The sequence below is a fragment of the Denticeps clupeoides genome, chromosome 4, assembly GCF_900700375.1.
Source record: "Denticeps clupeoides chromosome 4, fDenClu1.1, whole genome shotgun sequence".
Taxonomy (NCBI): Eukaryota; Metazoa; Chordata; class Actinopteri; order Clupeiformes; family Denticipitidae; genus Denticeps; species Denticeps clupeoides.
In genome coordinates, this window is record NC_041710.1 from 20,482,373 (window position 1) to 20,626,551 (window position 144,179).

The 144,179-nt window shown below is 42.3% G+C and overlaps 7 protein-coding genes across 31 annotated transcripts in view; 4 read left to right on the forward strand and 3 right to left on the reverse strand.

The window, feature by feature from the left end:
- Positions 1-1,151: 1,151 nt before the first annotated feature.
- Positions 1,152-60,648, reverse strand: stox2a (storkhead box 2a). 2 transcript variants are annotated; one of them, XM_028976805.1, is made up of 4 exons: positions 59,902-60,648; positions 18,351-18,503; positions 7,259-9,800; positions 1,152-3,911 (listed from the first exon to the last, which is right to left on the reverse strand). In XM_028976805.1, exons 1-4 carry the CDS (start codon positions 60,221-60,223, stop codon positions 3,710-3,712), a joined length of 3,219 nt encoding a protein of 1,072 aa, XP_028832638.1. In that variant the 5' UTR covers positions 60,224-60,648; the 3' UTR covers positions 1,152-3,709. The 2 variants fall into 2 exon arrangements, with proteins under 2 accessions (XP_028832638.1, XP_028832639.1); XM_028976806.1 differs by lacking the exon at positions 59,902-60,648 and adding an exon at positions 42,926-44,570.
- A 3,604-nt stretch (positions 60,649-64,252) lies between these two features.
- On the reverse strand, positions 64,253-66,605 carry ing2 (inhibitor of growth family, member 2). Its single transcript, XM_028976421.1, has 2 exons — positions 66,310-66,605; positions 64,253-65,558 (listed from the first exon to the last, which is right to left on the reverse strand). The coding sequence occupies exons 1-2, from the start codon at positions 66,446-66,448 to the stop codon at positions 64,846-64,848; spliced, it is 852 nt and encodes a 283-aa protein (XP_028832254.1). The 5' UTR covers positions 66,449-66,605; the 3' UTR covers positions 64,253-64,845.
- Positions 66,606-67,442: 837 nt separating this feature from the next.
- Positions 67,443-74,350, reverse strand: ccdc149b (coiled-coil domain containing 149b). 3 transcript variants are annotated; one of them, XM_028976420.1, is made up of 14 exons: positions 74,149-74,350; positions 73,452-73,613; positions 73,341-73,379; positions 73,109-73,216; positions 72,769-72,885; positions 71,795-71,967; positions 71,640-71,712; positions 71,474-71,558; positions 71,110-71,257; positions 70,739-70,815; positions 70,497-70,529; positions 69,811-69,903; positions 69,119-69,618; positions 67,443-67,614 (listed from the first exon to the last, which is right to left on the reverse strand). In XM_028976420.1, exons 1-14 carry the CDS (start codon positions 74,197-74,199, stop codon positions 67,606-67,608), a joined length of 1,668 nt encoding a protein of 555 aa, XP_028832253.1. In that variant the 5' UTR covers positions 74,200-74,350; the 3' UTR covers positions 67,443-67,605. The 3 variants fall into 3 exon arrangements, with proteins under 3 accessions (XP_028832253.1, XP_028832251.1, XP_028832252.1); XM_028976418.1 differs by lacking the exon at positions 67,443-67,614 and having other exon boundaries at positions 67,636-69,618; XM_028976419.1 differs by lacking the exons at positions 67,443-67,614; positions 70,497-70,529 and having other exon boundaries at positions 67,636-69,618.
- A 75-nt stretch (positions 74,351-74,425) lies between these two features.
- LOC114788159 (dihydropteridine reductase-like) lies at positions 74,426-78,180 on the forward strand. The gene is made up of 7 exons (XM_028976422.1): positions 74,426-74,801; positions 75,009-75,101; positions 75,193-75,289; positions 75,375-75,515; positions 75,765-75,873; positions 75,960-76,043; positions 77,708-78,180. Exons 1-7 carry the CDS (start codon positions 74,712-74,714, stop codon positions 77,805-77,807), a joined length of 714 nt encoding a protein of 237 aa, XP_028832255.1. The 5' UTR covers positions 74,426-74,711; the 3' UTR covers positions 77,808-78,180.
- A 15,789-nt stretch (positions 78,181-93,969) lies between these two features.
- On the forward strand, positions 93,970-122,146 carry LOC114789033 (LIM domain-binding protein 2-like). 9 transcript variants are annotated; one of them, XM_028978078.1, is made up of 10 exons: positions 93,970-94,332; positions 100,687-100,789; positions 112,008-112,180; positions 115,456-115,578; positions 116,384-116,467; positions 117,109-117,232; positions 118,452-118,502; positions 118,615-118,748; positions 120,095-120,193; positions 120,932-122,146. In XM_028978078.1, exons 1-10 carry the CDS (start codon positions 94,201-94,203, stop codon positions 121,157-121,159), a joined length of 1,251 nt encoding a protein of 416 aa, XP_028833911.1. In that variant the 5' UTR covers positions 93,970-94,200; the 3' UTR covers positions 121,160-122,146. The 9 variants fall into 9 exon arrangements, with proteins under 9 accessions (XP_028833911.1, XP_028833913.1, XP_028833912.1 ...); XM_028978080.1 differs by having other exon boundaries at positions 118,615-118,742; XM_028978079.1 differs by having other exon boundaries at positions 118,618-118,748.
- Positions 122,147-124,035: 1,889 nt separating this feature from the next.
- Positions 124,036-137,635, forward strand: LOC114789293 (transmembrane anterior posterior transformation protein 1 homolog). Of its 2 annotated transcripts, none has more exons than XM_028978559.1 (14): positions 124,036-124,257; positions 127,301-127,434; positions 128,118-128,236; positions 129,684-129,846; positions 130,055-130,190; positions 130,693-130,790; positions 131,008-131,077; positions 131,337-131,417; positions 131,592-131,701; positions 133,361-133,420; positions 133,554-133,622; positions 134,044-134,120; positions 134,287-134,453; positions 135,157-137,635. In XM_028978559.1, the coding sequence occupies exons 1-14, from the start codon at positions 124,068-124,070 to the stop codon at positions 135,387-135,389; spliced, it is 1,707 nt and encodes a 568-aa protein (XP_028834392.1). In that variant the 5' UTR covers positions 124,036-124,067; the 3' UTR covers positions 135,390-137,635. The 2 variants fall into 2 exon arrangements, with proteins under 2 accessions (XP_028834392.1, XP_028834393.1); XM_028978560.1 differs by having other exon boundaries at positions 127,304-127,434.
- A 3,764-nt stretch (positions 137,636-141,399) lies between these two features.
- LOC114788122 (prominin-1-A-like) overlaps positions 141,400-144,179 on the forward strand; it is a 25,578-nt gene continuing 22,798 nt past the window's right edge. For 5 of the 13 annotated variants that reach the window (XR_003749495.1, XR_003749496.1, XR_003749498.1 and 2 more), the window contains exon 1: positions 141,400-141,941. Coding sequence is in view for 3 of the 13 variants with exons in the window: in XM_028976348.1 (XP_028832181.1) it covers positions 141,695-141,941 (247 nt within the window). In the remaining 10 variants the exon portion in view is untranslated. The remainder of the gene's footprint in view (positions 141,942-144,179) is intronic. The other 8 variants (XR_003749503.1, XR_003749504.1, XM_028976348.1 and 5 more) reach the window with 3 other exon arrangements.

The window sequence follows — 144,179 nt, forward strand, 5'->3', positions numbered from 1 at the left end:
CTCCCGACCGGGTATATCACATACACTACAACAACAGTTAAACACCAGTACTACACAAATAGGGACTTTTTTTTCTCAAATATTATAGACATTACAAAAAGATCCCTCATATCCTTCTCTTTTCTTTTTGAAGTTATTGTACTAAGCATGACAGACCAACCTCATTTACAGCATGGTACTGTACACTGTCACCATTTAGAAACAATGTTGTCTGATGCTGTTCTAAAATCCATCATGTTAAGGGAAGACGTTTCATGGACTTGTCATTTTATTTCATATGAAATATTTTACAATATAAACAAAGCATCCTTCTTGGATGGACTTTACAGCAACCAGACCAGGCATTTCAGTGCAAACATGTTTATACAAGGCAGTCTTGGCTGCAATACTCCCTTTTGACTTCCAAAAGCTTTAAAATCAAATGAAATAAAAACAACTGATTACATTACCATTCTAACAAAATTTTTAACAAATAAACAGAAAAAAAAAACGGGAATGCAACAGGAATTTTTAATGCATCCTGGGACGGAGCTTTTCCTAACATGTAGTGTATGTTCCAGGTGAGATCCTCTCTTCACCAGGAGAGGAGTGTCAACAGAGCAGACTGGCCTCTCAGCATTTCTAAATCAAATGATCTTATTACTTTCTAAAGCTGCTAAAAATGTGGGACTCTGGAGCGAGTAGATACATCTGATATTCTCTCAATTGTTCTCTCAAAAGTCTCAGAGGCAAGAATATAAAATGAAGCTGAAGGAAACAAAAAGTGTAATAAAAAAGAAATTGAATTTGAAGGCATCATAATTGGAAAGAAACATTCTGGAATGCATTCTTTGTCCTAAACTTGTATGCGTGACAATGGGGCAGCAAATATTGACTGAAGCAAGAAGCCACAGCAATATTGAAATATACAGGACACATCACATAACCTGGGTGTTATTTGTTCGCCATTTTATTTTATACGGGCCTGTCCTTCTGGGATCAAAGGACAGGGTAAAAAAATACGTGAATGGCTAGAACAGTCACTAAGAGGGTTCAGCTGTATACACTGGCAAACTGAAATTTATTTGCATATTGTATTTTTCATTATCGGTAAATATCTTAAAAAGATGACACCAAAACACCAAAAACAGCAAGAGAAGCATGAACGGGCATAATTCATAAAATTTTCGATTTATTATCACATATTGTGACGTTCAGGAGCTTGTGTCCTCCGTCTAGATGCATTATGATGAAGTATAAGGTTTACAGTGAACATACCCACGAAATACCCATTCAAATTAATTCAAATTAACACTCATGCATGGGAGAAGACAGAAAAGCAAAAACATTAAGAGCCAATTGTAGCAACCAGAAAACAAAAACAAACAAAAAGATGCAAAAAAGGAAATGATGCGCAACTCGCAAAGAAGTGAAAAGACACTCCGGCTTGAAGAGAGACAATGAGTGTACTACAGCACTTCATACCAGTTCTTCAGCATAGAAATCCTCTTAGTTACAATGTCCACCGCTCCATGTCAACATTCACAGAGTAGAGGCTGATATCGCCGTGTTTCACAGGCAAATAACCCAAATCTGTACATGCCTTGATCTCGCCATTACACAGGTGGTGGAGGTAGCTAGTTATGTGCATATGTGTGTTTGTGTAAGTGTGTGTGTGTGTGTGTGTGTGTGTTCATGTGAGAGAGTATGCCAGTGTCAGAGTATGCAGCTGTATGTGTTGTTTGCACTGTAAATGTGAGAGACAGATTCAGAGACAGCGAGCAGAGAGTGGTTAACCGTTTAAAAAAAAACGAAAAATAGGCCTGCACACGCTTAGTGTCTTCTGCATTCTTGTAGTCCGAGGCCACATGAAAGCAATACGAAAGCCGACACAGGAGGAAGTGCTCTCTCCCTGACCTCTCCTCTCGGTTCGTGAATCTGTCCGTCGCCTTACCACAGTCGCTATGGAACTATTCAAACAAAAAATTGTCTGAGTCCTAACAGACATGGTGCTGCCATCTTGTTCACCACTCTGCCTGCTGGTAGTTTATAGCCCCAGAGGAACAGCAGCGAGTCACACTGAATTTCGATTCACCAGTGCAGTGTGAGGACCTATGGACAGACGCTGAAATGCAGCAGTCAATCTGTACGCATGTAAGTGAAAAGCAGTCAGGTCAAGGAGGTGACATTGTGTACATTCCTCTTAAAAGACAAGAGAACCCCAATGTCTTTCAACAGACCTCAAATGAATTGAGAGGGGGTCGGGGGGTAATCACCAGGTTTCTTTTAATAGGTTTTAACTCAATTAATAATAAGAATTATAATAATAATACTAATCATACAAGTAAAACTAAATAATTGACAGCACAGCAGCAACAGGGTTGGACCTCCAGAGGAGGATCACACAAGTCCCTAAGGAGATTGTTACAACTTTTCAAAACGGCGCATGCAGACGCCCCCCAAAGAAAATCAACCAAGAAATAAAAAATAAAAATGTCCATCTGCCATTAGACACGCACGTTTTCTCTTCCTCGCCGGTGATCCAACAACTAAGCAAACCCAGGCGAAAGGGCCAACACAATTAGATAAGCATGTTTCCAAACCGACAGTGATGTCCACAAAAGACCTTGGGTTCATGGGACTGAATCACTACAAACAGCCAACTAGATGCCAGGTTGGTTTGTTTTTTTTGTTTGTTTTTTTTTTTATAATCTAAGAGAGTAACTATTTATGACCTGAGATTAAATGTTGGATAAAAATCTAATGAAACAGGTAAATTCTGTCAGTACATGTCGCATACAAAGCACTTATGTGCACTATAGGTGTTTGAATAGTGTTATTGAACAACCAAAATCAAAACAAGAACAGAAATACACAGATTTCCCCCCCTAGATGAATCATTGTCTCAACATGATTGTTACTAGTTTCTTCTAAGCATTTTTTTATTATAAGAAGGCAAAAATTAACCCAATTTTTATTTCTTTATCAGTAGAGCACTATTATTGTCATGAGGCGATGGGTTATTTTGTCAAGAAATTCAACAGGTTAGTGAACTAAGATTTGCTCAAATGATAAAGAATCTATATGGTTGTATATTTTTTAACTTCTTTTTATATTTTGTAAAGTCACAATCACTTTGCCCAACTGCCTTAACACTTTCATTGGTGTGTCTCAACATTCACTCTTCGAACCAGCACAAACAGAATCTACCAGCAAAATGATTTTTTTCCATGAAAGGAAGAAAATCATTGTGACACTTGGAAAAATAGTAACGCGTAATATTATTGACGTGACTAACTGACTGCCATCCTTCTCCTATACAAGGGTTATCAACTTATTTCAAGACACAATCTTGTAATAAGGGGACAAAACTCCACTTAGTATAATTCAGACCAGAGAATTTCCTGATTGATAGTTTGTTAACCTAAGGTAAAATAATTTTTTCCCCGTCTTTTGTATGTAGTTTTTGTTGTCCTGTTGTGTTCCTCTTTTTATTTTTTGTTGTTTTCCTTTCTTTTTCTTTTTTTTTCTTTTTTTTTTTTTGCAGTGTACCGTGTGAACAGTCTCTGGAAGCCATGCCTGTGGGTTTAACAGTCCCAAGTGTAGTTGGAGCGTTTCCGCGGGAGGGGGGCAATGGGTCACGCCCTTAGTTCTCGCCGGTGTCCTTTTCCACCGCCACAACCCCTCCACCACCTTCATCTCCTGTACACCACCCCTATAGAGGCCGCTGTCAGACACTGGTTATGGAGGCCAGACAGTTGGGGGACTTCTGCAGTTTCTCTGGCTGCGTGGTGGGTGGCTCTGGAATGGTGCGGAAGCTAAAGGGAGGCCCGATGCTGGTGGTGCCCATGTGACCGGGGCTCAGAGCGGGGTTCTGCCGGCGGTTGCTCTCCACAATGCTTGAGGTGTTAGAGGCCAGGCTCTCACGCGTGCTGCAGGAGAGGACAAGGAAGACCAGACACATAGAAGGGATGGAGAAAGAATGGATCGAGAGAGGATGAAGAAAGTGAATGAATGGAATGAGGCAGAAGAAGACAGGTGACAATCAACAGCAACATGAGATTCAGGGAAAATGGATGAGAGAAAGGAACAGAGTGAAAAAAGTTAGTTTTAAGAAAGGCAGAAAGAAGGCATCTTAATATAATATCACTTTTCAACCTTAACAAAAGGCTTGTGTTGATCATGGTTGTAAGATCTTGAGACTTAATTCCAGAACAAAAAGAAACTTTTCTTCCAGAAATTAGAATTATGAGACTCTGAGTGAGATGCTACATAAAACGTAGCTCATGGGGAATGCTTTCCTCTGTCAATTTCAGTCTGTCAGTCAGAAGGCTTGAATTGAAGTGTGGATAATCTATTTGCATGCTATGTTTGATCATGTACATGATCCTTAGGTGATGTTGTATTAGGTGTACTTCATGCATAGAAAACTGAAGTAAAGAAGGGAAGTGACAGGAAGTTGCATTACACCCATGCACGTGCTCCTGTCAAAATAAGTCTAAATCTTCCAGATTGAGGAAGTAGGGTGCCTGAGAACTGTCAATCATTGCTATGGGCTCCTGCCATTTAAAATTTTGGTTTTAGAACCATCTGCTTGGTGACAGAAATTAATACACACACCAACCATGGAGCAGTGGTGGCCTAGTGGGTAAGGAAACGGACCCACAATTGCTGGATCAAATCCCGAGCTGCCAAGGTGTCACTGAGGTGCCACTGGCCAAAGCACCGTCCCCACACACTGCTGTGCCTGTCATGGCTGCCCACTGCTCACCAAGGGTGATGGGTTAAAAGCAGATGACACATTTTGTTGTGTGCACTATGTGCTGTTCATCACAATAACAATCACTTCACTTTACCTCAACACAAATGGCTGGGTTGGTAGTAAGTTCTTTCAATCCAATATATAGATAAATAGCAAGAAGTCCTTTCTTATTTTTTTTATCTGTTAATTCTGTAAAAATACTTAATGTACTGAGTATGTGTGTGAAGACACTGGACTACAAAATAACACAAATAATACAATGACTTTAACATTTGAGTCTCTCCAATGCAGGGAGCTATAAGTTAGACAACGGGGATGATTTTCTAACAGTCCTGAAGGTTTAATACATTTTTTAAACAATTACTCATGTTAATGAGCATCTCATTAACCAGCTTTTTATTATGACAATAGTGAACAAAGCATTCGTGGAGGTAAAAAAAAAAAAAAAAAGAGGCAAATCCTGCTACAGAAATAGTAAATATGTTTCTTGCATTGGATTCTGCTAAATGGTCTAAATCTTACTCTCCATAACACCATAGAGTAGGTTCATCCAAACTATTGACTTGTAGTGTATGACATTTCAAAACACTCTCCATGAGCTTCATCTATTATAACGCTGGGCCTAATAGCCTGTATCTTAATAGTCAAAAATCTCCCCTACGTACCCCATTCTTATAAATTCTTATTGAAATATGAAAAGAATGATCACATAGAGGCACACCCAGACAGGCAGCAGCACAAAAGCGAAATTCAATTAGTAATTAATGGCAGAGTCCTAGCTCCCTGCCATTCATGATTAAGCAAATAATTGTGGTTTGGTGCAGGCTTTTGGCCACACAGCATTCTGAGTAAAAGTAGTCTCTAAAATAAATCACGGCACAAATGATAGCAAAGCCCTGCACTGGTGCTTTTCCAGAGACTGCGGAATGACATCATCACTAATGTGATGAGTCATCCAGGAACTAGTAAATGATTGTACATATTTGTTTGGAGGAGACAGGGTGCTAAAATTAGAAGAACGTAAGCTATTTCAGTCTGTTAATGAAAATGCATAGACAAGATGCAAACACTGACCTAATGAAATTGAGCTGCACAAAAAAAAAAATGCAAATACCTAATATGGGCTATATGATTAAGATGTTTTCATTTAATACATCTGCCTGTATTAAATGTCAGCAATATTACTGAGTAAATTCAGTATTTAATCACTAATTCATACCATAAGGATTATGATTGTGACACGACTGGCAATTTATAAAAAATGTGCTAATGTTCATGATAACCATAATGTTTAAAAACTACATTATTTAACATGGAAAGAAAAAAAAAATCTTTTTACTTTGCCCTTCTTATAAGCTGACTATATCTGACCATTACTACTTAATTTAATTCCTAAAATAAAATGGAGTAGCTATATTGACTTTGGCAAACACCACCTACTAAATGCTAACGAGACCAATTACACCACTTTATAGAAAGGGATGATTTGACACCGCAAAAATGGCTCAGGAATGGTGAAGATAAGCAACACAAGTTCAAGGTATTGTCTCCAAATTCTCCAGATCTCAATCCAAATCTGTGGGATGTCTTGGAAGACCAAGTCACATCTATGGAGGCACCAGCTGACAGGATTTAAAGGATATGCCACTGATACCAGAGCATACCTTTAGAGGATTGTTTTAGTGGCAAGATGGGGACCTACATGATAATAGGTGTGTAGAGACAATGTCATGGTTGACTGGTGTAAAACATAAATTATAAAGCTTTATAATATCAAATCATCCTTTATCAAACATGAACATTAATACAGCATAATGAAAGATGGAAAAAAAACCAAACATGTAATGAAGAAAACCCATAAAAATGTACATTACCACTGCACACTAATAAACAATAATTCAGAAACAATATACTCATAGTGGCGAAATGTCGAACACTGTGTGAAATTAAATGTATGTAAAGACAGACAACATGAAACTCATTGGCACTCTGGTTGACAGACACACACACACACACACACACACACACACACAGTGTGTGTGTGTATCTTTGTGCAGTTGATATCAGGGGAGTTGCAGTCACTATGGGCTCATTCTCTTGTCTTTACCTGGTGAGTGAGTCACACAGAGTCAGGATACTATTTATAGGCTCTCTGTCAGTCTTCACCCTCTTACTCACTGGGAGCTACAACACACAGACACACACAGAGCCTGGGGATGCCCACTCATTCCCTGTCTCTCCCAGTTCATAGTGCTGTCATGGTGAGAAGGGAGATTCCATCTGGCTCTACACAGCAACCCAGCTGGGTTGAGGTTGGGGATCTTGGGACTAAAAAAAGTGATCTAGCCAATGCTTGCTCCTTGTCTGAGACCTCAGAACAATAATAAAATATATTCCTGCTTCCATGTCTAAGCCCTGAGAATTACATTTTTTTTAGATATCAAAACTGCAAAAATGCCCAGCATATCAGCAGACATATAAAAACCGTGCAGACACTGATAGTCCACCTCTGCTTACCGTGGAGAGTTAAACCCACTGTCCACTGTTACACTGCTGCTGTCCATGCTGTCGAGCCGTGCCGAGTGAGCCGACTTCTGGCTGCTGTTGTTGTCCGTCTCCTTCGGGCTAAGCAGTGTAAGGTTATTTTCAAACTTCCGCTGCAAGTCGCGCTCTTTCTCCCTTTCCAGAAGCCACTTCATGGTGCCACCCCCACCTGGGCCACAGACCCCACCTCCACCCCCTGATGGCCCTCCCTCTCCCCGTCCCTTCCCATCTGCCGAACCCGCCTCCTTCCGTGAGGTATCCTCTGTTTCATCCTCGTCATCATCTGAAACATTATAGTAGTCGAAACCCGCCTCGGAAGCAGAGGGTACGGTTTGTTCCGAGGTTGGCAGGACTGGCAAGGAGGCGGGTGAAGAAGTAGTGTTAGATGGCAGTGACTGGGGCTCCAAGCTGTCAAGGACCTCAGCCGATTTCATATGCGGTGTTTTTCGTAGTGTGCCCGATTTGGAATAGCCAGAGCTGTCCACGTAACTCATAGTCAACACACTGTGAGGAGGCTTGAACAAAGTGTCTTTGCTGAAAATCTCTTTTCGTTTGTCAACAACGGCACTGCTGACACCACCTGAGCCGCCCCCTCCTCCTCCACCTCCACCCCCAGGGTCAGCATTATGTTGGTGGGGTATTAAACGCCCATTGGGCATGGGCTCAGGGGTCTGGCTAGGTGTGGGTTTGCCAGACCCACTGTGTCCTTTAGTGGACGAGTCCTCTTTGTAATCTATGGGGTGGGGCAAGGTAGGGTGTGGTGTCTGGCGGTCAGCTGGGGAGCCTTTCCTGATCCCATCTGAAGAAGTTAAAGTGTCATGATCGGCCTTACCCAGAGGGGAAGGCGCAGTCAGGATTGTTTCGTTCGACGTATTGCACTGGAAGTAATCATCAGCCAGGGGCTTCGGCGAAAGGGCCTTCAGGTCACTGTATGCCGGCAGGCTGTCCCGGCTCTTATTCCTCTCCAATGGACTACAGATCCTTGACTCATCAAGACCCCCCTTCCCCAAATCAGGCACACATACCTCGGAGCTGAACTTGGCTGCTGAGAACATGATCCGCGAATAGTGCGGGGCTTGTTGAGACGATGCCCTAAGCGTACCATCATCAGTATAGTAATGATTCCTGTCATCAGGACTACGATCATAGTCCTCAGGTGTGCCCAGAGAGGATGCAGCACCTCCCAGTGGGCCCTTGGAGTTGTCCATGGAGCGGGATCTCTCCTTGGCCTTATCATTACGTTCATTGCGAGACTTCCGGTCCTGTGTGTGGCTGTGACTGCGGTGCACACGGGAATGTGAAGTCCCACGTGAAGGCTCAGGAAATGGCATCTCTGTCCTCCGCTTGGCAAGCTCTCCTGACACATCCCACTCAGGCGTAACTGGGAAGTGTGATTCAGCAATGTTTGGATTGCTGTGCACTAGGTACGTACCGCCACTGCGACTGCGCTCAACTGTGTACATTCCCTCACGTGGCGAGCGCACCAGTGAGTGGCTAAAGAACCGATAGTCTCGTTCCAAATTCACAGCAGCCATCAGGTCCAGGTTTGAGCCTTCGGAAGGATCCCCACGTGATGCACGAGTTTTGCTGTGCGAACGTGACTTCCCATGCGGGACTCTGCGATGCCCACGACTGCGTCGGCTGCGGGCGCTGTGCTGCGCAGATGAGCTCGCTTTGCTGCGCTGAGCTCGTTCCTCCTCGAGACGCTTCATCACGGCTGTATGCCTAGCCACATTCTCTACTGTCAAGTCAGGGTTGATACGCCGGATAATCTCCATCTCCACCTCCCGTGGGATGGCAGTGGCTGCCGGGGCATCCTCATCCCGCAGGGGCCACTCCTCAGGGGGGAACTGGGCAGAGAATGTGGCCAACTGCTTGGTCTTGTCCTTTTTGAAGCTCAGACGGAAGAGCTTCAGCCCAAACTTCTTGGACTGTTTCTCACTACTACCTCCTACACTGCTGCCTTCTTTCTTCTTGGTGAGTGTGTCAGTCTTGTAGGAGAAGGCAGCTGCACTTTTGCTTTTGTCAGGGGCCTCAGGTGGCATTGGGTGCTGGGCAGAGGAAGGAGGTGGTGGTGGTTGGGGATATGAAGGCGGTTCTCCCTTTGGCTCCTTAGGCGACTTCCTCTGCAGCGTGGAGGTGTGGAGGCTAGGCACGTCCTCCCGATAAGAGTTGTAGGAGTCGCAGTGGTTCTTGTGGTGTGAAGTTCGCTCCCGGACACACCCCGATGTTGAGGGGGTGACTGTCCCGGACTGCGGGGACGTGCACTGCTGTGGCGCCGGCGGTTGTTGTTGTTGTTGCTGCTGCTGCTGTTGTTGTTGCTTTTGTTGCTGTCGGTCAGGATGCCGCTCTTCCAGGTGATACCACTTGCTGTTAGTGCGTATGAGTGAGGGTGTGATGAAGTAGGTCTGTGGCGTGACAATAAAGTAGCCCTCCGGCGTGGGGTAGATCTTCCTTTCCCGCACAAGCATATTCAGTGTGTGACGCAGGATCTCTGGACTTGGTGTTGGGACACCTGAGGATTAAATGTAAAAGTGTAAATGTAAAAACCATGTCAGGATTTGTATGCAATTTGTATACAATTAACACTGTAAAATTACACAGTCAAGTATTGTCTAATGATTTTACAGTATGTAAGCTGTAAAATGCAGCGCATCATGGAACATTTGATGGTTACAACAGGTCAAAACTAAATATTACAGTTAATTACCTGTAGAAAACTGGTCACAGATTTTCTATTTGGATTAAGTGTTAACCGAGGATGTGTACAATCATCTGTACATGCACATTAGCTGTTGCATTTACAATCTAAAACCCAGCAGGAAGGAGTGATTGAAATACTGCTAATGTAAGAAGTTATCTGTTGGTTGTTACAACTAACAGATAACAGTTTTTTTTTAGGGGAAATTGTTAGGGGTTTGTGAGCAGCTGAATCAGTATGAACAACAGGCGTCCTGACGGCTTGTACATATATCAGTAATGCTGATTTGCAAGTTGTGTAACAACAAGAGTGTAATAGCATAATAGCATTCACTCAGCATACAAAACTACACAAAAATTCACCAAATCAATCTTTCATTTGAGGTGTTTCAGAATGTTCACATGCATGAAGGTTGTCAGTTTGATTGTTTGAAAGATTTCATTTCTCATTTAAAGGACCATTTAGAAGAGGGCAGAGAAATTGTTTGTCCTTTCAAGGGATGTAAAACATATAGAGGTAAAAGCACATTTACATTTCATTTGTCTAAAAGTCACATCTCTTTGATTCAGTGCAGGTTAACCATTTAGAATCTTGATACATCTTTGAATGATGAGTGTGACAGTGGTGTACAACATGTTCTTGATGTTGATGAAACACAGTTTTGAACAATTTGACATTGTTTTAAATTGAGCTTCACGCTAAACTGCTTTTGCCTGAGTCAGTAATTCAAACTATTTCTAAAGAATTCAATGACATTCATAGCCTTGTTCAGTTTCATGTATTCTCAAAATTGAAAGACAAATTGGCATTCCTCCACATTCCTGATTCTACTATAAATGATGTAATTGATAAACTTAAAAAACAAGATCCTCTGCAACAGTCTTTTAAAAAACTATCAGTGCCAAAAGATAATCTTTAATAGCTTCAACTATGTTGAATGCCTGCCTTTATACTTACGTTCAGATAGTGCTTTGCCCAATACATTCCCATAAAAGAAACACTTGTTGCTCCATTTACATCTAGATCATTCAAAAGATCTCATGAGGAAGTACATTATTGACTTAAACAATTATTCATCACAAAACAAATCGAAATGTCACAAAACACATTGTTTGAAATTGAAGCATCTTCTTTGGCCTTGATACGTTATAAAGACGTGAAAAGAAAGCATACGGTACTTGCTGTATATTTAACTCTAGGCAACATTCCACCATATCTCAGATCAAATATTGATCATATGCAGCTTGTGAATTTGTGTAGGGAGAATTCCTATAACATTCTCAGTCCCATGAGCAGAACATACAGGGCAGAGAAACTACTGGCAATAACAGTGAAGGGGGAATCAAATTTGACTCTGTCTTTAACCAGCTGAAAAACGGTCCAAGAGACCATTTAAATGAAGTTGTAAAGCAAGTCATCTCAAGGTTTGAAGCCACTGGATATTCCCTCTTAAGAAAGTGGATGCCCTCATTTTAACAGTTAATGCAAATGCTTAGATTTAAATTCCAGTGTTAACATGACACAAGACAATCTATGAATGACCACACTGTCATTAATTTTAACGTATACAACCTATATTTCAGGCATCAGCCACATCATGCCAGATTCCCCAAGGATCTCTCTCTCTCTCTCTCTCTCTCTCTCTCTCTCTCTCTCTCTCTCTCTCTCTCTCTCAAGGTATATACAGTACAGGCGAAAGTTTGGACACACCTTCTCATTCAATGTGTTTTCTTTATTTTCATGACCATAATCATTGGTAGATTCTCACTGAAGGCATCAAAACTATGAATGAACACATGTGAACACATGTGGGAAAACACAGTGAATGAGGTGTGTCCAAACTTTTGGCCTGTACTGTACATCTATATATTTCTTGTGCAAAATATCCTTTTATTTTCTCTATTTTTGTGTGAGCGTGTGTGTTAATTGGTTGTAGGTGAGATATTGTCATCATTGAATTTGATGTTTAGCATAGAGGATCAGATTGTCATACCTCCACATCATAACCTTGTGGCAGGTCTAGCAGCTGTCTTCGCTACTTATTACATTTTTAACCTTGAATACCAAGGGGAAGCTGTCTGCACCTTGGACTTCATCCAGAGGTAACTCATTATGCAAACATACCGAATTGTAACTACAAATATCTACAATAAAATACATTTTAGATTACATGAAAAGAGCAATGTATTATTTAACACAATTAAGTTGTGTAGCTGATAAACTAAACAGTTGAACTGAGTAGTTGAGTTAGGTAATTCCCAGATTCCCAGGACTGTGAAGGTATCATGTTATTTATCTGTTTTCCAAACTTTGCAGATGTTTTGTGGGGATTAATCCTACCACTGGTTCTAAGGTTGGTCCCAGAAAAGCACGAGGAAAGGTGGTGCAGAGAAAGAAGCAGTCCATGAATGCAAGTGTCTGCAGCCTTCTTAGAAAGTTAATGGACTTTGACTGGTGTTTGTAGTAGGGTTGTCAAAAAAAATCGATTCACAGATATTAATCAATGCTAAAATATAGTATCAATTTTGATATCATTAGCACTGGTATCAATACTTACATTTCAGTTTTGCATCTGCCAGTTCATGGAAATTGCTGACTGATTACAACAATTTCCACTGCAACAGATAGCCCCTCCCCCAGTTATCTGGAGGACCCAATGTTTACATGAGAGACAGACCAAGCTTGATAGAAAATATAAAAAGCAAGAGCACCGTGTGGAAGTATTTTGGTTCGCGTCGGGTTCGGGCGGAATTTTTATGATTTTAATCAGGTTCAGGTCGGGTTGAGCTTATGCGGTAAATAATCAGTCTACAAACACAGTCTACGTATTGTACCTATTCTTTCCATATGATTTGCTACTTGTAAATGGTTTTGGCTGGGTCGGATCTTGCTTTTCAAGTCTGATTACCTGTTAGTGTTGAAAAAGAATGGGAAGCTGGTAGATTGATTTAAAGGTGGCATATAATTTTTAACGCTTCTTTAAACTTACATTTCTACCGCTGGCACTAAATTTGTGTGTTCCTGTTGATTATGCTGTATTCCAATTAATGTCTTAAAAAGATTACTGCGCATTGTGAAGTATTGTTATGTCTGACATAATATATTTTGTAATAGATCAATAAAAATGTGTATATTTAAAATAAATTGTATATTGTGATATTTGCTGGATTATACAAAATATACTGCAAAATTATGCTAGTTTAAATAGTTAAATTCAAAATAATTACTAGAAAATAGGTTACAGTGCATTATTTGCAACAGTAGTTGCCAGATACTGTATTGCATGAACTTACAGGAAGTTTGTGTAAAAAACAAATACAGTATTAACCAGTGATTAATACATGGTATCAAGGGGTATTACCTTAAATGAGAATTATAATACACTACGATTTGAACTTAAAACAGTGCTTCACAGAAAAGGTTCTTCACAGCACATTACCGGTTTTATATCACAATAGTTTTTATATCACATTCGTTTTTGGCAACTGTTTTGCCCATTCGTTAATGTACATTTTACATTCCTGAAAATCCCCACACTATTTGCGGAATTACAAAATGTGTCATATCACAACAGAGTCATATCACAGCATTTGTATTTGAGAATACCCTAAAACACAAATCCCATTGGAAAAGTGCACTGATGACCACACAACAAAGTGTCAAAACTTTCAGCTCTCCAGCTTTACACTTGATTCTAAGATACTGAATGCTTATAAATGAGGCTATGTGTGTGTTCATTTTGGATTCTCTGCAACATTAGGACGATTCGTCTACACAGACTACTCAGATACTTGTCCAATCTTTGGTCATCTCCGAACTGGACTTCTGCTTAGTGCTTCACCTCTCCAGTTGATCCTGAACACTGCAGAACATTGTTTTCAACCTTCCCAAATTCTCCCACACAACTCCACTGCTGCATTCCCTTCACTGGCAGATTCAAAATACTGATGCTTTCCAACAAAGCCAAGGAAGGGTCAGCACCATCCTACCACAGATCTCACATCTCTCTGTCCCCCAATCTCTCTTCTAGGTGGTGGAATGAACTTCCTCTAGAGTCATTAAAGATGCTAAAAACCTTCCTGTTTAGAACATATTTGGACTAAAAGAGCGCTAAAGAACACTTTCTATATATTATTTTTAAATGGTTAGGTTCTGAACAGTATCTACAGATCGGGTCCGTGTAAACAAAACAAGGAATTTCAGTGATGGATATGTCACTCTGGACAAAAGTGTCTGCCAAATGCTGTAAATGTAAATGTGTTTAAGTAATCTATTGTACAATTGATTAAATGAATGCATTATAGACCATGCATTAATTATCACTTCATCTGTCACACAACAACCTCCTGGATCCTAACCAGTCCGGCTTCAGAACAGCTCATTCTACTGAGACTGCCCTTCTGGCTGTTTCTGAGAAGCTACATGCAGCCATATCGGCAAAACTGTCATCAGTACTTATTCTCCTCGACCTCTCTGCAGCATTCGACACAGTTACACAAGACTCTCTTGTCTATCCTGAAGAGGCTTGGAATTTGGGGCCCAGCATGGCAGTGGTTTGTTTCCTACCTTGATGAGCAGTCTTACCAATTGACTTGGAAAGGATCCACCTCTGTCTCACGTAGACTCTCCACTGGTGTCCCTCAAGGCTCAGTACTATGTCTCCCTCTACACGAGATCACTTGGTGATGTAATTTCCTCACATGTATTATCCTACCACTGCTATGCCGACGACACACAACTCAGCTTCTCTTTTCCTCTGTTTTCTATTTGCCTCTCTTTTCCTCCATCAGATCTACATACTGCTTCCAAAATCTCTGCATGTCTAACTCACATCTCATCTTGAATGGCAGCCCATCACCTCAAACTCAATCCCACCAAAACTGAAATAATATTCATTCCAGCAGCAGCACGACTGATCTTCAACCTTCCCAAATTCTCCCACACCAACCCACTGCTACGTTCCCTCCACTGGCTCCCATTGATTCAAAATACTGATGCTGGCTTACAAAGCCAAACATGGAGTAGCACCATCTTACATCACATCCCTTATTATACCTCGCACTGCACCTTGTATTCTCCGAGCCTCCAGTACTGCTCACCTGGTCCCTTCATCTCTGAAGGTACGAGGAAGACACTCATCTAGACTCTTCTCTGTCTTGGCCCCTCAGTGGAGGAATGAACTTCCCCTTGAGGTCAGAGCAGCTCAGTCACTGAGCACTTTCAAATGGCAGCTCATGGTCTTCCTATGTAGGATATTTAGATTAACTTGTAACCTTCTTATTGTCTGACTTATGTATAGACACTACAACATAGTACAGTTTTTGGTACCTTTCAATCAGCCAGCCAGCCAGCTACTTTTTTGTTGGCTGAACTAAAGATAGTCTCAAAAACCCTTTTCCACACCTTTCACAGGCCTCGTGAATCAGGTTTCTAGCTAGTCACCATACTTCCAAAGGTTTACCAACATCAGCAGATAATTTAGAAATGCGTAAGTGTGTCTCAATGTTATCACACAGTGACACAAGAGACACTGAGTAGCATGGAAAAGACATTGAACTGAGATTAGCGGTTTCATACTAGGGTTAGCTTTATAGGCCACAAATCATTTGTAAAGCCAAACAAGAGGATAAAACCTGAGTACGTGTGATCTCTAGAGGAGCAAGGTGCCAATCTAAAGGACAGTCACACAACACCAGCACACCAATCACAATGCACCAGGAATTACCGCACCTTTCATCATCACACTCAAATTGGTGCCATTCGGCTGACTAAACAGTCTATGTCCATTAACTGTAATTAATAGCCATGGACGAGACATCCTGTAAAAAAGCAGCTTTAAAGATTATGGCATTACCCTGAGGAATTTTGGGTTGTGCAAGGTAGCATAAACCCCAAAAGTGTAAGTGAGAGTGTAATTCAGCTTGAGCAATGCTGTTGCAAGGGCTAACAGTCACAGGTCATAAAGACTGTCGCTTCAACAGATTTCAGTGAAGTCTGCATCGGTCTGTCAGATGTATTTTAGCAACAACCATGCATTACAACACATACTGTCATCATGTGTAAAGTCTAGTTTAAAATCCTCAAATACCCAAGTGTTCCACAAAACATATATGTATAGCAGACAACCATATACAGACAGTGTTCAGATGTAAAACAGCAGACGGAACGTATTACTTCAGGGTACACAGTGTCCTTAATGCTCCTCCGTAGTCCTCACTTTACCCCAATAAGCTTAAATACACAAACAAAAACAGACACACTCACATAACCACACACACACTGCTCAAGCTGGATAAATCAGCCGATAAGCTGTAACTAGTGAGGGTTAAGTGTTGCTTGCCATTACATCATACTGAGTTAGTTGCCATACCAACATGACGCAATCCAGAGATTCCACTCTGTATACCTCCTCCAAATACCCCTCCACCCCCGCCCATCTCCGTCCCCCTGGGTCTGTTTGTGAAGAATAGTACTGCTCTATTCAGTGAAGTTGGTCCCCATTCTGATTGGCTGTGGTGTCTAAAACAGAGCTGCGTAAAATGGATGGGCATCCTCTGATTGGGTGGCTACTGCAATCTAGTCATTCTGTGGCCAGCCAGGGTGGTGGGTTGCTTGAAGGCTATTTTTTTTAGCAAATTGGCAGAGTGCTTTTACAATTGTCATCTACTGATCATAACAGACTATCCTGATTGAAGTCATTGGTTTCATGTCAAAATGACATTTAGACAATGTGAAGATTGAAGAGCTTGCTAGTGGTACATTTTCTCTGTCACTCTAATTGGGGATTACATAATAAGTAAAACGGGAATGTTTTTCATTCTCAACATTGACTGGTTAGTACAGGTTACAGGTGACAATTATTAGAATGTTTTCTAAGAACTTACAGGAGTAAAAAGAAATTGACTTCCTTATTATTTTTCTGAATATTTTCTAGCAATGTTTAATGGTAGTTCAAGAATGAGAGCTGATTTGGTACCACCAAGCTCTTGTGAAATCATAAAAAGAGCACAGTGGTACGGTGTGTAATATTATTTTGAGAGAATCTAGACTACAAGAAACGATCCAGCTGTTCCTAAGCAACATGCAACAGGTAGCAGCATGTGTCAATATTGAGAAATATTGTCACTCACAACAGTGCAGTCAAAATCCCAGGTCAGAAATATGGTAAACAGAAGCATTACATTTGTGAGCAGTTCTTCTCTTATACTTATACTGTAATAGGCAAAATGTTGCCTATGTTGCCGTCCCTCACCATAAATGAGTTTGACATTACAGCTTAGTCCAAGTTTGCAGTCAGCAGCAACCCTCAGTGTAATGAGTTATCGACACTGACATCACAAAGACCCCCCACCCTAATACATACACTCATGCTCTCTCTCAAGCTGCTGTACACACAGTTCAAAGGGCTTATAGGCGTCACATTTCAGGCTGCTTTATTCAGGGGAGAGAGGGAGACTGGCTATCCCTTTTGATCAATATTTCATCGCAGAAATGTCCTCCATGCCCTTCAGCCTACTCAAAGTCTCTTTCACACATACACACTTACCCATCGATGGACAGCACACTTATTTCTGAACTAGTACCCATACTTTCATATATACCATTTCTATGTTATGTCTCAGACTTCAAATGGCAATAAGACCAGAGGGATCTTATTAAATGAGCGAGTGATTAAAAAATAAACCTTAAACTGAGCACAGTTAGGCCAGCAACTGGAGATGAATAATTTGATTGAAGGCTATAACTAACACCAGACTGCAGAGACTCATCGGCTAAGTGGGCTGGGCAAGAAGACAGACCCTCCTAACTGGATCAGTGGGCCAGGCTTCCATACCACTAGAATGGCCTTGAAAAACTGTGTAAAACTTGAAAAGTAATGATATACCTAGATTATAGGTCAAAGCCACTTACGTCAACAAAAAACGTGGTCACCTTGCTAATAGGATGCCAAATGCAATGGAATCTTCCTAAGACCATAAAATTGGAAACCCAAACCTTTACATTTGTCCCACAATGGATTTACTCATTTCCACTTTGCAAGTTTCATTCTGTTGAGTCAATTGAGTCGAATTGAGTCAAAAATTTGCAGGAAAAGAAAAAAGCATGGGGAAATGTTGGCAGCTTGATGTGTCTGTAAGACTACTTAATGATTCTGCAGTTGCTCTCAGGCCCTTGGACGGACAGCCCAGGGATGACATCATTGAAGCAGTGTCAGCAGGAGTGCAGACTGCTTCTGTGCTAACAGCAGCAATCCAACTCTTCCATTTGAATAAGTGGACCACAAGTTCAAATCACTAATGATTTTGTGGGTGTGATGTACACAACAAAAGGTACTGTATTGCTGTCTGTTGGGTGAGTGTTTACCTGGGAAGCATGTTGCAAGGTGTTCCATGAGTGCATCCTGTGTGACAGACTTGCGGGCCGAGTTCATAGCTGATATGGCCAGACACAGGATCTCCCCCAGTGGAATGAACTGGGACTGGCTGATGGGTGACATGCTGATGGGAGACACATCACCTAAATATGAGAGAGAACAAGAGGTTGTTGATAAATCTGCAACAAAAAACAGTTTAGTTTTCATTCAACCTATTTAGAAGTTTTGTTTCTTGAGGAAGTCAGGTGGCATATGTTTTTTTTTTATGGAGAACTGCAAATTGGGGTGTAGAGAGGAAAACCTAAGCAAAAAAGTCAGAGGAAAACTGCCAAATGTCAGTGTTCCAGACCCAGTTCCATTCGATATTCAGTCCAGCAACACCTAATAAACCCTAAACTGCCATAGGATGTTATGAGGTGAAGAATATTGTCACATAAACACAGCGAGGGGCAAATGTTTGGCAGATTTTGGGGCTGTTGTTAGCTCAGACCATGCTACTCTTGGTATCAATGAGGGTTAAGATTGGTTAATTTATATTACCACAAGCTAAAGACTCCAGCAAGCAGTCAATTATCTAAATACTCAACTAAAGAAAATGTATTTTTAACTGGAAATGTCCTGCAAGGCTTTATAAAAAGTTATCACATCTTTAAAAAAGCATACGTTTTTTTTGCTGATTGGGATCTACACTTGTTCTACAAATCATTGCAAACTCAGACACAATATAGTAAACTATATTTAACTTTACAAAACCATTCTCATACCTTAGTCCTAATCAATTACTCAAGCCTTACATCTGTTAATTATCCAGATTAATTAAGGATAAAGCTTATATGTAATCCTGTTCGATATGTGGTCAAATACACACGCCAATATAGTGGGTACAAAATACCTAAAGAGGAGTCACAAATTAATAGCATTATCAGACAATCTCTCTTCAACGACAAGGAACTGAGAAAGTGACAAAGTCTTCAATGGTGTGGTTTTTTTTGGGACAACAGACGATATTTTTCAATATTTTCATTTTAAGATTCATTGTTACTGCACTGTTACTGCACTGGGTGGCCTAGTGGGTAAGGAAGCGAACTCATAACCAAAGGGTTGTGGGTTCCCATTGAGCAAAGCACCGTCCCCACACACTGCCCCCCGGGTGCCTTTCATGGCTGTCCACTGCTCACTAAGGGTGATGGGTTAAATGGAAAGGACACGTTTTGTTGTGTGCACTGTGTGCTGTGCTGCAGTATATCACAATGACAAAAAAACTTGATTACACAATAAAAAGGTTAAAATTTTCCAGTTCAGAACGTTTTGGCACACAACATTTGAATTCAAAAATGAAAGTCTGTAGTAATGCCATTCCTATTATCTTGTATCAAATCCTAATGATGCCAACTCATATGCTGAACAGAACAGTGGTATGCACTACAAAGCAAAAATATGATCTAATAAACGCTTGTGAGGACAGGTTAATTTCTTAATGTTTCTGTAGGTCTCTCAAACAAAGAAAAATCTGTACTGAATACTGAATAACCTAAAAACATCCTTGCATATTGACAAATTGATACCTCGCTGCACAACAAACTTCCAAACAAAACGTCTCCTCAGCAGAGAGCTTAGACTCAGCAGAGCCCAACCACAGGCCAAGCACGCCACTATCAGCACTGCGGGATGCTGGGAGGATGACATCATCCACATGGAGTGAGCGCCGTTCTGGCTGGCAGGCTGTCAGAGAGCCGATGCTCTGCACTGTCCCTTCAAGCCACGGTGTTCATTATTACTGGCCTTTATAGCATATATAAAGGCCTATACAAAACAATTGTGACCATTTTTTTTTAAATTTAGAACATGATTTCAGTTTGGTTAAAGAAGTTATAGACAAACTATTTATTTCAGATAACAGCTCTACAGAATACAGAATATTTTTACAGAATAATCTTAAAAATACATAATGAGCCATAATAATTTAGTTGTTATATCTCAGTCAGAAATAATGTTCCTCAATTTGATATATTCCTATGACCAAACTCACTACTTTTGTAGTAATTAATGGCTAATACTGACAATTTTGATGGCTTTACTGACTAAACAGAACCACTGGAATTACCTCCAGTGATGTTTTCTAAAATCGCTTCAGTAATGGTCCTCAGTAATTTTATTGATACTGCAATGTTATCATAAAGGCTTGTGGGAGCCTGTAGTCTCTTTAGCAATGTCTACTAACAATTTGGGCTATTTATGAACTGACCAGACTACTGGGTTGGTAAATGTTGCTCATGGGCTGTGTCTGTCAACAGGCTTGGTCAGTTTGTTTAGCAAAATCTCCTCCTGATGCTGCAATGACATGAAACCATACTGAGCATGAATGTTTGAGCTGTATACTACAATTGAGTAATTGAGTGGGTGACATGGACAGAATTGGTCAAAATTAGAATAAACATTTAAATGACTGCAAACATACATTCCCATTCCAGGCTCAACAAAGTACATAGAAGAATTGGCTGTTGATTTGTACCCCAGAGGAAATGAAAAACTGATCACATACATGATGTCTAGACAGAAAGAAGGACGGATACTGCAAGCCATCCTCTTCAGCAGGTGTATGAGCTGCTCTGGAGCTGGTAAATCCCCAAGCAAACACACACACCCACAAACACGCCCACACTGGACATAACCAGAACTGGAAATAATTCCACAACAAACTGTCAGTATGAAATAAACAAAGGGTTTTTTTTTTGCATCTAAGCTAATTCTAAACCTTCAGTGAGAAGGTAAAGCAAATTGATTGTAGTGATTTAAAACAAGTAAAACAATGGCTCATGAATTATTACAGGACACTCCGGAGGTTAATTAGCCTGCGAAACCAGCCATGTCTTTCCATGCACCTTGAATGCAAACATGCCATCTCAACAAAATAACACGTCCAGCAGGATGTCAGGTGACGCAGTCTGATAGAGGAGAGCAGAGAGGGAGAGAGAGAATGGAATATTCAGTACCTCTGTCCCTCTCTCAGTCTCTTCAGCCAAATCCCAATAGACTGAGGAACAGCTCCTCAGCTGCAGCCTTCAGAAAAAGGAGGAGGAGAAAAAAAAAAAACGAGCATTTCCTCTGGGCTCCTTCCCAGCATGCTCTAGTCCTCACAAAGACAAGAGAGGTGTGACCAATCACGTCTAGGCTCGCCATGCACAGTTTTTTCTAAGCACCCACCCATTATTGCCCACTGACACACACACAGTCTATCCTTCACTCGTTCTCCCTCCTTCTCTCTCTCTCTCTCTCTCTCTCTCAAACACACACAAGCAAGCTAGTGGGCGGCCTGCTAAACTCGTTGTTATGGCAACGCATCCCAGTTGCTCCCTCTTGTACCTCGCCTGCTTGTTACACCAGGTTTTCCCCCTCTCCCCTCTTTTTTTTTTTTTTTTTTAAATTCCACCTTCTCCCTCCTTACTCAATCGTGTTAATGAAATATTGAGGATGGTGTGTTGGCTTCTAGACTCAGCAAAACCATCCCCTCTTTCCTCCGCTGAAGGAAATGCAGGGACAGTGTGTGTGTCTCTTATGGGGGTGGGGCAGTGGGGTCTCCTTTGTTATCTAATTAAAGAAGGATGGAGCCCCTCTACACCCCCAGCGGGGCCAAAGGTGGAAAAGCGAGCGCGGGTTTAATTACGGGTGTTAGGCACAGGAGGGGAGAGCGAGATGGAGGAGTGAGGGAGGACAAATGCGCAACGGAATGAATTATAGCCAGGGAGGAAGAGGTGGCGGATCGTCATACTGTCACAGAGGGAAACACGACTTGGCGTTTGAGGGATCGCCTGCCCGTGTCCCATTTGCCATTCCCTGCTGGCAGCGCTCTTTGTGCTAGCCGTTAGCCGTTAGCATTGATAGCGGCGCAGGGGTGACGTCATCTGGCAGAATGGGAGTGTGCATGACAGGAGGGGAGGGGAGGGGAGGAGGAGAGCGCAGAGGAAAAAACACAAGCAAAAAGACAGAGGTGAGCGGCAAGTCAAGAAGAGTGAAAAAGAGACGCTGGGTCTTGGGCGGGTTTTGTGGATGTGGGACGCACATGGACACAGACACAACAGTAACGCCCCGTTCCACCATCAGACCTGCACGTCCCATCATCAGAAAGGACACATTAACACACTTATTGATACAATTACAGGCTGAGAGGGACCGAGCCAAGATGGACTCCAGATGACCTCCAGCATCCTGCCGACTTTGCAGTTCAGTGGAGGCAGTAGGCCTCGGTACTTCTGGCCCGGACCAGCCAATTTAATGAATCCGGTGTCTGAGCCATTTGCAGGGGCTGTGGGAATCATCCGGTGAAGAGAAGGGGGGAGGATGAAACTCCGGGGAAAGGCGAATTAACATCCAGTGATTGAGCTGAGTGTGTCGCTTTATTCCGCTCCCTCTGGTGGGGAGACGAGGTAAGGAGGATTCGAGGGCAATTTTCGGGCAAGGCAGGCGAATTAGCATGAAACGCTATCCCAAACGGTGGGAAGGGGCGAACAGAGCATCGCTCGGCATTGGCGTTCAAAAGTGTTCCGTCGCCGGCGGAGGCACTGCTTCTGATTCCCGCTCACAATGGCAGCCTTATCTGCGTCTCACTCCGCCCCGTCGCGTACCCTCTCCACGAACCCAGCTGCATGCCTCTCTTCAAACGATTCTCTCTTGCTTTTTGGTTCCCTCTCTCATTTTTTTTTCCTCCCCTCACTCTCCCCCTCTCTGCTTGGTTGGGTTCATGTACGGTTCAGTGTGGCGCACAGCCTCTGATGTGCGGCAGCGTCTGGCATGTGTCTGTTCAACCCGCCTCTCACCCCAACCAAACTTAGCTTGTCCCACATTCACCCGCACGGAACTCAGCCCACAGCCTCTCTGGAGCGGCATTTAATCAAAGGGGGAACTTAACTAGGATAGGTTTATTAAGTAGTTCTGCTGTCTGGAACTGGGCTCATCAAGAGTAAAAAAAAAAATTTTTGAGGTCTGACCGAAAAAAAAAAAAAGTTTGAAGGAGACAGATGCTGGGGACGGATGAGCAGTACAACAGGGAGGAGATCTGCAACTTCGTCTTGTATGTGACAGACAGATTTGATAAAACAGAATTGGTTCATCACCCTGGGTGCTATGAACTCAGTTTAAACTCAACTCAGAAAGTTGGGGTTATATGTCATGGATGAATCTTTTAGTCCTTTAGTTAGGACGGTGCTAATTATTATTTAAGAATTAGCACTGCCCACACCTCTCTTCATATACCTACATTTTGAGCATACAAGTGGACTGTCATGGGTTGTTTTTTTTACAACAACTCCAACACACATGATTGCTTAAAATCAGCCATGAAACACTAAAAACACTGCAAATGGCAAAAAAGAGAGTCACATCATACAATGAGACAAAACAGTAGCATGACAGTTTTGGCTGAAAATCCTCAACAGATAGAAATACCTGCCCCAACAAGCACACACAATCTGGAGCTACACAACAGAGGTTTTTGCGTTTTAAAAGTTGGTGTGTCCTTTCTCAAAGGCAAGCAGATGGGGACGTACAGAAATAGACACTACAAATATCCTGGGACCCCTTTTCTTTGAGAGAGTGGGTGAGTATGTGTATGCGTGTGTGTGTGTGTGTGTGTGTGTGTTAGAGAGAGAGAGCGAGAGAGAGAGAGAGATACAAAATTAGGAAACAGGGAAATGTGCATCAGCCTTAAATTTCAAACCCTTCACTGAGATAACCTCATGTGGACCCACAGGCAAATAATCCATTCAGCACTTGCAAACATTCTACAGGTGAGCAACTTACTGCTGCATTTGATGGGTCCATTAAATATGTGACAATGAATCAAAGACATGACTCTATAATTATCTATAATTAGCATGATTATAAGGGAATAAGAACACGCAGATGAGTAAGAAGAAGAGGAAGCCATTTGGACCATCAAGTTTGCTTGCATTAATCAATTAAAGTACCAATGAAATTTCCAAGAAACCAGTATGGTGGTTGATTGTTTCAGCATTATATCAGATGTAGGAAAAAGACACGTAGTTGGTTCGAATCCCAAACCACCAAGGTGCCACTGAGCAAAGCACCGTCCCCACACACTGCTCCCCGGGCGCCTGTCATGGCTGCCCACTGCTCACCAAGGGTGATGGGTTAAGTGGTTAAATATTTGCAACGTTTGCTGCAGTGTTTCACAATGACAATCACTTCACTTAAAAAAAAAAAAAGTATCATATTGTGTCACATCTCTGTTCTAATTCATGGTATGTTACAGATGTGTGTGGAGCTGACAATTTTTGCTGGGGTATATTTTATCGCATATTTTAAGAAAACGTAAGAACCTAAACATGACACTAAAAGAATTTAAGTAAAAATCTCCCTTGTATCAATAGATTAAAAAGTGATTATAAAAAGACATTTATTAAAATGATACATTATATTAAACATCCATCATATGCCGCTGAACACAATTGTGGATCTGTAACTTCATGCTGCGTGCAAATGACGTACCTTTGAGTGTACGATCACAATGAAAATGCAGAGGGAAAACCTAGACGCTGAGTTGCCCAATGTTAACTGATGAAATCGACCAGACTTTTGTCCCAATCAACCCAGCCATTCAACACACACTTGTTTTGTTCACCCAGTGGTCCTAAAACTTTACAAAAAGACCAAGGCAAAGTTGTATAGACCCTTAAAGAACCATGACCACAAAAAGCAATGCCTGGACATCTTAAGGTATGCAAAGCTCTATTAAAATTACACCACAGTTACTGGGAAATAGGAAATAATGTATCACATTTCGAGTCAAAAGTGAACCCACAATGAGCTGAGCTGTATGTTTCGCATGAAGAAATATACTAAATATACTATTTATTCGGTCATGGGTGATGGTGATTAGCGTGGCAAAGAACACTAGAAACATTCGAACATTGTATGTAGACTCGAGACCAGAGGCTCGCTTAAATACAGACAACAGGTTGATATAACTAGGATAAGGGCAGACAACGTGGACACATGGATCCGGAGTAGCCCAATGTCACCACCGTGACATATTCACATTGTATGATGCTTTTTAACCATGCAATCTGGAATCTATTTTCCGAGATGGAACGTAGAAACTCTCCATTGTGACAAATGTGTATCTGGCAAGCTTAAAACTAACATATATGAACTGATATTCTTCAAAATGCCCTTTAGCCTGCAACAATGACAGACAATACACTGCGCCTAACACGGTCCTTAGCATTACATGTGTCCAGTGATTGAGGGATGGGGCTCCACCCCATCACTTGACCCCATGTCACATCCTTCGTCATGCCCATCTATCTAGCAAAAGACGCAGAGCGAGAGGACAGATTGTTCCACAGCGTGTGTGCCACAGAAGACAGACAATGTTGCTGTACGGAAACGGCAAGAAAGAGAAACAATGAAAGAAACGCTGATCAAAGAGTGAAGGAGTCAAAAAAAAGGGAAACACTGAGGAGTAAAAAACAAACAGATGCACACACACACACAAAAAAAAAAAAACATTTTATAACGCAGCGCATATATTTAGCCGGTACTTGTGACTGTGTGAATGACGTCACCCTAATTAAATTCAGGATGAAGGTGTTGTTTCATATGAGGTAACACTAGATGGTGGTAGGAGGCAGACAGACTCAATGCGGACCACACAAAAGGCAGGAGAACCGCAAAACAAAACAAGAAAAAAATTATGAAAAATAGCCACTGTTTTTGTTTATCTCGCTCGCACTTTCTTGCCACGGCTCTTTCAAATCCTTCATTATTTCTTGGGCTTTTTTCTGCCATCCTATCGAAGCCATTTTTGAGAGACGCTGGTAAGTATTAATCAAGTAAAATTCAAATCAGCACCTTAAATGATCCTTTTTATTTTTTTATTTATTTTTTTTTTTTACAGTTTTTATGGATGTCATGTATACTTTCCTAAGCGACAGGTCGCAGACCAACCAAACCTGCTTAATGAATGCTTGAACCAAACCAGGTGGGGGAGTATGGTGGAGGGTCTGGTCACCTTGGTGATGTCTGAGGTAAACACTGCAATGAATGTGAGGTGTGTCAGGCGGAAGCGCCATTGGTGTGCAGATAAGGCATCTATTCACACGCCGGCCGGAGGCGCGATTTGTTAGGCAGCTCTGCTTTGTCCTGAGCAAAGGGGACACGGTGGCCGCATGTGAGCTGTGGAGGTGAAGATTAATACAGACCCGCTCCCCGAGAAAAGCCCCAGCTCCACCTCAGCTCCCTTACTCCTATACACTGAGGAGAGATGACCTCCTTTTTCTCCCCCACCCCACTACCCATCTTATTTTTTTTTAGATGGGACACAAAGGATTGGTCTCCATGACAACATCCCAGGAAAAGTGTTTGCTTGTACACACCAATTCTACTCCTGGAGCCCTTTTTTTTATGGCACAACATGACCAAATGACCAACTCATGTGTGCCTTTTTCACATTCAGACCATATTACCCAATGCTGAACTGAGCGTATTTCAGTACAAATATCGCGCAGGGCCAATAGGACCAAATAGATCCCAACAAATTAAATGTACAAACAAACTGAAAGCAAACAGCATCAAAATCTCTCTCTCTGTCTCACTCACTTGCTCACACACACACACACACACACACACACACACACAGACACACACACACTCATATAGGCATTACATCACATGTCCCAGATGGTAACCCTGCAGCTTTGTGCTTACGTCCAGTTCCATGAAGTCTACATCTCTCCCTCTCTGTCGTTTTCTCTAACCATGGAGAGAACTGGATTATTGTTGACCTCTATATTATTACACACTACCGGCAACTTCCACCACACACTAACTCTGGGCAAAGGACAGCATTGTCTGTAACCTTGTTGTCAGGACTTACTGATTTAATAAACTTTGACAAGTTTCCCCAGCTAATGCTGACTGATGAGCAAAATGGAAAAGCCAATACAATTCAGCTGGAGTGTTAATTGGATGACCTTTGACCCAGAACTAGGCCATCAAAACAGAACTGAAACAGTGAAACCGAATAGTGAACATTCTGCATTTGAAATTACATGTTGCCATTTGGTTAAGTCTATTCAATACACACATGCTGTGATAAAAACATATTGTTAAAATGAACACAGTTACTGTATGCAACCATGTTAACGTGGGACTGGCACTAACAGACTACAACAGATACTAAATTTTACACATGCACACACAAACACCCTTTGCATCAGGTTTGTTTTACAACACTAAAAAGCTAATGGTTTAAATGGTTTGAATAACGTATTTTCATTTTCAGATTTTTAAAAATATTATAATAACACTTTCAATAGTCAGCTGCTACTTATAAGAAGTATTCGGACCCCCTTAAATTTTTCACTCTGTTATATTGCAGCCATTTGCCAAAAGTAATTTTTTTCCTCATTAATGTACACACAGCACCCACATTGACAGAATTGACAGAAAACACAGAATTGTTGACATTTTTGCAGATTTATTAACAAAGAAAAACTGAAATCACATGGACCCTTTGCTCAGTATTTAGTAAAAGCACCCTTTTGAACTAATAGTCTTTTTTGGGAAATATGCAACAAGTTTCACACCAGGATTTGGGGATTGCCATTTCTCCTTGCAGATCCTCTCCAGTTCTGACAGGTTGGATGGTAAACGTTGGTGGACAGCCATTTTTAGGTTTTTCCAGAAATGCACAATTGGGTTTAAGTCAGGGGTCTGGCTGGGCCATTGAAGAACAGTTATAGAGTTGTTTTTCTTGCATCTTGGGCTTTCATGTGTCTTGCACTGAGGAGAGGCTTCTGTCAGGCCACTCTGCCATAAAGCCCTGACTGGTGGAGGGTTGTAGTGATGGTTGACTTTCTACAACTTTCTACCATCTCCCGACAGCATGTCTGGAGTGCAGCCACAGTAATCTTTGGGTTCTTCCTTACCTCTCTCAACAAGGCTCTTCTCCCCCTGTAGCTCAGCTTGCTGGACAACCAGCTCTAGGGAGATTTCTGGTCATCCCAAATGTCTTAAATTTAAGAATTATGGAGGCCAATGTGTTCTTAGGAACCTTAAACGCAGCACATGGTTTTTTGTAACCTTGGCCAGATCTGTGATCTCAAGGATGATCAGATGATGATCAGAAATGGACAGCAGAGTCAAATATATGAGTATCTCAGCAAAGGGTCTGAATAATTAGGACTAGTGCTGCACGATTAATCTAATTGCAATCGCAATCGCGATGTCAGTCTGTGCGAACGCAATAAGCTGCGATTTAAATGTGACATGCTTGGTCACATGACTTTCGATTTGGTTCAATGGAGACCTCAGATTCTTGATTCGCATAGACATATGGGTAGACGTACGTCAACGTCGCCACCATATTGCGATAGGCTCTGCTGTGGCGTGAAGCAGAGCATGGAGTGAAGGGCATAAAAATGCCTCACTCTTGTGTTGCTTGGGGCTGTACAAACCGCTGTACGCTCCAAACCAGATCCCGGGGGATTACATTTCATAGGTAAGGCTGGACAATTGTTTTGAATATATTTGGCCATTATAAAATCCCGTTTTATAAGTCTTAACCTTAGCTAAGGTAGGCTAAGCTAGCGAAGCTATGCATTCCTGTGTTCAAGTTAGCCTCCAAACAACGTTTTGGCTAAATGTAGGCATTAACTATTTAGACTGTTCTTAGCTGTTTAGTTAACTAAAGGTTTCCTAAAAAAATTCACCTCAGTTTACAAATCTTAACCTTAGCTAAGCTAGCAAAGCTATGCATCCCTGTGTTCAAGTCATCCTCCAAACAACGTTTTGGTTAAATGTAAGAACTATAATACAGGATTTTATAATGGCCAAATATAATCAAAACAGTTGTTTAGCCTTACCAGGGTTTGTCGTTCGACAGTAATGTTTTTTAAAGCAAATACTTTTTTGTGATTATTTAATTTAGTAGAATATTGTATTTTGAAAGCACTGGGCATTTCAAGTTGTTATAAGTATGTTTCACTTTGAAATTAAATATTTCACTATTAGTAATTTGTATGTGACTTTTCATTGATATACAAGCAAGTGCCCTTTATCATATCACAATCTCAAATCGCAATATTGATCTCAATAATTTCGCAATATCGATCTTCGCATATTTTCGCATAATTTCGCATATCGCAATATTGATCTCAATGACTTTGACTGAATATGTCTTTTTCCCCAAATCATGCAGCCCTACTTAGGACCATGTGATATTTCAGTTCTTTGTAAATAAATGTGCAAACCATTTGTCAATATGGGGTACTGTGTCTAATGAGATAAAAGTGAACTTAGGCAAATGCTGCAATATAAGAAGAGGGTCTGAATACTTTCTGTACCCACTGTATGTCTCACTCTCAGCATCTCAATGTGTAAGTGCAATAATCAGTCAAGGCAAAATTCCAAATTATTTGGGTGACCTGTGTAATCCGCCTGCTGGAATAAAGGAAATGTGTTAATTAAAAAAAATGTTATGACCTTCCTTTACAACTATTCTTGAGTGCTTTCAGTGAAGCATTTTTTGTCATCTCCAACATTGCCAGATGCATAAATATTTCCCATTTCAGCACTGTTGAAATGTCTTGTTCCTTTTATGACTGCACAAAGCTTTCTAATTCTTTAGGTAAACTCTGTGGTAAAAGACATAAGAAATGCATGTGAATGAACACACAGAAAAGCATACAATTACACACAGCCCAAGGCCATGTTGTAAATTCAGGTTTTTAAAAGGGTGGAGGATGACTGTCTGTGTGTGTGTGTTTCTAAAGCAGCTTCATTTAATGAACAAAATAAATGAAATGAGGGCTGGTATTGCTAATCAATTAAATGAGCTGGGAAATGTATTCAGTTGACCACAGTGTCATAAGGAAAAGTAAATAGCAATTTGCATTAAAGTGATCATCACAATATTTTTGTGATAATTAATTTAATCAGACAAAAAACAATAGACAATGGCATACAATTCATGGACTTAATGTATGCATGTACACAAATTAAACAACATTACAGAATACATTATTTACAAGTCATTTTATTCAAACCTATGAGGTTAATTGAAGCTATCAATACCAAAAGTATCATTTAAACAATCCAGTAGTTAAAAATTGTTAATATTAATAAGTATATTTCTCCAAATTTTTCTCAGAAAGCACAGGCCTATCAGAGGCCTAGTACCACACTCACTGACCCAAACTTTCCTCAACAGCCAAGGTCACTAACAGCTGAAATCAATAGCGGTCTGTGTTGGGTATTGACTGGTCTGTACTGCCTGCCCCAGTTGCTACAGAGTGCAGAAGTCAGAAAGTTCACCGCTGCATTACACAAACACATTCGCCTCAGTGGGACAGAAGGAGGCAGCTCACTCGCACAGCTCCAGCAGTGGCCTCAATCTTTTTGGTGCAGTTTTTTTGGTGCATTATCCTGGACAGTTACACTGGACAGTCAAAACTGCTGTCCACTTAAGAGCAACAGAAGTCCAGTTATGGACACTCACAGCATCTCTCAGTTCATGGATGCAATAGCAACTAAATTCAAAGTTTGCAAATCGTGTGACCACCACGTGGCCTCTGAATGGACTGAAAACACAGCAGCCCAGAGAAATGCAGATTGTGGTGGCATGTTCGTGTGAATCTGCAAGTGCATGTGGTGTCAAGTGTGAAAAGTAACTCGCATTGGGATTAAAAAGGGCAATGCTGCTGCTATGCCTCCCTCGTTCCCACTGCTCCAGTCTACTCTCAGATGGATGGGAGCAGAGTTGCTAACTGACCTGCTGCAAGGACTCTCCTCGACGCTTGCTAGCATGGCAGAAAACAGCAGGGGTGACAAAGTAAGCGAAAGAGGCTGGGAGTTCTATCAAAGCACTGAATTGCAAGAGGTCAACGGGTTCGCCATCCCATAATGCTGTTGTCCTGCTGCTGTGACAGTGTGTCACTAATAAACATCAGGGCCAGATGAGACACACCCGGCAAAAAAAAGTTACATAATTAGTAACACAACAGCTAGTCACGCGTCTGTGATGGAGACACGCGTCTGTGATGTGTTTTCAGTAGTGTTCTAGGCTGAGATATATATATATATAGGCAAATACACCAACACAACATACATGCATGCCCATTTTCTTCCTCATGTGCGCACGCACACACACACAATCTCACAGTTTGGCACAGAGGCAGTAGATAATGAGGGCAGACAGCATGCCTGCAGATAGCACAATTAATAAAACATCTACTGTTGCCGATTCAGCTGAACCTCAAAAACACTTCTCTCTCAGAGAAAAAAAAACTCCAGAATATCTACAGCTTCCCTCCAGTCGCTCCACACACACAAAAGTGCCAAAAAAATTCTAAAAACACTGACAGACCTTCAAGGAAATGCCATAAAAGGGTGAGAGAGGGAGAGACAAGAGGAAAATCGGGCAAAAGACAAGTAGATCAAGGCTGAAGAGAAAAGAAAGAAAGGGAGACGAGCAGGGAAATGGTGAGATGACACTATTCCCAATTCGCTAACTAAGAGATGCAGCGGTAAGGGCGGCAGACCCAAATTTAGCCCGGATCAGGGCCGCCTCCGGCAGAAACAGGTCTGGGAGTGAGGCTGGAAGTGCAGGTTTCAAACATTGTTGAACACCCTGAGTCCTTATAGAGAGAGATGAGGCTTGCACAGCATAAAAAAACTCACTTCATATTTTTTAAATCTATATGTCTGTTCCTATAGCAGACATTTGCTTTATGTACTTTGATGTTCTAGAACTCAACCAAAGCTCACCTAACAAGGAAAAGATTTGGAGCCACTTTTGTGGATTTAACTGTGCTGCTTCGACTGATGAAACCTTGCTAATTAGCAGATTTATTGTTTGCTTTAAAAATAATCTTGTTACATTTGGCATTATTGTAACAGTACTGTAAAAAATTATATTTCTGTTCAAACGGGATTCAATACGCATTTCACACAGACATACAAATGAATTGAGACATGAGTCACAGAGAAAATGTTGTTGTGGTGTCAGAAGACACAGACCACTCAGTTAAAGTCATTTAAATGTCCCGTTTTGAAAATTTCACTTTGTGAGATTTTTTAACATTAATACTAGTTCCGCTAGACAAGGTGTGGGCAAACATCCGGCCATTTGGCCTTTTTAATCCGTCCCACCGTAGATTGGTACCGAATTGTCCAAATAATTGCACATAATTATACCTGCATTAGTTTTCCTGTAATGCCTGGTGTTACACCAGGTGGCGCATTAGGCGTCGATAGAGCTGAAGATCTTCGCTGAACCAAACAGGTTTTTACACTGGCTTGTGCAGTAAATGGGCAAGTATGGCAAGCAGTCAGGGCCAATAATCTCATATTGATGCGTATTTATATGCTGCAACAGAACATCATAAAAAAGTGCAGTTTTTTTTAGCCGCTTAATAATGAAGTGTGAAAGAGCCATTCTGAACATTTACATTTATGGCATTTATCAGACACCCTTATCCAGAGCAACTTACAATCAGTAGTTACAGGGACAGTCCCCCTGGAGCAATTTAGGGTTAAGTGTCTTGCTCAGGGACACAATGTTAGTAAGTGGGATTTGAACCTGGGTCTTCTGGTTCATAGGCGAGTGTGTTACCCACCAGGCTACTACCACCCTGAACACTCCCCCAACTGCTTTTTTTTTTACACTGTCGCAGGCTGATGGCGTAAAAACACAGTTTTCTTGTTTTCTAATGATCTCAGTCCTGTGGACTTCACAACAAATAAAGTTTGAACTGTCAGGACCTAATCAGTAATGCAGAAAGACAGACCACACCAGTCAAGGACAGATCTCCTATGCTGCCAATGACAGATGCCACAATACTCATTCTTTTAAGTGGTTGCCTGAACAAAGGGATACACTTGTTTTATTCTCCTTGACAATCCAGCAATTAGTCGATATCATGAAACACGATCAGCACTTAAAACCATTGGCTAAATTCACTAGGTGGAACATACATTTTATTCCAGTGTGATCATGAAGTATAAAAGGATGATTACTGTCCTTGACTTTCTGCGTTACTGATTGTGTAAAAATGAACAATGTAGTTTTTAATGTTTATGTCTAATATGTATGCACATGATGCTGGCCCATCCCATCTGTCAAATAATAAGTCCCCTGAGCTAAAAAGTTTGTCCACCCTTACCCTAGCCTGTCTATGGTCCTGCAATGGCTAGAAATGGTGATATGTATAAAGAGTTCAGCGAGTGGCAGCTCAGACGGTCTGATCAGGAATTTGTCCCCTTATTTTGTCATAAAGGGAAAGGTTACCTCCCCCTTCTCATGCTTTGTCCGCCCAGAGAATTTCCCACCCTTGAAAACATGCAAACCATAGCAGTTTAATTTTTTCAGTGCCAAACAGGAAGTGTTGATGACGTCATATCCGCAAATGCCCATGCACTTCCAAAGGCCGCTCTCCTCCTCGTCCCTCCTCTCTCCTCATTTGCATTTAAAGCTACACACACCAAAATGGCGAGTCTTGGGAAAATCTCATTGTGGCTGAAATTCTGCACCACAGCTAAAATTCAGAAATAAACTTCAGATATAGTATTAAAAAAAAATCATAATGGGGCCCTTATATGTAATTTCTCTTTAATTTCAGGAGGCAAATTACGTACTGCATTTTTAGCTTATTTATTTTAACATTTATTAGCATACAGTGACTGTATATCAGCACCGTGGAGAAAATAGACTACAAAAATCATGAGGCAAGCCTCAAAATCCCACAAAATGCAATCCCATCCACCCTCGAGATGAAAAACAGTAAAACACAGCGTCCTGCCTGAACCAAACAGCAGACATAACAAATCTACCTCTGTGACATTTTAGAGTAAAAGAAGAATAATATGCCCAATAAGAACGTAGAGTGATGAGACCCTTAGGAATGACATGCAACTCAGGTCTATTTATGAGCACTGGAGGAGTGTAAACCAAAAAATTCCTAGGAAATCACAGCTCCTAGAAAAAGCCGCTTTCAACACCGTCTACCCTGAGTTTGAGACACAGTTTGAATGAAACAAACCGGCAGTAAAGTTAAAGATATAGGTGAACATCAGGTGAGTTTTAGCAGGTGGAAGATGGGGTGGCTGGGCAACCACCAACAATTTTACCGCAAACTGATATACTGAGATGCCAGGTAAGCGAAAAAGAGTTCTTCAGTAGAAATACTGAAGAACTAATAATTTTGTATTCATAGTTGAGGGTCCTAATGTACTAGAACTGATCGCTTCATCGATGGTAACTTGAAAGCACGTTGTAAGTCGCTCTGGATAAGGGCGTCTGCCAAATGCCTTAAATGTAAATGTAAAAAATTTTATATGCTGGGGCAGTGGTGGCCTAGCAGAAGGTGGCCAGTTCGAATCCTGAGCCACCAAGGTGCCACTGAGGTGCCACTGAGCAAAGTACCGTCCCCATACACTGCTCCCCGAGTGCCTCTCAAAGCTGCTCACTGCTTATTTTCTGTTTATTTCCTCAATTATATTTTTCCTTAATTGATGTATTCTGTTTTAAATGGCTCAAGTTATGTCCTGTCATTATACAGCTATACAACTAGGGTGGTGCTGATTTTCATGCATAATAAGTAATGCAAAATGCTAGTGAAATAGTGCTATGTTTAAGGTGTGTTGTGCAGCAGTGAATGGAAGGGAACTGGGCACAAGGGAGTGACAGGGTGAGTCTGAATCTGGGTTCCCCTTTAGAGGAGGGCTGGACTCAGCAGTGCTTGGGATGACCTAAATACAGCAGTGAAGAGAGACAGAGCACCAAAAATGGCAAAAGAGTATGCTAAAAAAAGAAAACCACACTACAAATGTGTCTTCACTGCTTCACCAATCACCCAACAGCATTGATGCTCTATGTTCACAATCTCTCTCAATGATGGCAACAAAATGGAGAGGGTCCTGATCCAAACATTTCAGGAAAGACACAATCTTCAAAGATGGCCGTCTGTGCTGTCCCCACCAGGGACAATAAGCCGTCCTCTGGCAGAAGTCAATGGAGCTGTACAGTTTACAATCTCATTCCCCACTACCCCCTTCAATCATCTACTGCAAATCCTCCGACAAGCAGGGTTAGTGATGTCAGCATCTGGGATGTCCAGAATGGGGATGCATATTTTTAGCATAGCGCAGTGTGTGTGTGTGTGTGTGTGTATTGGAGGGCTAGGGAGGGGACTTGAGAGCGTGTGAAAAAGGCCGTATGGGCGGGTGGGCTTTAGCAAATGGGCGTGTGCATGAGGCAACAGGAAATAAGAGACAGAGTGATCCTACTCCCAGAGGGTTACAGGCTTCATCATAGCGGCTGGATGATTTCTACAACTCTAACAGCTGACTGGAGGCGGGGACTGAGGTTTTACTCACGCACTGCCTCCTTTCCTCCCTCACTCTATTTTTCTCTCTTTCTCTCCCTCCCTTTCCCCCTCCCTCTACCTTCTACACACGTTACTACAGAGGCCTAGTCACTACTGCACCAACATGGCCTCATTTCTCTCTCCCATGCCTCCATGGGCTCTGCGGCTGGACCAGCTCTGTTCTCTATCCACCAAAATCAGCAGAGCACATTAGACTAAAAATCACATCAACCCATATAACATTCCCATTTAACCATGCCATGCTGTATCAGAGCAGTGCAAATCGCGTCATGCAACATTAGACCAGGAGAAGACTACACTAATCCACCTTAGACCAGTTTAAATCCCATCAGTCCACATTAAGACCACCTTAAATCCCTCATGACCAGAGGAATACGATAACAAACAAACAATGACAAACCACAGAATTTTTCATGCAAGGAAAATTAGAAAATGTGTGAAAATTAAGTTTTGAGATTTTGCAGAAAAGACCTTTAATTTTAGGCTCAATCCTCTCTTCCACTTTCAACTGCAGAATTAATCAAACCACACTAAGGCCCCATCCACACAAGAAAGCTTTTCTCTAAAACGGCAACATTTCTATCTGAGATGGCCTTGCATCCTGACGGAGATGACAGAAACGGGTTCCAGAGTGGATTTCTCCATTTCGCGTCTTCGTGTGGACAGTAAAGCATTTTTTGTGAAAACGCTTACGTATAAGTATCACTTTAACTCATCGGAAGACCACCTGGAATGAGGGCAGCAGGTGATTCCCACGACATTAAACCAGCTCCGGCTGAAGATTCGGCGCTCAATCATTGAGTTCACAATAACATCAACTCAACTTGACCCAGCTCAGCAATATCAATTAAGTCCGCTTTCAGACCAAATGCACTGCACTTGCCATGAGGTTTATGCTTCTTCACAAAAACCCATGAGTTGCCTCATAAAGCAACTACAAGAAATCCTCTCTACGGTGCACATTTCTAATGAAAAGACAACAACATGTTCTGGCAGGTTAACACACCGCGGACGAGAACTAGAGAAACATTACACGAGACCGAGGAAACACAGCGCCACTTACAGGTGTGGAGGAGGGTCGGGCCATTCTCTGCATCTCCATGTGGATGACAACATTTCAAATAATGCCCCCGTGTGGATGCAAGCTTATCATAAACCAAAAACTCCTTTTAGAGATCAGCGTTTTTGTCTGGTAAGTCATTTTGACCTAACTGTCAAGAGTTTTGCTTCAAACTCCATAAAATAGAGGAGAGTTTTTCACCAGTAAGCAGTCCACGTTTATCATAAGAATCAAGAAAATAATAATAAATAAATATTGAAGCTTTGTAAGCAACTATAAATAGCCCCTTTGTCTCAGTGAACAAATCTCCAAACACTAATAACTGTAAGACCACATCACAAATTAATCTAGTGCAACATTGACCACCAGTGCAGAGCAGGTACTGACATTATTAATGTTCGATCCACAGGCCACAGCTTGCTTATTAGCATGCTAACTTTAGGGAAGAATTCTGAAACACAAGACGCAAAACTGTAGTTCCTTTACATTTGTTTGAAGATTTCCATAAGCTGGATGTTTCAACTAAATTGAGCTTCACTAATGATGCCACTAGGAGTCTTCTTTTCCACAATTCTCCTACACTCAGAGTCGGTCAAGTCTCCCAGGCATAATTTCGCTCCTCAAAAGCACAGTTGTCCCCCAAAAAAGTTCATTTTACATCTACAACAAAACAGGCCTGTGTCCTTGGTACCGGTCCACAGATACTAATAGAGCCGTGCTGAAAGGCTGATCACCTGCCTCATCTAGGCCTATTGTGAAGCACACAATGTCAGTAACTGCAGCACACTCAGACTCCAGCTATGTACTGACATAGAGGAGAAGTGATGACACTCAGGACAACAGACAATCGCCTCAGACATCGGCATGGCGCCACTCCACTTGTGTCTGTGCGTGCATATAGGAACAGGCCCTGTAGGTCCTGTTTAAGTATTGAGCATGTGAAGCAGAATCCCTTGTATACAAATTCACACTAAAGTTTCGAAGTCCTATTTTCAAACTGCTATATTACATGTGTCAAACTCGCAGCCCGTTAGCCAAATCCAATGACATCACTTTATATAGATCTACTATTATGGCCACTATTATGGCACGGCAATATGAAGCGCTGATAACACACAGACTACATATCCCATAATGCAGTGGGCACTTTGCTGACAAACTGAGCACGCTACACACTGAGTTCACACAGCGATTTGGTGACTTTACAGCACAAAAAAAAAATTTCAAGCTGCTTCACAACCCATTTGATGTCAATGTGGAAACTGCTCCTATACAGATTTAGCCGCAGTGTAAAGACTGCATTCAACAAGGTAACTGAAGCACTGCATTATCGTATCTGTAGTTTGTGTGTTATCAGCTCTTTATATCACCATGCAATAATAGTAGATCTATATAAAGCGATCTTGCGGGATGTGGCCTGTGGGCCACGAGTTGGGGCCACATGATAAATGTAGTGCGACTACATCTTTCAAATGTACAGAAACAAACATACAATCAAGGATGGACTATTGATATTAAAGAGAATGAACAAACTAGCCTTTTTTGTTTGAGTGTCATTCTTTTGTCACCCAATCCTTTTTATAAAATGTGAGGATCCCATGGGAGGTTGGATCCCACAGCATTGATTAACAACTCTCACCCTACTTCAGCATTCTGGACAATTTAAACGTGTGACTATGGGGTGCAAGGAGTGTTACTAGCAATGTTACAGCATCAAAATAGGGCTGTGCGATATGGCATAAAATTCATATTGCGATATAAATTTAACCATAGTTGGTATATATATATAATAGCAAAGGCACTGCAACAAAAAACGTTGTACAATAAACTTTTTACAGATACATCCACATCTAGCATAACGGTATACAAGATAAAACAATATCTGGGCAATTCTGCTGAAAGTGGACTCTCTGTCACACCCATAAGACCAGTGAACTACCTGGTATTTTATGATGCGAGTGATTATATAATTTTTTTATTTTGCATTTTAAAATATTATCAGAAAATATTAAAATAACTCTATGGTTGTTCATATTTTATCATACAGTCCCTACAGGATTTCAATATTTTACTTTGTGATTTTTAAGAGCATAATGACTTTTTTGCACAGGGCACCAATCTGGCTAGGGCCGGCCCTGGTCATTTGCTGCACACATGTGCTGCACTTAGCAAAACCCAAAAAGCGAGCAGTGCACTGTGATTATTGACAGATTGAAGGCTTGTTTTATATCATTTATTGGGTGTGCAATACTCTAGATTTAAGGATTACTAGTCATTTTTAATACGAATTTAGGCTTGTGCTGCAATTAGGTGTGGTTTTGCACAGGTGCTGTGACTTTTTTGCAAGGAGCAGTTATTTATGTGATAGGCTGGTATAATCAAGATCTCTCTCATTGACCAAATTTGTACCATTTATACCGCACAATCCTACATCAAAATACACACAAAAATAATAAAATTTTCATATACCTGCCACAATAAATTAAATTGGGTTCATCAATACCTCAACAAACTATTTTTCCTGAAATATGAAATTCAAAGCTGCCCAGTCTGACAACTCAAAGCACAAAGTTCTCTCTCCTTTTTTCCTCCTCCATTGCCACTTATATTTGTAATACTACTCCTTTATGGTAGTCAGAGGATATCACAATCACAATCAGTAATAGATAGCTTGGTACCATGTCCGCTATCAAGAATTCAGATTGAACTAGTAAATATCTCATTTGCAAATGTTGTCAATGCACTTCATATTATATAGCCCAATGATAGCCCAAATACGTCAGAACCGCTTCTAATGTGAGTAATTTAACAGCTTCATTTCATACAATCCAACAGAATAAAATTATGAATCATATCATATTAGTGTTAGATTTAATCATATGTAAACTCACAGCACACAATGTACAGTATAAGGAGGTGGAAAAAAAGAAAGTCCCCAGTAAAAGGGAACCCGCACCAAAAGTTTTTCTCACCTACTCCACTATTTATACAAGGTGTTTAACAGTGTTTTAGCAAACCAACTAATAAAGATGGACTGGTATCACTTAGAGGCATTTACCGGATTATTCAAATGTAGAGAATCCAGAGCATCTATAGCTCTGTCCATGGTCCATTTTTTGGCATAAACACATTTACATTTTGTGACAAACCGCAAGGTCAGGAATGAGCAAAATGTTTTCTTCACATTTTTTGAAGCAGATCCAAACAGATAAGGACGTAATGGCCAAAAATGGTGACTGAGGCCTCATCCACATCAGAGCATTTTTGTCTAAAACAGAGCCCTATGAAATCCATTTTTTCCATTTAAATTCTTCTGAATTCCATGTTTTTTCCGTTATAAACATATTTATTCACCTACAACTATGTAACTATGGAGTGGGTGGGGAAAAATAACATGCAATATGACAAATCACATTTAATAACTGTTCAACAAAGTGCTTGGGCATTTACTTTTGTAAACCATTTATGTGTAAATAATATGTGAATTTCATGCAAAGAACTATTTCACAATTTTACACATTCTTCCTTTTGTAACATGAAAGTGCTTTATGTTTGACCTCAACATAAAAACGTAGCAAATAAATAGATATCGGGGTTACATGGAATACAAAAAAAAGTTGATCCCTCTTGCATAATGAACCAGAACCATGATAATAGAATCACCTTTTGAATCAACTGATTTGTTTGCTGGCTGACTGGCTCACGCTAGTTTGCTCCTTTTCTCGGGTTCTGATATGAGTTATTGACTGTAAGTGGTTGTATGTTCTTACAAAAGAGTCGTTCTTCCGATTCATAAAAAATAGTTCAGGTATTTCTGCCCTAAACTTAGCACTATGAGTTGAATTCATACATGTAATTTTTGAGGACATCAGTGTTCTAGCGAGCCACGTCTGCACGGAACCGATCAAGCAAGTTGTCCAGATTGGACACTGGCAGCCTCTACGCCATTGCTGGCCGCGCATTTACATTGCGTTGGTGAGTGAAAGTCCGGCTGCATGCAGCCAGAAAAGGCAAATATACACAATTCCACGTTTTATAGCAGATTCCATTTTATTTGTGGGATTCTGCAATTCCGTCCGCATTTTCCGCATCGTGGAAATCTTAGAAAATTTCGGTTTCTAAAAAACCTATGTCCACAGGCCATTTCTATCCAATTCTATCCAATTGCATCCACATGGAAACCCTGTTTAAAGGGGACCCAGAACAGTTATCTTCTACATCAAGTTCCAGAGTGAATTTCTCTTTTCCGCATATTCATATGGATGGCAAAGTGGCTTTTTTTGTGTTTATTAGCCCCATACATTAAAATAAAACAGCTCATAAAACGACTACAAGAAATCCTCTCTACGATACACATTTCTAATGACAAGAGGAGAGCTAGATGCAAAACAAGGAGAGCACTTTGAGACAGAACAGGGCATTACAGCACCACTTACAGGTGTGGAGGGGAGGTTAAAACAGCATGTGGGCCGTTCTCTGCATCTTCGTGTGAAGTGTTATCTGAACATTTCAGATAACATTCCCTGTGGACATAGGTTTTTTAGAAACCGAAATCCTGTTTTAGAGAAAAGTGTGGACGGGGCCTTAGTTGCAGGATTTATAATCCCTTTCTATACACCTTGTACACTGGCCGCTGTGTGTGTATAATGAATTAATACATTTAATTAATCTCTTCACAAGTGTGTACTTGTTTCAAGTACAGTGACTTAGGAAGCAGATCAGTTTTCACATTTGTATTGAGTGAAATGCATTCACCACCTGATCCATCCTCAGTACAGCCCACATATATGTCGCAAAATAATAAAAAAACAACAAAAAAACTCAAATGCAAACAGAACAGTACTGGTTCTGTGACTGATTATGTCCGACAATTTCACAGGAATGAGCATTGTTAACGACCGCTGAACAGCCCCATACCAGCCCCAACCACAATCACACGAATCACTAGTTCCTGGGAACTATTATTAATTGTGCCGTTGCTACAAAAGTCTATACGTAATGAATCAGTACAAAGGGGGCCTGTGTTCAGAGTCAGAGCATTGAATTTTATTTTAAAGAATGGCTGATGTGAAGAAAGGAAGAAGCAGATGGACGGAGGAAGGCCTGCAGCCAATATGCACTCACCATTGTGCAGTGACATATAAGACAGGTGCTGCTACACAGCCAACGTACAACAAACAGCATTTAACAGCTCTCTCTCTCTCTCTCTCTCTCCCAATCTCATCCTCCATCGTCCCACCCACCTCCTTATGCTGCACACACACACATGCACACACACACATACACACACACACACACACCTGAGGCCACCATAGCTTGTGTAAGCCCTATGACCACAAAAGAAGAAGAAGCGGTTGCCCCATTTGGCCATCTCTCTTTCTGTCTTTCACTCTCTCTCTTTATCTTCTGTTCATTATGTGCTGTGCATGTAAGTGTGCGAGACATTCATCACCGCAGCCTCAACACCTCGCCATTTATTAGCCCGGACTGGGTACTAGCAGCCGGTTTGCTATGGCCTCACAGTGTTTTAGCATGTTAGAAAAGGGACTGCTCCAGCCTCCCCGCTTTCCTCTGCTCTTCATGCAAATATGGAACCTCGAAGAGGCCAGTTGCCGGTATTCCTGTCCCAAATGTTGCAATCGATGTGCTACCATATCCTTGCCAGGGACCAAAATGGAGGATGTATGCCCGCTTTCCCCCTCCTAATGTTGTGATTTCTCCGTTTTTCTTCTGCAATATTTGAACAACTTGATAAGTGCAGAAAAACCCTAACCGTACCTGGAAGACATTACACCGTCCACCTGGGGTGGTAGTAGCCTAGTGGGTAAGACACTCGCCTATGAACCAGAAGACCCAGGTTCAAATCCCACTTACTACCATTGTGTCCCTGAGCAAGACACTTAACCCTAAGTTACTCCAGGGGGGGACTGTCCCTGTAACCACTGATTGTAAGTCGCTCTGGATAAGGCCGTCTGATAAATGCTGTAAATGTAGATGTACTGTTCTACCCAAACGACAAACATCTGAACGCATGACGACCAACAGGAGCAAACCACTCTGTAAAAAGGATCTGTGTGTAGAGGTTTGGGTGGGCACCCACCTGGCGTCATGTAGCCCCGGGGTGAGGGGGAGATGTGTGGGGGGGGCGGCGGAGGGGGGAAATGCTTGTGGAGGCGGAAGTCCTTCTCACTGCGCGACCGATTCCGCTCCGATGGCCGATCCGAGAACTCGGCACTGGGCCAGGCCCGACGGAGGTTGCTACTCCGGGTCTTCTTCATGTCGGAGGCCACCGGGAGAGCCCGAAAAAGGGGGTAGGGGGTGAAGGAGGTTAGGCTGGTGGTGGTCACCGGGGGAAAACCGGAGTGGGGAGCGGGAAGGGGAGGGGAGGGGAGGGGAAGGGGAAGGGGAGGGGGGCTACCTCAGGCTCAGTCCCTCCCGCGCATTGGCAGGGGGCGCCCCGGCTGAGGGATCAGCAGACCAGAAACATGGCAGGAGCCAGTGCGGTACACACACACGCACGGACACACACACACGTGCGCAGAAACACAACAGACGCACCAACACGCGCGCCAAGGCGAGTGCCCCGATCAGAGGCCGGCTATGGCTGCCGTGGCAGAGGGTGGGGGGGGTCTCCAGTGACGAGAGCTCCGTGGCGTGCCGGCGACGTCCCAGCAGGCATCACCCTTCACTGGGACTCGGCCCCATGCGACCGTGTAAAGACGCCCCGATGACACGCCACAACTCACACATAACGGAACCACGTCGGTCAGGCACAGGGCGGGAAAAGGGGAGCGAAAAAAGATGGGGACTAAAAAAAAAAAAAATACAGAGCAAGATGGAGAGATGTGATGGAGAGACGCGAGTACCAGGGAAGAAGGCGCTGGCAAGGGAGGACCAAGCCACGTCAGGAAACGGGGTAGCCGGTTGAGGTGAATCGGGCTTTTACTGGATGGAAGGGTGGATGAAGGAGAGAGGGATGGTGGAAAGAGGACAGGGAGATGAGGAGGGAGGACGGCTGAAAATTGCCGAACGTGAGACGGAGGAAGCGCGACCGGGAGAGTGAGCGAGGGAGAGAGAGGGGCCTGCCCCTCCAACAATGGCTCAATTCAGCAACGAGAGCCGCCAGGAAACAAAAGCCTCCTCCGGAAAAAAAAAAAAACGGGCAAAGAAGGAAAGCAACGGCCTCTCCAGTGACCTCCAAGCACGGCTGCATGGAACGCGGGAGGCGAACTGGTCCAGGAGGGAGGTAGAGAAAAATCTCCCTCCTCCTCCTCCTCCTCCGATCACAGGCTAGCCTCCTTCGCTGTCGACGACACACGCCAGGGGAGTGCGGCGAAAAAAGATGGAGGGAAAAATAAATGGGATGCAAAAGGACAACAGGAATCCTCCTCTCGTCGAGAACTAATCCACAACGGCGCGGCGAGGCGGCTTGCTCATCGACGGCGCTCCATCTCCAGAGAAACGTCTCGGTGCTGCTCCACAGCTAACGCTGGTGCTGCTGCTGCTGCTGCTGCTGCTACGCTAATGCTGCTATTGCTGCCGCTGCCTCTGCAGCCAGCACCTTCAGAAAGGGTGTGTGTGTGTGTGTGTGTGTGCGCGAGATGGCAAGAGAGCGAAGTGTGTTTGTGTGCGTGTGAGCGCGTGCGTGAGCGTCTGCCTCCTTGCCGAGCGAGGTTCTGCGTGAGCGTGCGTGCGTGTGTGTCTGTGTGTGCGAAAGAGAGAGAGAGAGAGAGAGAGAGAGAGACGGTGGTAGAGCAACCAACAGAGAGATAGAGAGAAAGAGCGAGTGAGATGGGGGATAGAGAGAGAGAGAGAGAGAGAGAGAGAGAGAGAGACGGTGGTAGAGCAACCAACAGAGAGATAGAGAGAAAGAGCGAGTGAGATGGGGGATAGAGAGAGAGAGAGAGAGACAAAATAATCACAACAAGAGCTGGAGAGGGAGGGAGGAAGGGCGGGAGGGAGAGGGAAACAGCAGACGTCCTGGAAGCTATTTATTCTGGAGTGCTCCGAGGGCTCGAACTGACAGAGGCTACAACTGGGTGTTTTTTTTTTTTTTTACCCTATCCACCTCTCCATCCATACGGCCACTCTATATTACCATTCTACCGTCCTGTTGGACAAGCAGGCAGCGAGCGAGGCTTGAGCAACAGGCAACTTTACCAGAAGATCAAGCTCACTCAGTCCAACTCCAACCCAGGCATCTCCTCCAAGAAGTGAGGCTGGCCCGCCTGCCCCATACTAATGGAGGAGAAGTGTCTTGTTAGCAACAGCTGACCCTGTCAGGCAGCACATTGTAATGTAAAGCAACACCCCCCACCATCCCAATCAAGTCTCTCACCCACACCCCTCTCCTCAACACTCCCAATCCAGGCTTAGCACTGGCCCTTGGCCTCCATCCCAGCCTATGAAAACACAGCTACTAGATTTGCGCCACAAAGCCACGCAATTTTTAGCCCCAGCGCTGTACTCGCTCAATGTCAGGAAGGCAGATCAGCCCGAGTGTACTTGCCCCCCCCCCTCTTTTGCCTTGTCACTAATGCTGTGAGATGCTACATAATACTGTCTGGAAACAGACACCCCCCCAATGCTCAAAGCTCCGACCATCTAGAATAACAGAGCAGTAGTCATACACCCGCATAAAAGTTTACGTCTGATGAGGGATAGAGCATAAAAGAGTAAAAATGGATGTTATGAGTTTGGGGGGTGTCCACTTAAGGCACAGAAACGCCACCCCTTTCTCACGCGTAAATTGATGAGCTGAAAAATGGATGCTGAGTCTAGAAGCTGGTAATTCTGGCTAATTTCAGGCTACCAGAACAGGTTATTGACTAGCATAGCCTAGCCAACAAACTAGCCCATACCAGTGGATTATCTGTCAGTCCACGCAGAGGAAAGTGGCCTAGTCTGCTCTCTCTGCCAGGGCTGTGAGCTGCTCAGCAGGTGGAATACATAACAATGGAGTGGGAGAAGCAATGATGCTCACTATAGCTTTCATGGCATGTGTCATGGAGCCATGAATTAGGTCCGCCCTGCATTCATTTTCTACTATGTATAACTTATTTGGATACAAAATTTGCTTCACACAGACTTTAAATACACCACATAACACTGGTAATGGTACTAACCAATAGCAAACACAGCTAGATGTAATGTTACACATAAGCAATGGCTCATATAACCCCAATCTAATAAAATGGTATTTTCTATGTAGTAGATCTCATGAATGTCATTGTTATTGAACAATGTTAATAATCAACTATTAAACTGTTTACTTTGAAATGAATAGCAAATAAATGCATTGTATTTGCATTAAATATATACAGGAAGGAACTGACATTTAGCACACACAAAAAAAGTTTAGACATTTGGATGCATCAAAAAAAAATACGTCCTTTTCTGTTGCTCCTATGCCTTATGATCAATGATCACATATTGGGCATCAAAATCTGGTCCCTGTAAAATGCTTCCAGATGAATTTGAAGAAATTACTGTTCATGTGTTCTGTTAGAGAGATATCAGTGGCCCTCCCTGTCTTGTAAGACCTCTTAGTCGCGTTTTCAATTCATGATATGACTAAATAATATTTTTCAATCGGATGAATTTCTATGCGTCTGCACAAGAAGGTCCCATTAGAACCTCAGAACCTGCAATTAAACAAAACGACACAAAAATCATATACAGTACTGAATTACTTTACACTCTGATGTAATCAAATATACGAATTGCACTGCAGAGCAACAAACCCATTGCAGCTACTGCGTACTTTGCTGTTAGCCATTGCCAAACTAAATAATAGTTAGCATTCCAAGCTAACTGATGGCAAAGAAACAACTACTCTAATGTCCAAGTCCCTGCTCTTGTGCTTATTTGTGCTGAAGTTTGGCAGATGTTTCCCAGGCATAGTTAGCATTTTAATGCACTACTGAAAAGTTACATAAAGCCTTGCTTTACTCCTGACGTATGGTAAGGAAATGCAATGATGGATTAATGTAACTGAAAACAGCATTTTTCATAATTGTAATGAGCCCTCAGGTCAGTATTTGGTCATGCCTAATGCATCAGAATCCACCTTAATCTTTCGGCCTTCTTAACTCTTTTGACATAATCCCCAACACCAAAGTGTGACATGAAGCCTACACCACGTTTTGTAGATGGATCTTTATCCTGACTTCCTCTGTACATACTAACAACCATTTACGTCCAGTTCTTGGTAAATTTGTCATAGGTCAGCCTTTTCTCCCTCTTTTTCTTCCTTATGGATTTCTTTTTCAAATGCAAATATGTAGAAATGTGCTTTTGCACAGTACTGTACACAGAATTATTAGCACAAATATTTTTTCAATCAGGTGATCAGTAATAACCTTGGAGTGAAAACTAAATCGACAGCACCAAGACACACAATATTACAGCTAAACATTTGTCTTTGGGCTATATTAAATGTGTGCGGAACCTATGTGGTTGCTTCACATACAAATGTTTGATTCTACAGGTCTAAACGTGAAACTGAACTCCAATTCTGAAAGTGGCCTTAGCCTGCCCTCTTGTGGTAAGAGATTGGTGAGAACTCCTTCCGATGTTTTAACATAAAATAGATCGTGTGACTCCAGCTCACATGTTTGTGTGGGAAGAGATGGCTGCACCCGCAACTTTAAACATTTAAAGTTCTATGGTGCAGGGGTTCAAGGATCTCCTTTTGGAAACCTGCAGAATGGGATTGGGATAAGCAAGGTCAATCATAAGGGAGGTGACACAGCAGAAAAAAAAAAAAACATTTTATATATATGGCAAGGCTGCCATCAACACGGACACTACCAGGTATCATCCAATTTCAAAAGACCAGATGAGGGCGCCACCTTGCAGGCGGGGGCTTTCCAAAAGCAGCATTTATTTGGGATGATCCCACTTAAATGGATTTGCTCTGGGAGAGCGAGACAGCTTACAATGGAGCTGCAGGGTTTCCCACTAATGTCCTCTCTTGTATTGTTTCTTAATGTGGCCTCCATCACTTTCAGCCATAAGAGAGAGAGAGCGAGAGAGATTGGAAAAGAGAATGGGAGTATAGGATTGGTGAGGCGATTGGTAGAGTCAAAGCTGCTCCAGTTCATTCATACAAAATAAGCAAGAGGGGGAAAAAAAGCTCCAGCCATCTTATTTCGAAGCCAAACTGCCACAGCACTCGTAGCCATGGCGACGCTGCCTGATGATCTCATATGCGCAGCGGTGTGGCATCTCTTAAAGGAGACCAGGCAAAAAGAGAGAAAGATTAAGCAGTAAGATGGTAGGGGTTTCTGTTTGAAGATTGAGGCAGATGCCAGATGCACAGCCACAAATAAAAGCAACCAAAACCACAGTCAAGGATTTGACAGTGAACACTGACGAATATATACAACATGCACATTAATTTCCTACCACTACCTATAACATCAAGTATTCATTCTGTAACTGAAATATTAATCAATTAAAAGTTCTGCCGCATCTGATGACAAATTTGCACATGCTGTCCAATACAACCACATTCCACACCACTAGATGGCAGTGCAAGAATATCCTCATTCACTCATCTCTTTACAAGACTTCTTACAGTCCATAAAAACGAATTACCCATATATAATTATTTTAATTCAATGCAATAAACTGAATTTATTGTCATTGGTCTGTTTTTTTGTGTCACACATGACATCTCGGGATCTAACTTGGCACCATTGCTGTTGCTGTACTAAGTATCTCGGTTTCATATTCCTAGCAGCTCACTGTTGATAAGGTGGTACTAGCCTACTAATGTGGTAGTAGCCTAGTGGGTAAGACACTCACCTGTGAACCAGAAGACCCGGGTTCAAATCCCACTTACTACCACTGTGTCCCTGAGCAAGACACTTAACCTTAAGTTGCTCCAGGGAGACGGTCCCTGTAAATACTGATTGTAAGTCGCTCTGGATAAGGGCGTCTGATAAATACTGTAAATGTAAATGTAAATGATATTTTGAAGTGAAGTGAAGTAAAGTGAAAGTGAAGTGATTGTCATTGTGATACACAGCAGCACAGCAAACGGTGCACACAGTGAAATGTGTCCCCTGCATTTAACCCATCACCCATGGGCAGACATGACAGGCGCCCTGGGAGCAGTGTGTGGGGACGGTGCTTTGCTCAGTGGCACCTCAGTGGCACCTTGGCGGCTCAGGATTCAAACCGGCAACCTTCTGATTACGGGACCGCTTCCTTAACAGCTAGGCCACCACTGCTAGGCCACCATTTTGCCCAGATTCTTAATTAATTACAATACTTAAAATCATGGGGACTCTGCAAGCCTGTGGCAAGGAACAGACAACCCAGATAACATAAAGTTCTGGGAGCAAAGTCTTGTGTGGGCCAGAGTGACCACGTTTGGTTCAGTCTAATACACAAAGCCCGTAATCCAGGCTGGAATTCTCAGCAGGCCTGCTTTAGAGCATGTCTGAAAAGCAACATTGTGTGTCCCCCCTCTCACTCTCTAACTCAAGATGGTGGAGGCCATTTCGCCAAAACGAATCTGCACAGCTTGATCACAAGTCAATAAAAGGCATTAAAAAGACAGAAGGCTTGGCAAGATGGGGTCTCCTTGGTTTACCCAAACAAGATCACTGCGGGTATGGAGGACAGCTAAGCAACAATCCAAACTTTACGGAGAATGACTATGGTGCTGTACAGGAGGGTAGAAAATTACATTTGTTGCATCCGTCAATAGTTTTAGCCATGCTTTCGATCACTGCTTTACCTAGAATCTTCTTATCTGACTCACTCGAAAAGCACATGGCACATGGGTTTATGAACATGTGTACATATATGTACACGCGTCATGGGAAGGCAGGATGACTGACAGTTATCTCACAGGTAATCACGGCTCAATGGCTGCCACTGCTTGAGCATTGCTATCCACATACTCAAGGCAATAAAATGTGCCTGTGCTGTTAAACGCTGTGGTGTTTAACAGAACAAAACAGTTCATAGTCAAACACCTGAAAGTGTCTGGAAGTGCTTATTAACCTGTGGGTTATTGCCATGGCAACCATCTGCTTTATGGTTTCATCTAAAATGATTTCACAGCAAAAAAAAAAAAAAAGGAGTTTCAACATAGCTACCTTTAGGATTAGACATTTCACATTTGTAATTAGCATGTCATTTGATCTTTCAGGAAGTTCCTCATGTTGGTCAGGCAACAAAGGATCTCAGGATCCTGCATGATGAACAGCTAAAGAAAGCTTTTAGGTCTGTCATGATTACAGATTAAATATTTTCCTTCAAATTAAAAAAAAAAACAAGAAGCAGACTGCTATTAGCGTCACTGTAATTAAGTTTGTTCAAAGTGTCCTAAAAAGTATGTCAAACTTTCAAGAGAGAACTTGCTCAGCTGAGGAAATGCAGCTACTCATAATTTAAGAGGTTAAACAGAAAACACTTATGCTCACCTAAGAACATGAGCTCTGTACCCACAGATAGTTCAATTGGTGATGGTGTCAAACCCCACCCTGATCACCTCACCAGGAGACAAAGGCATTCTGTTTCCACTAAGATGTTGGAGATGAGGTGTGACTCCAGGCCTTGGAGACAAGCAGCCCACCTCAAGAGATCACAGATATCATGTTCACTTCCCCTCACAGGCGACAGACAAAAGATAGAAATTCATCAATTTCTCAACGTTCTCAAGTCTCAAACTTCCCAACAATTAAAATTAAATAGATAAATAAATAACGCTGTGTAACGCTATGAAAGTACTCTAAATGGTGGTTTCTATTAAATATTTCAATGATGTTTACTAAGGGTGAAATTTCTACAGAGGTCATTTATAGAGAGCACATGCGGTGCTGCATGGACACAACAGGGAGGAAGGGGACCTAAGACGAATTCCTCTGGTGCACCGGGCATGACCAAGTGAGTTAAATTACCCCTGTGGTTGATATGGACCCTCCCCATGAGAGCAACGTTGAGGAGTGTTGTGGTAATCTAACTCGCACCAGGGTACCAGCTACACCAGCCGTGTGAATCAAACAAAAGCTAAGGTCCCTTGAAGCACAACAGAGATCTGTATCACTAAGGACCAAACCCAGGCCAGCGAGTTCAGGTGTAACTAAAAACACACACAAACAGCAGGGCAACAGACACTAAACTGTAAGTGAACCACTGCGAACCCATGTGTTTAGCCCTGATAATCAAAGTTAAAGCAGGTAAAGTTGCCTGAGGCAAAGTACTGATGCTCTCGTAATGAACAGTTGAAAAAGGTGTGCAGTGCTTTTCTCTGTGTGTGTGTGTGGGGGTGTTTGTAGGTGAAGGATAGGACCCCCTGACAGGAGCAGCAGATTTACGGGCTGGTCCTGACAAAGTGTGCACACTCCAACCTGCACAGGCAACATCCGTAAGGACACGGCAGAGGCCAAGTATGCAGCAAGGTTCTAAGGAGGAGAGGAGTATCTCTGGGGCTCTGTGGGTGTGACCCTGACATGACCCACACACTCTAAAACGGTACAGGAAGCATTAGTGAAAAATACAGGCTTCAGAACACACAATTTAGTCTAAATGCCGGGCTGCAAATGTTGATTACTTGTGTTTCTTCATATTAAATGTCTCATGACATGAAATTTTCACTTTGGGAGATTATTTAACATTAATACAAGTTCCCCTAGCCTGTCTATGGTCCTGGAGTGGCTGGAAATGACGATAGGTGTGAAGAGTCCTTTGGGTATTCTGCTTCACCATTCAGAGAGCAGAGATCTGGAATTTGGCTCTTATGATGTCATATGGTGAACAGTTACCTCACCTTTGTTATTCTTTGCCTGCCCAGACTATTGTGCACCCATCAAAGCTTTCAAATGAGCGAAGCATAGAAGTTACTCTGCGACTGGATGTAAAAATGAGCACAAATAGTGATGATGACGTTATTTCTACTAATGCCCCTCATTTCAACAGTCCCCTCTCCTCCTCATTATCATTTAAAGATACGGTGCATCCTGGGGAAATCTCATCGTGGCTGTAATACTGCACAAAGGCTGAATTTCTGAAAAGAGACTTCACATACCGTATTAAGGGACCGCTAAGGCCTATATAAAAGCCAAAGAAGAGAATGGAGGGACATACAGTATAGGCCAAAAGTTTGTGTGTTTGCTTTATTTTCATGACCATTTACGTTGGTAGATTCTCACAGAAGGCATCAAAACTATGAATGAACACATGTGGAGTTATGTACTTAATAAAAAAGGTGAAATAACTGAATTGCTTATATTCTAGTTTCTTCAAAATAGCCGCCCTTTGCTCTGATTACTGCTTTGCACACTCTTGATGAGCTTCAAGAGGTCGTCACCTGAAATACTTTTCCAACAGTCTTGAAGGAGTTCCCAGAGGTGTTTTGCACTTGTTGGCCCCTTTGGTTTGGCCCCAAACCATCTTGATTGGGTTCAGGTCCGGTGACTGTGGAGGCCAGGTCTCCACTTTTTGTTAAGTACATAACTCCACATGTGTTCATTCATTTTTTTGATGCCTTCAGTGAGAATGAGAAGGTGTGACCAAACGTTTGGCCTGTACTGTATGTGCGAACTAAGTATGAATGGGCACATGGGGACTCAAAGCAAGACATGAAATTGTCACACAGCAAACATGCATACATGAAGACCTAGTCTGCATGCAGCCAGTACAAAATCTCACACAATGACACACAGTCGCATAAAGTCTAAAACATGTATAATAGTTCAAGTAAACCGATTCTCCCCAATCATGTGTGTGCATGAGGGCGCACCCATGAGGCAATCTCTGAAGAAACTAGCATTAACTGCAGGGCATTCCTTAATATACAGTCATCCTCATGACTTCACTCACCACCTGCAAATGACCTTTATCAAAGAGGGCTGACACACATTCCTGTGCATCAATTAAACCAGAATAAGGCATTATTATAAGAGTATAAGTATAAGAAAAGCAACAATTAAATGTTTAAAGATGTTTTGGCATTATTAAATGAATTAGATTTCTGTTACTGTAATTTTCTAGTTTTAAGCATGTTAAGCTGCTGAGAATTAAATATGCCATTTCATGCATTATTTGTAGTTTGTTAGAGAAGTGACAACCAGCATGAGCCTGGGCCAAACTGCAAGTCTGATAATTAAAGTCTGTGTTATGGTGACACTGTATTAAGCTAGAATAAAGCTTCATATCTGGGAGGACCAAACTTGAAAAATGTATAATGCAAACCAGAGAAAATGTAATTTAGATATAGCAAATCTTTTTGGTAATAATGGGATAAACTTTTTAAAGGGTTGAGAACATAACTCTTTATACCTGAGGGAGCAATTCCTTGATCTTAGCTATATACGATAAACTCTGCACTTTGACTGAAGTTTGGCAGTTACATTAGATGATTCATTACTCAATTATTCTACGTGAACGAGTTGTACGAGATGTTGGCTTTTAAAGTTAGGGGCAAATCTTAGTATATTAAAAGGCAGAAAACTCTCTCCAAGGAACTAATCATCTAAGTGTAGTTTTCCTGAGGAAGATGAGGTATGAGATTGTGGCTTTCTTCAAACTCTAACTGGAAATAAATCAGATGGCATCACAAGTGACCTTAGAGGCCTTTATACCCACAATGCACTGGTCTGGCTACAGACCAGGCCAAGATTTGCACATTCAATCTTACAGTGGGGCAAAAAATTATTTGGCATATACTGATTGTCTCAATTAAAAAGTTGAGAGAAGTCTATCATTTTCTTCATAGATACACTTCAACTGTGAGACTGTGAAAAAAATCCAGGAACATTCTAAGATTTTTTAAGAATATATTTGTATAATGGTGCAGAAAATAAGTATTTGGTCAACAGCAAAAGTTCACTTCAATACTTTGTAATATATTCTTGGTTGGCAATGACAGAGGTCAAGCGTTTTCTGTAGGTGAAGACATTGTAGCTGGCATTTTGGGCAATACTTCCATGCAGATCTCAAGAGCTGTGATGTTTTGGGGTTGTCGCTGGGCAACATGGACTTTAAACTCCATCTACAGATTATCTATTGGATTGAGGTCTGGAGACTGGCTATGCCACTCTAGAACCTTGTAATGTTTTTTACGTAGCCACTTCTTCATTGCCCGGGAATTGTGTTTGGGATTATTGTCATGCTAGAAGATCCAGACACTTCTTTAATGCTCTTTAATGCTCTCGCTGATGAAAGGAGGTTTTTGCCCAAAATCCCATGATACATTGCCCTATTCATCCTCTCCTTAATACGGATCAGTCATCCTGTCCCCTTTGCAGAAAAGCAACCCCAAAGCATAATGTTTCTAAGTTCTATTGTGGTCTCATCTGACCACATGACATTTTCCCAATCCCCCTCTGGATCATCCAGATGGTCTCTGTCAAACTTTAGACTGGCCAGGACATGTGCTGGTTTAAGCAGGGGACCTTTCGAGTGCTGTAGGGTTTTAATCCATGACGACATAGTGTCTTACTAATAGTAACCTTTGGTCCCAGCTCTGTTCAGGTCATTGAGTAGTATGTGCATGAATGGTCCTAGCCACACACACACACACACACACACACACAAAAAAACATAAAACATTAAGAATAGAACATTAACTGTTTGTAGGAACCATATTGAGTTTAACCAGGTAAACATATATGTTTTACCTTTTCATGTCCATCTTTCATTGGTGTTAATTTCAGTATCAGCATCTATCCTCAAAGGATCACCACAATGTAAACTAATAGTGAAAGTGAAGTGATTGTGAAACACTGCAGCACAACATACAGTGCACACAACGAAATGTGTCCTCTGCTTTTAACCATCACCCTTAGCGCTCATGCTATTATGACATAAGTCAATGCCATAATGTCTGGTGCTTTTGTGTTTGTTTGTACTTTTATTTGAAAACCTGGTTATTTGATGCCGCTCCAGCCAGCCAAAATGTCCCCACACCCCTGCACTCCTCCCCGCAAAAGGGGGACGCCTTTTCTCCCCAAAAATGGTGATAAGAATTATAGACTTCTTTCATCTTTTAAAGTTGGAAAACTTGCACAATCGGTGGCTGCCACATACTTTTTTGCCCCACTGTAACTTTGGTCATTCTAAAAAAGCAATGTCTAAGTTTTCAGATATTTCTGCATTAACGCCTGGTGTTTGTCGGCACTGGACTGCATGTAATACAAAGTAACACAATAATCCGCATTACAGTACTTGTTCTGTTCCTGATACTTTAGCCTGCAAAATGTTATTAGCAGCTTCTCGTCATTCTCTTTTGCCATCCCTTTCCTTCCACAGAGGAGAAAGCTCCAGGGCAGGGCTGCTGTTAAACAGTGTCTCTCTTCCTGAACAGGCCTTGCATTTCCTTCCTCTTCAGTAAAGTCTTCCTTTCTTGCTTTGTTTGGACACACAAAGCCGGACACCCAGTCAGTGCTCATGCTGCGGTGGCAGCCTAGCGGGACCGGGCTATGCAGAGTCCTTGCATATTTCCTTCCGGCAGCAGGACATGCCCGGTGACCCTGAAAGAGCCTGCTGTGACATTCCATAGCTCCATCACACTCCTACATGATATTGTCCAGGTTCACAACACCTAAAGTCTAGGTGAGAAAGGCCAGTGTGTATTTGAACATTTCAGGCACTCTCCATGTGTTTGGCAAACCTTCAATTTCCCAGAAGCAATCATAAAGCAAGTTGTCACACCATGCCATCTTAAAATGTCTGAAGGAAATTAGTGTAACTGAAGTACTTACTATTGTAGCTACAGCCCTTCAGGCTTTAATTTACTTAAGGAATTTAATGAGGTTGCAGAATCTGCTCCCTCTTTGAATAAGTCAAATATTGAATAAGTTCGAATGATATCCATCCATCCACTGATTTATCATGTTGTAAATGTTTTAACTCTGCAAAATTCTTGCAGATTCTTCTTGGAAGTCTTTTCCTTTAAGGACTATTCTGATCGGTTAACTGTTATCATTATGTTTTAAATGCTACATTTTCACATTTTCATCTGTAAATGCAGTATACAGCTCATTTTCAAATAAGCATCTTCCAGTGGAATGTACATATATAATCATTCAGAGATCAAACCTTCCCCTTAATTAAAAGTTTGGGACTAGACATAAGCAGCCCTTTTGTGCTGAGCGACCAACCACTTTGAGATCTTGCCAGCTACAGCTTAACCTAGCACAAAACCTCCAGTCAGACCATCAGAGCTGTCTGCCTCGCCCATAAAGAACACCTGGCATCTTTGCCGGTATAGGAGCCATGTAAGGAGGAGTTATCAAAGGCAGCTTTTTATTACCTGTTTATTAAGTTTGGCTTAATAGCATGGTCACAATGTTTGAAAAAAATTGTGTCAATTTTAAGCATATATATCAGGAATTCATTCACAAGGTCATTCAAGGTCTTACCAATAATTAAGTTCATATTCAAACAATGATTAAGGTTGATAAAGAATCATTTATAAAATGTTAACAAGATCCTTCTGAAGAGTATCTCAAGCTTTCTAGCAGGAAGTTGCTAGAAATATTTGTAGTGCTTCCAACTGATTGCTATGTTTTTATGTTTATAGTTTACATTATAACAACATAGAAAATTTGTGATAATATCCATATCCACCTTTACAACTGAGAGTAAAAATGGGCCTGAACATGATCCCTCCGATTTGCACAAGTTCACATATTGGCAATATTTTTATGCTGTCAAAAGCTTGCAATACAGGCCAGCTATCATATTTTGTGTAATAACCCACTGCTCACTGCTCCCTCAGGCTATGGGTTAAATGCAGTGATGTAAATATGATGTATCAACCCCATAGTGTGTCCCCACAGTGTTCAGAGAGGCCTGGGTCTTCTCAAGCCTCTCCTCAAGATTTACCTGTGGATGGTTCGAGGCTACATACCAGTATGCACTGTAGCAGTAGGGCCCTATCTGATCCAGTGTCAGGAAGCAGTCCAGAACACTCTCATTTTATATAATGAGGAAATCCTGCTTTATGCTGTTTTATATATTTTTGGAGAATGTCTTCAGCAGTCCAGACAGTTAGAATAGTTGAAAATTACACAAAAAAATTATATTAGAAAAAAAACTAGTGTGAGAGATGTTGAAAGGCAACCAGACAGGGAGCAAGTAGCAATATTTTTTCCAACCTGTTGTATTGCTGTCTGAAAGTTTGGTTGTGTGACATTTATTTTCCCAAAATCCCACACAGTATGTCTCAATAAGCTCAAGTATAGTGCAAGACTATGCTATTAACAACTTGCGTGAACACCTATGGACAATTAGATAAAACCTGGAGCCCAACATATTTCTGGGTGGGTTAAAAAAACTACAAACCAACAACATGTGCTGGCCAGGGATGGAGAAGAACACTCAACTTTTTAATCGCATTTCATTTTAATTTAATGGATTTTTTGTCTAACAAATTGCAATGAAGTGTTTATCTAGTGGCCTAAAAACTATTCAGTAGAGTAGATGGCACTTAAAATTCGAAAAAGAAGCAAAAAGAACAATTATGGGAGTGTCAGTACGGATAAAGCACCTATTACATAATGTGACCTACTGAAAAGAAAACCATCAAAGCATACTGAATGCAAAAACGTGTTCCGTACAGACTACAGGTGTATATAAGAGGAACCTCAACGGTTTCACAAGGAAAGCAAACAACGGTTTCCTCTGCAGACAACACAAAGGAGCAGAGGAATTTGACCGCTATAAGAGCTGAAAACATGGCCTTCCTCTGAAAACAAATGTAGGGGAGCGTAGAGCAACTACAATCCACCTGCCATCTGTAAAACGTTTAAAGATAATGTGGTAAACAATTATAGACAAGCAGGGTCTGACATTGGTAAAAAAAAAAAAAGATTTCTTGATATCTCCTAGTCTATCCACCGAGACGGTGAATGTGTGGAATGTGTGAACACTGCATATTTTTGATTGTTTATTTATGAGCCATACTTTTGGTGCATAAATTAATAAAAGAATGACCCAAGTCTTAACCAGGAATAAGGGATTATCTTTAATGACAAACTGAAGTTAAGATTTTATGTTTATGTGTGTGTGATTTTATGGCTGGGTTAGGACAGGTTTGGTGAAAAGAGGCAAATGTTAAAAACCGCGTCTTATGTCAGTCATCAAGAGTAAAATGGCGTGCCCAACTACAATCCACCTTCCATTCAGATATCAGCAGCCATGATTTCACCAAACAGGCACGGCAAAAGGCGCAAGAGGTGGAAGGCAAGCAAAAAAAGAACTGTTGAGATGACGGTTACCCGTTCACAGAATTCCTCCAAAGCATCTGAGGAATATAAAGGGAGTCACTGCAAATGTTTCTATTTTCAGCACATGCTTACATCACGATCTCCCTTTTGGGGGGGGGGGGGGGTGGGGGGGGCAGGATTAATACGAACATGAAGGCGCCTCCACAGAAATTGAAATGAAATGACTCGTCCATTTTATTCTCCATCCAAGGCAGGCGGTTAGAGAAGCCAGTGTCAGAATATTAACAGTCCTAATCTTAATCAGCGACGAGACACCCAGTGATGAGAAAGTCGGCTCGTTTTATTACTTCAATGGAGGGTTTTTAACAACCCTCTGCAATTTTACAAACTCTGACGGTGATAGATTAGGGTCCTAAACCTCATTGATGGATTAGTGATTAAACCAACTCAGTGTTAATGATTCCACAGGTCGACAATTGCACCTGAGCGGGACATGTTATAAGTAGACAGGCACGTTAACCAACCCATTCTTTACCTCAAAGGCCGGTCATCCACCTACGTTACGCACCGTCCGTTTTCTTTCACTCACTGGGCCACATTCCGGTTTCTGCCGGTGTATTGGGTGTTGAGAGAACAGTTTAGCTCTACCTTCCTTATCAACAGATTTGCACATTTCTCAACTCTCTCATACCCTTGAAAAGGGTTTTCTTTTCCTGCAGCTCATGTGAAAGTCGACTGTTTACATAACCCTGAACCTGTGCAAAGACTTCATGGCGCTGGCTCCATTTCAACGTCACTGGGCAGTGTGGAGCAGGTGAGTTATAACTGCTATAACCGTTCATTCAGCTTCCTTTTGTTCGCCCCAACAGATGGCCATTTCACTAATCCAACCACAACAACTCTGGTTGAACTCATGAATCAAATAAAAACACAAGTTAACAGCTAGTAATTGAATGGAGTGGGACAACATTGTGTTCAATGTAATACAAGAAACTGCTCATTAGTGGGGCTGTGATTGTCATTGTGAAACACTGCAGCACAGCACACGGTGACACAACGAAATGTAGAAGCCTAGTGGGTAACACACTTGCCTATGAACCAGAAGACCCAGGTTCAAATCCCACTTACTACCATTGTGTCCCTGAAAAAGACACTTAACCCTAAGTTGCTCCAGGGGGGGACTGTCCCTGTAACTACTGATTGTAAGTCGCTCTGGATAAGGGCGTCTGATAAATGCTGTAAATGTAAATATGTGTCCTCTGCTTTTAACCATCACCCTTGGTGAGCAGTGGGCAGCCATGACAGGCGCGCCGGGGAGCAGCGTGTGGGGACGGTGCTTTGCTCAGTGACACCTCGGTGGTTCAGGATTCGAACCGGCAAACTTCCGATTACGGGTCCGCACTGCCCCGTTTGGTATGCCCCGTTTGTAGCAGCCCTCCAACATGGTTGGAGTGTGTTCATAACCTGTGCTCAGGTCGGCGCTCAGGTGCTCAAGATGCGAAATGGATTAAAACCCAGTCAAGACAGGGCACAGGGTTCGTGTTCCCCACAATACAGATTTCACAATACTGATGATTAGTTGATATTGCATAGAAGGGCCTACAGTCATGATGGTGAGCAGTTGGTTCTAAGAGGTGTATCACTCATCCGATTCATTTTTATCGGCGCCTCATCGCAATAAGCACGTGCAAAATTTTGGAACTTCATACACAGACCAAACACAAGTGATTTTAGGGGCGTGTCTAGGGCCAAGGCAGTGTTTTGGGTGGTTACTTTAACATTCAGAACACTGTAGTGACAAGCTACCTCTTGCATTTTTAATGTGTGAGGGCATGCACATTTCTTCCAGGAGATTCCTCTGCGGAAAGAGCACGGACCGGCCTACCTATGCACTTGATCTCGAACCCGCGGGGCGGCTTGAGGGCCCTCCGGGTCCAGCCCTCCCGCAGCACCTCGAGGTGGTCCTCCTTCCCCTGGATCAGCAGCACATGCTCGTCTATCCAGCCCAGGAAGAAGGTCTCCGATATGGCGTCGGTAACTTTCTTATTCCAGAAGTGCTGCATGTTCTCGGCTTTGAAGTCGGCGAAGATCTCGTAGCCGGTGTGGTGATGCTGGAGCTTCTCGGTGACCGTGGGCGAGTCCTCCGCTCCCACCCGCGACAGCACGATGGCCAGCGAATGCGGGGCGATTTGCAGAAACTTATCCATTCCGCTAAAGCGCGCAAGAAAACGAATTAAAACCTAGTCCAGGGTCTCTGCCTTTTATTGCGCACCTTGTTGAATTTCCAAAACGAGCACATTTTTATCCCCCCTCCTCTCCGTCGTCGTCTTCCCCCGCTCGACCCACGCTGGCTGCTAGCGGCGGTCTGCGTGGCGCCCGGCGCTCCGTCCGCGTCTCGCACCGGCGCCGGCGCTCGGCTCTCCACGCGCGGACCGCGGCATCGGATCGGGGGGGACGGGGGGACGGTGGGGGACGGGTGGAAACGTCGAGACGCCTCACCTCCCGCGGCGAGAGGGCGGCCGCGTCAGGAGGCTGCCGCGCATCCCGTGACCCAGATGTCGAGGCTGCTCGCCGATCGCTGCACCGGCAGCGCGGCCGATGACTTCATCCGTCCTTATTCACGTCTTCATACGGTGCGCAAAGACCGGCCTCCCTCCCTCCCTCCCTCCCTTCCTCTCCTCTCCTCCCTCCTCTCCTCCCATTCACATCCGCATGCACCGGGCCGGGGCGCGCAGTGACGGTGCCTCGGGCATCTTTCTTTTTTTCCCCGCACGACACGTATCTTTGCAGTGGTGTCTGGCAAATTTATAGCCCCGACCCCACCCACACCGGAACCTTGCGCACGGGGTCCGCTCCGCGGGGTGGAAACCGGATCGCCAGATGTTCGCCACGACTCCACCTACAGGTGAGCGGGTTCAGGGTTCAAACCAAGAAGCGCCTACAGCGTGGACAAAAGTAGAGTGAATACCAAGATTCTGCTGTTTTTACTACTGTTATTAAAATACAGCCCACATGTAGAAAAAAAAAAGACATCATTTACACTCGTTCCACTGAGACAACTGACCTCCACCTGAAACACCACACTGGTCACCGCTGGTATACTGACTTCCATTCACAATACCAAAGACATTTATCACGTTTTAAAACGTACTGTGAATCACGTATACAGTACTGCTTTGTTCGTGGGTAGATCCTTTTTTTTTTGGCTCGGTGATTTAAAATCAGTGATGTGCCTTATTAAGTAGTTCAGTGTGTACTGACAGTTCCAAGGCAATAATTCAATATTTGTTTCCCAGTCCATTGTCCATTCAACCATTAGATGCAACAATGGCAGTGTTGTGTTACAGCAGGTTTCAACTCTGGACACTTGTCACGCTGGTTCGACATGGCGAGGCAGGTGATCTGGAATGATGGCTGGAAATGACGATGAAAAAGGATGCATACGTTTAATACATGATGAACAGGACCGGGAACCCCCCCCCCCAGTAACAAGTAAAAATGACCCGATGGTGAACAGACACAAACAGGGTAGCTTTATATGATCAGACACAGGTGAACACGATCAGGAAACATTACACAGGACGAACATGAAACCCCGGTCTGGATCCCGGACCCGGAGTAATCTCTTCTGGACCGGATCATGACAACAAAAAAACATCTAGAAATTTTCAGCCAAATTGGTAGACCAGCAGCTGAGAATGAAATTATTTATTGGTGAAGGGACAATTCAAATCCAATGGTACCCTGGAAATATTGTGTTTATTTGATTATCTGAGCACATAATGCTTGCTTTCATATGATTTTCATATTGCAGTCTCACTAACTCACTTTCCATAGCTACTCACATGTGCTGCTGCTGAAGTGTAGGCCGGGCCACAGGGTACAAAAACAGACACACACCATTCACTCACACTGTCACATTTATGAAGTCGTCAAGTTGTCAATGACTTTGGACAGAGGAAGGAACCAGGTTTGTGTGGAGCAAGAAACTGGTTTGAAATAAGGCTGTTAAAATGCAGTGAAGCCCCACCAATGTTCCAAGAAGACCTTGATCCTCAGCTGAGTCTCAAAAGTTCAGATTTCGCTTTGGAGTACAATGCCCCCATGGAATGTTCCTGTCCTGTTGCCCATTTCTATGAGATGTAGGAGGAAGCATTGTATTTCGCACCCACAGAGTGGAAAGAATGCATGTGCATGCGCATACGTGCACACCCACACAGGCGCAAACTGAGCTAGGCTCCTAAACACCTCCAGAATAGAAACGGTATGCAATATACAGAATGTACACACAATACATTCTACAGTATAACATTATAGAATGCTGACATTCCAGTTAACTCCACTCAGTCTTCTCCATAAGTTCTGTATTTATCTTTTCCCTGATCAAAGACGTGGAGTTTGCCTTTAATAAGATCAGGAGATACCAAAAGAAAGGATCACAGATCCAAACTAATAATAGATACAAGAAATGTATTTCAGCTTTGCCATATATTTACAAATGGTCACAATTTTAGCAAAAAAGAAAGACTGCACGCTTTTACATAATAACTAACATAATAATACATCTCAAGATATTTTTTTGAATGTATGAAAGGCTAGCCTCTTTGTTGTGTAACTATGTCTGTGAAGATTCTCAGTTATCCAGGTGAATTTGTCTGAAAGTTGAGTCGTGGCAACTGGACTTTCTTTCTTTAAGGTGGAGACGTTTCATTCTGCATCCACAGAACTTTGTCAATCTGAGGGAAGTTGGCTTGAGCCCACAAGTTTATCCTCCAGGTTGGTTTCACCTCAATCCCGCCTTGAATAGGCTCGCTAAGTGTTGTTGTGTTGTTGTTGTGTAACAAACATAAAACACAAAAAGTTTAAACAATTAAAATTATTTGTTCTGTAAAATGCAACAAGCAATGTGAATGTCAAATGCAACATGCACATTTTAAGAAAAAAGACAGAAATAAGATGTCTATCCCTCTAAAAAAAGTGAAGTGATTGTCATTGTGAAACACTGCAGCACAGCACACAGTGCCACAACAAAACGTGTCCTCTGCTTTTAACCATCACCCTGAGTGAGCAGTGGGCAGCCATAACAGGCGCCCGGGGAGCAGTGTGTGGGGACGGTGCTTTACTCAGTGGCACCTTGGCGAATCTGAATTCGATTACGGGGCCGCTTCCTTAACCACTGCCCCTGTAGTTTCATTTGTGTGCAGAAGGATTGTTAGTAGTGGTAAAGGAATTAAGAGGTATTAATGCTTATTACATTATATAAATAATTTGTATTGCACCTGACATTATAAATCTGGCACTCATTAAAGACAACGGGTGAACTTAAAAGCATTAGTAAAACACTGACCCCTGGTGACCACATAGATGTTTACACTCTCCAAACATTTTTGGGTGTCTGTACAGCAGTGTAATATTCTTATTCTTGTATGAAACTTTATGCCATTCGTTCTTACTTTGTCAAATTGGGCATGCATTTCAGTTTAGTCACATTTGCACATGTATGAGTGACAAGTTCATTGTTGGAATAGACATGCTTGGCTCTTAAACTAAATGGACTGGAGACGGAAAGAGCTTATTCACAGATGACTGCACCACTATCAGCGTAAGCGAAGTTCCCCCAGGAAAATACCTGCGTTGATGTTTCTGTGGCTCCTTTCTGAGTAGACTTAATCATGCTATGCAGTTTGAGACATGCTTTAAGGACATGTCTTTAAGAAATATTTGCCCCTCTTGAAGCCAGAAAAAGGGCAGAATGTGACGTGTAGATTCCTTTACAATGACCTTGGCTATTACAATTAGTCCAGAGAAGATGTGATTGATGAAGCATTAGCAAATAAAAAAGAGAAAATCAATGAACACACATAGACACAAAATACCTTTTTTTCCCCTGTTGTCCATGCCATATTTTCATATCGCTGCTGTGACAAGGGGGCATTCATGAAATAAAAACACATTTCCAATGCTTCATGGTTTACTGAAACCACAGCCTCAAATCTTAAGTTAAGACTCGTTTTATTTTCCCGACTTTCATATGTGTGTTGTGTTGCTAGAGAGGAGGGGGGGGGGGGGGGCAATTGCATATGAAAGAACACATACTAGGTACCATGGAATATGACAAAAAAAAAAAAAAAAAAAGTCAGATGTTGAGCAGTCAAATTTACTTTCCTCTTCTCTGTACATGTTTGGCATCAATGGCACTGCTAAATAATGGTAAGAAAAATAAAGTACACTGTCAGTACAAGCACAAGTTTATTAAATACAACAAACATAAAAAAAGAATCTCTCACAAATTTACACCACACACAAAATAAACTGTAATAGTGGAATCAATTTGTTTGGAAGACCTTAAGATGAATAATTCCACTTTGTTTCATAATCGAGGTGACTGTCTAAATCCTGTGAGAAATTCAAAATGTCATGTGCTAACTCTTAGAACTTTCCAGAAATCACTGTTAGTTCGCTAAGTGACCAGGTAAGAGTCCAAACAAAGGATCATATTGTGTTAAACAAACGTATCTTGGTGGCAGTACTTCTAGCATGTGATGGGTCATGGTCCATGTTCCACGGAGGAGGAGAAGGAGGAGGTCACTTAGTTCATTCGGGAGGCAACGCACCCCAAAATGTCCGTGACAGCACCTGTATGAAGGAACTTTGGCTAACTGCAGCAGCAGAGTCAAAATAAAGTTTCATTGTCTCTGTTAATATTTCCAGGACAGCACAGTTCGGCCAACTATGACATCGAGTGCTGTTGCTTCTTTCAGATCCTAACGCTACACACACACACACACACACACACACACACACACACACACACGTCACCCTCGATGCACTACCTCGATCGGCGGTCTTTTTTAGGCTTGTCGGTAGTTTTGTCCATGGTCTTTTCATTATCCCCCCTGCACTTGGGACAGTACCACTTGCCCTTGGGCTTGTAAGTCAGTCCAACGCAGGTGAAGTGAAACCACTCGATGGGACACTGCTCATTGTCGCAGCCGATCATCTCGCCATAGGACACTTGCTCACAGAGGCAGTATGTAGGCTCGTTGGGGTCGATGGCAAATTCCACAGGCGAGGCTTCGCGCTCCTGCTTGGCTTTGGAGCGCTTCTTCTTCTTGGCCGACTTGGACCTCTTCTCACGGGGTTGAGGCAAGTCCTCGGAGGGATCATCCATGGCCCCGTTGGCCCCATGGCAGGAGTCGCGGCTCTCGCTGTTGCGCTGGCGACGAGGGCGGCGCGCAGACGAGCGCTCATGCAGTGCGCTGGAAGACGCGGAACCTCCCCCGCCGACATCGTGGCGAATTTTGTCCACGCCAGAACGATCGGGCTCAACGGAGTCAGAAAAGCAAGGCGTGTGGGAGTCCATCTGGCGCGAGCGGTTCTCCACCACCTCCAGCATCTGCGTCACCACGTGGATCTTCTCGTCGCCCAGCTCCTGGCTGCTGATGAGGGCACGCTGCAGCTGGACCTGGAGACGTTTGCGCTGTCCTGTGTCCGTCTCATGCTTATAGCGCTCATACACTTCGTCCACTTCATTAAGAATTTCTGCGGGGGGACACAGGTAAACAGTTTAAACAAAGACCTGCGCAGAAACTAATGTCACGTCAAAAAAGAAGAAAATACGATCCAGGATGCTGCCAAGATAGCAGCTTCAAGCTCCTCCCCCATTTCCTTACCAAGCTCCTCCCCCGTTTCCTTAGTCATCGCATTGTGACGTCACGAGGAAACAGACCGTGGTTTACTCGCACTTAGGTACTTTCTGCTGCGAACGTCAAACGCTTCTCCCCCCCCCCCAGCGCAATGTGTGCGGGTCACACGGGCAGAAAGAGGGCTTCTCGCGGCCATTCTCATGGCTACTTTGCGCTTCCCGGACAACTTAACAAACGCCGTCCGCCAAATTTCGCGAGACGCTTCCTCCGCGGTTCCTGCACGCAAAGTGTCGAGCGGGGGGACGAACGAACAAAGCGAATCGTCAGGCGAAAAAGAAAAAAGAAATAACATCCGAATTTAGTCAGCGGGTCAGCTAAATGTCGACACTAAACAGGCTAAACAATCAAAATGGCTGATCAGCCGGCGTGATCGTGCTCCGCGAAGACAGCCCGCATCTGTTCAAAAGCTCCGCACACGCTACACCGCCGATTAGGTCGAACGTCGAGGACACGCACTCAAGTTTCCCAGGGAAGTACACATTGTACCATGTTCGCGGCGCGGAGCGGAGCAACGCTGGGTCTGGGAAATTAACTTGACCACCGGGGAACCGAAGCTTCGATCCTGGACCGCTTTCCGCAAACGTTACCTTGATACTTCGTGTCGATTTCGCGCAGCAGTGTTACATTCCTCTGTATGTCCAAAGGCAGCGACTCGACACATTCGAGGTAATCCTCCACATAGCTGACGAGTTGCGATTTCTCCACGTTTGGGTAATGTCCTAACATTGTGGTGCATATGCATGAAGCAGGCTTCTAGATTTTCTGTAAGGGGGGGAAAACTATTTAGCCAAAACTGCTTGAAAAAAAAAAGCACAAAATACAGAATTTTTCTAACAGCGAGGGGACTGGGATCACCAGTCCAACCCTCTGTGCGGTTGTAATTCCTTCCAACAAAACTGACGCGTGTGCGCATGCGCGGGTTTCCTTATAAGGCGCTTCGCACAACCCCGTAAAGAGGGGGCTGTGCCAGAGAAGCGCAACACCGAGCTGCAGTGCAGACGTTTGCCTCGTCCTGCCCCGCCATCTCCTCCTTTAACCTACCAATGATTTGCCTGCTACGTTCAATTGCATAAATACTGCCTAACACTAGAGTTATAAATCTCTGTATCAATGTTATAGTACAGCTGCGTACTGGTTACTAAGAGTAGCTAGAACAGAGCTAATTTTCATGCAAACACCTCACATATTTGATTAGTTTTCATAAAACAGATTAATCATTTGAAATGTTAACCAGGGTAGATTTAACATTGTAAGTGCAACTGTTACAGCAATAGCAGGCAATTCTTCACCGACTTGTAAAACACATTTTGGTTAACGTTTACGCGCGCCACGTCCCGCCTTAACCAATCGCATGAGGGCGTTTACGTCACGTGACTCACAGCGCGGCGAGAGCGGGAGACAGCTAGTTGTTGTTCTTGTATTTCAAGAGCGTCTTTAGCGGAACTGCTTCGTCACCGCGTTGCCTTCTCGATTCGTTCGCGCCAAGAAATCAAATGTGGTATGAGCGTTAAGTTCGGATGCTCGGTTTGTCCCAGAGCACTGTTGCCGTCTGGAAACTTGTGGAAACCTTAAAGAAAAACCTCCTGTGTGTGCACAACAGTGTCATTAATGTAAAACCGCTACTGTTAGCTTTGCTATTGCAGCTTTTGTACAGTGAAACAAAGGTAGAGTCCAAAAAAAGAAGAGTGCTAACACCTATTGAATATAATACAATAAAGAGTACCGCATTTGAAATTTTATTTTCTTAACACATTAGTGTTATCATTTTGCAAAATATGTTATATACAAGCATGCACATACCTTGTGGAATAGCTGACTTTATATTTCAAATAGCAGCAAACAGTATGACATCCTATGGTTAAGAGAGTAGTAAGAGTAGTGGCTCACTGCTCCTGTTATGACAGAAAAAAATAGGCAAAAGACTACGAGCAATTGTAGTTTGTGTGCAAATACACGGAGTTAAATTAAAACATGAAACAAGTGGATTTGAAAATGTATCTATAGAAATGATATATTTTAATCTGAACTCCTCCTTAAACTACTTTAATGGTTTTCCAGAAATTGAGTACACTAGCAGTCTTTACAACTTTAAGAAACTAGGTTCAGGTGGACTGCAAACCTGCAACTAAAGACAATCAGATGTGTGAAGATGTAAGAAAACAGATGCTGAAGTTAGCTGAATATAAATTCATTGTTCAGTAAGCTCAGCCTCTGTCTCTAGATGCCCCAGTTCATTCAGACATACAAAAATAAAACTAGTCTAATACAAACACCAGATTTTATAACGACAGTGAAAACTGTCTGTGCTTCACAAATAAAATGCACATAATATTGTGTGAGATCTTGGATGCAACACTTTAGAAACAAGAGCTTGTACCATGCAAAACACTGAGGTACAGTTATGGAAAAAAATATTTTAACCCCTGCTATTTGTAAGTTTGCCCACTACCCAAAAAAATATCATTCAATAATTTCAATGGTAGGTTTAATTGAACAATGAGAGACAGATCAATGTATTTTCATGATAAATAGTGATAGATGTATCTGTGATAAATAGTGACAGAAGTGATTGTCATTGTGACACACAGCAAGCAGAGTACACACAATCACCCAAAGTGAGCAGTGGGCAGCCACGAGAAACGCCTGAGGAGCAGTGTGTGGGGACGGTAGGTTGCTCAAGGGGACCTCAGTGGCACTTTGACGGTTCGGGTTTGAACCTGCAACCCTTTGATTTTGAGTCTGCTTCCTAACTTCCTCCCAAGTAGTTCTGGACTGCTTCCACATCGATCTCATTGTCATGGAGATCTTGCCTGGAGCTCCAGAGTGAAGGAGATTGGCATTTATTTTACGGTTGTTCCATTTGCGAATAATCGCACCAACCGTTGTCACCTTCTCACACAGCTCTGTGGTCTTGGTCATGGTCATGGTGCAGAGTTTAGAATGTGGGTAGACTGATTACTTCTATGGACAGGTAACAAGTAACAAGTTGAGAAATACAACTGGGAGCCAGAAATCTAGCTGATTTATAGGGGATTAAAAAAATACTTCTCATTCATGAAAATGATAATTAATTCACCATTGTTCACCACTGAAATTAGAGAATGATCATTTCTTTGTTAGTGGCCAAACTTTTAACAAAACAGCATAGGTTAGAATATTTTTTCCCTGACTGTTATACTCAAATTTTAGGAGAAACTATGAATTCAGTTAAATTCTGTGTGCACATGACAATCTTTAGTTGGTTTGGCCTCTCAGGTATAACACTGTAGCTTTTTCCATACATCATGGTCTGTGGTCTGAATAATCTCCTACCCTCAAGTCTTTGTAAAAGTGGGTGTGATGGGCAGTGAATCACTCACTGGACCCTTCATCCTCTTCTGATAGCACATGACTTACTGTTTGATCTGACCCGCACCCGTCCTCTTCAGCAGGGGAGCAGATATCTGTTCTGACCGACATCTCAGTTTCTCCAACGTGGCAAGTCCCTGTGCTGTGACTGTGAGGATGCTCAGTCTCCAGGCTGTCCTGTGATCCATTTTCACCATCCTCATCGTGTAGGGACTGTACATCTGTAGCTGGTGTTGTGGATGGAATGAGATCTGAGGAGCTGCAGTCAGTTGTGACTACATTTTTGGTCTCCTGTGACTGGTCAGCGAGACAGTCCTCAGCCTTCTCTGCACATTCTGCAAGCAGCTCCTCACTGAGAGGTTCACACCGAGCATCACGACTGTGAGTCACAGCCTCTGCAACGAGGAGCGGTGTGTCATTTTGGGGAGAGTTGGAGAGGTGCGGCCTAGTGCAGACATCAGGGATCACTGCAGTGGGTGAAGATCTCCCTGCTGACACCAGTCCTGGTGCAGATACGTCATCACTTCCTGTACCAGCCTCTGATAAGCCTGAAACAAAAAGTGTTGTTCTAGCATGGATGTGTGCTGATAGTCTCGTACATTAGGGCTAGTGATCAAATTAAGACCTTATCTGGGTAACGTGATTATAAAATGACTTTTTATAGTCCTTACAAAACCTTTCCAGTATAACAGACATTAATTAAATAATTCAATTAAATTTTAACTTAATTGTCTGCAGACCTGTGAAGGGTATCCTTCCTGGTGCCTGGTTCAGCTGCTCTGTGGACGACTGAAGATGTTGTGCATCACTGAGAATAATAGCATCTTTTCCTCCTGTTAATTACAAAGTAGTATCACATAAGATAACAACTAAAATCGCAACCAATATTAATATTAATTGCATGAATATTAATGATGCTCTAATGTTCCAACAATGTTATAGATGGTTTGGCCAAGGAAGATCTTATGTGACACTAATTTGTGTTTAGTCTTTACTACTCTTGATTGTATGGCATCTCAAAATGAACACACAAATGAACTTATTAACATTATAAAAATGTTCACCTCAGCAAGTGTCTCAAAGCAACATGCATTATTTCAATTTCAAATATTGGATTTTGCTGAGACAATGGGCATCCAATAAATAACCTATCGAGACACAAACAAAAACTCTGACCCCATGGGAGGAAGGACATTTGAGGATTGGATTTGTAAACAACTATGTCAAGATAAATCATTCACTAATTTGATGGGTTTAATTCATAGATTAAAATTCTCATCTACTTTGTTTTTATTTTCAATATAAGATGCATGTATGATTATTACAGGGGAAATGGTAGTACGTGAAGCCTCTCCTAGCAAGAAAGTGTCCACCTTGACCGCCCCATCTGAATAATGACCAAACATTTAACGAACAGCCAACATACTCCCAAGTCCTAGCGACACGTTGTAAGTCAGGCCTTTTGCAGCAAAAGGGAAAAAAAGAAAAAGAAAAAAGAAAATACGTTATTATGAAGATCATGCCGGGAAACAGAAAACCTGAAACTGAGCAGGGCAGCGTCCCTAGGAGTGAAGAATTAGTGATACTTATGTAGTTTTAGCTCATCCCTGCATATAAAAATCATAAAGAATCAGAAAATTCACAAACAACATGGACATGTGGAATTACCTGGTAGGCTCCATAATCCTGAAACCTCAAGAGTCTTAAGTTTCTTCTCCAGTTCTGCCACTCGGTTTCCTAAAATTCTAATAAAAAAAAAAAAAAAAAAATCCACTTGCATGACCAGGGTGCAAGCGGTACAAGTGGGCGGAAAACAGAGCGGGAAACCGATCCACTAGCGCAAATAGGCATGTAGGATGCCCATGACGTGATGAAAAAAGGATGTAAGACACAGATATGACACAGACTATATTAGGTGGGGAGACCAAATGTCCTCTTTTCCCTGGACATGGAATTGTCACGTCATGGGATTCCTAAACATCTATTCTCCCCCCACAACCACCCCCAACTGTCCTCTCTCAAGGTAAACAGTGACTAACTTGTTGGTTTGCCGCTGGTGCTGGATGACCAGGTTCTTCTCGTGGATGGTTTCGAGCAGGGCTGTTGCGAGGGACTTCAGGTCTGCAATAGACTGCGGCGTGACTGGGAGGCTGCAGCCGTTGTCTTCAGAGAGCAGCAGCTCTTGCACTAAATGTTTGGAGAATCATTACAAAATGAGTCAACCAGGTGAAATTGTTTGAAAGTTGAGTCGTGGCAACTGGACATCTTTCTTTAAGGTAGATATGTTTCATTCTGCATCCACAGAACTTTGTCAATCTGACAGCCCATGTAATCCACATGTAGTCCAAGAATGAAGCATGCAAGACAGGTAATGTAATATCAAATGGTACACTGTTCCAGTACCTTCCTTTGCTGAAAGAACCCCGGTTAGGGCACTGCTGCTGGCCCTGCTGTACATTTTGCAGTTCTTCCTGCTCTCCAGAGCACTCTGCACACAAATATACATTAAAAGGTCACAGCAATGTAACATCTGCATGCAGTGATATCGAATCAGAAGTTTATAAGTCACCTTATACTTCATGATGTTACTTTTGAGCAGATTAACCTCATCTTGAAGTTGCTTAAACCTTTCGTGCAAATACCTGGCAGGAAAAGGTCAATTAAAAGTGATTAAATTGCAGTCAGAGAATCAGTTGTATCAGTCATAACTGCACGTGCTCTGACCTGTTCTCCATGCAGAGAGCATCCACATCAAGTATGCGTGTCTCGTTGCTGCCCAGGATGTGGTTGATCTCCAGGTTGAGGCGCCGGGCCTTATCCTGGAACACGTCTCTCTCTGCCCGGACATCCTGAAGCTCATCAGTGGCTGCCTTCAGACTGTGCTCCAGTCCCTCATTCTACAGAGAGGATTTCCTGTGAGTGACATACAACTTCTCCACACTGCAGACGTTGGCCAGTAGGAGGCATAAAACATTGCTAATTTAATCTCAACGACTGGTTCTGTTAGAATAACATTTATTCATTAACAGCATATACAATAACATATACAATAAAAATGAGGGGTGTTGGAAAATATTGTTACAGCAATATACAGGGGCATCAAATATTGATATTTTTGTATACAAATTTAGTCCACTGGGTGATGCTTTCGAGAATTTTCTCTATTGTGGTCAGAAGGGACGGTGGTGGCCTAGCGGTTAAGGAAGCGGCACCGTAATCAGAAAGTTCGAATCCCTATCCGCCAAGGTGCCACTGAGGTGCCACTGAGCAAAGCACCATCCCCACACACTGCTCCCCGGGCGCCTGTCATGGCTGCCCACTGCTCACCAAGGGTGATGGGTTAAATGCAGAGGACAAATTTCCCTGTGTGCACCGTGTGCTGTGTATCACATGTGACTTCACTTCACTTTAATTTAATTTAGATGATGAGTCTTCATGTGACTACAACCTCCGAATCCTGTAGATGGCGCTGGGTACTTTTAATTACTGAGTGAAATCGCAAAACATGACATACTGATCACAGCGTCTTGTATTCCACGTCTGTTTTTACATATTCATGAACTGTACATTGGTCGCAACATGATTATATCACAATGTATCATATCATTGCCAAATACACATAACATAAATCTAAAAATTTGGTGTACATAAAAAGTTGCGCCAGACTTTCTCTAACATACACTAGTGCATAAACACACCTGCTCTCTGCCTTTCTCCAGCTGCTGAACCAGGTCCTCCCGTTCATGGGCAGGAAAGTGGCGAACCCCCACATCATCATCTCCCAGACGCTGCTTGGCAATTGTCATCCTTAAGAGCTGTGGAATCAAAAGTTCATCATGTTCTACGTGTAATATGCGAACACATCTCACATCCATTGTCCAGTGATGCCACATGCACAGATAAAATATGCTCAAACTTGCTTTAAAATATGCTCAAATACACTTTAAAATGACTCAAAGAGGACACTGGATATACGGTGTATCCATTGTTTCAAATGAATAGATGGAAATTAAATGAGATATGGGGAGATTAGCATACCTTGTTGTCTCCTTGAACCTCTCCCAGACGTTGATTCAGTTCCTTCACCTCCTCAGACAGCTTGACGTTCCTCTCCTTTGAGTCCCGGAGCAACTGAGCCAGGTTCACCTGGTAAATGAAGTTGCCAGGAAAGGGGAAAACACACCGCAACACAACAAGCATGACACGGAGTCAGAAAATATCACAACAATCACAGTAACAGGGCAAAACAGTTCATAGGACTGTGATGTACCTGGTTTCTTTTCTCAGGGGGTAATGAGGGGTCACCATCCTGTAAGAGAGAAGAACACCAATCACTGATGAACACATCTGGCTCATTCAGCTTTCCCCTCCACACACTTACGATCAGCTCCCTGTACTTCTTCTTAAGTCCTTGGTGACGTTCTCTCAGCTGGTTGGCCATCAGCTTGTACTGGTCCCTCTCCTGCTGACAAGTGTCCAGCTCCTTGGACAAGATCAGCAACGCTTCCTTCTTGCTTTCCAACTTCCGCTTGCACACCAGAAACTGAACGAAGGAAAAGGACGAGACCAAGCACGGGACAAAGTCCACGCCATTTCAGTCAAAAAAAGCACAACAGTACAAAAGCCCCAGTAGTTAAAAGTTCACTGCAACCACAGACTTCTAGCATGGTTCAGGGGAAGTGAGTTTTAATCTTGATTGACGATAGATTAGGTTTTAGCGGCCTGTATTTTGGCTGCTGAACTGTAATCCTCTGACCCGCCCACACTTTATATCTGCGTGAGAATAAGCACGGCCACACAAACATAATGGGTTATATAGGCTCTCTCTCTCTCTATCTATCTATCTATACACACACACACACACACACACACACACACACACACATATATATATATATATATATATATAAATACACTCACACATACATACATACATATATATTACACGTATATATATTACACACATAGTGGAATAAAAAAAAAAAGAAAGAGTAAAATGGTGTTTATATAGACACGCGTTTCCACCCAGACTCAGTACAACTGACAAGGACGTTAATGGCTGCAGCGAACCCACTCACTTCGTTCACCAGCCCTTGCCAGTCGCTCTCGCTCCTCTGCAAGGAGTTCATCTTCGTGCACACGTGAAATGTACGCGTTCGTCAAAAAATACTGCTGCTGCTGCGAATCGCGTCAAATGTCAGGAAACGAGCCCATCCTTGGAAGTCCCGAGACGGCCGACTGATCCCATAATTTGAAGCAGCGTAGAGGCACGATGGAAACGTCACTTCCGGCTCGTCATCAACATCATCATCGTGTCGTTCCGCTCTCTGCGCGTCCGGGGGACTTTAATTTTGAAATATTTGGCCTGAAACGGCATCGCCAAAGAAACAAGATGATAGAGTGGCTAGTTTGGGGTGAATTAGATCTGGGCCGTGCTGCCTCCAGGACTCTAAAAGATGCATTTCCTTGCAGTTACCTTGTAATTTCAAAAGAAACGATGTACATGCGTGTAGAGTAATACAGCGAGCCCGTTAGAGTCTGCATAAGGAACCATTCTATCGTTTTATTTCTCCGGCGCCGCCTCCCTGCCAGCCTGCCCGCCCGCCCGACTCCGCTCCAGGCTGGACTCCAAATCAGCAGCATGGCCGCGGAGGTGCGCAGGGTAATCGTGTACGGGGGGAAGGGAGCGCTGGGCTCGACATGCGTGCAGTACTTCCGATCTAAGAACTGGGTAAGAAGATAAATAAATGCTTTTTGCACGCAGCGATCGTGTAATGTGTGCGCCCGAAGACGCCTGACAAGCAAATGTGCAGAATTGTTTCGTCCACTTTCCTGCCTGACTCGTATAAGACAGATCGTGGCCTTTATTTAATGCTTCTTTAAATTGTAATGCGACATTCGGTTTAAGGATTCATGTTTACTCTTATTCGACATAAAGTGGATAGCGTGTATCGACATTGCGCCCAACGAAGAAGCCAGCGCCAACGTGGTGGTGAACTCGACTGAGTCCTTCACTGAGCAAGCAGATCAGGTTACAGATCATGCAGCACATCGCCAATAGACTAATCACAACCACAACTCTTCAGAGGCGGCTTTTCTCACTTTTCTGTTCATTTTTGGAGGTGACCGCGGATGTGTCGCGGTTGTTGGGTGACCAGAAAGTGGACGCGATCCTCTGCGTGGCAGGAGGATGGGCTGGTGGCAGCGCCAAAGCCAAAGGTTGGAAAGTGAACTCTGTTCCATGTACACACAGGCTCTTGTATAGTGATAATGTGTGCAATTTTCCATGTTTCCGGCCTCCTAGTTCTATATAAGAATGCTGATCTCATGTGGAAGCAGAGTGTCTGGACGTCCACCATCTCTAGTCACCTGGCCACGAAGCACCTGAAGGAGGGCGGCCTTCTTACATTAGCTGGGGCCAAAGCCGGAGTATCTGGAACCCCAGGCAGGTCTCCCAGTAAACCAACTTCCGAATTCCAGTAACGGAGCACAGCCCACTGGTGACAAAATTGTGCGGTTGCTATAGTGATAGTAGTCACGTCTGCAATAAGGCTGAGTTTCTAATCACAGTCATCATTTTGAAGGATATGAGATTTGTGATATCAGAGCATGAATGCAGGAAATGAATCCCTGCCCTTCCTGTCAAGAAACAAATTAGAAGTAATTCTTCAGAGTAGACCTCTTGTCTCCACAGGTATGGTGGGTTATGGCATGGCGAAGGCTGCGGTGCATCAGCTGTGCCAGAGTCTTGGGGGAGCCAACAGTGGGCTTCCACCTGGCTCTGCCGCCGTCGCAATCCTGCCGTGAGTAACCGTGGCAACTGTTATCTATGTACGATGTAATGAACGCAGAAGAGCTGATGACAATCGTTTATGACGTTCTTTATTAGAGTTACCCTGGACACACAGATGAACAGGAAATTCATGCCTGATGCTGACGTTAGTTCCTGGACACCTCTGGAATACGTGGCTGAGTAAGTGTGTGTTTAATGGAAACTCGTTTACATTCAGACGCTACACAGAAAAACACAAGTGGTCCAAAGTGTTGTCCAAAGATGGTCCAAAATGTGGCAGCCCGTCTCATCGTCAATCAGCCAAAATACACCCATGTCACGCCTCTTCTCACCTCTTCTCACCTCTCTCCACTGGCTCCAGGTAGCTGCTCGCATTGAGTTCATATCTTTGATGCTGCCTACAGGGCTGTAAATGGAAGTGCACCCTCTTATATCTACACACTACTAGCCAGCTACACTCCTGCACACCCTCTCAGATCTGCAAATGAAATGAGACTCAAAATTCCCTCTTCATGGGGTCTCCGATTCCAATCAACTCTGTTCTCCTTTGTTGTCCCTGGCTGGTGGAACAACTTGCCCTCCTCCACTCAACTAGCCGAGACTACCACCACCTTTAAGAAGCAGTTGAAAAAAGTATTTCAGACAAATCTAACACTTACACAGGCACATGCATACACACTGCACAAAAATAAATAAATAAATAAATATTCGTCTTGCACTTAACAATTTCCGAGCATGTTCTTTTTCTTACAAGTTAGGCCTTGTCAGGGCTCTTAGTTTTATAAACTCAAAATCTATAGAAATCGAACGAGAATTGCTGGTGTCTTCCTCCTGTAAGTGGCTTTGGATAAAAGTGTCTGCTAAGTAAAGTAAAGTATTTGAGCCCTGATCATGTAAACAGTTAAACAAAAAAAAAGGGTATAATTGAAAATGTTATACTTTTAATATAAACCATGCAACCAAAATACTCCTCTGAGATAACATTCTGCCACCCGGTTATGTAACTAGTTTAACATTAGTTAAAGTAATAATAAGGGTTTTGATATTTTATTAAAAGATTTATATTTATAGCATTTATCAGACGCCCTTATCCCAGAGCTACTTACAATCAGTAGTTAGGAACAGTCTCCCTGGAGCAACTCAGGGTTAAGTGTCTTGCTCAGGGACACAATGGTAGTAAGTGGGATTTGAACCTGGGTCTTCTGGTTCATAGACGAGTGTCTTACCTACTAGGCTACTACCAGCCCAGAAAAAAAGATCTGCCTTCAAAAGTAATATTGGCATAATGTTTTTAGCATAATTTGTCTGATGCCATTCCTGCATCTTAGTTCAACTTGTCTCATAGTTTCAGTGTCTCTTCTTAATTCATCTCATTCTGGCAAAGCATTTTGGGAAAACTCACATAACAAAAATGATTACAAGGTGCAATCATAGAAGTTTTTTCCAGTTGTTTTTTTTTTTTTTTTTTTAGTGGTGAAGGAGTTTAGCACTGATTTCGTCTTTTTAAATATCCTTTAAACATCAGTAGTTTCCTGAAAATGCACATTCTTTCATTTATTGCCTCTTTCTAATAAGCATACTAAGCCATGTTTCCCATGGGATTACATCCAAACGAAACAGCTGCTGGTCTCCGGTCCTGCACCAATCACAGGTTTACATGGATCGTCCTCATTTATGAATATCTCTGAGGTTTGAATTGAAATGTACTTTATTCTGCCACCAGGGGGCTCACATTCGTTCTGTGTTTTTGCTATGTTTTTATATAATTGCGAAACAAATCTATCTCCAGTGTTTCCTTTGCAATCCACCAGATGGTCATTATGATGCTTTTTTTTTTTTTTTAGGTTGTTCTATAAGTGGACAACAGGCGAAGGCAGGCCAGCTTCAGGGAGCTTGGTGCAGCTTATTACCACAGGCGGCCAGACAGAAGCTACAACACTCTGATGCATCCACCTGTGTGTGTTTGTGCACAGTGTACTTTTACACGTTTAGGGACCTTCATTAATACTGTAATTGGTGGCCTTAACCTGTATGTGTTTTCTTTGTGTTGGGGATTTTTCTTTAATGTCAATTAATTTTTTGCTACAAAATGAAAAAATGTTCTTGTGTCTTCAGAAAGTTGCAACGTTGACCAGTCACACAGTCTCACACATTATTTTCAATGACTGCACCCTTTTTGTTGTCCATGGTGTATCAATTGCAGAACGGTTAATTGTGTCTTAATTGCAAACAATCTGTGCTCAGATAAAACAGTGTACGATTGTGTTATTCATTCTTTCTCAATTGAGGTGTAATTAATTAAATGAATATAAACTTGTTTTTTTTGTACTTGATGATATTGTAATATTGTACACTTTATGCGAAAAGGGGATAATTTTGATACAGAATCAGGAAGTGGCCACTGCCAGCTTTGTTGTCTTTCCGCATCGTTCTAGTAAATCGGACGAATTGAATTGCTTGAAGTTGGTCGGGCTTGCCAGAAGGGGGCAGTGTTGCACTCTGATTTGAATGCAGCGCCAGACCTTGAGCGCTTTATTAGGCACATGATTTTACTCAGACGTTTGGAAGGGGGGTAACATGTGGCACACACACACAAACACACACATCTTAAATACAAATGTGACGCGCATGCCAAAGACCTCCACCAGTGTGAGCAACATGACAATTTGCTGCTGCACCCATGTGAAGCATAAATGAGGAAATAGAGAAGCGCCTAATTAACCAAGAGCTTAAAATTGAATAGTTTGAAGAGTTCTTCCTTCCCTAATGAACTCTTAAGGGGCTGTGTGTAAATTGTTGTACTTGTCTGTGAGTGTGTTTTTGTGCATGAGGCAGTCTGAGATGTCCACAGTGATTTATAGCCTGTACTCGGGTGCTGAGTGTGTGTGTGTGTGTGTGTGTGTGTGTGTCTCTGTCCAGGCTCTGGGTCATGGCCACTGCAAATGCCTGAGGACAGAGTCTGTGATTATAGAGAGTCATCTTGCTGTAATTCTTTTGGCTGGGTACAGACTAAGGGTTGGGGGTTAAGGTGAGTAGTCGCACACGCACCTACATATACATTTAAACAGGCAGTGCAGACTAACCTCTGTGGACTGTGCAAGGATAGACATATACATGAAAATTACAAAAAAGGTTGTCGTGTTATATAATAAACACTTGGGAAATGATCCCCAACCAAATATTTGGTGTACAAGCTATCAGAAGTTGTACATTTATGTATTGACTCATTGTAGATTTTAAACATAGGAGACAATGAAACAATGTCATCTGGTAAAATTTTCATCATCCCGTCACCTCTTGGTGGCACTGTGACTACATTGCCTCAGTTATTCCGTACTTCCAAATACTGAAAGATTAATTGAGTAAATACGCAGATGCCCTGAATGAGTGTGTGAAGGTCTGTGTATGTGTGTGTGTGTGTGTGGACTTGAGGAACTTTGGCCATCTGAGTGTGATGGAACTCACCCAGTGAAGTTACCATGGCTCTACAGTGAGCAGCCCTTGCTGTGCTGTGTTTTTCTCTTTTTTAAATGAGCATAATGTGACATTCCAAAGCAAGTAAGACTGTCTCAGTTAAATGTTCGCGCTGTATTTTACCCAATAGCTTGAGTTTAAAAATTCCAACATCTGCATACCTCTGGTGTATACAGTACATTGGCGTGCTTCGCTGCAGCAGTTGCCTCGGTTCACCTTTCAATCTGCGCACACTTCCACAATATTGGAGGGCTTGAAAAATAAAGACAATGCAATTTTTGTTCCCAGCCTGACTGTTAGTAAAGGGAGGACTGTAACCATCCCTCTGTTTTATTCTCCCTCCATCTTTCTCGGCTGTGATGGTGTTATCAGGCCAGCCAGGCAAACGGGCAGGGCAGCCCATAATTTCAGTGTGGGATTAGGTTGAAATAACGAGGTCACCAAGTTGAGGTTGCCATGGTGACGCCACATCTAAAGAACAGTGGATGGTTGGTAGGAGCGAGAGAGGAAGGCAGCGCTGGAATAAGGTTTATTTATTTATTTCATTTTCTCTTCACCCCCCCTCCCCACCTTCTTTTACCTTCTACCTTCTAGCCCATGATTTGTGTGTGTGTGTGTGTGTTTTGTACCATCTTCAGTGACTCCCCATATAGCAATAAACAACAGCACAGAGTAGCGGTACACAAAGCATGCAGATGTATTTTAGTGCTGCTGCAAAAAACGGTGTCTGTTTTAGGGTAGAGCCGGGCGCAGGAACGTGTCTTTTTTATTAATAACTCATCGAGTGGAGATTAGGAGAACTGCATGTTCCCTGTGCATTTATTACAAACTCACTTTCCTGGGCTAATTAGTCATAGACTAAAAAAAACAGCACTAAATAGCATAACATAAAAAAGGTATTATCAGCACACATATTCAATATAATTTATAATAGAACACAAATAATTATTAACAGTCTAGTTACACAGGGTTGTCTGGCTAGAAAAAGAATGCATGTAATGCATGTACTATGTAAAATGTTTTTTTTTTTGTGAAAAAAAAAAAAAAAAACAATTTTTCTCAGTAACTTTGACCGGGGGGGGCAGTGGTGGCCTAGCAGTAATGGAAGCGGCCCCGTAATCAGAAGGTTCGAATCTCGATCCGCCAAGGTGCCACCGACGCCACCACACGCTGCTCCCCGGGTGCCTGTCATGGCTGCCCACTGCTCACCAAGGGTGATGGTTAGAAGCAGAGGAAACATTTTGCTGTGTGACCATGTAGTGTTTCACAATGACAATCCCTTCACTTTCATCTTCAAAAAGATCTTTAAAATATTTAAACTGGAATATGACCAAATATACCCAAACACATCTAGTGAAGAGTAAACATGGATGGCACAACACTGGGTCATGGAAACCCCAAACTTGTTGAGTCTTCTGTTCTGCAGGGGAGTGTTTTTAACACAGGGCCATCAGACGCGTGCAGTGTTCATTTATGAAAATGTAGGTAAATTTTGACATCAGTTCCCCTCAGCTCTGCATCTAAAAATTTATTTTTAGCAAAGTGGCGCCAAATGAATATTTCATCAAAGGGAGAATGACAACAATGGGGTCTGTTGTGGGTTCTCTCTCTCTCTCTCTCTGTCTCAACCCCTTCCACCACCCCCTCTCCTCTACGCTCCCAGCTCGCTGCTCTGTATGAAATATAAAAATTACATTTGCAATTAACCAGTGGTTAATTCAGGAGGCCATTGGAAGGCACAGTGAACTCCATACTGAATTGAAAATGTCGCATTGTGAATGCTTCATATATTCAGCTTATCTCTGATGGCCCCTACTTATTTTGTCTTGAAGTGTGTCCAGGCGCGGAGCCGCCACCTCTGTTGCTGTTCTCCTCTCACGATGATCCACTCTCACTGTGTTTCACTGAGCCAGATGTGTACTAGTGATTAATTAAATACTTAAGTACTTAAATGAATATTAATCTAAATCCAATGTTAGCTGCAAAATGAACAACACAAAAAAAAATCAGCAACCTTTTAATTGTGTTGGGTTTACTCTCATCCTCACAGCACCCTTCAGTGGACACATCTGCACATTGCAGCTGGGCAGCAGCAGCAGTGGGGTTGAAGGATCGCGAGTGTAGATGAAGCATCCTGCTGAGGCATACATGCTGTCCATCTCGCTATCTCACGTTAATTTGACCATCTCACACACCAAACGCATTAATTTCTCTCTCTCTCTCTCTCTCTCTCTCTCTCGCATGCTCGCTCCCCCCTCTCTTCCTCTCTCTCTCTCGCTCTCTAATCAGTGAAATGAGAATCTGTATCCCATGGGGAAAGGGGCAGCATGGAGCTGACCTCAAAAACAACCCCGCCGCCTGTGGAGAAACGCTCCCACAGAGACACACAGACCTGAACACGCAAACACACACACACACACACACACACACACACAGGCTGAAAAAGAGAGAACTGAATGAAAATGAAAAGAAGGAGGAGGGGAAGGCAGCAAGAGAGAAAGATGAATGAGCGAGTGATCAGACAGCAGGGATCTTGCGGAGCAAGAACACGGGTAGAATGAATGTCCTGGTGTTCTGAAGCATGTGAAGACATGTGTTGCTCTGAATGCCTGATTTCCCAGCTGCCTCTGCTGCAAACACGCCACGGCTGCATCCATAGATTGGAGCATTACAATACAATGTAGATAGGACACGTCCAAGTGTATTTTTCTTCTCTGCGCCACTTGCTGGACGCGTGGTGAGGATACAGAGCCACTTCTAATGAGGCTTCCTCTCCTGTCCCTGCTATAATGATGAGTACCACGCTGCAAACCTTAACCAAAGCATCAACGCCGCCGCCTCTTATTCTGTAACATTTTCTTTCTTCCTTTCTTTCTTTGACGACACCATCACAAGTGTTAATTACTGTTCAATTTTATAACCCAGTGGCCATCCTGAAGTTGTTTGGGCAGATTAAGTGTTGTGAGGTTTCCTTATGTGCAGTGGCAGATGGGGGGCTTGTGGGGTATTCTTTTATTTTGCTCTTTAAGAAATTATTTTTGTGCTGTTTTTTAAACAGTGTTGATTTGATGTAGATTTTTTTGTATGTTTTGTATTTTGTAATATTGATTTTTTCCTCCCTTTTTTCAGTGTGTAGCATGATAGCTCTGTCCTCCTGCTTTTGTATTTCATACATTTAGATGGTATTGTACAGTATAAATGATAATAAATTTTTGTACATTAGCATATAATAATTAATAATGTGTACAGTAAATTTTCCCTAAATGATATTGGATGGTCCGTATTGCATGTGTGCTTGTGTTCTGAATGTAGAGCACTGAAACCCATCCTTTTGTTTTATTCTCCCTTTATATTTCTTTGTTATGATGGTGGAGTTTCTTTCTTTCTTTCTTTCTATCCTGAAATGCACTAGTTTGGTATGCCTATGGTGCTCCTGCTGCCTGCCTTTGAGCTTTTCCTCATGAATTCTGCCTGCACGAATGTGATGACTTCTGATGGGTGAGCTGCTCCCCAGTACCAGCATCGTCCAAAGCAGACTGTGCACATATGAATCAGTGTCAGCTAATTTAATTTATTGAGCTGCTTTTAATCACGCTCCACCACAAGAGAAAGAATATATATGTGCTATCCATATATTTTTTTCTTCTTAAAGGAAGGTACTTTTCTTTTTTTTTTTACTGGGAGCAAGTTCATATCTATTTTTATCTCCCATGCCTTTACCAATGCCAGCATGTACTGATAATAAGCTGCAGCCAACAGAAAGCATGAAGTGATACTTGTGAGGATAAGTGTAAAATGTTCTGAACATACCTGAAACATACCCAAGTCTAGATTTGTTGAAGTATTTTAATATAATTTTTATTACTAGACTGCATTGGATCATTCACATGAGATTTTCTTTCCACTGGGTATTTATTACAGGGCTGTGGTTCTCAGTCCCTCTGCTCTCATTCACCTCACTTAGAAAGCATTTTTCTGACACCCCTGGCTTCACGCTTCACAAACATTACTGTTATTTGGCTTGTTGGACCATTTCTGCTTTCCTTCAGTTTCTAAAAAAACCCCACGGCCCACCCCATGACTCAGCTAGGCTTGCTCGACTGTAGTATGGCTGTGCTCGCTGCTGGATGAGCTGGGTGGCTGAAGGAGGAGATCAGTGCGACTCTGGGCTTTGTTAAGGGGCCATGCTGAGGCTAAGCTCTGGAGCTCAGCTGACACCTCGGCTCCCGTGGGCTGGAGCGCACCCAAGGTGCCAGAAGCCACAGCACATCCCACCAAGAAAGGATCAGAGAGGGGAAACAGGGCTCAGTCCAGGGAGGGACAGTCCCAGTGCTGAGCTGAGGTTGACATTCAGTTTAGTGTAATGTATCATGATGGATTTGTTCATGCTTCCTTGTGTTACATATGAGTTGGTATGTGCTGATGTGTTAATTAAGTCTTAAGTAATTAAGTCTTTGGCCGCACATTAGACACTCATTTGGTACAGCAAGGTCCATATTTTCCCAGTGCTACATAAAACATAGCTCATGGGGAGTGTTCACTAATGTCACATCAGGAATATTATCAGGATTTACACAAGGAAATACTCTCAGGGAATTCTAATTTCTTGAAAAATGTGCTTTTTCTTGTTAGTCTAATTATCATATGTGCTTTTAAACAAGCACTGTTTGGAGTGAAGGAACCCCCCCCCAGCCTGTTTGGTTTGTATTTAATTATTTCCTAGTTGTCAGACTGTTAATCCTATATTTACCAAAAAAAATATTCTATCCTTATACAATTGATTGACAGCTCTTGCACACTTCCTCATTCTGGACAATGTTATACTCTTCCTATCAATATGTCACAGGCACAGGCATAGCGTAGCATCCATCACCTTTCTGTTTCCCTCCATTCCCTCTGCTTGGCCCTTATGAACAGGGGCGTCAGCGAACGTCACAAATATGATCTGCGCTGTAGTCATCTTGTAACAAAAGCCATTACCAAGACAAACATGCCAACACTTTAACTCATGCATTCTCTTGGATTAACAAGGAACATGCCTTATGCATTACATATTAAAGAGAACTATTTAAAAATTGCTTAAAATCTGCATAGAGAAAGAGGGTGTCTGGTATTGCAACTATTTGGGATGACCAATGTCAGTTTACACAACTCATGAAATATTCAAATAATTAGGCACTTGCAGCCAAAACCCATGTACACATTTTGCCATAACATGTGCTGCCCCAGCACCAATTGTTCATCAAAGGTCATTTTTTGGATGGCAGAGAATGGGCTCTCATCTAAAAAACAGTTTGAAACTGACCACTTGGCCAAGAAACTGTGCTACCTTTTATAGAGTGCGTATAGATTAGAAAACATTGTTATGCATTGTTCAGTATTTAGTGCAGGTTTTTGCAGTGTTATGATTTATGCACTGTGATGTGCTGAACCGGGCTATAAACATGAGGCAAATGACTGACATCGGGGTGAAGGAGAGGGCACAGGCACACAACATGGTGAAATAAACTACACTTAACAGTATACACCAGTGAGTTGTAAGGATTGTAAAGCAGTGAATTGGTGCCACCTGGTGAGTAGATTATCAACAGTATTTTTTCTGAAAGCAAATGAAAATACATTTTTATACAATAATTCTGATTTGTGTATTTTTCATTTTCATATAGCCCTTTCTGGAACATTTTCAGAAATACTTTTGTGATAATAAAATACACATATGCTGTTAGTCAAATTGAATTTATTGTGGGATAAACAACTGAAGCGTTGCAGCAAATGACTGTCAACGCTTACCCTACTTTAGTTTATAATAAGTCCTGTGAAATACCTTAAGCGCAATTATTTTAAAGTGGGCTATAATGTGCTCAACTGTGAGCAGAGCTGATGAGTGATACTATTTTCTGTTTCATGTGTTTGTGTATGTCTATATACACACACAAACACACACACAACTAACACAAACGCAACAGAAAATAGTGTATACTGATGCATAGCCCCAAACATTACCTTAATGATGCTGCTCAGTGAAAAAAAAATACTTGTGGACTTTTATTTGTACAAAGTGATGGTCATCTGTGTAATTCCTCATTAGTTATCTAAAACACTTGCAATGCTTTTGAGCTGCTTTAAATCCTCTTTCCTCAATGGTTATTGGATAATCATGCTGTGTGTAGACTTCACAGGTTTTCATGCTGTGAAATTGTTTGAAATTATTAAATGTTCTTTGTGTAATATGATATTAAATGAGAATAATTTTAGATAACTGTGCCAACAAAGAAACTACTCCTGGTGGTTGCATTCAATTTGTGCAGTTGTCACTATCCTGGCAGCACCCCGAACACTCATACACACACACCCCGATCAATTTAGCACCTCTACTTCACCTAACCTTGTCCCTATGGGAGCAAGCCAAGAACATGATAAACATGCAAACTTTACACAGAGAGTAACATGACCACAGCTTCAGCTTGGTTCTTTTCGTTACAGCAACCACTGAGCCACTTTAACTTATTCACTCAATTTAAAACATGATAGAATCGATTCCAAGTAAGTGGCCCAGTTTGTTTTAAAAGACCCCTGCCTTTTTCAAGTACTACCACCATCATTTTGAATGAGCTTGCATCAATGCACACCCTTACTATGTTTGCCTTTTGCTATTAGCCCATCACTGCCCAGTGACCAAAGAGGTATGATTGTGTGTTCTCGTTAAACATTTACATAAGAAAACTTATTTGTTTGATTCATAAGATTTCTTTTTCTTTTACATTTCTGCATATGTCTTTTGGAGAACCTATGCAGCAGTCAACCATTGTTGTGTTTTGACTTAAAATCATTGAACCTGGTCGTTTTTTTTATTTTTTATAAAATTATTATTTTTAAGTGATTTAATGTAATTCTTAAAGCATTTGATTAGATAAGGTCAGAGTTAATTAACCCCTTAGCATGTCAAGAATCAGCACCATAGACAGCACCTCTTTATTTTTCAATTGTGATATGTTATTATTAATCCAGTCACTGATATATACAGTGGGTTCGGAAAGTATTCAGACCCCGCCTTAAATCTTTCACTATATTGCAGCCATTTACTAAAATCATTTTATTGTTTTTTTTATCAAATAATTAATGTACACAGCACCCAATGTTGACAGAAAAACACAGATTTGTTGACATTTTTGCAGATTTATTAACAGAGAAAAACTGAAATATCACATCATCCAAAGTATTCAGACTCTTTGCCCAGTATTTAGTAGAAGCAACCTGTGGGCAGCCATGACAGTGTGTGGGGACGGTGCTCTGCTCAGTGGCACCTCAGTGGCACCTTGGCGGATTGGGGTTCGAACCGGCAACCTTCTGATTATGGGGCCACTTCCTTAACTGCTAGACCACCACTGCCCCAATAACTGCCCCAACCTTTTGGTTTACTACAGCCATGAGTCTTTTTGGGAAAGATGTACTAAGTTTTCACACCAGGATTTGGGGATTGCCATTCCTCCTTGCAGATGCTCTCCAGTTCTGGCAGGTTGGATGGTAAACGTTGGTGGACAGACATTTTTAGGTCTCTCCAGAGATGCTCAATCGGGTTTAAGTCAGGGCTCTGGCTGGACCAGAACAGCCATGAAGTTGTTGTGAAGCCATTCCTTCATTATTTCAGCTCTGTGCTTCAGGGTCTTTGACTTGTTGGAAGGTAAACCTTCGGCCCAGTCTGAGGTCCTGAGCAGTCTGGAGGAGGTTTTTGTCTAGGATATCCCTGTGCTTGGCCGCATTTATCTTTCCCTTGATTGCAACCAGTCGTCCTGTCTCTGCAGCTGAAAAACATCCCTACAGCATGATGCTGCCACCACCATGCTTCACTGTTGGGACTGTATTGGACAGGTGATGAGCAGTGCCTGGTTTTCTCTACACATACTGCTTAGAATTAAGGCCAAAAAGGCCAGATCTTACATTTCAATTTATGGAATTTATCAGACACCCTTATTCAGAGTGACTTACAATCAGATGTTACAGGTACAGTCTCCCCCTGGAGCAATTTAGGATCAAGTGTCTTGCTCATGGACACAATGGTAGTAAGTGGGATTTGAACCTGGGGCGTCTGGTGAGTGTGTTACCCACTAGGCTACTACCACCCTATAAAACATGAATGGGCTTATTTGGGGCTCATCATACCAGAGAATCTTATTTTTCACCCTCTTGGAGTCTTTCAGGTGTATTTTACCAAACTCCATGCAGGTTTTCATGTGTCTTGCATCGAGGAGAGGCTTCCGTCAAGCTTCCCCATAAAGCCCCAACTTGTGGAGGGCTGCAGTGATGGTTGACTTTCTACAGCTTTCTCCCGTCTCCCGACGGCATCTCTGGAGCTCAGCCACAGTGATATTTGGGGTTTTCTTTACCTCTCTAAACAAGGCTCTTCTCCCCCGACAGCTCAGTTTGGCTGGACTGCCAGCTCAAGGAAGGGTTCTGGTTCTCCCAACCGTCTTGCATTTAAGGATTATGGAGGCCAGTGTGATCTTAGAAACCTTAAGTGCAGCGGAATTTTTTTGTAACCTTGGTCAGATCTGTCTCTGAGCTCTTCAGTTCCTTTGACCTCATGATCCTCATTTGCTCTGACATGCATTGTGAGCTGTAAGGTCTTATATAGACAGATGTGTGGCTTTCTTAAAAGTTAAATATATGAGTGTCACCGCAAAGGGGCTGAATACTCAAGACCATGTGATATTTCAGTTTTTCTTTGTTAATAAATCTTCAAAAATGTCAACTATTCTGTGTATTTATGTCAATGTGGGGTGCCGTGTGTACATTAATGAGGAAAAAAAAGAACCTAAATGATTTGATGAAATGGCTGCAATATAACAAAGAGTGAAAAATGTAAGGGGGTCTGAAGAATTTCAATACCCATTGTAAAACCTGAAACTTAGGTCTGCTATGAGTCTTAAGGGTGGAGTTTAGATAAATAAAACTGACATGAATAGTATGTATACAAATGTAAAAAAAAATCTAAATTAATTATGTACTTGGACAAATTCTTATCAGCAGCTATTAAAACTGCTCAGCATACTAAACCATTTATAGACAAGCAGATTAATCATGACTGACCCCATGTTGCAGAAGATTAAAGTAATATAAACAATAAAAAATAAAGATTTGACTTTAACTTTGAAGAAAAAATAGTAAAAAAGCAAGCAATCATGGAAGATCCTAACACCTAAAGTGGAGGACCATAAAAACGTAAAAAAAAAAAATTATTTATGGAGACTCTCTATTAATCCATGGGTTTCTGGTTAATTGCAAGTCTAAGGCGCATACAAAGTAAGCATCACCAGACCAGCCTTGTGTATTTCCTTTAGTCTCATGTGTATAGAAGAGCATTTACATACATTTACATTTACAGCATTTATCATACGCTCTTATCCAGAGCGACTTACAATCAGTAGTTACAGGGACAATCCCCCCCAGGAGCAATTTAGGGTTAAGTGTCTTGCTCAGGGACACAATGACAGTAAGTGGGATTTGAACCTTGGTCTTCTGGTTCATAGGCAAGTGTGTTACCTACTAAGCTACTACCACCCAGAGCAATGTTCAAGATATGCTTTGCAACTGGCCCTGAAGGACTCATCCACATGATGGTTTAAAAGAAATGCAACAGCTAAGAACCTTGCAACATACAAAAAACAGATCATGCATTTCGAATGTAGAAAGTTCTTCTGAGCATTAGTCGTAACGTTTATTGCCTCAGCCTGTCATACAAAAAACCTAAACATGTATGTGAGTGGAATTTCTAACGAATACCCCATTGATATTCCATTAATCCACCTTGGAGACTTCAGTATTCCACAGGACAAGCTCCAGTCCTCCTTTCTTCTTCATTTCCTTCACTCATTCAATCTGACTAGCAACAACTGGTCTTCAACTCACAAAAAGCGAAATATCTTAGACCTTGTCTTCAGCCACCCATTATCAACTACAGGCTTCATTACACCCCACTTCATGTCTCTGACAACTTCTTCCTCTTCTTCTGTATTACCTTGTCCTCTCCACCAAAACCCAACAACATCACCATCTTACTAGAAATGTCTCAACTCTACCTCATCACGTCCTCGCACTTCTTCCCAATCCTGACTCCTTCTCCTCCCTACTGCTTGAATCAGCCACAGACACTCTTATCTCACCATTCTCTTTATCAATTGACTTCCTCTGTACTCTATCCTCCAAACCCAAGAGGACATCTCCTCCTACTCCTTGGCTCTCTAATGCAATACGTAGCAATTGTGAGGTGCTGCGAGCAGAAGAAAGGAAAACGAGGAAATCACAATCAGACTCTGACTTATTGACATATTGCAATCTTATTCAAAAATTTCAATTTGAAGTAACTTCTATAAAAACAAACTTTCCAAACAATTGGACTCCTCAAGGATCCCCAATTCTTTAGAAATCCACCACCAATCCCTCTGACATATACAATTATAGACCAGTCTCTCTCCTACCTAGAATGTAGCATCTATATTCAGCTCTATCTCCCTTTCCCAGAACAACCTTCAGGACCCAAATCAATCTGGTTTCAAAACCATTCACTCTATAGAGAATGCTCTTCTGGCCATTACAGAGAAATTACATGCTGCCAGGTCAGCAAAATTATCCTCAGCATTCATCTCTCTGGACCTTTCAGCAGCATTTAATACCATCAACCACAAAAACCATCAACCTCTTGACCATCCTTTGCGAAATGGCGGCTTGGAGTGGCACTAGGTTGCTTCCTATCTGGAGGAAAGGTCTTACCAGGTGACATGAAAGGAGACCACATCTGCACCTCACAAGCTCTTGACTATTGTCCCTCAGTGCTCAGTACTTGGCCCTATCCTGTTCACTCTTTACACCAAATTTATTGGTGAGGTCATATCTTCCAATGGGTTATCCTATCACTGCTATGCAGATGACACCCAACTTCTGGCTGGTCTTCCTCTTAGTGCTACTCAACCTCTTCAGCTGATCCAGAATGCTGCAGCATGACTTGTTTTTAACCAGATTCTCCCACATCACTCCATTGCTATGTTCAATCCACTGGCTGCCCGCATCAGATTCAAAATGCTGATGTTTGACTACAAAACCAAGGAACGGTCAGCACCCTCCACCTCAGACCTCTCATCTCTCCTCGCTCGGCACCTCGAACTCTCCGATCCTCCGAAACTGCTCCACTGGTACCACCATCTAACAAGGTACAAGGAAAACATTCTTCTAGACTCTTCTCTGTCTTGGCTCATAGGTGGTGTAATGAGCTTCCACTAGATTGAAAAGGCTCTAACATACACTTTCTATATTCAATGTTTATATAAAAAAAAAACACGGTTTTGTTCTGAGAATGGTATCTATTGATCGGGTTACAGTGAACCAAGACAGGGTTTTCAATGATGGATATTTAAAGCACTTATGTAAGTCGCTCTGGGTAAGAGAGTCTGCCAATGCTGTAAATATAAATGTAAATGTAATGTAAAAGTCACATTGGCTGTTGCACTAGTTCTTTAGAGTTGCATTGTTCCATATTTGAATGCAAATATATTATAAATATATATTTTTTGTAAATATATTTTGAATTGATCTGTTAATTGTTAGTTGTTAGATCTGTGATCTAATTGTTGATATTCCTACTCTATATTGTAAACATAATTGTGCTTACATGACCCGCTGGTATAGGCTTGGTTGTGTAGTTGTGTGTAGCTTTGTGTAGAAGTGGAGTGTTGGTAAAATTCCACTCTCTCAGTGGAGCTGTGCCGTCCCAGGAGACACTGCTCCAGCAGCCAGCAAGAACCCCAGCAACCACTCCTATTAACTGACCTGGAGGGGGAGGGGTGTGTGTGTGTATGTGTGAGGAGGAGAGCTTGTGATGGGTGGGTGTGGGGAGTTTGAGATATTTGTTAACCCTTTCCAGGTTTGCAGTGCATTGCAATGAGAAATGCACTGACTGTGGAAATCTCCTTGGATGCCGAAGAAGCTGGCAAGCCAGCAGGAAGCATGTGAAATCTGTGACAGAAATAAACCCACGCTACCTGCCACTGATTAACGGTTTAAAAAATCTCTAACACGGCCCTTCCATACTTCACATCTTCATCGAGGAATCCCCATGTTCTACAATCAGCGATCAACCTCAGTTCCCTCCATGAAGATCTGTTCCCCCACACCTTCATCAGTGCTTCTCTCCACCAGACCACAGCACATACTAAGTGTCCTCCAGATCTTTCTGGCCCTTCTTCCCTCTGTTGAATGGAGAAACATCCATGTGATGAAGGAATGGTTTAATGTGAACCCACCGGAGAGTTGGCTTTTTCACTTCCTCTTTGAAAGCCACAGTCTCCAGCAACTTATTGAAGACATGTAGAATAGTAAAGGTATCTTGTCTAGAATCACACCAGGCATGGGAAGCTTGGGTTTTGGCCTGAACAGAATGTTACCTGAGATTTTTCGGTGCTTCCTTGCCATATAAAATTTCATTTCTAAATTCACCCCCTGCATTTTGAATGAGAATTTAATATTCACCCTGCATGTTTTAAGTCTGTTGAACACTGTGGGTCTACAAGTGCATGCCTGTAATGAATACATGACTTTCAGAGCACTGTGTAAGTGAAGGGCACTTTAATGATGTGGGTTTGCATCGGTGTGTTATATAGAGACAATTTGGGGAGTTTTCCATGTCAGTGTTTGTATTGTTTTCTGGATTAAGGAGCTTCCTTCTGTTTAACCATGGGAAAGGAAGGAGACACACATGCACAGACACACACAGCGATATTTATGTACAAAAATTCATACATTCTGTCTGTCTTTTGCTCAGACGCACACACCCACACACACTCACTCCCCCTCTTGGGGCCCAAGTCCCCTGAAAGCAATGTCAAGCGGGAGTGGGGAGGGGGGTTGGCAAATCGGGGGGTGGGGGGGGTTGAGTGTAATGTATACCAGATGTTGTGGGGCTCTCTCTCACCTTCTCTCTCTCTCTCTCTCTCTCTCTCTCTCTCATTTATTCATCTACTCCTGTATTCTTGGTCTTTCTACATGCTCTTCTCGATCCCAAAATATCTCTCTTTAACTTGCTTTCTTAATAATTCTGACACACCATCATGCCAATCCCAGTTTTCTCTCTCTCTGTCTCTCTCTCTCTCGTTCTCTCCTACTTGCTCTCTTCATTATGGTGGCCAAATAAAAGCGTCTGGATGATTTGCAGAGGATGTGGTGTTCTCTCCTTCCCCTCTCAGACATTAACAGTGAAGGTGTGGTCCACTGTGGAGCATGTGTGTGTGTGTGTGTGTGTGTGTGTGTGTGTGTGTATGTGTTTCTCCCGGTTTGTGTGTGCATGACTGTGGCTCTCTCACTGATGCATGACTCATACAGAGAAAGAGTTGGATAGAAAACAATAAAATCCCAAACTTATACTCACACACACACACACCTACAGGGCAGACTCTCAGCACAACCATTTATTGCAGTGAAATAAACACACACAAAGAGAGAGCTGAAAGAGAGAAAGCAAGAGAGAGAGGGCAGGGGATTGATCTGTGGTAGATGGTTCTGATGAACACAGTGGACTGAAACACAATCGATGGGAAAAACAAAATCTCAGGGAGTTATTTATTATGATCATAGACAATCAGAGCACAGGGCATAGATTCCTCTTTAATATGCTACTCTCTCTCTCTCTCTCTCTCTCTCTCTCTCTGTGTGTGTGTGTGTGTGTAAGAAGCTGATGAAATTTCCCATTTCTTGAAATTTAGCCACTGCAGAGAGCAGAACAGGTTAAACAGCTCAGTGTCTGCTGCAATATTAATGCAGGAAGGCAGACAAAAAAAAACAAACAAAAAATTCAATGCAAGTTCACTTCAGGACATGCACACACACACACACACACACACACACACACACACACAAACTGAATGTATCCTAACATCAACTATCCACACTGGTACTGGACCAAGATCATCTGCTGTTTAAAAAAACTCGAAATAAATCATATTCACTGCATAGGCAAGGCGTCACTCAAGCATCGCCATGGAAACTGCCAAAAGAAGTGACTGTGTCTGTGATAAAGACCCTTCATGACAAAGGAGCAGGGGTGCAAATAATCGATGACAGTGATGATGAGGATGGTGAGCACAGACCACCTTGTTCACCTCGTGTCGCTGATTTCCAACCTAGATAAACGTATAGGGAAGGGGAGAAGGAGCCTAACCCACAGCCCTGGAATTTATTGGCCTGGTGGAGTGTGGGGTGAGGGGGTGTATATGTGTGGGAGGGAAAAGGGAGTTGGTGGTGGAGGTGTTTTGGGGGTCCTTTGAATGGGGTGCGGTTTTTATTAATATCTATTATCCATCTGTCTACTGTATATGTGTTTTTTTAGGGTGGCCAGCACTGAAGCTGGTGAGCATGTGCCAGGGTTTCACGGGTTTCGGGGGCCTTCTGGACGAGTTCGTGAGACGCCAAAAATTAAAACCAAACTTGGGGTTTCGGGAAAACACACACACACATTTGGCCCGTGTACCCGAATCGGACAGGATGTGACCCTTCAGCAAACTCCTCCACCAACACCGAGAACAGCCTGGAGCGATCCGACCCCCTCCCTCCCTCCCCAATACCCCCCTCCCCGCCGCTTTCCAGCGGAATGGTCGGCAGCTCAGAACGTGTGTGTGTGTGTGTGTGTGTCTGCGTTTCGCCCGGCTTGACTTGACAGCAGCGCAGTTCGGCTGCGCGAGCGTGCGTGCGTGCGTGCGTGCGAGCGAGCGCGCGTGCGTGTGCGTGAGTGCGCGCGCGCGCGCGCGGAGCTGGGTCCATGTGCGCTGCATGGACACTGTTGTTACTGCGCAGTGTGAAGTGAGCACCGGCAGCAGACGCGATGTCCGGCTCGGCGCACGACCCCTTCTACTCGTCCCCGTTCGGCCCGTTCTACCGGAGGCACTCGCCGTACATGGTGCAGCCCGAGTACCGGATCTACGAGATGAACAAGCGGCTCCAGTCCCGCTCCGAGGTCAGCCGCCAGCCGCGTGTGTGTGTGTGTGTGTGTGTGTGTGTGCGCGCGACCGACTGCTTCAACATCGAATTCCACGGGAATTTCGTTTTGGGGTTCGTGGGGTCTTCTCTGATCGGAGGTCATTGGATCTCCACAAACTTCTCCCACGAACTCGTGCAGACGCTCCTTGAGGGAACTCCCAGGTGTGTCCGAGCATCTGCCGTCCTGCCGCAACTTCTGTCTCCGCGACTATGAAACTTCGCATGTGCCTTTTAGTAATTCCCGCGTTTCCACGGAGCAGCACAAAGTTGTTTGCGTGGAAAATCCACTCGCATTTACAGCGGATCTATAATTCAGGGCGTAAGCTGCAGTAAAGTTGGGGGATTTTTGGTTCTCGCCGATAACTGTCGTCACGCACGAGCTTCTTATCAATAGGTGCTGTCACGATCAAATAAAGATCTATTTATATTTTTACATATTTCACAGTGGTATGAAAAACGCGGCTTCGTGAATAGTTGGAACAAATGGATGGTCTGACCGAAACCACCTAAATTCAAACCATCGAACTGTTTTTAAAAATGACACGACTCGTCAACTTTATTGTGGCTGTGCACCGCCGCGCCGATAAAATGGTCTTTTCTGGTCGCGTGGCGTGTTGTGTGCCTTTCATTCGGATTACTATTCCACGAGGTTTTTTTGGCCGATGCCCGCCGCACCTACCCCGCACACCCACACCTCACCGGCTGCTCGGGCCCCGAAGGTGAGAGCCGGGGTGCTCCACCTGCTGGCCGACGCGAGAATCGCAGCGACCGGAGCACAGCCAGGACTGGTCATCCGGGTCCGGCTGTAGTAACACGCCGTGTGGCACCAGAACGAGGGCTCAGGTGGGCTCAGTGGGGGAATCCCCTCATACGTCACTCATTATAGTAATTAACGTAAACCTTACGTCCTTTCTGCCTCCAAATGTGCTGAATTACCTGGGATCATCTTTCAGTGGTGAAGGGGTCCAGACACATAAATTGTAATCATTTTGCTTTATTCAATACTTCCATTTCTGTACAGATTTTTGGCATAAGTAAGACAGTGGTTGCAGAGAACGTCCTTCATTTCATTAAAGGTGACGAGTTTGCTGAGTTTGTATGTAACTAGTGTGTGTTTGTGTGTGTGTGTGTGTGTGTGTGTGTGTGCTTAAATGCTACACATGTATTGTGTATCAGTATGTATGTCCTTGTCGAACATATTTGTGTGTGCATGAACACATGTGTGTGTATGTGTGTCTGAGTGCATACTCTCACACTGCGATACCCCACTTACTCCCCTCTCACACCAGATCGGTATAATTACTTCCCTGGGGAGTGCTGTGAGTACGTCTATTATTCCCAACCATGTATTTTTATAAATATTCATTAAATACTAAACAGATGAAAGAAGGAACATGTCCCTTTCAGAGGAGACAACATTGCCACGGCTTAACCAACCGACTGTTCTTAAACACCCTGTCTGCATCACTCAGTACACATATGTTCAGTATGATATCAAACACTCTTACATGCAATTCGCTCTTCTGCTCAGGTTGCATATACATTACATAATATGTCATTAATTACTAGGATCTAATGTCTAATTAAAAGCATATTTCATGTTTTGTCAACATTCCAAATTCACACCAAATAAACCCTTTATTCCCGTGGTCCATTCGACAAGAGGATGTAGGGGAACTGGGACAGTGCTATGACGCAGCTTAAGGTCAGGTCCCCTGACCAGAACTACAGGAATGCAGAAACAAAATGATCACACACAGATACACACACACACACACACACACACACACACACACACAGAAATACAGAACAATGAGCTGTGCTCCCGATCACAGGAAACCTGGACAATGCACCCACCTTTTTCCTGTAGCAGTTCTCACAGCCCCTCCCTGCACGCAATTCAGCACTGATAACACTGCACAGACCTACCGTGTGTGTGTGAGGTAAACACAGGCCATTTTTATGTTACTGCTGTTGGTAATGTATGTGGTATTTCATAACTCATTTTCTGTGTGTGTGTTTGTGTGTGTGTTTGGAGGGTGTCTGAATCTGTGTGCAGTTTAAAGAGTGCTATAAAGTCATATTTTGGTCTTTTGTTTGGTTCTCACTCTCAGGTAGGAACAGACAGTGAAACACATTTTCACCCACATACACACACACACACATATGCACATATACTGTGACCAAAAACAGAGAAATGCACAACATACACACGCTCAAGCACACACACAGTGATCCATGACAGTGGCTGGAGATTATTTCAATACTTTATATAAGCTGAAGAAACAAGTTGATGCAGTGTGTGTGTGTGTGTGTGTGTGTGTGTGTGAGAGAGAGATTGTGTTAGTGGAGTATCCACAGTAAAATGCAGTGATCATGACAATACATGCTGTACATGTGCACACACACAAACACACTCACGTTTAGAGAGAATAATGAATAAACATGAGATGATGCAGGTTTGCTGGAGTAATAATGCAGTAATCAGAATTACAGTATTTAAATGATATAATGAGATTTGACTATGAATGTGCACTCCCTAACGTATACTGTTCATAGCTTCAACATTGCAAAGTTTAAGTATAAAAAATATTCTGTAAACTGAGAAGTGTAAAGAGCATTGAACATTGCCAAGAAGAATTGGGAGCGTGAGGAAGAGAATTTTAACACTTCCTTTTCCCATCCACGTTCGTCTTACAGGATTACATTGAAAATAAATACATTGTGTGCATACATGCATATCGACGTTTTTCTCTTGTCTTATCTGACCTTCACACTCATTGTTCAAAATCCCACATGCCGCTGTGTCCTTGAATAAGATGCATCAAAAGAACGGACTCAGTTTTTGTGATAGTAACAATTTTTTTAATGGAGACATTATGGATTTATACATGAGTTATTATGGACCTGCAGGTTGATGCTATTTCAAATGTGCTTGTTGAGGAAACTGAATTGGTGGGTCAGGAGTAGATCAGGGTGTTTCCTGACCACTTTTTTTCCCATAGTGAAGTGTAGGCTTTGTGTATGACTTTATACTTCATTGTCCTTGTTGGTGTGTATTAGGAAACTCATAAATCAGGATTGCACAACTCTGCACACTTTGCACATGTAAGTGCATGCCTATGTAATGGATGACTTTGGGCTCAGTTTTAAATGACTCTTCTAAATGTAATCATGCAGGTAATCAGTAGGTGGAAACTGGGGGTAAAAATGACTGCTTTTTGAGAAAGGGAGTTAGAGGTGTAAAAAATGACTGTAGTGTGAGGTTGAAGAAATTTCAGTAGTGCAATTGAACTGTGAGACACCCATCAAGTTTAAGATTCTCATCACTCTCCAAGTTAATGTTATGATTCAACATTAGGTTAACTTGGCAGTGATGGCCAAGTTAGCGCTGAAGTTGATGGTTCAAATGAAGAACCACTAAGGTGCCACTGACAAAAGCACCGCCCCCACTGCTTCTCAGGCGCCTTACATGATGCCCATTGCTCACCAAGGGTGACCTGTTAAAAGCAGAGGACATATTTCGATGTGAAAGTGAAGTGATTGTGATACACTGCAGCACAGCATACAGTGACACAACGAAATGTGTCCTCTGCTTATAACGATCACCCTTAGTGAGCAGTAGGCAGCCATTACAGGCGCCCGTGGAGCAGTGTGTGGGGACAGTGCTCGGGATTCAAACCGACAACCTTCTGATTACGGGACCGGTTCCTTAACCGCTAGGCCACCACTGCCCCATGTGTGCACCATGTGCTGTGCTGCAGTTTATCATAATGACAATCACTTCCCTTTCTCATTAATTGTACAGTGTTGTTTTTATCACAGTTCATGTTGATTCAGTTATAACTGGAATATTTGTCAAAGAATCTTACATTAACATTTATCACAATATCATGACACAATATCATGACAGGATTTAACAAAAAGCACCTGAAAAATGGTTTTGAATTATGAAAACAATTCTGTAAACCTGCTGGAAGCTATTGATTGAATGATCAATATCATGATATTTAATTTTCTGGCATAGTACTGATCAAGTCAAAACTAAAAATATGAAAAATACTCACTTTAAATAGTCACTTTATTCTATATTGTGTAGGCCTAGAATTCTATATCAGGACACTAAATGGAATGAAGATGGTTTTTGCAGAATCACAGCCTTCTGCAATGGCTGGACATCCACTGCATGTGAAATCGTTCACCACTCCAGCTCTCAAGTCTGATTGGTCTGTTTCCAAATGGAGTTCTGTCTACTGATTGGCAGACCTGTAGCACACCTGTGGCACTGCTCTGATCGGAAGACGCCATTCCCAGCATGCCCCGGTGTGTGTTTAAGCCCGAGTGTGTAGGAAAGCGGCCGCATTCAGCGCGTAGCACACTCCACACAGAGTTATTGTTATTTACACGCAGAGTCGCACAAATCCCTGGGATCAGACACAAATCCCCTCAGCTCTACCACCGTTCAGCCGTGTTAAAGCGAGGGCAGAGAGAGGCAGTGAGAGTAAGAGAGAGAGAGACTGCAAGAATGTCGGGGTCCCTTATGCAAAAATCAATATCACCTCATCACTGCAGTGTCAGTATCACTACTGTGAGTTCACTTTTGGTCATAACCTTTACCCTAACATAACCTTTTCCTGCACTCTCTCTCTCACGCACACACTCAACACATCACACACCAGAATGTTGTGATATGTAAGTGGCCAAATTACAGGTTAATTATTAGACATAAAATGATGTAGGATAAAACAACTTTACTGTAGAAATGTGGGTTTTGGTGCAGAGAGCAGAGGGCGCTGGTAAAGCAGGTGTAATCCATTACTGCTGTGAATGAATGACCCGGTCCAGGTTGGAATGTTTTTTTCGCTCAGTCTGGACTTTTGGGAGTTTGGGAGTTTGGGATTTCCCAGAGCTTAAGGACCTGGGTCTCTGCCGCTTTCTTCCTTTTGCTGTCTCTCTCTCTCTCTCTCTCTCTCTCTCTGTTTCAGTCTGTGTGAACCATAGGACCTGGGTCATTGCCCGCGGTCCTCAGGCTCTATTTCCGTTTCCTGGAAGTCGGCTTTCTTTTCTCAAATTTTGTTTTTAACCCGACACAGACAGCAGCGTCCACTGGCCAGTTGTTCTAAATTAGCTGCAGGGTTACAGTCACAGGTGGTGGGTGGAGTATAATAGAAATCATCATTCCCAGTAAGTGTGCATGAAGACAAAAGACAGATACCAAAAAGAAAGACAGGCTTCCTTGGTCTTTCAGATGTACAGTACAGGCCAAAAGTTTGGACACACCTTCTCATTCAATGTGTTTTCTTTATTTTCATGACCATTTACGTTGGTAGATTCTCACCGAAGGCATCAAAACATGTGGAGTTATGTACTTAACAAAAAAAGGTGAAATAACTGAAATCGTGTTTTATATTCTAGTTTCTTCAAAATAGCCACCCTTTGCTCTAATTACAGCTTTGCACACTCTTGGTATTCTCTTGATGATCTTCAAGAGGTCGTCACCTGAAATGGTTTTCCAACAGTCTTGAAGGAGTTCCCAGAGGTGTTTAGACCTTGTTGGCCCATTTGCCTCCACTCTGCGGTCCATTTTGATTTGGTTCAGGTCTGGTGACTGTGGAGACACATTGAATGAGAAGGTGTGTCCAAACGTTTGGCCTGAACAGTATTTTTTGTCCGTGTGATGTTTTTTTAAATGTATGTACACCAGTATTTTTATTGTACATACATTTTACTTTACTTTACTTTAATTTACTTAGCAGACGCTTTTATCCAAAGTGACTTACAGGAGGAAGACACCAGCAATTCTGGTGGCCCTGATAAGGCCTAACTTGTCAGAAAAAGAACATACTTGGAAATCTTTTGGATTTTTTGGATGTCTATGAATTTGCAATGGAAGTGTTTCGGATCCCACTGTGTAAAGGGAATTGCATCTGTATGTCTTTGCCCAGCAAACAGCATAAACATGCCACTTTACCTCAGATACTCACAACACAAAGGAAACATGATCAAGACAATCATGGGGCAGTGGTGGCCTAGCGAGTAAGAAAACTGCTATGTAACCAGAAGGTTGCCGGTTCGAACACCAAACCGCTAAGGTGCCACTGAGCAAAGCACCGTCCCCATACACTACTCCCCGGGCACCTTTCGTGGCCGCCCACATCTCACCAAGGATGCATTTCGTTGTCCAACAATGACAATCACTTCACTTTCACTTAATCATGCTGCATCAAGATTGTGGAACCTACTGGAGAAACTCCTTAGATTGGTTCCCAGGAATATGAATATGATTGGCCATATGACATGTTGTCAGTTTATGTTCCTGTCTCTGTTTCAGGAATGCGACAATTTGTGGTGGGACGCTTTCTCCACTGAGTTTTTTGAAGATGATGCGACCCTCACCCTGTCTTTCTGTCTTGAAGATGGACCGAAGCGATACAGTAAGATTATTGTTTTCATTATTATATTATTACTCACAATCATCTAAGGTTTCAAGGCCCAACAGCTGAAACATCATCCTTTTAAGCTGAACTGTTTTATTGGTTTAGCTACATTGTCTGTGAATAGGAGTTAAGGTCAGGGTGTTTCACCCATGCTTTTGTGAAATATTTAGTCAGAGTGAGAGGCCAATGGGTTAACAGTTCATTCTTGTGGAGCACAGCGAGTTTAATCATCGATTGAATAGAGAGGGCCATTGATATTGCTGTATTGACTGTGTGTGTGTGTGTGTGTGTGTGTGTGTATACCCATTTTGCACCCATTCAGTGTCAGTGCCCCAAATCTTTTATTCTCCATTGTGTTGGGCAATTTGTTAGCAAATATGAAGAGACTCTCAAAAAGAGTAGTGCATTTACAACGTTTATTTTTTAACATCCCTTCTCTTCAGGCATATGAAGACAGAGAGAAGGTTGCAGTGTGTGTGTGTGTGTGTGTGTTTGTGTGCATGACCATGCACATGTGCATGCATGCATGCCTATATATGTTTATCTATATTTTTATGTGTTGTATAATGTAAAACTGTGGGTGAGTCAATGTACCATGCTGTGCAGAGGCAGAGTAAAGAGGCGAGAAAGAGAGATGGGGAGTAGAAAGAGACACAGTGGGGAGACGGAGTGAGAGAAGAGAGGGGTGGTGGGGGATGGGAGTGATGTTAGGGTGCGGGTTGGGGGGGGGTGCAGTGCTTGCTGGGGGAGGGGAGTTGTAGCGCTAGTGAAACACCGCATTGCAAAAATTAGTCATAGTTGAGGCAGTGCAGAAGTAAGCTGTTTTTGAAGTTTCGATTTTCACTCCTTCCAGAGAGCCAGCCTGTGTTGCGAGGCTCAGTCTGTCTGAGTAACAGGTGACTGGGAATAATCCACAAATAGACCCAGCCAAGCATCTGTCTTCACTATCACTGAGAGTGATACAGACCTCATGCATATTGAATTAGTTCTAATTGCTATGCAGACTGGTGTTTAGGCCTTTTCCTTATCCGTGGATTAAGGATCTGAACTACAACTTGAGACAAAAAAAATTGTCCAGTTGGTCAGTTATGAAGATTGTGCATAACCCCCTGGGGGCCCCTGAAACTACAAATAATATTAATTAGACATGTTCCAAATCTTGTTGTCTCATTGCAGTACGTAACCTAGTTCAAAGTTTACATCAAGTGACAAGATAACATCCAGTAAAAAGAAGAGGAACATGATAAAAAATCATTTTTTTTCAGTTGTTTGTGCTTGAATCCATTACGCTAGCCAAGCAGAGGTGACATTCAACTCCTAAACACCCAGAGCTTGCCAGCAAACCAGAGCTCACCCATCACAGTAACTGATCAGATCACCCACATCTTTACTATTACATAGTTTTACCTTTTAATTTTAAAAGTTACATTTGAAAAGTTCCATATTTGCATTGAATATTTAATTTAAATCAGTTTGAAAAATGTCAGGCTTTGTAATATGGCAATTAATTAATGGCATAAATTAGGTTCATTGTTGATAGGGTTGAGAACCACTGCCTTAGATATCAATTAACCAAGTTCTTATGCAAGTGCAATGTGAAAAATCTTACTGATATGACCCAAACTGAAAAAAAAAAACCGAATCAGTTCAGTGAGCTAGAAGGTGACAAATGGCATTTTGCCTATGACTGTGAGTTGTTTTCCAAGAGACAGTGTCAAATGCTCAGAAAGAAAATATTTTGCTGGGGAGCAACTCAGTCTCAAATCTGAGAACTTTGGAGGAGGAATGTCCCTTTAAATATGCATGATACCGCCATGACTCACACTTCCAGCCCAGGGGGCGATGTATCATGTTAAATAATGTGGAATTTATACTTTTCTTGTGCTAACGAGCACACGCGTCTCACTGTAGCGACAGGTCCAACTTTTCAGAACTATGGAATGAAACAGGTTTTGTAGAAACATGCTGGGATGAAGCTATGGACTAAGATTGCAGAGCTGTTATTTACAGAAAGTGCACCCTATTCTGCAGTGTAATTCAAACAGTGATTTCAGTGGCCAAGTTATAATTTTGCATATATGTTTGTAATATCCATATGTCTTGATTTCAGTGAAGAGTTATTTTGGGTAACTTACTGTGGGGACAGTAGGGACATTTCCCTTTCTCTTATCTAAGTACCTAGATCTGATTTTTTAAAATTAATTTAATAGTGTGTTTAAAAAGCACCATACACCACAATGGCTGTAGGAGCCAGCATTAAAGCATTAAATGAATATGCACATCATTGCAATATGGTAAATTGTCTTCTGAAATAGTTGATTATGAATTGCTATTATGTAAAATAAACCTGGAAAAGCAGAATTTAGTTTAATATGAGTTAGTCTTGTACAGAATTAATAATATTCAAATATTCTCAATGCATTTTTCTCTGTATTTTTGAGTCCACCCAACCCCCTGCCCAGCACACATAATTATCACATAATTATGAATTGTACTGGGCTGCTATAGAAAGAGGGAGAGATGGGGGGAATAGATGAGGACAGAGAAAGAGGGTTTGATAAGATCTTTCTAATTTTAACTACATGGGCTATGGATTTTTGTTACGCTTGAAATGTGTTTTGTATTTTAAAAAAATCGACACACTAAAAATTCAATTGATAACATTTGTCATCAGCCTCTTTGAGGCTAAAAAGTATCAAGTCATGCCAGGGCCTGGTCTGACATTTGTCTTCTTTTCACAAAGATTAGACTGTATTACATAGTATTACATAGTAATTACATACTATTTTTTTTTTTAATACACCAAAACTGAATCTCACAAAGCTCTGGTAACAAATTGATTCATTCTTTTTGAAGCACACAATTTCATGAATTTTGCAGATTTTGCTCTTCATAGCCACCTGCACAAGTATCATGAAGCACAGTTAACCTCTTGAGGTACAGGTTAATACACTGATATCTGCAGGTAGGGGTTGATAAAATATTTGTTCTGCTGTAAGGGCTGGTGCTATTTGAATAGGACATTTACAGCTGAAAATGTAACAGGATAGTATTCTTAACCCAGTGGTAACCATGGCAATGATAGTAAATGGGTAGAGGTTAATAGCAAAGAAGAAAAAGAATAAACACTTTTCAAAAGTAACAGATACATGGACCGAAGGAGGCATAATCAGGAAACAGCAATAACAGTAAAAGAGATGGAGCTTAAACACATTAATGTAATAACTTTGCACACGGTCCCCAGAGGGACTAAAGCACATTTACACTGAAAGCCTGATGCACAAACTGCAAAGCACAAAGGCCCAAAAATCCACACGCTCTCATTTCTAAAGAGTTTGCATGTGGGGCTTTTGTGCACATGAAGCATTTTCTAGTGTCCTTTTCACACTGACATTGTTTTAAGGCTTTAATGCTGAAAGCTTTTGGCCTATATCATTGACTTAAAGAAAATAATTACCGCAGTGAGCAAGGTTTGCACAACTTGTCCCTATTTTGTAATTGAGGTTATTTGATTGAAAGGTCTGATGGCAGTCGCAGAAGTGCTTTACATACGTTGAAGCACGTGCCATTATTCAGTTAAATGAATTCAATTCAAATGAAGGTGAGCGATTATGTCAATGTGAGTGAAGGCTGTCTGTGATCAGCCGTGAAGATCGGCCAGCGGGGACCGAACACGTCTCCTCCCGCTGCGCAACTCACCATGGCAACAGAGAAAGCCCACACAGGAAAGTGCATGGGTACACCTAGGCACGAGATGTCACCTCGTTGCAGAGGAAGAGGGTGATTTCACCGAAACACTGAAACTTTTCTCAGAGTAACAGAGCTAAACGGAGTCGCAGTCTCTGCCACACTCTGCCCTGAAACCACGAACACGCTAATAATTCATTCCGCCTCCCCAAAACGCAAGCAATCCGGAGAGCTTGTTATTGCAGTCCAGATATTTCTTTTAGTGATATGCATTTTAATATTCCTAATTAATACACAACCTAATAAAATTTATATGAGTGAATATTAAAAAATATCCTTTATGCTACTCTGGTACATTGCAGTGTGTGTGTGTATTTTTATTGGCTTGCATTATGCTGATTAGTGTCACAGTAGGGTTCTGTGTAAAATACTGAAACATGATGAAATCCTTGAGCAACATACTTCCTTCTTATTGCATTAGTGCATTTCAAAGAAATGAATTAGAATATTTTTATTTCGGTCTTTGAATAATGGATTATACGCTTTTCATGTGCTGTAATGGGTGGCGGCGAAAAAACAACAAAACAGTAATTAGTGCCGTCTTAAGAGCTTTTGATCAATTTAATCTATAATTGTGAAGTAGGGCTCAAGGCTAGCACTGAACAAAACTACCAACAAATAGACCGTTTAAACAATGTGTCAGCAGCCGGAGTGAATAGATAGAGTTTAATCTGCGGTCCAAGGACACTCACCTTCATTAAAACTTTTAAAAGGCTTTCCTACACCGTCCGCAGCCATGTTGTCGGCCTGGTTTTTCCTGTTTGTTATTATAGGTGTAGGTGTCACTTGCCGGCCCTGCGTTGCAACTTCTCTTGTTGGAAGGACAGGTGGGGAGAGGCGGACGGGGATGATGACATGGAAATGGAGAGGTGGAGGAAGCCATGGATAAAGAGGAATAGGGAGACGGGAGAGAGCGGGGAGAGATGGGAAGGGAGATAAATCAGCGTGGGGTGGGGGTGATTGACAGTTTTGAAGCGTGAATGAGCGAGGGGAGGGAACGAGGAAGAGAGGGAGTCAGAGAAATGTGTGTGTGTGTGGAAGGGGCCTGGCATTATCGGGGACTGAAAGAGTGAGAGTGCTGTCGGTGCTTTCAACACAATTTTCTTTATTCCTGATGCCATTTGAGCAAACATCCTGTTCCTAATACCCTCCCGAGAGTGCTTAATTCAATCTCAAAGCTAAATTTAATAAATACATCCTTGAGGACCATAATTGCAGCATGATGGTGCACGGAGAGAAGGATTTGAAAGAGAGCATGAGTGACAGCAAATCTACAGGAAGGGAGAATAAATAAACTACCATCAAATCAACCCTCCATAACACAGGAGAGGGCTACCTTACCCTGCACCTCACCATTCATTCTCTCCTCTTTTTTTATTCTGTATCCACCGCTGTCTGGCTCCAGAGCCCTTGTTTTGTTCAGCTGCATTTTCTCCTCCTCTCTTTCCATTGGTCTTCTCTCTCACTTCCCCATGTGTCAAGGCTCTGCACAACAGAGAGGCCAGAGCTGTTTCTGAAAGCCGTCTGCTGCAGCCAGCCCCTCCGTAAACTGCAGCAGACGCGAGGATGCAAGACGCCGGCATGATAAAAGGTGGCCGTTCCACACCAGCCTGGTGCGGGCGGCTGTCCTTGCCCTCTCAAAGAGGGCCATCATTTACTGGTGCGCGTGGTGTGGGCTCACAATGCTGCTTGCATTTAGTTCTGCTGAGCCATTTAAAGCACTTATATCGGCATTTATGACACAGGAATGTAAAGGAGGATGTGGAATGCAGGGCCTGAAAAGAAACATTTTACGTCTAGAAATGGTAGAACAATAAAGAATATATATTAAGAAATTCCAAAATTTATAAAAACCTATTCTAGTATACATATAATAGAATTGAATAGATTAGATTAGAACAGACTAGAAAAGACTAAAAAAAAAGATCAATATGGTCTTGTTAAGTAATGTTCGTTTGGCAGAGCAGGGCATTTGTATACGGTTCCCTTTGCTGAGGTCAATGATAATGACAAAGCAGTTTGCTCTATTTGTCTTCGCAAAATCCTTATCAAAACGTAACTTAATACCACATTCAACTCACCACAGGGAGGAAGAAGCAAATATTTTTGTTCTTATATTGATAGTAAATTATATTTATATGGGATACAGGGTTACAGCCAGGACACCAAACTGTAGGAGAGAAGTGACAGATCATTCATTTTTGTCCGTGCATACATAACAAATAAATTGCAAATAAATACATTCATGAAGACATTCTAAATAAAAAACAAGGATTTTCAAAATAAAAAATAATATAATTAATATATTATAAATTATGTATAATAAGAATATTATATATAGTTTGAGTATGTGAATATTGTGAGTTATGAGGCAAATAATCACTTATAACAGTATATTACAGAGTTGCAAATCAAATCTGATAAAACTTCAGTGTGGTTGTTTAAAGTGCCTTGTTATGTGGCTTTGGTTTTGTCTTCTAATAAATGGAAGACACTGGTAGAGATGGTGTGCAGAGGAAGAGGGGTTGGCTATAATATTTCAATTTACATGGCTAGGATTTTACACATTGTATTACATTATAAAATTATATTATCAGTTTCATATCAGTATTAGTGACTGGTGAGTACCGCCAACCATTATTATTTTAGAATAACCCCCTAACTCCTGTACAACCAAAATAGATTGTAGATCTATTTTGGTTCTCACTGAAGTTTGTTAATCAATAGAAACCCCATAGAGACCGCTGAATTGGCTCTAATTGATTTTCATAATTAGTGCTGATTAGGTTTAAGAGCTCTAATTGATTACTAATGCAGCCTAATTGTTCCATTCTTACATTTGTTGACACTTTTAATGCTGAGGTGAAGTTGAGTGCATGCACTCAATCCATTGATAGAGAGAATGAAAGAGATTATTTTCATAAACCGTGTTCAGTCTAAATGTGAAAAACTGTATTTATAAAATGCTCTTACTGCTGCAGGATAAATCAAATGGAATCCATCAAATTCCATAAAGATGTAATCTAATGATGAAATTTGCACAAGCCCCGCCCCATTGCTGACTTCATTGGGGATTGTTTTCAGAGCGGCGAAGCGTTCGGGATGCGCTACGCAGCTGAGGTTAGCAGAAACACGGAGTTAAAACTGAACACCACAGCTAAAAATGGTGGGAGGAGGGGGAGCGATGTAGGGAGAGAGGACGATGAAACTTTTATGAGGGTGATTCATATTTTATGTTTTAGGGTATGAGCAATAACACACACCCTGATTTTGTGGGTGGGTGTGCATGCATTTTTTCCCTATATGATGTACAAGTTCAGTTATATATCCTGCTGTTTTTCATGGCAAATTCCACTCAACCACACATCTCGCCAACCAAGTCTAGACAACAGCTAATGCTAGTGATTCTGTGCTAGCAAAGATTTATGTGCACAAAATATCACAATTTTGACATCGTAACCGAGCAAGCAAACAATCTATAATCCATTGCTCAGTTTTTCCGCACATCTCACACACATGCAGGTGTACATTTGTTTCCAGGAGATGATTTCAGCACAGATTGATTGACAGTCATCACAGTCTCTTCAGCCTTACTGGATGTCAACGCAACTTTTAGAAATGCATGGCTGTACTGCATTTGAGTGAGGCAAATGTTGGTTTTGATGTAGAATTACTCATTTACTCAACAGTTCACTTGGGCTGATTCAGATGATGCTCCAAAAACCACATGTTAAATGGCACTGTGTGTGGTTATATATTTATTAATTAAAACAAAGATGAATTTGGATTAAGATATTTGTGCTTTACACCAATGTACTGATGAGAGAGAGCCTGGTAGTCATCGGGAGGACATCGCCTGGATCGTGTCCAGCCGTGGGATGGATAGATTAGCATTTGGAAAGGGCATCAAGGGAAAATTAACCTTCCCAAAAGACACTTATTAAAGGATGATGATTAAACCAATTTCAGTATTGATATACTGAACAATGAAAAATAACAAAGTGTTGGGTTGAGACAAGTAATTAAGATGTTGGCCTAGAGCAGGATTTAACACCACAGCTTTTCCCATCTTGGGATTCATCCTGACCATACACTGTATGTGCACATGCACATATGTGTGTATTTTGACACTTGAGTGCATGTTGGTATGAATCACAGCCGTGTATTGGTGAAGAAACACTTATTTCAACATATGTTTTTTTATCAGTGTCTCTAAATAAATTATTTATTATTAGTTTTTCATGAGCAACTCTAGATCAGTCATACAGTTACGAATAGAATTGTGGGAATACCTCTTAGATAATCTCTTTATCCCCAGGTCCATTTGAAAAGTCAAATTTAGAATTGTCATTAGCTGTTTTACTTTAGTGTACAGGCTGCCTATTGCTTGTCTCCCCTCTCCCCCACACCGCTCTCTTTCCACTCCTTTTTTTCCCGTTTTCCATACTGCAATAGGGCCAATTATTTTCAGGAGCTTTTTTTTGTGTGAAATGAAAGAAGCAGCGGAGTGTGAGCTTTTACTGAAGTGACAGCGCGAGGCTTCTCAGGAGTGAGTCAGCATGGCCGTGTCTAAAGGCTGAAATTAGCCCTGTTTTTGTCCTGTTCTTCACCCCAAAATGCAGATTTTGATAAAACTATAGTAGTAGGTGAGGGACAGCTCTCACATCAAATGACATCAAATGGTGGAGGAACATTATGCACCTCATTAAGGAAGAGAAAAAGTCTGTAAAATAAATAGTTCCATTCCGTATGGAGTCAGGTGTGTATGGAAACCTATAGGGGTCTGTGTGTTATCTGCATGTATGTGTTTTGGTGTAGTCATAGACTGAATCATGTCTTTTATTCCATCAAAGGATGCTTTGAATGTCAGCTCTCTGATCACATTTCCACACATTCCTCCCAAACCACACCTCCAGATTTCAGACACCCAATCCCCGCCATTCTTTCAAATCGTTAATGTAACAGTGATGGTGGTGACCCGACTTTCCTCTGTGCACTTCCAGCATGTTTATTAAGAGCAAAGCACGTCTTCTTTTTCTTCTAAAGTTGAGCAACTTGAAGTCATGTCACTTTAAAATGAAGGAATGGTGTACAAAGCTCAGTTGCTCTAAATACGATTTCAGTCACCCTTACCACACAGACACACATGAATGGTTGGCAGAAATTGATGCAAATTAATTAAATTAATCTCAGAAAAATATACATTCTAAATATTTCAGTTTGCTGTTTATTATTTTAATATTAAAGTTTCTGTGTATTGTTACTGGGTTGTTGAACACAGGACTGAGGCGGATACAGTTTTGAATCATGTAGGGATGGGGAGGTTTTGCACATGGGAATAGAGTGGTACATGCTGGTATCTAAGGATTTAAGGGACCTGATATCAGGGACAGTTTAAAATTAGTCTATGCATAAAGTCTGCGCTGGCAAATATGGCTGCTCACAAATCCCACCTCTCCACTTTAGTCATGTTGAAGCTGACACAAGTAAACATTACACATGCACGGTAGAAGAATAACCTCCTCTTTTTAGCTTTTAAGCCTCATTTTAGAGCAAAACATCCAAATACTTCTTCATTCTAGATTATCACCCATCAATATATGACCTGCGCAGACATCATTAACAATTGTGGGGTTCATTCTTGTTTTCTTTTCGATTTATTTATGTAAATACTTTGATCTTACACTACTGAACAAGGCCCACACATTTAGTGCATAGCACTGTGCTTAATGCCAGTTTGAAAATAGGGCCCTTGGTGTTTCCATCTTGGTCTTTTTTCTTTCTTCCTGTCTTTTTTCTTAATTTCTTTTTGGCTCAGACCTCTGGCACAACTCCACCTGACTTTTCTAAGAGCAAAATTCTCTGTCTAAAGAGCAATGAAATAATGTGACTAATTAAAGGAACATTAATTATTTGTAAATTGCATGTTTGGATCCATGTAGCTGGAGAAACATATGTTGTTTTCCAAAAAGAAGCTATTTTCTGATATTCAGAATACCTTCAGATGCATGTCCAACTCAGTTTGTTAAAAAAAAAAAAAAAAAAACAGAATTAGTCCAAAAGGGATGTTTTGTGTGTGTGTGGGTTTTCAGTGTCTCTGGTTTCCTTTGTGGACATTTGGTGACTCTGGTTATGCTTATATTCCTTCCTTGGTGTTGGTTTGTGTGTCAAGCCGATGAGTCTCATCTGCACTGTGGATCTCATAGGTGTTTGTGATTCTGAATGGTCAGGAGATTGCATTTGATTGACAGCTGCAGACAGAATCGGGGGGGACATTGAGTGTTAAGATAAACCGGCTACATTTACACCTTTGAATACTCCTGTGCTGCGACCATTCCCGTACATCTCTGGCCAAGGTGCTCTGATTTACACATACACTGGGTCATGGGGGTCGTCTGTGTGTGTGTGTGTGTGGGTGTGTGTGTATGTGTGTGTTGAGAATATTTTAGCAGTCGAGTTCTCTGGTGTGGGTTTGATGCCTGCAGGCTTTACTGTGCTGCTGCCTGTTTGTTTCTGATCCACAGGAGATTCTGTACACACACACACACACACGGATGCACGCACACACAAACCATCACACACACAACTGCAATGATTATGGCCTGTATTTCCTGGCCAGACTACCCAGCATCATTTCAATATTTTGTTTTTCCTTCAGTTATCAAAGCTATGCTAACTAATGTAATAGAATAAATACTTGATATTTTGAATCAAATTATAAAATGACACTATACGGGTAACATTCTAGTAGAAGTCAATTCAGATGGAACAAGACTCAGGTCTCCATAAGATACAAAAAATTATCATAGCTGAGAGCTGTGTGTAATGTCGCCTCTGAAGGTGGTGGGGACACATATTTTCATATCCTCAAGACTGCTGTCCTCATTTTCTCTCAGTCCTTTCAGAATAAAAGAGAGAAAATGAACACAATATAGAGGAAGAAAGATAAAAATCCTATTTGAACAGGTTGTACACAAGCAATAGCTGTAGCTATTGTATGGCACTAATGTGGCCCTCTGCAGTCTCTCTACAGTACAGTGGTCATGCATAGGCTGCAGGCAGCAGTGGAGAGGTTAACTGATCATCACCCACACCAAGTGGCCATGTGGGCAATAAGAACAGCGGCAGTGCTTTCTTATTCAGCTTGGTTTAGCCTGGCTTCCGCCCCCCTCGTGCATACACAGTTAATGCCATGCAGCATTGGCCCTTACATTAGTTGTTTAACATGTTCTTTCTTCCTTTTATTTCCTTAATACTGTGTTAAGCAATTAAATCAATGTGTTGTCTACCTCCCTCCTTGTAAAAGGTAAAACTATGAAAAAAATATTATTTGTACCAACTTGTACTGTATAAGAATATATACATTTCTTGTACTGAACACAGCATATTGAGAACAAAGATCTGCCTAATTATTTCACTTATTTCTTGCTCTCTCTCTCTTTGTCTCTCTTCAATCCTTGTCTTTCAGCAATCGGTCGTACGCTGATCCCTCGTTACTTCAGCACTGTTTTTGAAGGAGGAGTGACGGATCTCTACTATGTGCTGAAACACTCCAAAGAGTCCTTCCACAACTCCACCATCACTGTGGACTGTGAACAGTGCAGTATGATCACCCAGCATGGAAAGCCCATGTTCACCAAGGTAGCTGAAGAACCAGCACAAGCTAAGCTACACAATTCAGTACAGCACACTTCCACACAGTGCAAAGTGGTGCAACACTGCAAATTGTTGTCCACAAACCACCTTTTTTATTAAAAAATTAAGCTTTCATAACTAGCCAATAATCACAAAGCAGATCCTCCATAAACACTGACCTGCAGCTGTCACATGTTACTTTTGTAGTAGTGTTAATAATGATAGCACGTTAATAACACGTTATTGTAGTGCATTTAATGCTACTATTTTTTCCTGCTCTAATTAATACAGTCTGCTCTAATTAAATAATAGTCTGACCCTTTGAACCAGATGTAATGAAACTGCCCATGTTCTTACATGGTTTGCTATAATGCAGTAGGTATTAATTAGAATTAATATATTAATTATATTTTCCTTTCCTTGTACAAGTAAGTATGATGCACTATTATTCAGACATAAATGTCTTATGAGTGAAGCAAACCACGTTATCACATATGGTGTTTTCCATTCCACTGCAGAATTTTGAACTTCAATTGATTCAAAGCTTCAAACCAGGATAAATAGTAGAGTTAGTAGAGTTAATGCATTATTTAGCCATTAACTTTATTTATGTCCTCATCAAGTCTTCATTCCATTTTTCAATAATGTCTAGAGCTGAGGTTGAATTTTTTCTCCCTACTGGAATTGTCCTGGTTTTTTGAGCTCCCTCGCCACTACACCAGTGTGTCTTTGCATTGCCCATTATGATTCCATGAAGCCATCCTCTTTTGGGATGCAATATAAGCTTTGAAGCAGATTGGGCTTTCTTGGACAGGTTCACCAGCATCTTCATCTCACAAATCAATTCAAATCATGGATCTATCTTCTGAACAAAAGGTCTGCATGCACAAATAAAATGATCACCTGTGATCCAGAGTCCTTATGAATTTGGCTTTGGTTTGCATTTGGTTTACTCCTTCATGAGCATGCCATTTTACAAAGGCTGTTCCTGCCAATCACATCCTGCCAAGTCCTAGTCAATATGAGTGTTCTCCTGAAATGTCCCACATCTCCCTAGGCTGAACATCTTGGATTGTTACTGGATAGAAATAAATAATCAACTGTTGTCCCATTAGCTGCTTGGAGTGCCCATCTTTCTGCCTGAGCTGGACTCCAAGAATCCAGTTTGGCACCTCTCCATCTGCAACTCGTAAATAAGGAAGCGAACAACCCATAACAAGGAATATGATTTTCTTCCACATGCATGCTGTGGAAGTGAGCCCAGCTACACCAGGCAACCACCGCTCCTGCTTGTGCTTCCTGGCCGTAGGGCATTGCACCCGGTTCTTACCACAAATGCCCTACATTGCCTATTCAGAATGTAGCTGGCAGGTTATAGTTGTGGCCTTGGCATGTTCTTATTTTCCCCAAACCTCAGCCTATTTTGGCTTTTGATTCTGGTTCATAATTCTGGTTATTTTATGTGCCATTTGTTTGGTAGTTTCATTACTTTAAGCATTATAATTCATTCATGGCTTGCATTCATATGTGTAATATTGTTAAATTATATATCTTTATGACTGTTGTCTGTACAGCTTTTACCATTGTTTGTAATAGCAGTGGTTATTGTTACACTATTACTCCATGTTACACCATTGCTTTGGCAACAGTTTCACGTATTTCATGCCAATAAAAGCCCTTTGAATCTGAGAGGAAAACTAACAGGAGGAGGGAGAACAGTGGATAGATACAAAGAACAGTACACTGAGTGAAAAATAAAGAGAAAGAAGCTAAGAGTAAAAAGTAATAGATAGATAGATAGATAGATAGATAGATAGATAGATAGATAGATAGATAGATAGATAGATAGATAGATAGATAGATAGAGTGTTTTTTAATAGAGAGAGATAATAGAGAGATAGATACTCTGCTGCAGGCTGAAATGTTCTCTCTCCTCTTCGGCGCAGAGCTGTAATTTATTCCTAATTGTGAATGCAGAGCTGTACTGTGCACAAAACAAAAAAGAGGAATCACCCCGTCTTCTCTCTTCTACCTCCTCTCTCCCTCCTCTTCTCTCCACCGCTCTCTCTCTCTCGCTCACTCTTTCCAGCATACTCTTTCTATCTCCATTGTATCTATATGTATTCTTCACCAATTTTTACTAAATCACTATGGATGGATAGGGAGGGACAGGAGATTTTGTTTTAAACATGACTCAAGGTAAAACACTTCTTACATATTAAACTTGCTCTCTAACAAATCGCTCAAATCACAGTCAGATAGTTTAACACTTAAATGTTCAAACTCCGCATACAGTACACTACTGAATAACTCCACTTTCCCAAAGTAAATACAGGCCAATTACACTCACTCCAAAATAATGTTGCTATTTATACTGAATTTAATAGTCTTAATACAATGATGGCGGAACCAGCTGTGTAGTGTGTGTCTGTGTGTGTGAGAGAGAGGGAGGGCGATAGAGGGAGAAGAAGGGAGGCGAATGTGTGTTTTCATTGTTGTGTAGGGAGCCCACGTGAGCCTCTGTGTTCCTGCCAGCCCCTTTCTTGTTGGTCCTCCGGAGAGCATAGGTTCGATGTGTGTGTGTGTGTGTGTGTGTGTGTGTGTGCATGCGTGTATCTGTGTGTGTGCACGGCGGTACTGGGGGCATTGATTAGAGTGTGTCTACCGGGATTACATCCCTCCCGTTGCCATGCCAACTAATCAGCTGCTCTCCGTTTCCCAGGCAACGGAATGTCGGGGCTCAGAGTACCAGAACGAGAATTCTGCACAAACAGAAAATAACAGCTTAATTGGGAAACTATTCTACTCAAACATTTACTTTTTTATTCCCAGCAAAAAATAAGCACAATTAATTAGATATGCTACTGCAAAAACATTGGTTAGTTTGGTGTAGCCAGAACAATTAATTTGTTATTAAGTTGTAGATCATTTTAACATGAATTAATAAAAACTCGTTTTAGTTCTTGTCTTGACAAGAACAAAAAAAAAAACACTTTTTTTAGTAATCCTCAGCAATCTGCAGTGCGCATTATGCTTTAGTACATTAGTACTTGAGTACAAAGTTTTTGAAGCCTTTTTCATTGTGTCAAGAAACTGGGGATTCTTTCTTGCTGTGAAATATGTGCATTTGCAATGGCTTCAGCTGTGTATAATCCATTACACATATGGAGATATAATGTATTGTACCAGATCTGTCTACTTGACTAAATTACAAATACAGTCATTAAATGAAAACAGCAGCTACAGAATATTATGCTCATCTGACTATTTTATGTTTTTAGGTGTGCACCGAGGGTCGTCTGATTCTGGAGTTCTCGTTTGATGACCTCATGCGGATAAAAACATGGCATTTCACCATCAGGCAATGCAGAGAGCTCATCCCTCGCAGTATTCTGGCTGTTCACGTGAGTGTGAAAATCTCCTTTGTGAGGCCACTTTATCAGAATAGGGCTGCAGAGCAGTGCAGGGGTGAAGCAGCATAGGTCTGTGCTAGACTGCAGGGGGGCTTGCATCCCAGCTCTACTTGCTTAGGGCACCCCCTTCAATTTAATCTCCCATTCGTCACCTCTGCTGGCAGTGGAGTACCTACCCGGTCTCCTCTAATGTAACCTTCAAGACATCTAATGACATTTGTCATTCATGGGAACTAAACGGTACAGGAACAGTTCCTAATCCTAATGCATCCTACTTGTAATCCATGTAATCCTACTGCACATTTGTTAACTTTTAAAAGCTATTTGTTTTAAATACTAATAAATGAACTAATTACAGTACATCTAGCTGAAAGACAGGCAATTAAGTGATTCTGGGGAAAATCGTCTGTGTATTGAATTCCCCTGCTGTACGCATACAGCAAAAAGCAGTGTCCACATGTCTATTTCTGCACCCCAGACAGCGGTGGTGTGTAATGTGATTGGAGCGGCCGAATTATTTGAGCATTAGTCATAGCAACAGCAGAGCTCCAACCATGCGCTCCCTCCCCAAACAGTATCTCCACCCATGGCTGCTGTTAGTGACCTTTCAAGTTCACTTTCAATGTGTAAGAGATTGTGTGTGAATGAGTATGGTCTGTTTAATCCAATATGTTGTAGTTGGGCTTGATGCTGGTTGTGTGCGGAGCATTTTTGTCATGTTTTATTTATTTATTTGTCTGTTTATTTATTTATTTATTTTTATCATGAGGACCCATTCTTTTCCCCTCTCTATCAGGCACAAGACCCCGGGGTGGTAGAGCAACTGTCCAAAAACATCACCCGAGTGGGCCTGACCAACTTCACCCTCAACTACCTCAGGGTAAGACGCACGCAGGCAGCCTCATACGGAGCGCAGAAAAGCAGCACCAGCCAGCTCAAGATGCTGACGTTTGGAACGCAGATATATGCAGCATAGAATCGCTTTCCTTTCCTGCCAACCGATTACAGTGGACGAAAAATAGCGAAAGGAGGGAAACTGTGGTAATTTAATCACAACAGATCAGCCTCTTATAATGCTATAAAAAAAACGCGGTGTGGGGTGGGCGAGTTATGTTAACTCGCTTTCATTTAGAAAACATGCAAACAATTCCCATTGTGTCTGTCTGTCAGTTGCTGTATTGAAGCTTTGCTTGAGCAATAAAGTCGCATGTGATCTAACATGTCCCACCCAAAACAGCACGAGTTCCCTCTTGTTCGCCTGTTTTGAGAGGCAGAGAGAGAGTAAATGAGATACTGTCTCAGTCCCTGTGGATCGTGTGTTTCTGTTCACATACTCTCTGTGTGTGTAGGTTTGCATTACATTATAGATTAGTAGCAGCCTAGTGGTCAACAAACCTCTCACATACCATCGCACGTAACCTACCATCGATTGTGGGGGTGGCAGGCCGGGGCTGTGGCTTGCGGAAAAGAGTTCAGATATGCGTGACGTTGTTAAGCGGTTGTGTTTTGTTTTGTCACCAGCTGTGTGTGATTCTGGAGCCGATGCAGGAGCTGATGTCCAGGCATAAGACCTACAACCTGAGCCCTCGAGACTGTCTCAAGACCTGTCTCTTCCAGAAATGGCAGCGGATGGTGGCACCACCAGGTACGGTCATTGCTACTGCCGCATTAAACAAACTGACCAAGTTCAGACCTGGTGAATAGGCTTGATGACATATTGTGACTCACACAAACACACACACACACAATCATCTCCTCTGTGTCTTTCCTGCAATTCTTCTCTTATCTGAACACTCTGAACATCCCTTCTTTCTCTTTACAAGGGAAGGAAACGCACAGCCGAGCTGATAACCCCCGGTTTGGCTTCTATAGGGTTAACCCGGCAACACACATTTCCCTTCCATTTATTCGTCCTGTATCCCCTCTTTTTTTATCTGTTATTTTTCTCCTTTCTCGAGGTAAACAATACCATTAAGCTTACACCACCGCAGCGTGTTTTCATACACAGCAAACATATTTCCCATTCTCAATTAACATTTCAAAGACAGCACACCCAGCGTCTGGGGTATTGTGGATTTCAGCCGAAACAAATGTGGACTAATTAATTAAGTAGCTGACCTTGAGTGGAATATTTTATATACTTTAGTTCAAAAGAATATATGTCTTTAAATTCCCTCGGGGGTAAGAGTACATGAACATGATTCAGAAATCATTCCTCCTCCTTAAACCTCCTCCGGAAAAGGACAAAAAAATCTATTATGTGTTGGTGAAACAAACAAAGGAATGGCATGTGAGCACCACTCATTTTACCAGTCCATGTGAAGAATGGGCACGTTAGTGAGGACTCTCCATGTGCTGAAATGATCGCAGGTTAGAGTTGCCGGTGCCCCGCAGTTGAGATGCTGGCAGTATTGTGGGGTCCAGTGGTGACCTAGCGGTTAAGGAAGCGGCCCCATAATCAGAAGGTTGCCGGTTCGAATGCCAAACCGTCAAGGTGCCACTGAGGTGCCACCGAGCAAAGCACCGTCCCCACACACTGCTGCCCGGGCACCTGTCATGGCTGCCCACTGCTCACTCAGGGTGATGGGTTAAATGCAGTGTATCACATGTGACAATCACTTTTCACTTTTCACTTTTTTTATTCTTAATACCCTGTGCCTTGTTATGTCTAGTAAAAAACTGGAGACAGTACAAATGGCTGTCAGCGTGTATGGCTGAGATTTTGGGTCAAGTTTTCAGTGGCATGTCAGTGCTTTAATGAACTCTGTGTGTGTGTGTGTGTGTGTGTGTGTGTGTGTGTGTGTGTGTGTGTGTGTGTGTGTGTGTTTTCAATTACAAATGTAATTTTTTTTTCTTGTCCACAGGCCACCCACCCAATTTCAAATCCGAAATATTTCCATCCAATCACAAAAAAGGTAAATTATTTCATCCTCAGGACTTCCGTCCTCTAGTCAGCTAACTTAAAGTCAGCACAACACTCATCACCATGTGTTGGATTCTGAATTTATTGTTCTCTTTGTCTGACAGCAGAACCAGCCAAACAGACAACAACAAAACGAAGGAAAAGGAAGAACTCAGCCAGCAGCGCGTCCAATAGCAGCGTAGGAAACAGCAAAAAGCGCAGCCCGGCCAACAATTTTAATCTATCCACGCAGGTACCTGTAAGCATCCCACTTTCACTTTTTAACATTCCTTTACTAACACTTCTCATGCACATAAATAAAATAAATGGTGTTTTTTTAATGTAAGGGAAAAGTCCTCTGGCAATAGTTTAGTTTTTATAGTCTTACTCATACTACAGACTGTGTGTGTGTTTGTGTCCGTGTATGTGTGTGTGTGTGTGTGTGTGCATGAGGATGGGGGAGGTTCAGGGATAGTATCAACATTGCCCCCTGCTGGTGCTTAAATGGATATGGCCCTCTTAGCAGCATGTTCTGCACACTGATTCACTGCTTTGAGTGCCAACTTTATACTGTGGGCACTTGCAAATAAAAAACATTGACAGCAAAATACCCCGTAGAGCCCAGAAGTAGAAAATATTTCTTTTAATTACTGAAATGCTTCTAGGAACAGAAAATATTGGATCTTTTTTTCTGTTAGTGTAAGAGCTACATTGAAAATATCAAAACTGCACCGTGTACCAACAAGCAAATAGTTCCCATTAGTATGACAGCAGATTTCACACAGTTTTTGAGCTTGTTTTCTCAGATGGTTCAGAAAATAGTTTTTTTATTTATTAAATAAATAAAAGTATTTTAATATCCGACATTTATCATTTTAAATTTGTGAATCATAACTGTGTGTGTGAGTGAATGAGTGTGAATGAGTATTGGATTTGCCAGTTACATTCATTTACCCCCAAACTCTAAACTTATCTTCAGAATTTTGGTGTCATTGAATGATAATTGAAATAATTTTTCTAATTCTGCCTCTGGACTTTTTAATTCTTGCCAACATTTGAATCTTTTGCTGGCCTGATAATAATTAATATTATTAATGTCACTATTTCTATTTACCATCCTTTACTGTAATAATTACTTTGAACCTAATCTGCACACTCTATCACTCTTTAAGTGCTAATAATTATTATCAGAATTAGCTGGGCTGCTGACTCATTTTGTTAGCGCTGGAGTATTTTTTTCTGTAATTAGCGACCTAATAGCCTTACTATTAATTCCTTAGCTTCAAGACACCCCTGTCTTACTGTACAGCTTTGTTCCTAGTACCTAGATTCAATTAGACATTTTACAATTGCTAATTACAATTACAGTAGCAGCAAATATCTTCATCTTAACAGATCTCCTGGTTATGCTTCTCTGTGATGTAGCTCTCTGCCTCTGCATATGAAAACAAGAAAATATGAATAGCTTAAGTGTTTTAATTTTCATGTGTATTATTGTCTCAACAAATATTCACTGAGTAATTTTTATTGTGTGTATTATAGTAGGGTTAGCCTGTGCTAGCATGTAGCATTTCTGACTCTCTTTCTCTATGTGATTGTAATTAGTGCTCTCCGTCTCTGGTTCCCCCAGCCCAAAGCGGCCGCCGGATCGACAGGGGGGTTTTCCGCGGCGCGGGGCGGCGGGTGGCCGGAGGCGGAGCCGGGGTAGGTGTGACTGACAGGCGCCGTCAAACAACAGATGGCAAAACCCAGAGCCTGCTGTCAATCAGCACGTGCTGTACTAACGACTCAATTAGCTATGCAAATGAGACTAATTACTGGGCATATTGTCTTGTACCAGACGCCTAACCCTAAATGAATTGAAGTAATTAAGATGCGCAGAGACGTGAAGTGAAGTGGTTTGGTGGCGGCCCGGGTGGCACAATTTCAGGGAAAAACCCAACAGTGTGTTTGTGCACATGTGTATTTTGCGTATGTGTGAGACAGTGCATGGAACAGAGGTGACAATTTCACTGACAATCAGTAATGGAAGAGAATATTAAGGTCTTTATGAAGTCAGTCCAGCCAATGTGACTCATGTGACTCCTCTAGGCTTTGTTAAGTTAGCTGACATGTTCAACAGTTTATCTCCTGCATTAGTTATCATTAGACAGGAGAAGCTGCTGTGAGGTTCTGCGATAATAAGAGGTTCATTTTCTCTCCTTCCCCACCACCTACTCCTCTGTCTTCTCTCACATTCTATTCCTGCCTCTCCTCTCATTTCCTTTTGTCATCTTCCCTTTCTCCTCCTCTTTTTTTATCTCTGCCTACTGTCGCTGTCTTTCCCTCTGCCTCCACCTCGTTGTACTTTCCTCCTTCCTCTCATTTATTCTTTTCTTTCTCATCCTTCTTTGTACACTCTCCTCCCTCTGCTCCCTCTCCTTGTCGACCTTCTCTCTGCAGGATGTGATGGTGGTAGGGGAGCCCACTCTGATGGGTGGTGAGTTTGGGGACGAGGACGAACGTCTGATCACACGGCTGGAGAACACACAGTATGATGCTACCAATGGCCTTGACGATGAAGAGGACTACACCTCTTCCCCGGCCCTTGGCAACAGCCCCTGGAGCAGCAAGCCCCCTAACAACCAGGACAGCAAGCCTGATACTACGGCAACACAATCTTCCCAGTAGCACATTTTGACGACCATGGATATCAATGCACCCTTTGCAGATCACCTAATGAAGTTCACAACCTGAACAACATGGACCTCCAAGGCAGAAAATGCACTCTGAAGAACAAACATCAATCTTAGTCACCTGGAAAAGTGCTAAATATGCATATGATGAAAATAAAAAACAGAAACCCTCCCAAAGCTGTGGCTTGGCCAAGAGACCCTGAGTTCTCCTGAGTGCAGAGGATTCATTCATCTGATCAGAACCTTGGCCCCAAGCTCTAAGCATCAACACCTTCAAATGCATGAGTGGGACTGGGCCAGATTGCGGCCCAAAGCAGAACTCGCACAGCCTACACTGGCTGGACCGCAACCAGCCTTGTTTATATAAAAAGAAGGAATAAAAAACTCTTGACATATCATATCTGCATTTTTTATTAGACATTGAATGCATATTTGTTATTTTTTCTGTTTTTCATTATAATATTGCAGGTCCAGTCTGTCTCTGGCACAGACTGCAGAATGAAAATCATTTTGTAAGAAATGGCCGCATTAGCAAATTTCTACTCATTTTATACATTGGCATGTACATACATTATAGCATCCCATAGACCTCCCTCAGTCCCATGTGTACATGTATATATAGCATCTCACTGTTTCCCAATTTTGTACACCTACAGTATGTACAGCATCTGCTTTTGCGGTCCACCTCTTCCTACCTGATGGCTGTAAAATATTTTGTGGATGAGAAAATGTAAGACAGATGCTTGTTTGACCTGTTGAATTATGTTTTTTTTTTCTCTCTCTGCTTATAGACTGTCATAGCAACCATTATGTTTTAAATACAAAAATACAAAATGTTGTTTCATGTTTCAGATGCAGAACATAAATAAGAACATGACCACAAATAAAACAAAAAAAAAAAAAAAAAAAGGTTTCTAACTGCATTTTATGAGCACATTTGATATGGTTTATCTGTTGATTTAATTTTTAGTTAATATTATTTGTGAAAGTGAATTGTTAATTTCATGACAGTTGTATTTCCAAGCTGAAAGACATTCTGGATAAAATTAATCAAACAAAATAGAGGACATATTACAAATGCAAATCTATTTACGTTCAAATGTTAGGTGTTTGACTGTAAAAAATAATATAGATCTCTATTTCAGGCAGGGCAAGGTTGGTAAAACGATCTTGTTCACCAAAAAGTACTTTTGAACACGAGTGTTTCCTGTGCATTTCATCTTAAGCATTATGCACACAAGTGTGTTGGTTTTTTGTGCAAGAGTGACTGAAAGGTCAGCGCATGTCTGCCTGATCGTTCCTGACATGTAGAGCATGTGATTGTAATTACTGGGGATATTATTTGGGGAGGGGAGGGTACTGTCCCCTCTTTAAAAAGCATCTGGCTGATTTCTTTTGAAATCTCAGCCCTGGTTGACTCATGGTGGCTTTACAGACTTTGCCTGAGAGAAAACTAAATGCAGTGTATTTTTCCCCCTTTATCACTATTATTTCCCTCTGTTGCATGTGCTTCATGGTGTGTGTGTGTGTGTGTGTGTGTGTGTGTGTGTGTGTGTGTGTGTGTGTGTGTTTAGAGGCAATGTTGGTGAGTGTGTGAAATTATTTATTTGCACACTCATGCACACACATTTGATACTCAGTAATCAAAAATTTAATACGGTTTCAGAATTCATTTTTATCACTTTACAGTGTCCAGAATGTTTCTCTTGGGATGGGAATATAAAAAGTCATTCTGTAAATATTCTGGTGGCTGATTTTAAGAATCACTGGGCAGCTGTTTATGCTTTGTGTTTTGACAAGGAAGTACCTTTATTTTTTATTTTTTTTCGCTTATGGTGTTGATACTTTAACTACATTTGCAGAAAAATAAGCTGACCTCAAAAATCTCCTATAAATGTTTGTACATATATATAAATATATGTCTGCTTTTGTAAGGATTCAAAAGCATATCTCAGATTTTTTGAGTACCAAGTAATCATATTGTTTTAAACAGAAAATGTAACATACTTGCAGAAATGTATGTGTGTGTTCTGTATGCTTTGCTCTTATTTGTGCTAATAAATTGTGTTTCGGCTTAAGAGGCTGTTTTGATGCGAGCGTCTCGTGGTAACCAGGTGCATGTGTAAAGCCTGGTTATGGTTGAAGACCGCGATGTTCAGCTTTATTCCGTGTGTAAACACTGCTGCTCTCTCACGCAGTTGAAATAAACCCCAGATGTTTGTAATTGGGGGGGGGGGGGGGGGGGGGGGGGGGGGGGGGGGGGGGGGGGGGGTAGGGGGGTATTGTAGCTAAAGGCTGCCCTCTGGTGGACAAAAACAGGGATTTATACCCGGGAGCGAAAACACGACGCAGTCTTTTTCGCTCCCATTTCGGTGAAAAACGGTGAAAATTTTTGCCACATCACTATGTTGACAGCCAGAGAATTTTTACCATGCATTTACCATACTGGCTCGGTCGAGCACTGGGTTAACCGGTGGCACAAGGTCGACAAAGTAGAACATGTTAACAAAGTTATGTTTGTTCAGAGCAATAGTGAAAAATAGTTAAACTGTTGTGACTCGTGACACAACTCAGCAAGCATTATGACTGGTGCCGTGTCCAATAAATTGCACTATACCTGGTATTAGCAGGATATAAGCTCATTATGCCTAGTTTACAGTATATCGGACTATTGTGAATGAGTGGGCGTGTTCTATCTTTAATTTTGCTCGGTAGTTATATACTTTCAATATGCCTCTGTTGGCCCGAATCAAATGACATCGCAATAAAGGTCTCCTGCGTCTGGTGACGAGCGAAGCGCAGTGCATCATGGGGGGTGTAGTTCTCGGCCCCGTGTTAGTTACGACCTGATGACGTAGGCGTGTTGCTGTCTGTTCGGCTACTTTCGCTGCGATCGAGTGAAGATGGCGGACTCGGTAGCGGCTGGTCCAGGGGACGAAAAAGAGACGGAAAACGAGGACAAGGATAGAGAGAAAGGGGCTTCAAATAATACGACGCGTGCTGAGATGAGCAGCGGCGCCTCCGAGGTGACGGAGACCCTGGGGTTTTACGAGAGGAACGCCAGTAAGAAAGACAAGAAGCGGAATCTCTCGGGTGAGCGCAGAGCCTGCCTACGGACCTGTCAAAATAGCTGTCGATGTTACCCCGATTCCACCACATTCCGTCAGATGGTCAGCTTCCTGTGCAAAGTGGCTGCACAGAAGTACGTGACACTTCTAGTCGTGCTTATTTTATATATCATTAGCTGTCAATATGCGTGCCGCCGTGAATTCGGACCAAAAGGCTAATAGTGTCGGATTTAGTCAGCCAGCCAGCCTGTAAGTCGCCGGATCGTTTTTTTTTACCGCACTGATCTACGGTGAATACAGGATAAATGTGAGGGGCTCCGTGCACAGTTTGATGTAGCATCTTACACCCAGCATGCCTGCGCAGACGCAGCGGACGTCTGCGTTTTTATTTCGTCTGCGAGGCTTCCGTGGCTGTTGCATCCTCCAGGGTCTCTGCTTTGCCATCGCTGGCGTCAGATCGCCTAGGAAGCACGGCCAGGAAATTCCGCCGGCAAGTCTAGCGCCGGGTCCGACGGGTCATGTGAGGTTCCTCTCTGACGTAAGCAGGACGACCGTAAACACTGTGTACTGCTGCTTTGCTGCGCCTGTTTCGACCTACACTTGACCTGTTTTTTTTTTTTGCTAAGGATGGATGAATCGGAAGAAAGGCGTGCCCTGCACCTGCTGACCTTCTTTAGGGATGAACCCTGTTGCAACGTGCATGCAAGGGCGCAATAAGGAGCATGTTAAAATTGCACCTAAACCCTGCAGGATCGGTGGGAGTGGGTTGTTCAGACCATGGCAAAGTTCGGTACTGCAGGTCCACCAAATGTATTAAAGAGGACCTGTGTAATTATCGGCATGAAACCGTTCCCTAGCATTTGTTTGCAGAGTGGTCTCAACCTCCTGACTTTTTCGTTTAAACTTGAGTGAGCAAAGAACTGTAGCCTTGGCTCATGCACCGCCAGACTCCTTATCATCCGCGGTGACTGTTTGTGATGCGTGACTGGCCAAAGGATGGCCTGGGGGAGCCCAGCAAATATTTGCCCAAATACAATCGCAGCGCAGCCTCTTGGCAGGTGTGTCTGTGGCTGCAGACAGAGGGATTGAGCTGTAGCCTGCAGTCTTAATTCTCTGCAGTTCATATTTTATCATGTTTATGATAAAATATGCATCGGTGCTTTACGGCGTCAACCTGAGAGCAAAAAGCAATGCGTATTAATCACTCTCAGCACAATAATCTGACTTAACTGCTGACTCAACCCAGACGTATGACACTGACATCATGAATGATCTCTAGCTGCACAGTTCTACTCTCGACCATCCACCCAGCACCAGAGCGAGGGACAGAAACTTTGTTGCTTGTAATAAATCTTATATAACAGTGTTGCATCAGATGTGACCTCTACCGTGGGTCAGATAAGGAACACTAAACTGGGCCGATAGTTGCTTCAGGTTTCCCATGTAAAGGTATTAAGATTTTGCTGTTGCGTGAAGTGTGCAATTGGCTCTCACCACACTGTTTAGTTTTGGATGTCTCCATAGTTTAAGAAACTGTAGCTGTGCAAACTAGTTGTGCAATGATTTATAGTTACAGTAATTAGCAGACGCTCTTGTCCAGCGCTTTCCAGTGTACCTCAGTGCTTTGAAGTCCTTATCTGACATCTATACCTGTATTTTGCTTTTAATATCGGTCTTAATGGCCCCCTAACACTGTATTTGAAGTCTCTTTCTGAAACTCGGCCACTTTTAGCGGGCCGCACTATGAGGTATCCCCAGGACGCGCCGTTTCGGTGTGTGTAGCTTTAAATGCAAATGAGGAGGAGAGAGGCATATAGAAGTATTTATAGAAAAAATACATTTGTGTGCATATTTACATCCAATCACCAAGCAGCTGCAATGCTTCACACGTTAGGAAGCCAAGCCGTTCGGTGGAGATAATTTTTTAGGGGAGCTCTGGGTGGAAAAAGCATGAGAAACGGGAGGTAACCTGTCCCCTTATGACAATTTCTAGCCACCGCAGGACCATAGACAGGCTAGGAGAACTCCTATTTTAATAGGGACTTGTATATATCACAAAGTGAAATTTTCATGATAGGGCACCTTTCAACCAACAAGCGCTCTTTAAGAGAGACTATCGGCTATGTTACATAGCATCACAAGTCCTATTTAGCCATATTACGATCAGATTGTTCTTCACGATTTCTTAGATTAAAAGTAGAAGGAAACGCAGCAGGAATAATGCCATGGGTGATCATATAATTCCAGTGCAGATCAAACTGCTTAGGTTGCCTGCTGCTTTTAAATTGGATTTTCAGGTCCCTGGGTCCCCTCTTCATTTTTGAAGCTTTAAATTCGGGCAGAATATGTGCCAGAGCATGCTCGCTACTTAAAGGCACAGGATGGAAGGAGATTTTTTTTTTTTTTCTGCTACGAACACTGTCGTGATTAGTTTGTGATTCATATATCATCACAGGGATTTGCTTCTGGTTGTGTTATGTTTGCTTTCCGTTTTTTTACAGTGTTGGAAGCGGTCAGGTTATGTTCGGCCTACAGTAGCATGGCATGCTGCTCATCCTCCACGTTTGTTATTTTGTGGTATCTATACGGCTGCGTCCACATGTCTATATTATGTGGAGAAGACTGATCATACACTGTGTGCGGGCTTGCTGTTCCCTCTATATTACTGAAGTAAATCAGGCCACAAGGCAGACAAGAGTGTGAGTGTCTGGATTCTCACTCTCATATGGGATGCCGTATGGGGTATGGAGAACACATGGTTTGTGCCCCCCTGAAATCAACAAGTCCCTCGCCGTGAGGAGTCCCAGAGGAAGAAGCTTCTGTCTCTGTGTGGAAAAACCTGGAGAGACGCAGCTGGTAGACAATTGACTGTTCCGATACAGGCTGTTCTTTTATGAAGAGTGCTGCTGGGTCAGACGAGAGTGTGTGTGTGTAAATGAGAGAGACAGAGACACACAATGCACGCACCGTTGGCATTAGGCACAGAGGAAAAGCCTTTGTGATCTGTATGGCGTTCTCTGTGTTGACGCTGTGTTTGTGTTTTTGTTTGTGGCTGTGTGTCCTGAAAGCAGATCTTTCTCTGGTGCGCTTCATCAGAGCTGAGCTGACCAGGGGGTACTTTCTGGAACACAACGAGGCCAAATACACGGAGCGCAGAGAGAGAGTCTACACCTGCCTGCGTATACCTAAAGAGCTGGAGAAGGCAAGTCTGTAATGGTTTTCATAGGAAAGAACGCGGGCTGTCCAGCGTTCTCACGTCCAACGCCCCTGTCTGTTGTCATGTGATGTCCAAATAAATACAATTTCCTTTAATGTTTCAGCAGAGCTGAGACCTCAGATAGTAGAATTTTCTACAGCCACTAGAGGGAGCAGGTTGGCCTAGTTTTACAACCGTGGGAGAACAACTGCTATTTGTTAAATGGTCATGGACCTCTGAAGATAAGAGGAACTCTTTAACATGAATCCCTGGAAAGAAATAAAAGAAAGACAAATTGCAAGATCATTGGACAGGTTGAGGTCAGCAAAGGTCCCTCAAGGTCCAAGGACAGCTGCTCTTCACTAGGAATCTTTTTCTCTTTTAACCGTGTTTTTCAGCCTGAAATTTCCATGTCTCCATTTTTTTTTGCCATCGCAATAAAGCCTGCAAAATTAGCAATTTACCGCATATTTTCCAAACCTACTGCATTATTTTTACCAAAATTACCAAAAAACCCTTCATGTAAAGTCACACCTGTTGTGCAACACCTGCTGGTGGCAGTATTTGCTCGACAACACTGCTGTCACCTTCGCAGCGTTTTAATCAATAATGCCAAGCACGGGATGTTGCCTGAGGAAGCCACCGAATCCACCCCCATCCTCTCACCCTCGTCCCCTGTCTCCCTGCAGCTGATGATATTTGGGTTCTTCCTCTGCCTGGACGCCTTTCTGTACGTCTTCACTCTGCTGCCTCTCAGAGTGCTGCTGGCCCTCATCCGTCTGCTAACACTGCCCTGCTGCAGGCTCAGGTGAGCATCTCCACACACGTTCACGCATGTGGAGGGATCAGGCCTATAAATGTGTAAATCACTCCTCATACGGCAGCACAAATGTAATCTTTCTTACCACTTCGCTGTCAACCCTACACTCTTCTTGTGGGCCCAGCAGCTGGGTTGTGTTTCACTGTGTGTCTCCCTGTCCGCAGGGCTAATATGCCCCTACTGCTGAATGAGCAGGTACTGTACACACGTGCAGAGGCTGTTCTGCCCCAGCGGCTGCTTTTTATTGTCGCTTTAAACAGCAGGGCTTTGTTTTATGACTCCAGGCTCTCAGACCGTACACCCACATTTATTCTTCAAGAATTTGCTGAAGCTTTCTGACACAAATGCACGCTTACTATTACTGTATGTTAATACACTGTGTTTATATACAGATGCATTTATAGTGCATCTAGACATATATCATTTTCCACCCTGCATGCTTTCAGGGATGATGTGTTGCCTCCAATGCATTCAAACACTGGGGTGGTAGTAGCCTAGTGTGCAAAACACTCACTATGAACCAGAAGACCACAAAATGACAGGTTCAAACCCCACTTACTACCATTGTGTCCCTGAGCAAGACACTTAACCCTGAGTGTCTCCAGGTGGGACTGTCCCACGCTCTGGATAAGTGCTGTAAATGTAAATGTGACTGTGGTCTGTGGCTATGACCGCTGGCTACCACAACTCCATGCACCTTTTCAATCAGTTTTCCCTGATTCATGACTCTGAGTCAGGAGCCAAGACTCAGATAGAACAATATAAGACTGCTGTTGCCATACATTATGTTCTCTTTACATTTCTGTATGCAGTTTACTCCAACTCCAACACACAGCGGCAGAATGGTTTTTACAATGTTTTAACAATGACAGGAATTAAGAATGGGTAATATTGCTAAATAATAAATTGTTTTTCTAAATCTTATGGTGTACAGGAATCACGTTTCTCTAACTATTTCTCACTTGTTAATACACTAATTTAAAATAACCTAACTGAATTATCCTTGTATTACATTACATCATGATCTTATGTATACTCTTCTGAACACCGTTCAGCACTGGTTTCTGTGCATGTAGTATCTCAATTCAGCCAGCAGATGGCATGCTTGCATTTAGGATAAACTGTAAAATAAAGATGAACAAATATTCAGTCATTGTTAACAAAATAAATAGACAAGTGGATAAAATAGACAAAACATGGTGGCTTTTTAATAGTAAAATATTATCGGACCGATTTATCATCTCCTGACTGAGGAATTTGCAGCATGATGCTTGTACAGGCTCTTAGAGCACTAACTGCTGTGAGTTCTTCTAACTCTGTGCACTCTGTACATGCTTAAACTCATGTGTTACTGAATGCGTGAGGGAGGTTGACTGACAGCATTTAAAAAACAAAACTAATCTATGTATATTTGACTGTGCATGTGGCCCTGCAGTGGCACACGGATCCTGCAGCCTGCCCAGGTCTGTGATGTCCTCAAGGGTTTTATTCTGGTGCTGTGTTACTCCATGATGCACTATGTGGATTACTCCATGATGTACCATATGATCCGGGGCCAGTCTGTCATCAAGCTCTACATCATTTACAACATGCTAGAGGTACGTTTGCCGAAACACATCACACAGCACTCAATTTACTGATTGTTTAAGGGTTTCTGAGAATCGTGGTTCTCAGTAAATGTTAAAATAACTACCTGGTAGATCAAAATCCATGATTGGATTTGGATTAGAGAGGTCGGATTCGTTTAGTCCTATGGTGTGGGTACTGAAATGTTGAAATACCTCAAGATAAATAATTTGCTCTCAGGTTGCAGATCGACTCTTCTCCTCTTTTGGTCAAGACATCCTGGATGCTCTCTACTGGACAGCCACGGAGCCAAAAGAAAGAAAGAGGGCACACATTGGTGTGATCCCTCACTTTCTCATGGCTGTTCTCTATGTGTGTATCCTTTTTCTCTTCCTAGACACAAGCAGAGGGGGATATAAGCTGTCCAGCATTGAGTATACTGCACTCAAACATGCAGCAAGAAAGACAAAAACCTACATTCAATTCTATTTCACTAATCTTATTGTCAATAAAGACAGCGAAGTCATTGTGAAACACTGCAGCACAGCACACGGTGCACACAGTGAAATGTGTCCTCTGCATTTAACACATCACCCGCAGTGAGCAGCCATGCCAGGCACCACTGAGCAAAGTACCGTCCCCACACACTGCTCCACGGGCACCTGTCATGTCAGTGGCATCTTGGCAGTTCGGGTGCGCGGACCTGTCCAATAACAGGTCCGTGTCCTTAACCGCTAGGACACCACTGCCCCACACAGTATTCCTACTCTGGACATATTTTTCACATTACATTTGAATGAACATGAAGCTCCCATTGTACTTCAGTTTGAGAACTGTGAACAGACAATGCAGATATTTTCCTGAGCCTTTGTCTCCAGTCCTGCATGCCATCCTTATCATGGTTCAGGCCACCACCCTCAACGTCGCCTTCAACTCCCACAACAAGTCCCTGCTCACCATCATGATGTCCAACAATGTGGGTACACGATCAGGGTCTTATACTACTGAGTTTGGGGCTAGACTTGTGACATACATGTTTATTTCCTGACACTACATGGTGTATTCACTTGAAGGGCCTTTATAGAGAATACAGACACTTTGTTCAAGTTAAATCACTTTTTTTTTTTGGTTAATCCTCACATGAGATGTCAGAACATTGTTCAGGGTTTTATTTGTGTGATTGCTGTCTGCAGTTTGTGGAGATCAAAGGCAGTGTATTTAAGAAGTTTGAGAAGAACAACCTGTTCCAGATGTCGAACAGCGGTGAGTCAGATGCTAATACACACAGACGTGTCAGAAAGAGATGGCTTGCACTGAAAAAATGTCTCATCTTTAAACTGTGTCCCTTTGAAATGGAAATTAGCCTCCAGCACAATTGAAAAGTCTGGTCTTATTTATTAATTCACATGTCATCATTTGATTCATAACTATTAATGTCTGCGAAACCCAGATTATTGTGTCTTTGGAATGAATGGCAGAGATGCCCTTTTCATTTTTGTGTGATCGTATTTATAATTTGCAGATATCAAAGAAAGATTCACCAACTATGTACTGCTGCTTATTGTCTGTCTCAGAAATATGGAGCAGTTCTCCTGGAACCCAGGTGATTAGCTTCCATTGTTTTTTCATACATGAGACATCTTTCATTTGTCTCTCATATCTGACTTTTTTGGTCTTTTTGTTCTAAAGTCAGACTACAATTGAATGGGTTCTCGGTTTGCATTCCTTGTTGATTTTGCATGTACCTAACATGATATTGTGGATACGTTGACTGCAGATCACTTCTGGGTGCTCTTCCCTGATGTATGTATGGTCATTGCCTCGGAGGTGGCTGTGGACGTGGTCAAACACGCATTCATCACAAAGTTTAATGACATTACAGCTGATGTGAGTATCCCAGCTCTTCAGTGCACTGCTGTGACAATTAACACAGTGTCTGTTATGTACTATCACCAGCACCATCACTTCTAATGCAGAAGTGGATTCACACCCAGACATGTGTGCTCAATGCTGCTTTCTAGAGCAGGACAAAACCAGGAACCTGCACTGGCAGAACCCCTGTGCACTCAGTTAATATGACACCAGGTTTTCTGTTCTACTGACTTATACATAAGGTTGTGCCTGATTCCTTTTGGCTTTCAGACTCTTGGCTTATCTCCCTTTCTCCCTATGCAACCCATGTTTACGAGTTTAAAAGCGCTTAGAGTTAAGCAAAGAGTAAATCAGACTGTGGTTATGATAACGCTCCGGTGCTTTGCCACACCACCTCAATTTTATCCCATATTGCAAAAATCCACAGCTACTCAATCAGTGAAGTCAGATGCCCTTCCTAGAGAAGAGGAGATGACCGGGAGCCTCTAGGGGAGTAGTGAGATTGAGATGGAGTTGGGGAGAAGTAGAGAGGATTAGGTTGTGCTACCTGGCAGGGATTAGCCCAGTGGGATCTCAGTGGTGTTACAGTGTCTTACAGGCAGGAGGATTTGTGTCACCGCAGTGAGGACCACCCACACAGACACGCATACACACATTCTTTCCCTGGTTTCTTCTTCAAATTAGTTAGGAATCAAGAATATGATAAATCTTAGCTCATAATGGTTTTTACCAAATCAACATTTTTAAAAGCCAAGATATAAAAATAACAACATTTATTCTTCATGGCTAGTTATTAGAAACCATGTGAATTGTGATTACATTTACATTTATGGCATTTATCAGAAACCTTTATCCAGAGTGTCTTACAATCGGTAGTGACAGGGACAGTCCCCATAGAGACAGGGTTAAGTGTCTTGATTAGCAACACAACGGTAGTAAGTGGGGTTTGAACCTGAGAACCTTCTGCAATGAATAGCATCTTTTTATTAGTGATCTTGGGTGAGAAGCAGCTTCATAGAGCACATATTTATATCCGTCATTTTCTTTATCGTTACACAAACAGTGGTCTATGTTGCGAATTATAAACTCATTGCATAACCTGGGGAGATTAACCTTCAGAGACCCTAGTGTCAATCGGTCCCTTAGTTAGTCAAACTAACAAATTTGTGGACATATATAAATATTACACTGAATTATTAAGAAATTTCTGTGCACCATTAACAATAAATCATGCATTTTAATATACAGTATTTCATGTTCTTGCCGGTACAACATGGAATGTTAACATTTTCAGTAATTTTACATTATGTGCTCCTGAGTGGAAAGACGGGGTATTTCTCTGACTCATCTTTACTTTACTTTACTTTACTTTATTTGGCAGACGCTTTTATCCAAAGCGACTTACAATGGGAAGACACCAGCAATTCTCGTTCGATTTCTATAGAATATCAAGTATACAATCTCTGACACAAACACACACACACACACACCAGCACACACAGCTAATTTAAGGTTCTTAATTCTCAACAGGAAATGTCTTGATCTTTGGAAAGCAGGCCAGAAAATCCCAGAGCTGTAACAAGTCACAGCTGTCACTGTCTTTGTGTGTGTGTTGTGCATGTACATTCTGTCTTCCATTTCAGTTTTATATCAGTCTGTGCTGCTGTCTTACAGGTATACAGCGAATACAGGGCCAGCCTGGCCTTTGACCTCGTCAGCAGTCGGCAAAAAAACGTAAGGCCATTTCTGAGGTGACCGTCTCAGTTCAGCTGTGCTTTTTACGCTTTAGTGTGTACTGGTTTATAGCGTTAGTAAATATGAGGCCTAGTGGACCATCATTGGGATTGTGTGTTCTGTGCTGCACTAGGCCTACACGGACTACAGCGACACTGTCTCCAGGAGAATGGGTTTCATCCCGCTTCCTCTTGCATTGCTGGTGAGTCGGTGATAACTAAGCAATAAGAAAGTGCCAATAAGAAAGTGATTAAACCTAGTCCTAAAGTAAAAGCGGAGAACTTAATAAAGTTACATTTATGGCATTTATCAGACGTCCTTATCCGGAGCGACTTACAATCAGTATTTACAGGGACAGTCCCCCCTGGAGCAACTCAGGGTTAAATGTCTTGCTCAGGGACACAATGGTAGTAAGTGGGATTCGAACCTGGGTCTTCTGGTTCATAGGCAAGTGTGTTACCCGCTGGGCTACTACCACCCTAAAGTTCTTCTGTAGTCTAGGATTGGTCCTAATCTTTGAATGGTAAAGAGACCCTTTATGTTGAATAATTAAATGTAAAGGCAAATGAATGGGAATGGGAATTGGTTTTACATTTGACTCAAAATGTCTTTATTTGCTTTAGCTCATTAGGGTGGTGACAAGCTCAGTCAAAATCCAGGGGTCGCTGTCTCTCGTCTGTGTGCTGCTGTTCTACCTGGGGTAAGCGATGTGTGTGTGTGTATGAGTGAGATATAACTCATATAAAAAATGATACTGGATTAATGTAATAACTGTGCTGATAGTACTGCTGTTTAGCCTGGGGATGTCTCCTCCTCTCTCCCCTCTTTATCTGTTTGGCACGTGTTTCTGCCCGTGTATGTTGTAGTATGATCACGCTGAAGGTGCTGAACAGCATCGTGCTGCTGGGGAAGTCCTGTCTCTATGTGAAGGAGGCTAATATGGAGGAGAAGCTCTTCCAGAAACCCCCGTCAGCTGCCCCCAGCAGAACCTCCAGCAGAACCAACAGAGTAAAATACAACAGCAGCCCACCAGGTAACGACTGCAACCTCACACACTCAAAACATCGTGCCAGGTAACACACACACTATAAATACAACTGCAGCACACTGGGTATTATTATACACATTCTCTTTATCAAATGGAATAAGTTATAACACAGCCAATACACTTAGTTATTAATTATAGCTATGTCTATTATAACAATAATAAGTTATTTTTAGATATACAGACACAAATACATTAGCAGCCTTCGAAGCAGTCTTTCATCTAATACACAAACACACAGACACACTCCATATTGATACTAATATTTTATTATGATTCCTGTATATTATTAACTGAATAAAGAACAAAAGCTACTATGTATGCACATGCACGCACTATGTAATTGGTTTAATGTGGATTTATGATGTCTAACTTTCTGTTACAATGTATTGCCTTACATTCCCAAGAACTCTGCTTTGTCACTACTCACACCCTCAAACCCTCTTATCACTTTTCAGAAGCTTCTGGGTATATGCTGCATTCATGTAATTCCCTGTGCTTGGTTCACTTTTAATTCTAAATCACATTATGATCAATCACTAAATCATCTTCTGTGTTCCTAGTTTTGTAACAATTTCAATATCTGGATGGGCTTAATAGTTCCCATTTGAGTCTATTTAGTTCTGCACTAGCCTTGCAGGTTATTCATATAGACACATTTATGTTTCCCTGTGCTCCTATGCCCTTCCAGGTGATCCAGTGGAAGAAGACATCGCTACATCAGTCACTTCTCAGCCCATTCATAATGGCGATCACTCCACCTCAGTACTGCCCAACAGCGAATCAGATCAGTTCCTCACCACTCCTGATGAGACAGAGGAGAAGGACCTCAGCCAGGATGGCATGGAGCTGACACACAGAGCGCCCAAAAAAGACTTGCTGGAGATCGATCGCTTCACAATCTGTGGCAACCGCATAGACTAATAAACTCGTAAATACACACACACAAAGAAACAGACATACTGATATATATACACACACGGTGCAGCTGCCAGAAGCGCTGAGAAGCTCTAGCTGCCGGGGGCAGAAGAGTGGAGCAAATCACCAAGTTGTGAGGTTTGACGAGGGTTGGCATTGTGGCATTGAACTTCGATACCCACTTACTGCCAACCTGAGCCCCACTATCCCAGCCTCTGCAGCGACTGGCAGGTTATTTATTAAGATGCAGTGTGTCTAATTTATTATAGACTGGATGGAGTAAAGCCTAGAGTTCTGCATTTCAGTTCTCCCAAAACCCCACCACAGCCTTGTCACTGCTACTCCCAGACACTATGGTCGCCATAGAAACGGTTGGAAGTGCACCGCAGAGCTGGAGAGTGATTGAGGCTGAAGTGGACCAGCAACCCAAGACAGAAGGGGGAAGATGATGATGATGGTGTGTCTAATCAAAAACCAAAAAAAACAAAAAACAATGAAGGGTTCATATACACACAATCCCACTCACACAAATAAAGAGGGCGCCAGCTTTTCAGTCCCATAGCCTGTATCTCAGGTGCATTGTAATGAAGACTCCACTGTTTCTGAGTTAAGGGGGGGAAAACCCCATTACTGCTTAAAACAAGCACAGGACCCGATGATGAAGTAAAGTCAGGACAACTTTTTTTTGTAATATTTTTAATTCAAACAGGAAAAAGAATAGGAAACATTTCTGTACTTTTATATTCCATCAAATTTAATTGTATTTTAATGGGTGACACCAGTAGATCAATGGACACTAATCTGTCACAGCATTAAGAGAAAAACATTGATTGCTATTGCTCCTCACCAGGGGTGGTATATAGTGGACAGACATTTGAACAGTGATTCTTGACTGGCCAAAATGTGATTCCCATGTTTTTATTCAGTTGAGCATCTCTGGGGTATGTTGGAGAACCAACTCCATGAAGGATCTGCAGCTAAAACTTTGGCGCCACATACCACAGTCTACCTTGGTCTTTACCAGTGGTCTTTAATACTGTGGCCGAGTGGTGTAGATTGGATACAGCACGTAAATACAAATAATTATGCATATGCGTCACATTTGCAATTGCTCCATATCAATGTACTCTTTACTCATGTGCCAGTATCACAGACTTTTTTTATGAGCCCTGCTGTCTTAATTATGAGTCTATAAATAATTTTCTACATTTGGCAATACTAAGGCCAGGTATTTGATTTTATTGCATTTAAGTGTAATAACTTGGAATGCAGGAAATGTTTGATTCCTGGTAAATTAGGGCAGTGGAGAATGCTATAGCTTTTCAACAGCTTTGTTTAAAGATGCTTTTGAAGTGATTGCAAGTATGATTTTTGTAATGGTATATTTAGTCTGGAACAAAAAATAGTAATAAGTACTGTTATCATTCCCCAGCAGAATGTAAACCACTATGGTAGCATTTTTCTTATACCTAGGGCACAAGAATCTTTACAAATGTAGTTAAAAAGGAACCACATTGTTTTTATCCGATATTTAGAAACGGGGCATGTCCTAAAGAAAACCTTAAGAGAGCATTCTTTTTTTTTTTAAGGATGACCTGATGCTATGATTTTCATACCAGCATTGTCTGTTTTATTGCGCCTTTTCAAACGGTGGTAGCACTTCAGGGCTGTAGTGTAACAGTGCTAAACTTTTATGCAGGAAAAAAACTTGCCACCATGTCACCAAAGTCACTGTGGCAAATGTACTTGTTCTGCATTATCAGAACTGAAAGCCAATGAACAAGAAAGGGCATGGCACCATTAAAATACAGCCTTATGAGGTCGTGTGCAGCCATTTCATTCTGAATGCTTGTTAAAGGTACACATTTAAAAGACCAGTTTGTGCTAAATGTTTTAGTCATTTTTAATCAGAAGAGCTCAGAGCTGGTCATTACTGGTCGTATCATTGTGTAAAAAAAATGCATTATAAATGACAGTTAAGGTAAAGTGTTTTACATTAGCTTGTGTGTATGGCTAAATGTTGACATGAATTGTTTTGTTTTTGGCGCATCACTGAAACAGCAGTTTACATTTTCTGCATGCACATCAGTACCTTTACCATGCGTTCTACCACAGCATCATTAACTGTGCTGATTTTTTGTCATTCAACAAATTGTAATGAATACCTTTCTAAGAAAAGAATCATTGCAAAAGGAACTGGGTCAGAGAAGGCAGTTGGGGGGGTCTAATAAATATTTTGTTTTGTATATATATATTTTGGTCTGTTTATTTTCCCTTCCAAGGCTTTTGTAAAAAAACTAAATGTTTATACAGTACAGACCAAAGGTTTGGACGCACCTTCTCATTCAATGTGTTTTCTTAATTTTCATGACCATTTACGTTGGTAGATTCTTACTGAATACATCAAAACTATGAATGAACACATGTGGAGTTATATACTTAACAAAAAGTAGAGACCTGACTTCCACAGTCACCGGACCTGAACCAAGTCGAGATGGTTTGGGGTGAGCTGGACCGCAGAGTGGAGGCAAAGGGGCCAACAAGTGCTAAACACCTCTGGGAAGTCCTTCAAGACTGTTGGAAAACCATTTCAGGTGACGACCTCTTGAAGCTCACCGAGAGAATGCCAAGAGTGTGCAAAGCAGTAACCAGAGCAAAGGGCGGCTATTTAGAAGAAACTAGAATATAAAACATGTTTTCAGTTATTTCACCTTTTTTTGTTAAGTACATAACTCCACATGTGTTCATTCATAGTTTTGATGCCTTCAGTGAGAATCTTCCAACGTAAATGGTCATGACAATAAAGAAAACACATGAGAGAATGAGAAGGTGTGTCCAAACTTTTGGCCTGTACTGTATAATGGGGCTACGAGACCCAAAAAGAACACAAAGCATCATCTCACGGGAGAGGAAGCGGAGCTGAAAGAGGCAGTCAGTCTTACACCAATTAAACAGGTTTGTGTGTCTGCTAGAAGAAGCCTCCGCCTGTCCCTGAATGGATGTCATCTTTCTTTGAAACCAGGGATAGGATGAACCCTTTCTTTTTGACCGTGTGGTTGGTGTATACCGGTAACAGGAGTCTCGACTGCAAGACGTGCAACTCAACTTTGATTACACAATGTACTTCCACTGTTGGGGACAAAGAGTTGAGGACAGCATGCAGTGGAAATTGGCCTGGAGAATTATTCACTTGCCGTCTTGTGGGAGCTCCGGCAGGGTGTGGCGCCAGCTGGTCTCAGGAATAACAGTTTAAGAGAAAATGAACATGAATTGTTAGTTATTCACATTCTTCAGTGTAAATGGACAGTTTTGGGTTGGCATGCAGTGTTATGCAGAAATCAAATTCGAGTAAGACATGCGACATGCTGCTGACCGCTGTGAACTGAAGTGTGTGACTATTCTCACCACCCTGACTTGGTGAGAGGAACCCATTTTTCTCTGGTTACTAAAGAACTACATCAATTCAGGAACCTCAAAAGTTTTGTTTTGGTGTCATTATTAATCTGTTTTAGAGTACATTTACACAGTAATCCAATCCAACTAGCCTGTCTGTCCCGTGATCCTGTCTTGGCCCCTCGGTGGTGGAACTTCCCCTTGAGGACAGAACAGCTCAGTCACTGAGCACTTTCAAACGGCAGCTCAAGACCTTCCTCTTTAGAGAATATTTAGATTAACTTGTAACCTTCTGACTTATGTAACTACAACAGAGTGAATAAAAAGATTGTATTCATAGTTGGGGGTCCTAGTGAACCAGAATTAATCACTTCATTAACTCTGACATGGAAGTCGCTCACAATCTGATGAGGAACTGACCCCAGATAAAGCGCTGGAACAAACTATACAGGGTGACAGCTTGTTGTGTGGGCTCCTAGTGTCTGGAATGCTATGCATATCATAAGCACAAATTAGGGGACTGGTTATTTTCATGTTATGTAAAAGAGGGCGAGTCAGTGACCGTTGATGCAGAATCACACTTTTGCTGCTTCTAATCGCCGCCATGGTAACTAAAGGAGCTGAACTGTGACCTCTGAACGCTGACCTCGGGCTGACAGGAGCGGCCAAAACATCTGTGACATGCAAATAATTGCTATTTCAAATCCACCAGTGAGCTGCTTTGAAATTCATCCCGTCTTCTGACAAGAGAAGCGAATGAGACCGGTTTGCGAGCCGTGTGATGCAGTGCCGGTGCGAGTTGGCGATTTCACCTTGCGATCCTTTTATTCAAGGTCACCGTGAATAATCCTGTTTGATTTATATTTTTTATTCTGTTACAACTCACTCTTGTTCATATCCTGTTTACATGTAAATCTGCTTAGTAACTGGAGAGACTGTGCACCACTGATTCTACAGTGAAGGTTCCTTTGTCTGATTTCTGGCTATTGTGTCCTTCATAATTATCCATCCATCCATCCATGGCGTCCATACAGCCCCTGGACAAGGTATTGGTTCACCGCACACACACACACACACACACACACACACACACACACACCCCACCCATCACACCCTCCATTATGTTGAATGTTTTGTGACACAAAATCCTCTCTTCGCCGAAGATGATTCCAGCAGAACCCTCTGAATACTTACTGTTTATTCTAGGAGGGATTTTGAACACATGAACTTGAGTGTGTACCTGTTCTGAGAGTTCAAAAGATCAGGAGAGGGTATGCTGGAGGGTTTGTTGTGTGATGTAATCGTGAGTCTGAATGTTGATCCATTTCTACCAAATGATATAACCCTCTTAATCTCCAAAATATCCAGATTTCAGGATTTAGAAATGGACAGAACAGGTGTGTGTGTGTGTGTGTGTGTGTGTGTGTGTGTGTGTTAAATGTGTGTTGTGAGACAATCCCTGTTCATATGACAAGCTTGCCTTAGTGACAGAAGCATCCACACTTCATTCAGGTGTGCAGAATACGTAGTTTGTCAATATTATATTATTTTACATTTACATTTATATCATTTATCAGACGCTCTTATCCAGAGCGACTTACAATCAGTAGTTACAGGGACAGTCCCCCTGGAGCAACTTAGGGTTAAGTGTCTTGCTCAGGGACACAATAGTAGTAAGTGGGATTTGAACCTGTGACTCTGTAGTCTTCTGGTTCATAGACATTTATCAGACACCCTTATCAAGAGCAGGTTACAGTGGTCACAGGGACAGTCCTCCTAGAGTCTTTTTCAGGAACACAATAGTAATAAGTCCAAGTTGTCCTGTGGAACAGATGTGGCATGTGTTACGCAAACGGTGTCCATATGAAAGGTTTCGTTTTAATGAAATCGGCCTGTTTTTGGACTGTTCTTTGCAATTGTTCTCCTGCTGGGAAAATATCTACCCGCCTTTACCTGAGCCCTCCCTCTGTGTGGGAGACCCGATGAGAGTTGCACTGCTCCAGGGCGGGTCTCATGTGTCCCTTCGTCTCCCCATAAAGGCCCTTTATGTTGATGCTGGGCCCTCTGAGACACTCTTGTGCCATGAGAACAAGTCCTCAAATGGCAGTTTCGCTCACTTCTTTCTTAAGGAGCTTGTTTGATTTCTTGTCTCCACATCTTTCCAGTGTCCTTTCTATGAATTCCTTGTAAAATTATAGTGTTGGCAGTTTTCACACTTCTTGAGAGCAGTTTTTTTTTTTTTTACAGTCTACCCTAAACAGCCAGGATCGTCTAAAACATAAAAGAGGTGAAAATAGTTGTTTCAACACAGAACATGATATTTCAGACCAAAATGTCATTTTCCCACATGATATATATATTTTTTTTTTTCAAAAAAAAAAAATGGACTCCTATTGACATTATACCTCGCAAAGCGAATATGTTACGTGTTTTCTGGACGTATAATGTTTTGTTTTGGTACTATTCAGCATTTAACTTTAGAGCTACATAACTCCAGAAACATAAGAACAAATGTATCTCGCAGCATGTGAGAAGCGACGCTCGCCGGCGCGCTCCCGACCCCGCCAGCGCGCGCACGCGCGCACGCGCGCGCGCACCCCAGACTGGCGCGAGATTTCGCGTCTGTCGGGCGCGGGAGAGAGAGAGAGAGAGAGAGAGAGAGAGAGAGCTGGTACCAGATCAATAGAAGGAATACGTCTACACTGGACATGACCTGGGATGACAGGGCTTGATTCCCTTTCACGTTTTTACACATTTTTGTGCACATGTACACATTTTCCACCTCTGTCCGGTATAAACTATCGATGCGGATTATTGGTGTAAATCCTAAAGACAACAGCACACTCCAGCAACCCGTCCCTCTCTTCCACGCTGGTGGCATCTCCTGAAGGGACAGGTGTCCAGGACCGTCGCCTGCCATGCTCTGGATAACGGGGCTCGCGCTCTTCGCGACTTTGGGGGCGACGTCCGGCGAGTCTCAGCTGCGGGAGGACGCGAACCCGCACGCCGACATGCACAAGGTGCCCGCGGAAACTCTGGATTTCGGCTTCGTGCCCTCGGTGGTCTACGAGACCCACGCGTATTATGAACCGGGAGCGATCGGGATCCTGTTCCACATGGTGCACGCCTTCCTGTACGCGGTCCAGCCGAACCCGTTCCCCAAAGGTGAGGAACTTCACGCTTTTTGATGGGTCTGCAGACACTCATCACTGTGAACTTTTTATGTGATTAACATGCAGTTTTCATGGTCTAAATAAGTAAATTGCCATAGAAATTCTGGCTCATCTCTGGGACAGAGTCATGGATGAGAAAAGGCGCTGCATCTGAGCGCATGGGTGCAATTAGGTTGCATTGGTGGGTGGTAAATTCCAATAGGATTGGGATTTTAAGTCGGTCACTGCGATTTCGGTGAACGTAATCAATTAGGAGATCTGGTGATTAGGCGTGGCTTTCTGAGTCACCTGCCTGATCAGGTAAGCTCATAATCTGCATTACCATATGCTGCTGAGCCCGAAGCCTGCTAAGTCATAAACACCCGAACTACGTCCAAAAACGCACACATTTCCGCATCACACAGCTGTATGGTGTGCCTTCGTGTTAGGTTTCCACGGCGGGGATGGATGTGTTCAGTTCCGAGTGTGAGGGGGGGTGTGATGATTCGGTGGAGGCGTGTCAGCATGTTTGGGACTGGAATGTGTCTCTCTCTCAATGAACAACGACACGACCGGCCCGGGAAAATTAGCCATCTCCCCCTTTCTGCTTCCAAACTGTCTCATTGTTTTACATTATGTAGGCCCATCGCATGAGAAGGATGGATGTGTTTGTTTCACGTACACCGTTTTTGCCGCTAAACTCCTGATCTGTGTGGAAAGGCCCCTGCTGCCTCTGCTTATCCCCTGTGATAAAGAGAGTGCAGATTAATGGATTAGGCAGCAGAGCAGTAACTTAACGCCAGTGGCAGATGTCATTGTCTCCGGAGCGGGCTGCCGTGAAAGTACCCGTCCCACCGACTCACTCTCCACGTACCCGCCCGCAACCTCCACGTTCCCTCCCAACGTTTTTCACTTACGGTTTTGCCTTATTTATCGAGTTCAGTCTGGTTTCTAATGACAATATTTAATGGGTTTATTTGACCCTAAACAGGACTCTGGCCACTAGATTATCCCAGTTGAGCTATATTTAGGGCTTCTTTGTGTGGGGGAGACAACAACATGTTTATCTGTGGTTAAAAAAAGCCGCAGACTGGTATCTTTACAGTAGCAGAGCAGATTTATTTTTATACTTTTGGGTGCGGGTATAATCCGGGACGAGGTACGTAAATGACCTTTGGATGATATTAATTCCATAAACAAGCACGTTTGAGATCTGGAGCTGGCACCATCTTTTCCCTCTGTGGGTATTCTTTTGCACGCCTTAACACTGCGAGCATGCAGATTTGAGGAGGGGTTTTACCATCTTATCCGCCAGGTTGCTTTCACCGAGTTGCTAATATTTAAGCTCTGAATGGCACACTGTCAGAATAAATGGTGTTGAGGAAGGGTAAAAGAAGCAAGAAAATGCTAAATTCGCAAAAGGGCGGGAAAAAAAAACAGTGTATGAAGGTTGGAGAGATGGAGGGGGGGGCAGATAAATGTAGATAACGGAAGTGAAACAGAAAGAGATGGAGGCCACTTTGCAGCCCAACACCATCAGCTTAGTAAGAGGATTATCCATGTGGCCTTCTGACCACCAATACCCTCCAGAAAAGTGCGCTACAACATTTAAACATCATTTAAACCCTTTTAAATTTCACATATACCACATACACATACTGGTGCCTAAAACATGGTTGTAAATTATTCCCATAAATAGACTACAAAAACCAAGGCCTCAGCTTGATAACAAATAGACATGATTGTTAATGGCCAAAGATTCCAAACACTGTCCAAGTCAACCAACTTCACAAACTGTGACTACATAATCTTTTTGATTATTGTTGATTATTTGTTGTGTACATTATTCCTGTTTATGTCACACTCCCTGCTAACTGTTCATTTTCTTTAGTTTCTAATGTAAAAATCTGTGAAGCAGGTTCTACACTAGCTGCAATAAAATGATGAAATTTTAAGGTTGTACAGAGCCCATAATTAAGAACAAAGCAAAGCCAGCAAGAAAAGTCTTGTTGCTACTGCCTCGAGGACAGGAAAGTCCTTGCTTTATTAGTGCTCGCTTTTCGTCCCCAATGCGGAGCAGCCACACTTCAGAGGGCATTTTGGGTATTCGGGAGTGGGTCCCATTTGGCTGTGGCAGCCGCAGGCTCGTCTGCGAGAATCCTGACAGCGGCGGCATTAGCCACAGCAGGCTGTGTCCTGCACGGCTGGCTCTGTATGTGTGTCACTGCACAGAGATAAACACTCATCCATC

Excerpts from the sequence above, each read along its gene's own strand:
- LOC114789293 (XM_028978559.1), top strand. The coding sequence starts at position 124,068 with ATGGCGGACTCGGTAGCGGCTGGTCCAGGGGACGAAAAAGAGACGGAA. Across the intron at positions 131,418-131,591 it reads GCAGTTCTCCTGGAACCCAG|ATCACTTCTGGGTGCTCTTC; the intron begins GTGATTAGCTTC and ends CGTTGACTGCAG. Across the intron at positions 131,702-133,360 it reads TTAATGACATTACAGCTGAT|GTATACAGCGAATACAGGGC; the intron begins GTGAGTATCCCA and ends GCTGTCTTACAG.
- LOC114789033 (XM_028978078.1), top strand. The coding sequence starts at position 94,201 with ATGTCCGGCTCGGCGCACGACCCCTTCTACTCGTCCCCGTTCGGCCCG. Across the intron at positions 115,579-116,383 it reads GCAGTATTCTGGCTGTTCAC|GCACAAGACCCCGGGGTGGT; the intron begins GTGAGTGTGAAA and ends CCTCTCTATCAG. Across the intron at positions 120,194-120,931 it reads TGGCCGGAGGCGGAGCCGGG|GATGTGATGGTGGTAGGGGA; the intron begins GTAGGTGTGACT and ends TTCTCTCTGCAG.
- ccdc149b (XM_028976418.1), bottom strand. The coding sequence starts at position 74,199 with ATGAACTCCTTGCAGAGGAGCGAGAGCGACTGGCAAGGGCTGGTGAAC. Across the intron at positions 73,614-74,148 it reads GGCAAGGGCTGGTGAACGAA|TTTCTGGTGTGCAAGCGGAA; the intron begins GTGAGTGGGTTC and ends TCCTTCGTTCAG. Across the intron at positions 70,530-70,738 it reads AGGATTATGGAGCCTACCAG|GCCTGACTTACAACGTGTCG; the intron begins GTAATTCCACAT and ends TTGCTGCAAAAG.
- stox2a (XM_028976805.1), bottom strand. The coding sequence starts at position 60,223 with ATGGATAAGTTTCTGCAAATCGCCCCGCATTCGCTGGCCATCGTGCTG. Across the intron at positions 18,504-59,901 it reads GTTCGAGATCAAGTGCATAG|GTGATGTGTCTCCCATCAGC; the intron begins GTAGGCCGGTCC and ends TCTCATATTTAG. Across the intron at positions 3,912-7,258 it reads AGTGGGTTTAACTCTCCACG|CACGCGTGAGAGCCTGGCCT; the intron begins GTAAGCAGAGGT and ends CCTCTCCTGCAG.
- LOC114788159 (XM_028976422.1), top strand. The coding sequence starts at position 74,712 with ATGGCCGCGGAGGTGCGCAGGGTAATCGTGTACGGGGGGAAGGGAGCG. Across the intron at positions 75,290-75,374 it reads TGGCAGCGCCAAAGCCAAAG|TTCTATATAAGAATGCTGAT; the intron begins GTTGGAAAGTGA and ends CCGGCCTCCTAG. Across the intron at positions 76,044-77,707 it reads CCTCTGGAATACGTGGCTGA|GTTGTTCTATAAGTGGACAA; the intron begins GTAAGTGTGTGT and ends TTTTTTTTTTAG.
- ing2 (XM_028976421.1), bottom strand. The coding sequence starts at position 66,448 with ATGTTAGGACATTACCCAAACGTGGAGAAATCGCAACTCGTCAGCTAT. Across the intron at positions 65,559-66,309 it reads AATCGACACGAAGTATCAAG|AAATTCTTAATGAAGTGGAC; the intron begins GTAACGTTTGCG and ends GTCCCCCCGCAG.